The sequence below is a fragment of the Melospiza georgiana genome, chromosome 5 (genome assembly GCF_028018845.1).
Source record: "Melospiza georgiana isolate bMelGeo1 chromosome 5, bMelGeo1.pri, whole genome shotgun sequence".
Lineage (NCBI taxonomy): Eukaryota > Metazoa > Chordata > Aves > Passeriformes > Passerellidae > Melospiza > Melospiza georgiana.
The window spans coordinates 42,817,252-42,961,430 of record NC_080434.1 but is presented as its reverse complement, the minus strand read 5'-3'; the positions used below and the strand labels follow the sequence as shown (position 1 = coordinate 42,961,430).

General features: G+C 44.2%; 1 protein-coding gene across 1 annotated transcript; it reads left to right on the top strand.

Annotated features, from left to right (window-relative positions):
• Nucleotides 1-55,364: 55,364 nt before the first annotated feature.
• LOC131083368 (bifunctional heparan sulfate N-deacetylase/N-sulfotransferase 4) lies at nt 55,365-121,859 on the top strand. The gene is made up of 15 exons (XM_058024011.1): nt 55,365-56,198; nt 69,327-70,564; nt 89,633-89,720; nt 91,784-91,938; nt 97,762-97,947; nt 98,856-98,984; nt 110,072-110,254; nt 111,143-111,239; nt 111,340-111,463; nt 112,325-112,499; nt 113,413-113,583; nt 114,911-115,020; nt 117,762-117,864; nt 118,672-119,171; nt 121,370-121,859. The coding sequence occupies exons 2-14, from the start codon at nt 69,584-69,586 to the stop codon at nt 118,789-118,791; spliced, it is 2,622 nt and encodes an 873-aa protein (XP_057879994.1). The 5' UTR covers nt 55,365-56,198; nt 69,327-69,583; the 3' UTR covers nt 118,792-119,171; nt 121,370-121,859.
• Nucleotides 121,860-144,179: the final 22,320 nt, after the last annotated feature.

Here is a 144,179-nt window from a genome sequence, read left to right as displayed (position 1 = left end):
GTCTGTCACCACACTTGAACTCAGCTTCGATCTGTTAGATACATCCTTGCACAAGTGTAAGGTGAGACAGTTTTGAAAGCAGATATTTAATTGCAAATGGGATCCAAGCTACAGACCGCCCCCTAGCCATGACAGAAATATATACATGTGTATATCTATATATTACATATGCACAAATGCACATATATATTTGCACATATGCATATTTTTAATATTTTATTATTACACATATACACATGACTATGTCTGTTATGAAGTTCTAAGCAGAGAGATTTCACTGGATTAATAGTTATTATCAATTATTATCACAAGAACTGAGAAGAGAGAGTGGGACATGAGAAAACACCATTAACAGCCAGCCCCTGAATAATTCCCACAATTCAGGGGACATTCTTTGAAAGCAAACTCGAAGTGCCCTGCACTGAATTCACCTGAAATGAACACAAACCCCTTCAGACCACCCCAAGGGAAAGTCTGAGCAGAGAGGCCACAGCTGGTCAGGAACCCACCCCAGGCTCTGCTGCTGTTGCTTAAATGTCACCCTGTGACTGAGCCCAGACTCACCACAAGCCTGTTCTCTCCCTCTACAGAACAATAAATATGATCCCATTAGCAGCATCAATTAAGGCAGATCAAGTAATAGCCCAATTGAATGCTCCAGGAGGCCAATGGCTCTGCTCTCACTGATAATGGATTGCACTCCCTGCTCTGTACTATAGAGCCAGACATGGGATCAATACTTCCTTCTGCTTAGGAAGCCTGCTTGCCTGGAGCATAATAGATATCTAATTTAAGAGTCTTTGCTCAGGCTTTCTTCTCTTAATCAAGGAATAATATATCATTTCTTAAAAAGTACTTTTTTTAGGGGTGTAATTTCCCCATCATTGCATTTTAAGGGAGTTTTAAGTAACATCTCCAGCTTTAATTCCATGGAAGCAAAAGGTCCATTTATCTTAGGACACATTCCAATGCTCCCTTGGTAAAAGAGATGCTGCTGACCAGCTCAGCTGCAGGAATGTGTCCCTGTCTGCAGCCTCACTCTCCCAGAAGGGCTCTTGGGGGACTGCAGAATGCAGAGTTTGCATTTTTACAGTTAAATTGTGGGGGAAATCAGTTTGGATAATTCCATTGTTTTTCTTGTTCAAGGAAGCATATGGGGTTTTTCTTCCTCAAGGAAGGCTAAAGTGAAAAATTTTGTAGCATCCAACCCTGAATCAATGCAAAGGAGAACTCTCAGCACCAAAATGCATCAGGAGACTGAATGCATCCCAGAAAAATGCAGCTACATCAATATAATTGAGAGCTCACATTTTCAAGGACAATAAATATATACTTGCTATTGATTGCTGGAGAAGTTTGTCATGAGCAACATGGAAAAACCTCTCAGGTTATGGTAGGATAGTGACCTTTGCTGCCTTTAACTGAAAAGATGCTTCTACTAACAGAGAGTAACCAAACAGACTAAATGGCTGTAAATGAGGTTTCAAAATACTAAACAAATAATGGCATAATAGGATTTGAATTTAATACTGAAATCAGTGAGTAGCTTTAGCAAAGAACAGCTTTTTTAGGCTGCTGATTCTGCATTTACCACAAAAATCAGAGCAATCATGCTCACAGGAGCCAAGGTGTGAAATTTGTTAAGGATAAGACAAATCCAAGGGGCTTTAGGACTCTGTCGATTCCTCAGGGTGACAATACTGTGGGTCTCTGGTGCCAGTGGCTGGTGGTGCCCAGCAGGGGATGATCACACTCAGTGAGAGCTGGAAGCAGAAGGAGGAACAGGCAAGAGCTGCTGCTGGTGCCAGGTGCAGGCTCCAAGATGTGCTAAGGAGGGCTCTCAGAGAAGCCCTGGATAAAACAGGAATCCCAGAGCACACCCCTCTGAGCAGAGACAAGCAACACCTCCAAGGAGCCACTGCCAAGGAGGGAGGCTGAGCTATTTGGGGACTGAGAGCAGTCACTGACTTCAGGCAGTGGTTACAGATACCCTAAATGGGTCACACAATGTCATTTACCCACTGCCACCATGGCAAAGGGGGACTGGAAACTGCCTCTGAGACTGACATGACCTGATCCAGAGACAGCTGGAAGCAGCACTGAATGAAGCAGATCAGGTACCTGGTCCCAGAGGGATTCCTAAAGACTCTTCAACCATGTGCCTTTTACAGGTGTGCCATGCAATAAACATTTCCAATCTCCATTATTTAAAGCAGCCCCTCCAAATGACTCCCTTTGCTACTCTGAACTGACCAGTCTGCATTATCTCCTGAGGAACTCCCAAGCCCCTTCCACCACTGACTTGGGTCTGAACAAGCTCCACCTCAGTGCTATCTGTATTAAATCAAGAGATTTAGCTCACAACTTCAATTACAGGAAATGCATATAAATAACTTCTAACACAGTAAGAAGTCAATTAATCCAGAAACTTCACTGTGAAGGCTTCCCCATATATAAAATTCTGCTTTTATTGCAGTACCTAGACAATTTTCTGAACAATGGTTAAGAAAAAGGTTTTAAGTGTCAATACAGAGGAGGTGGGCAACACTTTCTGAAATATAAAGAAGTATATATATATCTTTCTAATACAAACACAGTAATCCCAGGAAAAGCACACTGCTTCTACTACTGCTTTTTACTCATGGACAACCCAAGAACTCTTTAAAAGCCCTCTTAAACTGGAAAACAAGGTGCCTGTTCTTGGAAGGAAACTGCAGACAAAGCAGTCAGATATAGAACCTGGCCTCATGAGCTCAGACATCCCATTTCTGGTCTGCACATGCTGAGAATGGACACTTGCAGAGCTATATTCCATTCCTAAGGATGCTACAAATGCTCTCATGTCAGTACAGAGACCTCTGAGAATTAGAATGAGAGACAAGAGGTGTGAACAGAACTATTTTATTGCCATTTAGCTCTTCCCAGATGTGCCCAAGGCTTCGAGGCTTGTCTCCCCACAGCCAGTCTCTTGAAGTTCTTCAGCACATCAGGGTTTTTCAGTGAGCTCCCAAGGTTTACTTTACAAAGGACCTCTCTGATTTCTGCAGTCCTGCTCTAAATCCAGGATTATTTTGCTTTCACAGTTCCTCTCTGCTCATCCATGGCCCCCAGACACTTTGTGTTAAGCCCTTATAAATCAGAAGGGAGGGAGGTTTTGTTTTTCCTCTGCCACCATTCCACCATTCCTATCTGCACCCAGTCCAACAGCCCACAGGAAAACCACCCATCCTATCCAAGTGTGCATTTGTACTGCTCCTCCCTGAGGGAATTTCAGCTCCCTGCTCACTCTCTGCACACACAGCATGAGAGGAGGCTGGGCTTGCTTCTGCACTCAGGCTGCCCTTCCAAACTGGAACCAGTTTCTAGGGACTGTCAGAGAGCAGCAAGGCACTCAGGACTGCCCAGGTGAGAAGGGAGGATGCTCAGTAGGAAGGAGGTAGAGCCAAATTCCTGACGTGCCCAAATGAGGTGTACAAGTGACAAATTGAGGTCAAATGAGAACAACATCACTATCAGAGCTTACCCCCTGAATATTTCTTCATAAAGACATATTGCAGAAAGCCTGGCTAAACACATCCTTTGCCTACTTTGAACTTAGCATTCTCAAGACACCAGCTGTATGTCATCCATGAAGCATCTTGTAATTCTAAAATTTAATTTGATAATCATTTCTGTCTCCTCTATTAACTCTAATGAAGCAGGCACATTAATTTTCCAACAGGTACTGCTTATTTCATCAAGATGATCTGTCAAAGCACAGCAGTGTGAGGAGGGCATTCCCTCCTTCTCCAGGCCTGCAGAAATTGCTCTGACAGGCAAAGTGCACACCCGGGGTTCAGTCTGGGGTCCCAGAACAGTCACACTTTGTAAAGCCTTGCACAGTTATTGCTGCTGGACTGGAGACAGCAGCACTTTGTGACACATGCAAGGACACCAAGGCAGTGCTGTTTTCCCTCCTACCCCTGACAGATGAGGAGCACTCAACAGAGAAAACCGAGTCCCTTCTGATGTCTTAGCACAAGGCACATTTAAATGCTTAGGAGAACACACCAGCTAGCTCTTTATCTCTGGGGAGTTAAAAACACACACATCAATTCTGTCACTTCATCTCAGGTAATAAAACTGCTGTGCACGAGTCACCCAAATCACAGCAATGGGGAGCAGCCAAAAAGCTGAAGGCCCCAAAATCTCAACTACTGGCAACACCTCTGACAGGGGAGGCTGAATTTCCAGGAGAGAGCAAACCATGGACTGTGGCTGCATGCTGAAACAAGACACATCTGTAAACCCCTGTAAATCAGAGCCTGCCAACAGCTTCAGAGGTTTTTATAGCAAGAAAAACCTCATGCTTTTTTAAAAAGTGGAGTTTTAAGCATCCAAAAAGGAGACTCAGAGAGCAGCATTCTGGAATTGGAAAGGCAAAAAAATCATCGTGTTTCGTATAACTAGTTCTGATTTCTCATTATACAAATGTGCCTTGAGGAGTCACATTACTGCAGGGTTATTACACCCAGTCACTGCTGACCCTAGGTCACAAATTAAAATCAACCAGATCTACAGCTCTATTTAAATTATAATACACCTCTCATTTCATGGAGGAAACTCATCATGAAGATCATAATTGCAAATTGCCCACCACACACAGTAGGCAGAAACTGGATTTATTTTAAATTAAAAAGTAGCATTTCTTGTACCCCACCAGCATACTATAAGGGTCATTAAAACATTTTGGAAAACTCCAGTTTTAGCTTGCCTTCAGCTTTTCTGCAGTACAAAAATAAGTTCCTTATTTGAATTTACATTCTTGATCCATGATGTTAACTCTTTTCTGGCTTATCTTGTCTTGGGTTATCAGAAACAGTTAAACTCATCCTTCTACCATAGAACATCAGAAGAGTTTAGGACCCAACTGTTAAACATGATTTAAAAAAAATATTTTGATCAGGTTAGGCTTTGTTCAAGTTTATGCTGCAAGGAAAGGAACATCTGCATCCAAACAGGCCATAAAAGATATTGATGGTACTGACCAAATGTAAACTGTTTGATAATCTGAAGTGTGTCAAGACAGGTAGAACTTTTCCACAAGACTTGGCAATAACACAAAATATTTCAGAGAAGAAAATATTTCAGTTGGAAGGGAACCATAACAATCCTCTGGTCCAACTGCAATGTGTATCACCTGTAACTTTTATCCCAAAGGAGCTTAAAATATTTGTCTGACTTTGTGCATAAGAATCACTTAATCCACTGAAATACAGCAGCTAAATTAATTAGGGCTGGGATTGAAGAATAGGGATAAAAATTTGAGAGAACATTGTCACTGTTTGGAGTCTATAACATTTGTTAAAGGACAAAAAATCCAACTATGGAAGAGCACTTTAAAAAAACAAGCAGGAAAATAAGCACTAAAAATTAGATATGAAACTGAAGCTATGTACTCTGGAATTCAGTTTCAAAGCATTAGAAGTGAATCAGTGCTTAACATCTTCTGTGGATTATATGTTTAAATTTAGCAACCCAATGAGACATTTTTCTAAGAATGCACACGAAATGAGCAGGGCAAAATCTTATTAACATTTAAATTTCCAGGAAATTTTTTTTCCATCTCTGTTTGGCCAAAACTGAAAAACATCTATGTGACACACAGTTTGACCCATCAGAGTGTGCAGGGTATGATCAATTTGTCTAAAAATTTTTCTTTTACATTATTGCTAAAAGTGTCAAGGAAACATCATATCCTTGTCTAAGCTCTCATGGTGTAAAATGAAATAAAGCACAAAAAATTGAACAGAAATCACAAATACCAAAACATCAGCCAAGTTTAACTCTACAGGCAAAATTCTGTTCTCCAAGCACCAATTAATTCCAAACAAAGGCTAACGGAAAATGAACCACCATGAGCTGTCAGCTCAATCCCTTTCTGGACAGGGATTGTTTGTGAATTGTCTCTGTGCTGCCCTGGACAAAGGTAGGGCACAGATTTCTCACTTTGAGCAGTCAGCCTTTAAAGGGAAAGGCTCCCAACAGGAACAGAAACCAAACCCCTCTGCACAGAGCAAACAGCGCTGCCCAGAATGTCCCTGCAGTAGCCCTTGGGCAGCCAAGGCCAGGTTCCAGACTCACTGCACAAGAGGCAGCAGGGAAAGGCAGAGCCAGGCAGAGCTGATGAACAGGGACAAGCTGCAGTGGCACTGGGAAATGGAGGGACACGGATCATCACGATGGACAGCTGACATGTACACGGGAGAGTCACTGTCAGGATCAGTAGCATTCAGAAAAGGTGTTGGAGATGATGAAGTACAGATGTTTCTAGAAACTTTGTCACATGCAATGTGGGGCCAATACACTGAAAAAGCACACAGAGGTGTATTTGAGGGAAATGGACCCAGGCAGAATCCAACCTCTGGGTAAACACCAGTGCAAAAAGGGGAAAGGGAAGCAAGATCCTCTGAAGGCTGAGGTAGAATGTTTGATGTGAAAGAAAATTGGGAGGCTGCAGAGGAATAAAAAGCAAAGTTAAAAATGATCAGAACCATCAGCAGTACACAATCTTTTGGCAGCACTCTCCAATCATACACGAATTTGTTACAAAAATTGGGACATTAAGCTTTTAAAGTCTGTTCAGGGAGCAATAGAGCAAAGTAACATCTTCAAGATGCTTCGGAGAAAGAATCTGTAATGGTTAGAGGCTGAAAAGACTGAACTAAAGCAACCCAAGAACCTGATAATGGAGCCACAGAGCGCCAGAAAGGAAATCAGTGCCAGTGTCCCTCAGAGCAAAGGGCAGAGGCACAGCAACCTGTCCTGCTCATCCTGAGCTGGATCTAATGGCAAAGGGACGGGCAGTGGGGTAGACAGATTGAGATGTGAGCTCAGAGAGAAAACAATTCTGAAAGGGAGCTGTATCCAAGGGGTGCTTACATGAAGGAAATTATGTGCACATGCTCACAGCAAGGCACGCCACTACACAGGCACAAACCACCCAAGTCACAGGAATAAAATTCCCTTTGAGACTTTCCTGGTGCCAAAGTTTAAAAACATCACAAAGCACACCACAATATTTAGCCTGTTTTGTCCCTAAGAACACCCATAAATCCTTTCTCACCAGATTTTGTTCCCATCTCAGCTGGAAGCATCCTTTTCCCTTTTTATTCTCCGCCAGTTTTATCACTGGATGACAACAGGATTACAGAAGGCTCTGATCTCTGCTCAAGTACCAGGCAGACAAACACTCAAAGTCTGCAGGTGAAATATAATTCTTACAGCGCTTGGGCTAGGGTTTATGTTTCTTTTTTACCCTTTTGGGGGGTTTCTGGGTTTTGGCATGAGTTTTAAAAAATTGTTTCATTTCCGCTTTTCTTTTTAAACCCAATTCTTCACATTCACGTGTTTGAGGCAGTGATTTTTAGGTAATTTCAGAGAGTTGTCTGAATTTTTCCAAAGTTAGTTAGCTAGGTAAGTCAGCACTCAAATGCAGGTTGCAGCAAGGGAAATGCTTTAGCTGAACACACAGACAAGATTTCCCAAGCATGTTTCCTGTGCAAACACCCAGCACAAGGAAGCTCACACAGACCGAGCTGGTTTCTCTGCCAGGCTTTATCCACACTCAGTGACTGAACTGTGGATAACTGAGTCGACCTTCAGGAGTACAAGATAATGCCCAGAATTATTCTTTTTTGCTGCATATTTGCTTTTCATCATTTCCATTGTGGAACCAGCTAGACTGCTAACCTAGAGACAGTCCTTGTTTGGCTGGATAGACCCAAATATTTGGGTTTCTGTTTTTATGCAGCAATGGTTTCCAGTTTACAACCAACACAGCAGGCAGGGGACTGGAGAGGCTCAATTAGTACAAATGTTCTGGCCAAAGATTATCCATAAAGCCAATGCTGCAGAGTGCTGCAGGTTTCTCTTGTTTGTGTCAATATTCTCTGTGCAACACAAAGTTCACAACAAGAACAAGTAAGAAAACTCGGCTACGAGGTATTCCACTGTTTATAACCTAGTCTAATGATTTAAATGAAACTTTAACTGTTTTCATGATGAAATGCCTTGTCAGTAACAACCAGGGCATCAAATTCAGTTTTATTTTCTCTAGAGGAGTGGCAGTGAGCTGTTTCAATTACAGTGAAATTGTTTTGTCAGCACACTGTTTAAAAGAGCAATAGGGCTGTGCTCTACAAAAATAGAGATGCTGCTTACTGTGACTTACTAAACAAGAGAAATGGCATAACCTACTCATCTCTTCAGAGGGCTCAGTACTAGAAATATGTAAAAACTCCTGAAATCTCCATATTCAAGTATTTGAGAAGGTAGAATGTGAGTAGAAGACATTCACTCAAAGACATTACCACAAAGAGCCTTTGGAGCTACTTTTTACAATGTCATTCAATGAAAAGCTAATAGAGATTTTTATCTTTCCTTGATTACTAGATAATTACATTTAATAAATGTAATGGTGTTTAACCCTGTTGCAAATGAAATGTACTCTTTCAATGGCCTGAGTCATCTTGTGCCTTCAGCCTCCTCTTCAAAGCACCGCTTGCTTTGGACTGACCATTAAGTTCTGATTTCATCTATAAATAATTGAGAGGGAAAAAGCTCTGTTGCCACTCAAAAAGTAACCAAGTTTTTACACTGAAAAATGCAAACCTGTCCTGTAATGCTCCCGTATCTAAAATAATTGGATCTCAAGTGCTTTCTAAAGGTCAGTGATATTATCTTTTCCCTCCTGAGAGGCAAACCAAGGATGCAGCAGAGCAATGTGGCTTCTCCAGACCCACCCAGTGGCAGACAAAAACAAAACCAGGTCTCCAGAGGTCCAATGGGCTGCTCCACTTTCAATCCTTGTCGTACACAGATGCACCTCAGGTATGTCTTTAGAGATCGAAGGAGTCAGCTCTGACTCATGTAACTTGCAGATTAAATGGAGCGTGTGAATTAAATGGAATACCTAAAACATTTTCAACATGTAATATGAAGCAGTGACTTTAACCTCCTAGAGGTGGAAAAATGGCAGGTGAATTTTTGTGCTCACAGTTAGGCACGGACTTAGCCGAAGAAATTAAGTCTGTAATTGAACAAGGCACAATGATGCATATTCTTAAACATCTCTTGAAAACATTTGATTTCATTTAAACCAACACTCTTTATTCCCCCAGTTTTTTGCCTGTTTTGATTATTCAGAAGCACACACCACCTTTCCAGTTCCTGGGCTTACCTTGATCCTCTCAAATCTGACTGGAAATGCCACTCCAGGCATCAGCAGGCCAGGTCCTCAGAGCATGCAGTTTCCACTCCCTGCTTGAATTTAACACCAGCCTTCTCATTTGCACATGTTAAATTAGATTAGCACTTTTTTTACCTTTGGACACAGAACTCTTAATGAATTAGCCTGGTTAGAGCCTCCTCTACCAATTTAACCATTGCATCAGGGTGGGTGGAACTGGATGATCTTCATGGTTCCAAGACTCATCAAGTCCATTTCCCATCACCTTGTACCTTCTCTCCTGCAATCGCCACCTCAAGCGACACAAGGGGTCAAAAACAGATCTACCTATGGCTCAGAGATCTTGGAACTCCTGAGAGAGTTTGAAAGAGAGCAAGCCCCAGAGCAAATAGGAATCAAAGGAAAAACAACAGGACAGAATTAAAAAAATTCCCAGCAGGTCATCTGCAGAAAATGTTGTATTGGTACCAGAATACCAGAATGTGCTGATTGAAATAAATTCTTTTTTTTTTAACCAGGAAAATTCAAAATGCAGAACTCAGACTGTTTTTATCTCATCTTAAGCTTTCCTTTTTCTCATTTCAAATTCCCTTGTTCCATTTATCTTTAATCCTCCTGTATGCATTGATATGAATTATTCAATTGCAGTGAAAAATAATGTTTTCCAAAGTTCATTTGATTATTTTAGCCTTTCCTTGAAATATTTTGAGACTTTGATTTTTTGCTATACTTCAGAGTGAAACCACTAAATTGCTTGAAAATTTCCCTGTTATTTTTCCAGCTCATGAAGTAATAAAGTTATCATGGGGGAAAAAGCAAGAATATCCCCTCAACATGCTAAAAATCAAAGAAACGGTCTCCAACTAAAACCAACGTGGTTTTCTAGCATGATGAAAACACCAGACTAGGAAGGTACAGCCCTCTGTGAGGTCATGGTACCTGAAGTTCAAATAAAAGCCAATAACATTTTGTGTTCATGTGTGATCTGCAGTACCCAATGGCCCCTCATGTTGTGTCAGGTTAGGAGGTTCACCCAAAAAGAATTGCTTGATAAAATACTGTGAGGAATTCTACTGTAGGGCAGAGCTGACCTCACACAGCCTAAGGGCAGGTGCCAGGGAAGCACTGTCACCACCTGAGGTGAAAATTCACCTCATTTCCTTAACAAACCAACCTGATTTACATCCTTTTTTTTTCCTGGAGCTGTGTAAGAATGTCAGGACCTGACCTACTCTGAACCTGCTCCCTGAGGGACAGAGTGCCATTTTTTCTTACTGCAACTTTCATCTCTGAGATGAGGAACAAACCAGTAGGGATGTCAGTTTTATGGTGTGTCCTGGAATGATTTGAGACAGGAAGCTCCTTTTCTGACATGAAAAGGCAGTTTTCTACTGAGTGTCTGAGGCCAGCAACAGGAAAAGGGTTATTAGCACAATAAAAACCATGAATGGTTCACAACCATATTCCAAAGCCAGAAACAGCATTTGGATTTATGAGTTATAAATGTTCTCAGAGTCAAAGGGAACCCAGCATCCTTTGGCTCTGTCCCTATCACTCCACCTTTTCTTCTGAGAAAATATGTAATAAAAATAAAATGCATAAATGGGTATGGAAAGGCTGGAGCTGCCCTTTCTTTTCCTGTACGGTATGCAGCTGGGTATCATGGACAAGCTTCCTCTTTAATTGTTGTTATAAGCCAGTACAAGTGCCACCATATTCTGGCAATTCCTCACACCCCAAAGTCCATCTGTTCACCCCGAGCAAAGCTCCTGACAGAAAGCCCCAGTCCATGCTAACAGAATTGGCATTGCAGGCTCCGTTCCCTGGAATTCAGCTCAGGCTGCTTTAGGGCCACCTGGGCATCCTCTCAGACCCCTCCTGATGAGAATTGCCAAATGAAGCTCTTCCTATCAATTGTCACGAGTGCCTGATTCCAGCTGCAGCCTTGATTGCCCCTTCAAGTGCACCAGGGAAGCACTTGCTGTGCACATCAAGCAGGAAGATGGGAGAGTACAAAACACAGATCTAGGGTGATTATCCAAAAACCACACTGCTGAGAGATGAAACATGATATCAGTTCAAGTGTCACTGAAACAGAGTGATGAGCATAGTCAGGTAAAACACTTGATAATTGCTTGTGATTTTCAGTTTTTGGAAAACAATTTCCTGGCCAGGTGTTTTCACATTGTATCAGACGTTTCCTTCCCTGCCAAGTGTTGTGCATTTCCCTCAGTTTATGACTCAAGGTGTTAATCACATCCACTCTTTCAAGATGATTACCTGGTAGCATTAACATACAAATGTACAGTGATTCTCTCTGCTTTTCAGAATTCTTTGCATTTCGCACAAGGAAAACAATAAAAGAAATAAATCAGTCTCCTTCAAGTTGCATGATGCCTATTACAAAATGAAATTACTATGAATTCACAGTCTATGAAAATTAGGTATTCATCAACTTCAAAGTACAGAAAACTTTCACCTGAGCTTGAAGCAGCAACACAAAGTTAGAGTCTTTCAACAGGCTGGAGCTGACAGGCATTACTGCCTCATAAAACAAGCACATTCCTTACCTCCAGGAATCATCCAGTGCTTTCACATCCTGTTGATCACACTTACCTAGGGCTGAGTATCTGCAGCCATTCCTGAGAAATATACACCAATTTACAGTATAAATCATATAAAATCAGGACACTATTTTAGAATGTAAAATACTGTTGAATCTCCAGGCTTCTGTCATGAAACAGTAAAAATTAATGTAGTTAAATTGGGTCATGTTCAACACAACCTGAATCTAAAAAAAATAGAGGTTATGTACAAAGGAATTTGATGAAGGCAATATGATGGGAATGCATCTCCAGTTTCCAGTGGTTTCACATGAAGTATCTAAATTTGTTCCTAGTGCATTAATACAGTCATTTTTCTGTGTCTGAATTCATTATGTGTTGCTGCTGAAAGCAAACAGGAAAATCACAGCAACAGCTCTGTGTAGAGTCATTACCAGACACATTTATGCAAGATTTGCATTTTGAACAACCCTTGTCTTGTTAGATTTCTGAATGAGTTCATAAAATAAACTTTCATGTCCATAGCACAGTGTCCTGTAACTGTGAGATCACAGAATCACAGAATTTCTAGGTTGGAAGAGACCTTTAAGATCATCCAGTCCAACCCATGTTCTACTACCTCAACTAGATCATGGCACCAAGTGCCACATCCAGTCTTTTTTTAAACACATTGAGGGATGGTGACTCCACCACCTCCCTGGGTAGATGATTCCAGTATTTGACCACTCTTTCTGTAAAAAACTTCCTCCTTAATTCTAGCCTGTATCTCCCTTGGCACAACTTGAGACTGTGTCCTCATGTTCTGTCCGTTGATGCCTGGAGAAAGAGACCAACCCCCAGCTCACCACAGCCACCCTTCAGGAAGCTGAAGAGGGTGATAAGGTCACCTCTGAGTCTCCTTTTCTCCAGGCTGAACAACCCCAGCTCCCTCAGTCGTTCTTCACACAGCTTGTGTTCCAAGCCCTCACCAGCCTCGTTGCTCTCTTTTGGACTCGCTCAAGCATCTCAACGTCCCTCCTAAACTGAGGGGCCCAGAACTGGATGCAATACTCCAGGTGAGGCCTCACCAGTGCTGAGTACAGGGGAAGAATGACCTCCCTGCTCCTGCTGGCCACACCATTCCTGATACTGGCCAGGATGCCATTGGCCTTCTTGGCCACCTGGGCACACTGCTGGCTCATATTCAGCCGACTGTCAACCAGCACCCCCAGGTCCCTTTCCACCTGAGCACTGTCCAGCCACACCGTCCCCAGCTTATTATGTTGCAGGGGGTTATTGTGGCCAAAGTGCAGGACTCGGCACTTGGACTTCTTGAACTTCATCCCATTCGATTCTGCCCATCCATCCAACAGTTCCAAGTCCCTCTGCAAAGCCCTCTGTCCCTCTAACAGATCAACACACGTTCCCAGCTTAGTGTCATCTGCAAATTTGCTAATGAAAGACTCTAAACCCTCATCCATGTCATCAATAAAAACATTAAACAGAACTGGCCCCAGCACAGAGCCCTGAGGGACACCACTGGTGACTGGCCGCCAGCTGGATGCAGCACCATTCACCATCACTCTCTGAGCCCGGCCATCCAGCCAGTTCTTAACCCAGCAAAGAGTGCTCCTGTCCAAGCCATGGCCTGCCAGCTTGTCTAGGAGTATCCTGTGGGAGACAGTGTCAAAGGCCTTGCTGAAATCCAAATAAACAACATCTACAGCCTTCCCTGCATCCACTAGGCGGGTTACCTGGTCATAAAAGGTGACCAGGTTGGTTAAACATGACCTACCCCTCCTAAATCCATGCTGGCTGGGTCTGATACCCTATCCATCCTGTAAATTCTGTGATGGCACTTAATATAAACTGTTCCATTATTATGCCAGGTACTGGGGTCAGGCTGACTGGTCTATAATTACCAGGATCCTCCTTTGCACCCTTTTTTGTGAATGGGTATCACATTGGCCAGCTTCCAGTCATCCGGAACCTCACCAGTGAGCCAGGATTGTTGGTAAATGATGGAGAGTGGCTTTGCAAGCTCATTTGCCAGCTCTCTCATTACCCTGGGGTGGATCCCGTCTGGTCCCATAGATTTATGAACATCCAGGCATTTCAGGAGTTCTATGACAGCCTCCTCTTGGATAATGTGGGGACCATTCTGCTCCCTGACACCACCAACCAGCCCAGGCAGGAAGATGTCTTGAGGGCAAGTCATCTTTCCACTAAAAACTGAGGCAAAGTAGGCATTAAGCACTTCTGCCTTCTCCTCATCTGCAGATACTAAGTTCCCTCCCTTGTCCAATAAAGAACAAAGGCTGGTCTTACCCTTCCTTCTAGCATTAATGTGTTTATAAAAACATTTTTTATTATCCTTTACAGAAGTTGCCATTCTAAGTTCAAACTGAGCTTTGACCTCCCTATTTTTTTTCTGCATGCTCTAGCAGCCTTCTTGAATATTTCCTTAGAGACCTGACCCTCCTGCCAGCGCTGATACATCCTCTTTTCATTCCTGAGTTCCTCCAAAACCTCCCTGCCCAGCCAGGCTGGACGTTTACCCCGTTGACTGATCTTTCGGCACACAGGGATAGTCTGTTCCTGTGCCCTCAAGATCTCTGTTTTGAGGCATGCCCACCCTTCCTGAACTCCTTTGTTTTTAAGGGCTGCTTCCCAAGGGATGCTCTGAATAAGTCTCCTAAACAGGCCAAAGTCTGCCCTCCGGAAGTCCAGTGCAAGAGTTTTACTGGCGCTCTTCCTGAGATATCCAATGGCTCATGACAGGTGTTCAGAGGGACAGAGCACAAGTCTCCTTCACTCCCAGCAGCAATCAGGGCTGAGTCCAAGGGACCACAGCCCAGGCAGGAGCACTAAACCCAGATTTACACACACCCACCACTAACATGGCCCAATGCCTTGGCTAACTCCTGCTGCTGTGCTCTGCCCACTGCTCTTGCTTCTGTTTTTCTGTTGGGCCTTTCATGCTACAGCATCAGGGCTGAGTGATTTAAAATGAAATAAATCCAATTAATCTTTCAGTCCCTTCAGTTCATTTTTATTCCTTTGCTCTCATGCTTGATACTCCCCCAGTCCTTTCGACCCCTCCACAGTTCACAGTTCTGGTACTGAAAGATATTATTTTCAAAGAATATGAGAGAAAAAGCCAGTGGGAAACATCAATGCATTCACATTTCCCTTTGTTTTTCCTCACTAAATTCATACATATTGGCACTGCAGATTAACAACCAGCTCCTCTTATCAGGCAGGAGCCAGGATCACCTATTCCAGAGTTTTTCACTATTATCTAAACACCTGGACTCAAAACCAGAACTGATAAATCATCAAAAGCAGCAAATTAAGGGAAATGCTTCCCTAGGTTCAGAGGAAAAAACATAAATGGGAAAGTTTGGATCAAATCAATCACAAATGAGTTGCAGCATTTTGCCAATAATTGATTAGTCCTGATTTCACTATGATGAGAGTGCACCTGCTCCTGCTCATGTCTAGTGCTGGTAGACATTTGCTCCTTCACACTGAGTGCTCTCTTTCTTTGCAAGCAAAGCCAACTCACTGCCAAGCCAGACTCTGAGCTCCAGTGGCACTGATGGCTCCAGGATTTTTGGGGTGAGGTGCCACCAATGTTATCCACAAGTCCCAGAAAACCAAACCTGTGCCTAAACCACTCTCCTGATCTCTGTTCCAGGCTGGTTCTCAGAAGTTAAGGTAAATTCCTGGTACTTTTGGCCATTTGCTAGTAACTTGCATGAAAACAGGATGTCACTTTAAATTTTGCACCTCAGAGCCTCATTAAACATAGAATCTGCTACTGAAAGAAATGCCATAAAGACAGTAAGAGCCAGAAGAATGAATCCTGGCTTTTATTCAAGCCACAGGCAAAAGGATTACAAACTTCATGATGTGAAATGATGTCTGCACAGCATAGGAATGACAATTAAGAGCTGGGCAAGGGATTTATTTCCAACAGGCACGGTGATGATGTGCTCTGTCTAATGTGCTCAAGCCCACATTCTCAATACATCTCTGCATTTAATATTAATTTAACTTTCCTCTGTATCAATTCCATCATTTATCTATACACATCTGATTTTATTTTTCTTCAATTTTTAAAGTCTAGCTAAAAAATAAAGCCTATGCAGAAATTGCACCAAGCTTTGCCCCCAGTAACTCACCAAAATCCCTGAAGAATTTAAGAAAACCTGCTCAAATCTTATCAGCCCACAGCATGTTCTCTTCTTGACATTGGGCTTTTAAACTTCTTCTGGTGCACACCAGTGTGGTCTGCTGAGTTATTACCTTAGAGACTGCATTTCCAAATAGAGACTGCATTTCCAAAGAAGGAGACTGACTTTTGCTTGGCTATAAGGCTTGCTGATTGACAAGGGGAAAAAAATCCCCACAGTGCTTTAAGGGCACAAGCCCCCATCACCACCTCTCCTAAACCTTGTTTACTCTTCCTGTGAGAAATCCTAGAGGTAAACCAGCATCCAAGGAAAAGATGGAAGGAGTTTTTTTTAAAAAGGTACTTCAAAAGAGGAACTATTGGCCCAGCAGATAAGTCTTCATTCTCCACCTCATGTTGTGAATTATGCATCTTTTATTCCATATGACTGCTTTAGCTCTAAGAGCAGTAACATGTAATAAAACTGGAGGCAAACAACATTTACCTAGCTCCATTTTAAAGGAATAATTATTGTAACACAGAATATGACTTAGAATTTCAAGCACATTAATCTATATTGACACATGTTGGTACTCAAGATATTTTTCTGTTAGAACTTTACTGATTATTTAGAAACAAGGAGGCAAAGTGAGTGTTATTCCTGGAAAATGAGTCATCTTCCAACACTAGCTAAGAGAAAGTCCCAACAAATCTAACTGTTTGAGGAGTAATTAATGCACTTGATGTCTATTTCTATTGCAGGACTACATGATTAATGAGCTGTCATGTTCCTAAGGCATTCCCTGGCATGTTTCTGTGAGCCTGTTCAGATAATGAGCCTTAAGAGATGAATGAAGCATGTCCTGCCATCCTGCTGGGATGATTTCCTTGTACCATAACCAGGGGACATGAACTATCTCAGCTATTCCTAAAACAAATCTGTCTGCTCATTAATCACATCCTGTCTCACACTGTGAGAGCCACGATGAAGAGCAGAAGCACATGACAATAATGCACACACAGCATCCAACAACCTGGACTCCTCACTCAGCTGTGTGGCCTTCCCCAGCTGGAGGAAAGGTGCACATGAGGTGTTGTCAGTGTGCAGTGACCATCACCACAGATGACCTCAGACACAGCCAACAAAACTTACCTCAACCTGATCAGCCATTTTCCAGCATCTTGGGAGCAGGACTTCAGTCAGGACACAGCACAGCCCTCCAGCCATTGTCCTTTCCTGTGGGCTTACCTCAGAGAGAGCAGGTGCACACAGGACACTGGGGCATCCCTGCTCCAGGAATGAGTTCTGCTCTGGAAAGCAGGATCAGGGTGGTCAGCTGGGTACTCCTGGCAGGTTCTTCTGCAGACACTAAGTCAAGAGGTCATTAGAAAGCATTTTTAAACAGAGGAATTCTACAGCAAACACAGGGTACTTTTAAAGCCTCTTTGTCTCATTTCTGGGTGGTGGTGCAGTGTTTTAGCTGCTTTTCTTGTTTGTCTTTCTTAAAAACATAATCTGAACTGTGACTTCCCTGACTCAGATATTGCACCTAAAGCCACGTGGACAGAAGACATTGCCCAATAATCTTTGCTCACTCAAGTTATTTGGCAAACTCCTGAAATGCACCTGCTGATACCAGGAAATTATTTGGATGGCTTTAAACAAGCGTGGAGCTAGACACAGTGAGAGCTAAAACTTGTGCCCTGATGGTCCCTCTGTACCTACCAAGTGAAGGAGAGAGTGCAGCAGAAAAGCCACCCCTGCATCTACAATAGCAGCTCTGCCTATTCATCACTAACACGAGCTACAAATGCAAAATGACCAATTAGAAGTGAAGCCCTATCACCTCCTGGGTTTCTTTTCCCTGCTGCCATGAGCAGAGCTTTAGACTGCCTGAACAAAAAGGAAAGCTTGTGAAACAAGCTGTAAAATTTCACATCACTGTCACATCCAATGAATTTAGAGAGAAGCATCTCGGCACTGCAGTGTGCTGTGAGAAAGTTGCCAGGAAACAAAGTATTCCTCCTGTTCTCTCTTATGTTTCTCTAACCTGCTTTTCCTTTCCCTGTTCCCATTCATCAGATGCAAGGATTGTCCACCTCATTTTGTACCATAATATTTTGACAGACTACAGGTTTTTGACAGTCAGATGGTAACTAGCTTTACTAGTTTTCAATTGCAAAAGAAAATAAATCCCAGAACAGCTGGCATTTCTTATAACTTGTGTCTTTTCTTTCTATTTCTTTTATTTGCCAAGCATAAAACAAGGACTGAAACTAGAGTAAGTAATTTTCACAGTTTGTTCCAGCAGAGCAACAGAACTTATGATGCTTTCTCTCACTTCCTAAAGACCTAGGAGACAGGATTTGGGTTTTATGATTTGTTGGTTTTGTTTAGGGCTTTTTTAAAAGAAGAATTAAAATCTGAAGGATTAGTTTGAACAAAGAGGTTTTCAAAACAGAAACACTTATTGTAAGGTTAGCTGCAGAGAATCCTGATAAAGATCAGGGAAACTGGATGCAATGATTACAGCTCATCTCTTGACTGAAGTCTAGGCCAGAAACAGAAAACTGCAATCTTCTAACTAGACTGCTACTTTTGCGACACAATCATCCCATGCTGGTGCTCATTAAACAGCAAAATCTGTCCACACCAACTGAATGAAATAAATTTCTAATGCCTGAGGAAACAAATAGAGGACAGGGAAAATCTCTTCCTATTCTTTTCTCAGCTAATTGGGGGGATCAGCTTTACTAGCAGCATTTTTGCAGTAACAGGTATGGCTTAGTAAATGATTGATTGCGATGCAAGGGAATGCACATCTAAGTTTACACCAAGAATTAAGTCCAACATTATTGGATAATTAGTGTGACATTGACAGAGCAGCTTGATGTATGCACACATTACTTAGCAAGTCTCAAATACATTTGTCCTTTTCTGATAAGCAGCTGTGCAATAAATCACAGAAGCTTTTCTGTCTAATTCTGCAAACTACAACTTAAGGACTGACAGCATTAAATCAGGTCACTTCCAGCTCCATGCAGGATCCAAGCAGTTTCCTGAACTGGGCATGGCCCCTATTGGAATTTAACCATGGCAGGCACCCCGGCCTAAACTCAGCAAAACATGGAACCACACAGGATATCACAAGGGAAATTAAATTCCCTGTGTCCAGCCCAACCCCACACACACAATGGCAATACCTGTCAAACTGGGGCTGTCTCAATTCTGAAACCTCAATAGCTGAGACCTCCCACAGCAAGAGAGACAGGCTCAAGGAAACCAACCTCTCCTGTACTCAAATGACAAACTCTGGGTGATTTTGTGTGTGTGTGTGGGAGAGAAACAATGCTCCGTAGTAGAAAAAGAAAACATGAAAGCAAATACATAGAAACATTGCTTTCTTTTTGGAATTTACAGGTGACTTTTCAGTAGGCTGCCTTTCAGCATCAAATGCTTCATTAGACTGAAAAAGTATTGAGGTGCTGGAGACTTAGGAAGCTTTTAAAAGAATAAAAACCAACAAAACAAACTAAAACATTTGCTAGTAAATAAAACAAGCTGCATCAGTTCTAGAGGGTAAAATAAGACACACCTGTCTGGGGTGGACACTGTGAGAACACTGTTTCTGTCAGTCCTCAGAGCAGGGTTACTCAGGACCTGTCACCAGAATCACTTCTCAATCAGTACTAATGTGCCACGTGCAACACAGACCATGTGGAGGAGAAGGAACAAATGCTGGAGAACATCAGAGAGCTGCTGTGTCGAGCTGCCTGGAAGGCTCAGATCTTGTTTTGCTCTGAGCAAGACCACACAAAGTCTGTTCCTAAGCAAGCACAGGTTTTGGTGTGCTTGTGGTTGCTGTGCTCTGACCTACACAAACACACAGAGCAGAAGGTAAAGCTGAGTTTATCACACCTTGTACCTCCCCGAACTCCCCCAAAAAACCACTGCCAGTGCAGGCTGTGTTCCTGGTGCCGTCTGCCCGGGCGCAGGGGGCGCAGGGAGCGCAGGGGGCGCAGGGAGCGCAGGGGGCGCAGGGCCGGGGCCCAGAGGAAGCAGGGCCCTGCCGCAGGCTCGGAGCCCCGCCGAGCCCCCGCCGAGCCGCGGGGGACTCAGGAGCCGGCAGGAATCGGGAACAGCCCCGCCGCTCCCGCTCTAAGTACCCGGCACTGCCCCCGATGAGCTGCAGCTGCTGACAGGTGACAGAATCATTTGTCTTTTATTCAGCTCCAGCGTTGAGTTACTGCGGGCTGGAGCTGTCTGGGGCCTAGAGGGAGGCATCGTGCTGGAGTTTCATTTGCTGCTATCGAAGGCAAGAGGTTTATAAAAGTTAATGAAATACAGCCAGCAAAGAGGCTGCAGAGGGTCTCTATCTCAGCAGCAGCAGCAGCACACAGATGCCTCTGGCTGTTACACAGGGCAGCAAAAAGGCACCAGCCTTTCCAGGCTCTGATGCCATAGAAAACATTTAACATTTTCACTGGAACTGCTGGTTTTCCATCATTTGACTAACTGCTAGAGCTGTTAATTTTCCTGATATTTTTTTATATTTTAAGTCAAGCACAGCAAGCTTATAGAACAGACACTGAAATGAAGACAAAATAGCCCAATGCTATTGAATATTTTCATGCCTTAAGAGAATCTCTCAAGCAGTCCATGGCTACAACTGGCACACTTCAAAATCTGCAGTTAAAGATGTGTCCTGCACCAGCCTGTTGTTAGGGAGATGCTCTTTACCTAAGGAACGAGTCTCATGTGGACTCTGACTACAAAAAGTGCAAATCATTTCCAAAAAACTTTCTGACAGTTCGAAATATAATCCTATATGAGGCACAGAAAGTCACATAATCCCAGTGTAAGATGAAAAGCAATTTGACAGAAAAAAAAATTAACATTGCTTTAGAGTCATCACCAAAGGACTTAACACCTGTTTACAAGGCTTGGTTGTGTGGGTTTAAAATAAATCTCACTAATACTTTGGGAGAAATCATGATGCTATTTGCTTTCTGGGATATAAAAAGAGATTAAAGTGTCAGGAAAAGCATCACGTTTTCTAAGATGCACTGTTTACTGATAATGGCTAAATAACCTTCTCTCATTACAAAGGAAAATGATTCTGTAGCAAAATATCCATGGATATCCAGTGTGAGGAACTCCATCTTTAAAGCAGCAATGCTCTTCCACTAGAATAACTTGGGCAGAAGAATTGCTCCCACTTTTCTCTTTCAAACGAAACAAGGGCAGAAAGGTTGACCTTGAGTGTCATTTTTACTACAGCAGCTCCTCCAGCTCTGTCACAAAGCCCCAAGGTCAGCAGGGCTCTGGAACCCAATTTCCCTGCACAGCAGCACCGGCGCTGCTCTGGCTGCTGAGCACGTCCTGAGCTGGGCAGGGGAACACCAGGAGGCTCCACAGGAGTTTCCCAGTGCCTCGCCTATCACAACTCCAAGCCTGTCTTCTGTGCCATCAGAGCTGCTGCCTGCACACCCGAGCAGTGTCCCAGGGAAGGTCCTGCCCCAAAGCGCACAACACTGAACTCCTTGTTCTTCACCCGAACTCTCTCTCCATAAATCTTCACACTCTGCCCCTTCCACAAGCACCACAGCAGAGCTCCTGCTGGAACACCACCCAACCCCTTCCCATCCCCTGCAGCTGATTTTCTGGGGAAGCTGAATGTTGCAGTAATTCCTGTTCTGTTTTTGACCGTCTCAGTCAGAGAGGCAAATTAACAAACAGAACAAAACAGTGAGAACACAGGGGCAGGTGTACAGGAGGCCAAAGGGGAGCACAGAAGACAAATTGCTCCAAAGAACCAAGAGAGGGGAGAGGAAGGGAGAGAGGGAAGGAAGTGGCTGAGCAGCACCTCAGGTGAGACTTTCCTGTTGCTTCTGATTTCTGCTATGAGCAAAGCTCCTCTCCAGTTAAAAATGAGCTTTTTCAAACTGCTGCAGAATAAAGCTGTACCCACACAACCCCCTGAACTTCTCATTTGTCCCTGGGTGAGCTCTTAATTCACTGCAGCCAAGCACTGCTGTACAGCACCCTCCAGCCAGAACCCCTTATTCATACACAGATACAAAAACACACCAACAGTCCCACACTTTCACATTTATTTACAGCTCCCTTCAGTTTTCCTTCAGCATTAACAGCAGCGAGATATCAAGCATTGTGGGTTTTACCTTGAAGGCTTCTGCATGTCTGAGCAGGCACACTCTTACCTGTAAAAACCTGGAGGCTGCTCCTCACCTGATAACATTCAGTGTTAGGCCAGGATGAAAACTTCCTTTGCAAAGAAGTCCTGAGGCAAACAAGCTTTATTTACTCACAGGAAGGTAACAGTGCATTCAGAGCTGAGAGAAGTGAAAGTTTTTCTACTGAAAACTGATGTAGGAACAAGTAAAACTTGAACAATGACTTCAAGGTTCTTTGATGCTCTATGAACTATTTTCTTTCACTATTATGCTGTGTTGCAGATTCATTTAGTACACACCAGCTACTCTTGGCTCTGTGGAAATGTAATCCTATTCCCTCCAAGTAAAACAGATTTTTTTTTCCCAAGAATAAGCAGGATTGCACCCTTGCAATTACATCCCCCAGAGTTACCAATGTACATTAAGCACTCTTGCCAGAAGTACTTTTATCAGTCTGTCATTTCATAAAAGACCAAATGCTGTATAAATCCCTGGAAATGATTGTGCTGAACATTTTAATACCCTCTTACTCCATTTTCACTGCACTGAAGAATGCTGCCTGCATATTGGCCCACAGGGTTCTGCCTGAAGATACTCACTAGTTCTGCACTGGTGGAGAAACACACTCAGGTTTCTGAAAAAAATGCTTCTCCTTAAAGTTTAAAGCATTTTCTTCTTCATTCTTGTTCATTCTTTGATATATCATTTCTATAAAATACCTGCTTTTATGCTGCTCTCTAATCTTGTTCAAGCACTTGAACAAGTTGATTTTGGAGGAAGTTGAGGGGTTTTGTTTGGTTTCTTTCCTTGATCAGTTTGTTTATTTTTTTAGAAAATTTGTTTCGTTGGTTTGGGGGTTTTTTGGTGTGTTTTTTTTTTTTAATTTGTTTTTCCTTCTATTATCCCAGATTCGGATTTTTTTATGCCAAACTATCTAGGTTCTCGTGTCTCACATTTTCCCCCTTTTTCCATCCATGGAACCAGACTGTCTTCAGGTTTTCCAAATGCCCCAGTAGAAGCTCTGAAATCACAGGAGACTCCTGTGGAAGCTTTTGTACATTTGTGCAGAATTGTGTTTGCCCTGAAGAATACATTGTTAAAAATTCTGAGGGTTAGAAAGTGCTCAAAGCTGATATGATGTTCAATTTTTTTTCTGCTAAGCCAAGCACAGAAACATTGAAATGCTTTTCAGATTATTGAGAAAACTGATAGTCTTCAACAAGCAGGACTCACCTTTCAGAACCTCACCATGAAAAAAGCTCCACAGGATTCCCACCTTTTTAGCTTGGCTTCAGAAGCAGGAAAGCCAAGTTTCTATAGCAGGAACACAGCTTCTCTTCTAAAAATGACACAGGAAAACACGATGTGCACACAAATCTGAATACATGTCATCAACCAGACACTCTACACTGAGGCAGCCATGCACAAGGAATAAGTTTAGTCCCATGTTCCTCATTTAATCTTATTCCAAAAACTTGGCTGATGTCTAACTGTGGACATCAATAGGAAAACCAGAAGAAACCTCACAGCATAGATGGCAGAACAGGTAATAAAACAAAATAATAAATCCAAGTTTTTATTTCATGACCCCAGGGTTTAGGGCTGCTGGCAGTGTGTCCACTCCCACCCTGCCTGTGCCTGAAGGAGCAGTTCCAGGCCCGTGGTGGCTGTGCTATCCCTGCACAGAGGATGGAGTGCAGGGTTTCAGCCAGAGCACTCCCTGCTCCCTTGGCTGGTGCTGATGGACACTCCTCAGTGCTCCCTGCTGCTGACAGGTCTGCAAACCCCACACTGCCTGCAGGGCCCCAGTCCATGCTCCACAAGTGCCTCGGGCCAGGACTGCAGCTGCAAGTTCCTGCTAGAGCAGCCTGTCATTTCCAAGAAACATTATCATGTTCTCTCTTCACCTTCTCTGTCCTTCTGCCCCCTGAAGACTTTGTTTCATCCATGCTGAAATAGGCTATTTTTAATCAGCTGTCATCAGATTTCCATACACCTGCTCAAGGCACTGGGGTTTGATGGTGATGCTAAAGGTCATCCAGCTGCACATGCAACTTGATTTTATGTCTGTGAGCATCCACCTAGACACAGAAATGCCAAGTGGGGTTTTTTTGTTTGATTAGAAGTTTGGAGTCTACTATCACGGATTTCCCAAAGCACTAAGCTTCTAAAAAAATTCACATGCACTGAACATACAACATCTTGAGGTTAACCAACATTATTTGCACTTGATTCTCCCTGGAAATGAGGGAGGGTCTTACAGAAAGAACTCCTGCATGACAACAGAACCAAGCAGAGCTGCACTTGCAGTGCACAGTGCCACATCAGCTCATAGCTCCAGCCTAGATGTGTGTCAGTGTTTCAGTCCCACCCCTGTTGGACTTGAGGAGCCCTGGAAAAACTCAGCTGTGGCTGCAGCCTGTGCAATGCTGCAGAGCAATGGCTGCTCACAGCTCTGTTCCTCTTCTCTCATTTCCTCCTTCTCTCTCCTTTCCCTGCCCTCACACCCCTGCTCATTTCCCCTCCCACACTGTACCCAAGCCCAGGAACAGACACACCTGATAATTCTGCACTGGGGACGTGCTGACTCCACACAGACTCCTCAGTGGCTCTCTGCCCCTTTTTGGGGCAATTTCAGGATCCCTGAAGGTGAAGAAGCTGAGAGCTAAGTCAGAAATCCAACAGCCAGCCTACTTTTCCTGTAGGATTGCTGTTCAGCCTGTGTGGGAGCTCCCTCACTGCACTGGGTTTGTGATTCTCCCACACCCACTGTCTGAAGCAGACTCCGGCCTTGAGAAATGAGGCTCTGCTGCAGCCCACACACGCATTAATTATGGGAAAGATTGCAGATTTTTATTATGTTTTCTCAGAGAAACTGAATGAAAAGTACCTGAGGAGTTCTATTAAAACCTTGCCACAAGCGAAAAAGCTTATATGCCAGCAGAAAATGTGCTGGATTTCTCCTTTGTGGCATGCAGAGAGAAATGACAGAATGGTTGGGTTGGAAGGGACCTTAAAGACCATCCAGTCTGGCCCTCTGCCAGGGGCAGGGACACCTCCCACCAGCCCTGCCTGCTCCCAGCTCCATCCAGCCTGGCCTCAAACACAGCCAGGGATGGGGCAGCCACAGCTCCTCGGAGCAACAAACTGGGGAGCACCAACAGCACTGCAGAGCCCTCCACACACATCTGCACAAAAGTCATGAGGAAAACTCTCCCCCCTTAAACCTTCCATCAAGTGCTACACCTGCTTTAACTGGAAGCCAGTCTCCCACACTATAATGGACATCGGATTCTCAGCTCCTGCAGCTTTCAGACTCCTTGTCACAGGAGGGAACTCTCCGGGCAGTCACTCTGTGTGGCCTTGTGTGCATTTATTGGTTACAGTCTGGCATTGACAAACACCAGCGTAAGAGTTTCTGAAGGGGAGGTCCCTGCACAAGACAAATTGTCATTTTGGCAATTCAGAAAAGTCTTGAGCTTCAGCCCTGTTTAGGATGGGAAGTACTCAGAATGACAGGCCATGCCTTTCTCTGTTATGGGAACTGCTCGGGGAATGTGGTCAAGGAGCTGTCAGCTCCCACCAGAGGAGCATTTCTGCTGCACTCTGGAGCGTCTCCTTTCAGCAGGAAAGAGAAAGGAAAGGGTCAGAAGCACCCACAGGTTTCCTCCAGCAGCTTTCCCAGGCTTTGGAGCATTTTGTCACCACCCATGACTGGTTGGGCTCGGTCAGTACTTTGTACTTGGGCTCTCCAAGCTGTACCCAAAGGGAGAAATGTGCTCTCTTTAGATAAAGATTCATTTGCTGTGTCACACCCGAGGCCCTGTCCTGCTGCGCACAGATCTGAGGCTCAGCACACAGGGGGGTTTGTAACCCGATCTGACCTCGGGCGAGGCCAGGCTGCCTCCACAGGGACCCTCGGATTTGGGAGGCTGCGAGCCCCAGCAGCCAAACTCTCAAAGGCTCCTTCCCAGCATCTTCTGAACTGCTTTACAGATCTGACTTGAAAAGTCCCCAGCACGCACTGACAAAGGCAGCAATGAGCCTTTATGGGATGTGAAATGGTGTCACAGCACCCAGGGCCCAGACACGCCAAGGCCCCAAGAGAGAGGCTGGCATAAAAGAAAATTTCTTGTCCAAAAAGCTTTAAAGGCTTTCAAAGCCTGCAGGAAATTTCTGCATTCGCTCCTTTTCCCCGTTACACACTGCAGTGACTGAGCCCCCTGCAGTTACCCTGCACTTTCAATACAACTCGTTTCAGAGAGAAACAGTTTCCCAGCCATCACAAAAACACTGTGTCTTCCTGCTACCGACACCAAAGCCTTGTCTGTGCTTACCCCTTCCATTTCCTTTTCTCCTCATTTGCTGTAGTTACAGCGTTGGACCTAATCCTTATCCCTTTGCTTGAGGCAACACTTAACATCGAGGTATTTCTAAGCAGATCTTTGCTAGTTTACAGAAAACACAGAACCTCCCGAAGAACTTACAAGTATTTGCTTCCATTAGAGATAGGACAAGGCAAAAATGTAACTCAGGTAAGATACATGCAATTAGGTAAGTTTGTGCTGAAAAAACAAACATGGATTTTATACAGAGTAACCTTGAAATCAGCTGGAAAAGTAACAGTCCAAAGCTGCTTCACAATTACCCAAAAGAATGGTAAGAGGTTAAAAGCAATAAAGCTGAAATGTCATTATTTATTTAACATGGTAAGCCTCTTTCAAGAACATTTTCGTTTTTACTTTAGGAACAAAAGGCTCTCTAAGAAAAGATGTCAATACCACCATGCAAGTTTATCTGATAAGAATCGAGACAATGGTAATCAAAAAGCCAGGGAAAAGGAATTCCTAATTAGCCCTGTGTCCTTACAGCTGGAATGGCAGCCTGAGTGAACACATGGGCCTGCTTTTCTCTTAGGTTCACCTGAAACACCTGCTGGGCACTTGAAAGCATTTCATCTCTCGCCTTCACAGCAGCCCAAGCATTTCAGCATTGAAGCTGAAGGAAGAGGCCAAACTTGGACATACACACCAGAATTTACATAGTACTGCCAACTTCAACTAACTCAAGACATAAACAATACTTTCTGTCGATGTTTTGAAATATACCTAACACATACAGTGACACATAACACATGTACTTCAGGGAGAACAGATATTTTGGAATAGGAGATGTCAGGCTGCCCCATGGCTGGAAGACACACCAGTGCCTGTGTTAGCTGGGAGCTGGAAGGAGAACCAACCAGGCTGTTCAAACACGTGAATCAATGGCATCCTCTCTATGCATTTTACATTGCATATTCCCACAGCCATATTTCTGACATAGCTATTCTGCCGCTAGGACGTATTAAAGTGGGAAAGAAGGAACCAAACTTTCAGTATGAAGCCAAAAATCTCACTTTAGCTGCCAGGGAAGGGGACAGAAACCATATCAGCCCAGACAACCACAAGAGACCTGTCCCCAGCAGCCTGGCAGCCCTGAGGGCCCCTGCCCTGCGGTACCACCAGGCTGTGCCCACCAGAGAGGCTCCCAAGCCCTCATGGCCTCCCCACAGCAACCTCCTTCCCTCAACACCGGCAGAACTCGCACACCAGGCTAATCAAACACACCTACCTACAGCATCGCACAAAGTCCCGTCCATCCTTGTCTCTCCTCTGATCAGCTCCCTTTCCCGGCCCAGAGAGCCCCGTGTCTCGATGGTGCCCGCCCCGAGGGCTCCGCCTCAGCGCCCGGTCCCGCCGCCTTCGCACCTCGCCCCGCCCTCAGCGCCCCTCACGCCGCCCGCCCTATGGAAGGCCAGAACTCGCCAAGACCTGGCGAAGCTCATTGGAGCGGTTTAATACGTGTCTGCCCCGAGCCGCCTCGTGTCCATCTCCTACCTCGGTGGCTCTTACAAATAAATAATTCGAATTTACACCGATCCTCCCGCTCGCCTCCCGCCCCGGCCCTCAGTCGCCCTCGCGCGCGAGCCGCCAATTGCCGCCCTCAGGCGCCGCGCGCGGGGGCTCCCCCTCAGGTGCTCCCGGCTCAGGCGCTCCCCTCAGGGGCACAGGCGGGCGGATCGGGCGGGCCCGGCTCTGCTCCCTCAGGGGCACAAGCGGGCGGGTCGGTGACAGGAGCTGGGCAAAGGAGAGCGATCAAAGACCAGAGGCAGCAGCGCTGACCCGAGATGGAGGTGAGGGAGCCCCGTCCCTGAGCCCCCGCTGTCGGCTGTAGCCGAACTGGTCCCGCTTAGGCCGTACCTGGTGAGGAGCTGCTGGCTCAGGTTGATTTCCAAGAGCGCTGTCCCTGGGATTTAGCGGGTGTGGTGGGCAGGCTGCCACTAGGTCTTTGAGATCCTAATTGTAGATCACAGCAAATACCACCAAACTGTTTTATTAAATCCCAGATAGATTTAAAATCACATTTCCTAGACTGTTATACCATGTGGTAATTAGTAATAACAGTAATCTGAATCTTAGTACCTGTAACCTCACCCATATGACCTGGAAGTGTGAGCAATCTCTAACTAAATTTGGTAAGTGGCAGCTGATTGCAAAAGAATTGATAACCCACAAAAATTAAAAAAGTCTACGTGCAGCAAAAGAGCTCATAGCTTTAGCAGAGAAAGTTTGGGGAACACAGAAGGGTTTTTGCACCAGTGCTAAACCCAGTATATTTTGTACTCTGTATTTCGCAAAGCACTGCAAAATACAGAGTACAAAACATTGGAGAGAAGCAAAATGTTTGCCAGTTTCCAAAAGCTCCATCTTGGAAATCAGTGGTGGAAAAGCTAAACAGGACTATGTAGGCCAAAATAAACCCAAGAGAAATGTGTTATGGAAAGATTAGAAAAATTAGGCCCAGTTTTGAAGGAAAGCTTTACCAAACCTTCCATTGATGCTTTTCATGGCCATTACCAGCACAGTTTTTGTGAACATCTTGAAGATTAACTTCCCTCAAAAGGCGCATCCCATTTCTTTGGCAATAAAGCTGATGGGATTAAGAAAAAACCCATTACTGTGAATAATGCATGATATGAGGAGTTACATTGGCTGAGTCTGAGTACCCTCTCTGTCAGAGGTAAATTCAGCACAGAAACGCTGCCCACCCACTCTGCAGAACCCAGCTCAGCCACACTGAGCTGAATGTGTTACAGCAGAAGACACCGGGCACGGCTTTTCCAGCGGAACACCGTGCAGGAGGCTGCAGCTCATGAATGTTTCACACAGGTCAGGTTAATTGCAGCAGTAATAATCAGCTTTTTGTTGGTACGAGGCACCACAGTCAGATTCAGCCTGCCCTGCCCTGGCTGTGGGGACGTGCAAGGAAACATTCCATCAGTCAGCTCCCAGCAGGCCTCTGCCTTATCCTCTGCCTGCTCCTAAGCACAGCTTTCTCCCAGCCTTCAGAGCAATCCAAACTTGCAAGCAAAGCAGGACTTTAGGGGTCAACAGTAATCGGAGGAAAAGGTCACCCATTGTAGTTGTTAAATGTGGGTTTGTTTCACTCTAATCACCCATTAATGGTGAAACATTCTTTGTGTGCCTCTATATAATTTATAATATATAGCTCTATACTTAATGTCTCTATTTAGACATGTATAAAGTATAGGCATTTATAATTCATACTATATAGTGATATAATCAAGTTTAACTTCTGAAATTAATAGTTCATTTACATTTTTACCAGGTACCTAATAGAAATTTGGGAATGCTTAGATTAGCCTGATCCACTCTGGCTCAGCTTGGTTATGGAATGAGTGGATGGCAGCAGGTATCCCCTGTGATGTGGAGTGCAAGGAAGGATCTAGCACACCTCAAAGTGATTTTGTTTAATTCATGCAAGTCCTCGGGTCTCAGGAATTGGTTTGAGGCTTTCCTGATCCAATTTTGTGTAGCTTCTTCCCCTTGTATGGTGTTAGTGTGCTCAAGGGGCCACAGCTCAGGGAAAAGTGGCTCTGTTCTGCTCCTGGCATTCCAGGCTTAAGGCCAAATAGAGCTGCACAGGTGTAAATAAAGAGCAGATTTCATTCCCAGTGTCCCTCGTGCAGGACTTGAAGCCTAACTCAAAAGAGAAAGGAACAAGTGGGCTGAGCTCCTGCCTTATTTAATTCCCCTAGTAACTACCCTGTTCTTTCATTACAGTTATGTAACTGCAGAACCCAGGAAAAGTCCCTGTGACTGGAGTTTTTGCTTTTGAATTTACATCACTGGCTAGTTAAATACATCCTGTAGTCGTACGGCCAGGAACTGAGTTAGTGTTGATCTGTTTGACATGATAATTACTGCTGTCACCGAGTTTACAGCTTCTCCTTGGAGCAGGGCACTCCAGAGCAATCCCTGCTCAGAGACCTTCCTGCCAGGCAGGGCTGTGGCTCAGCAGCTCTGCAGCACTGCTGATCCATGAACTGGCAATTAAGGGCTGGTAATTCAAGTACTGCAAGGCACGGGGTCCCTTCAGCAGCACAAGCACCCCAAGGTGTGAGTCTGTGCTGAACACACCTGATGGTCCTTGTTCATGGGTGGGCACAGGAGCAAATGTCCCTTTATTTTTCCCAAATGGAAAAAGGATCTCAGGAGAAACAGGCTCTTTTAGGGTTTGCCTCCCAACTATGTTTGACTTTTCAGTTTCGGAGAACTGATCCTGTTCTTACTGAGGAAAGGAAGTTTAAGAGCAATCATTCTACATCTCAGCGCAACTTATCCTTGTGCCAGGTTTTGGTTCCACTAAAGAGGGAAAATATCCTTCTATTTTAGATTTGCTCATTAACCAGAATTATGAGATAGCAGACTCTGAACCTGAGCTGTAGAGGAAGCAGAAATGGCTTTGACAACACCCACTGCAGCAATTTTGCTCTGTGGGTATTAATTAGACAACGTGAAAAAAATGCTGAAAAGTTCAGGGCCGAACTTTGCTTGCCCAAAGAAGGAATTTAACTGTGAGAGCAATTCCTCACATTTCCAAAACCAACTCCTGGTCTGCACAGTGGACGAACACCATCCATGTGTTCTCTGGCCAAAGGGATGTGCTCTGATTTTCTCAATGCAAACTCCTCCAGTCTCCATGCAGCAGGACCTGGACTGCCTGGCACGAGAGCATGTGGCCTGGCTGTAAGGCAAGACATCTTCATCCCCATGCACACTGCTAATGTTTAATTTAGGCGTGCCCAGTGAGCAAATACATCAGTGCATTCATTCCTTTGCAGTCTCCTGACGTGTACAGCAGCTCTGTGATTTGATTTGAATTGATTTTGCTGCTAACTCTGGTGACCTCCAACAAGAAATTGTTCCATTCGCCACAAAGTGATTTAGGATGGCAGAACTCTCTATTGTATAAATACTCTGCAATGCATTAGTCAGAAATTCACTATCTTACTTCATTAAACCAACAAATACAATCAATTCTTATCCAATTTACAGTTTTTATGCATGGAAAAATGATTTTACCTTTATGCCAAATGGAGTTGAAATGTAGCTCACACAATAAGAAATGTCTCTGCCTCAGCGTGTAAGTGCCACTAATCCCAGTCAGAGCCTGCAGCTCGGGACTGAGGCTCTGATCACTCTGGCTGGCACATGACAGCAGTGAAAAGCACATGCATGTTTTGGTAAACAGCGCTGAGCATTAGCACCGTGCCTGTTGGCAGCTAAACACCCACCTCGTTTTAATCACAATGGGAAATGAAAGGCATGGCTGGAATGCCAGCATGGGACAAATGGCATTAGGAGACCAAGTGTTTACCAGCAGAACATTATTAGTTACTGCCTCTCCTCTCAAACATCTCCCAGGTCTGTAACAGCTGTCCTGTGCATGCTGATATGTGAATCTTAAAAATATCATACACAGGAATCACTTCAGTCAGACTTGAAATGCAGAGCCAGGACTTGCTTGCTGTATGTATGCAAGCAGAATAACACATTTTCAGAAGTCATGCATCTTCTAACTTAGAAGGATGGATGTGCTGCTGAATCTATGGCTCCTTATTCCAACAGAGAGTCAGTGAAAAGAGCTCTCACCCAACTCCTCTGCAGTCCATCCCTAATTCTGCCAGAACCTCTAAACACTGCATTGCCCATGGAGTCCCTCTGTCCCAGTCATTTGCATCATGCTCCAGGTGCTGCTGATGCACAGCCCTCCCCTCTCTCCCATACTGATTGGGAAAGGGCCCTGCCCATGGCTGCTGCTGCTGGGAGGGCTCTGCTTTTCTGTGTCATCAGCTGCACCTCTGCAAAGGCACATGGCAGCTCCTGAAAGAACAATCCCACACAGATCCATTGCCTGATTCTTGCTCTTGGTGGGCACAGGTCAGACACCAGTGGGGCACTGTTAGCAGCACACTCAGCATCATGTCATTTGCTAGACAAATTATTTTTGAGCTTTTAGGACCCAACACTTCCAGTTCCACAGTAGGCTTTTTTCTGTAAGGAATGGCAGGACCCTGGACAGATGCCTGGAATGTCAGGGGACACTCACAGAGGAATCAATCTGTCTCTTTTTGAGCCCCTCAAGCTAGAGCAGTGACTCTGCTAGCTGTTAGAAAATCACAGCCCCCTCTCTCTCTCTGAAGCAAAACATCTGATCTTGATCATAAAGTCTGTGCCCTACATCATTAATAGGAAAAAAATAATAAAAAAACAGGAAACACTTGATAGCTGGGAAGGAACAGAACCACAAATCTTTGTGGTATCTAACAATGTTTTCTGTTCTCTCTTGATGCAAGAACAAGAGGGAAAGGATAAAAACCACTGGTATCAAAGGATTTTTCTTGTCAGAAAGGCTGCATTGTTGTCCTTATTAAAGGAATTCCAAGTGGCTTTGATTCATCTAGACAGTTCAGTGATATCTGTACCTGTCACACCTATGGACTTTTTCCAGCTCATACATTTTTTATCAGCAGGTAAAATGTTGCTATGTCTTCCAGGAGTTCCTAAACACTAAATTGCTGTTTCTGGAATCAGAGATTCTTTTGTACACGACCCAAGAGGTTGGATTTCCACAAGTTCTAAGAAACCTGCCCAATTACACTGCAATATACCATTAAACCATCTTCACAAAGATGGAATTAACAAAGATATCAGATGAATACATAGACAAAGCCTGACTTCCAGAACCAAAGTCCATTTAAGAAAATATTTCTCCCAGGAAAGGAGGTTTCTCAGCCTAATGCACTGTCAGAGCATTTTCCTGTAAGATTTTTTTGTTAACTTCATGCACAACTGAGGGCACAATTCATAGGTCAAAACTTTTTGTTTCCTATTTTCTCACATGCTCCTTTTCCCTTTGCCCCTGTCACACCGTGGCACTGCAGATTGTGCCTGTGCAATGTCACAGGGGGTGTGCTGGGCTGGGACAAAGAACAGTGACACCCTCCTGGTTACAGGGGACCCCTGAGGAGTGGCCAGGTGTGAGTGCAGCTTTTTAAGGGCTGATCTTTGGAGAAAGGTCAAAACAGAAAACTTCTGATTTGGCATCCCCAGTTTGGCAACTGAGTCCTCTTGCTGAAAGGTGAGAATGAACAGCAGGGACAGAAATGGCCCCCAAGGCTCTTTAGGCTGGGCTGACCCGTGCTGAAAACACAGCTGCTCACAGGCACAAGGGAATGAAGAAAAGGAGTTTTATAAGTGCCACAAAAAAGCCTTGCTGGTTGTTCCTCTGCCTCCACTTCTCACTGGTGGAAATCTGTGCCTGGGAATGGCAAGTAGTGCCTGAGCCAAGGACCTGACACCTGCCTGTGGAATGGCACTGGTGGAGGGGAACTGCTTCACTGATGAATTCATGGACAGAGTGCTTTTCTGGCTGAGCATGTGCTCCAAAATGGAACCAGGAATAAATAAATGTTTGGAAGATCCTCTTGGTTATGAAAAAAAATGAGAGTTTGCATGTGTTTCCAATGAGATGAAGGTTTATTTCCTGCCCATTTCCCACTGAGAGCCCAGTTGGAGGGATGTCTGCCCCTGCCTAATCTTTCCAGAGTGGGAAAGCCACTTAGCTTGTGTACTTAAAACACCATAGCAAAATACTGGGGGGGGAAAAAAAAAAAAAGGTATGAAATGAGTTTGATGTGAGCAGCAAAACCCCAAGTATTCATTCTGTGAGCAGCTGAGAAGCTCTCATTAGCAGGCGCAGTGCTCTTAGAGAGAAAAATGGCATTTGGAAATTACAGCCCACATGCTTTCTTCAAAGCAAACAGCCAAGGGCACAAAGACAACTCCTCAATGAATCATGAACTCCTGTTAGTGCAGCGTGCCTTGTGGTCAGAGGTTTGGCTGAAAGGGTGAAAAAATCACCTCCTTTGGTGGAGCTGTATTAGCACAGTGCCAGAAAAGTGAGACAGAAGCAACTTCTTGGTGGCCTCACAGCAGACAAGCCTTGCTTAAATGATATTCTGCCATGTGAAATGTGTGTTTTTAGCTATTACCTGTAGGTTTTCCTTTCAAAGGTGCTTTTCCTAGAAAGGATTTTGCCTTCAGAATGATGTGAGACAATTTATCCATGAGTTTTAGGCCTATCACATGAAATTAAGCACCAGAATGCTCAGTAATCAGAGACCTCACCCTGGAAAATGGATAATGACAGAGTCCTTGAAATCAATGAAGGTTAAAGCTGCCTGTTTATGACAACACCTCTATAAACCCAAAATAAGATGTTGATTAGGATATTGTATCAGCCACATAACAATTCTATTTAATGCTGTAGGGAGAGTTTATTTTGAGCATTGCATGACCTCACAGGTTTAGCCAGCAAACAACCTCCCTACTTTGCCAAGACACAAATATTGTGCCTTGTTCCAACTTGTCCCATGTGCATACACTTCTCCCAGATAATCACTTAGGGATATTAGTTAGGGGTTCATGAAAAGAAATGTCTGCAGCAAATCAACAAGTCCAACGTTGTTTTTCCCAAGAGGAATGTGTAAACGAGCCATAAGTCAGCCAAAGCTCAGGCAAAAGTTCCCTACAAAACAGCTACAAATTGTATTTAGGTCAGTTTGGAACCAGCTGATTGTTAAAGCAAATAGATGTGGTGCTCTCCTCTTGCCCTGCCTGCCTGAGAGGCTGCCTGGCAGGTGGCACATGTCCCACCCTGCAACCATTCCAGGCTGGGCAGAGTTCTGAGCACCCTGATGTGGCTGCAGATGTCCCTGCCCAGTGCAGGGAGCTGCTCCAGGTGCCCTTTAATGGTCCCTTCCACCCCAAACCATTCTGGGACTCTGTGACCTTCCCAAGGGACTGACGTGGCTAAACAGAAACCATCCCTTGGCCTTTTCCTCATGGATTCTCATTATTGAGTAATTACAGCTTTTGGAAATATGTTGGTTTAAGTTATGCTTTTAAAACAAGTTTATAAATATTTTACGATTTTGCTTTCATACAACAATTTTAATCTCACAGGCAATAAGGTTCTCCAAAATGATCTGTACAACCTCACATCTACCCCTGAGCAAGGATTCTCACACAGGCAGTGCCTAATGCAAGGTAAGCCCACACTCTTCATTTCTCTGTTTGCATTATTCCTGCAGTTCACTCTTGAATGTACCCCTAAAGTGTTAGGAAAGATCAGACTTCCTTAAAATTTGATGCATGCTCTTCATAAAGAGTTAAAGATTTCAGGGGAGGTGGAATTGTTTTAGTACTCCTCAGGCCTTACAAGCATTTGGGTGTTTGCAACAAGATGTGTTTTGCTTTCCTGGTCAAGAACTGAAAAATAGGATTACGAGGGAGGAGGAAAGAATAGCTGACCTTCTCTAAACACTGCAATTTTTGTCACCTGAAATCAGATCTACCTTCCATTACATCCACACAGCCCTGTCAGCATGTACATGACTGGAAAGATGAGCTCTAAATTCTTCTGAGAAGTTCAAGTCCACAGCTTTGCAATAGATCTTCCTTTGTGCTCTTTTGTCTCTAAGTTTGCTCTTACAAAGAATCCATGAACTACAGGATTTGATTTATTTCTCACTCCTGGCTGCATTCAGCTTTTAGAGTCCAGGCCCTGAACTAATTTTGGTGGTTGTGAACAGTTTCTTTAACTGAAAAGAAAATCACCAGAGAATTTCATTTCCCTATCTCCTAATGAACAAAGGCAGTGCTGCTCTAGAAAGTTCCAGATTTCAAAGGACAAGGTTTTGAGTTTTAGTAGTTCATATTGGCCAGTCAGAGATTTCCTTCTGGCAGTGTCAATAACCTTAAATGCTGCAGATCTCTGCACTGTGGAACCTGTCAGCTGAGAGCTTGCTCCACACTAACTGTGATTAAAGTGCTAGGTGATAAAACTTTCCAGCTCAGCCTAACTGTTACTAAGCCTTGTTTATGATTTCTAAGGCAAGGCTCATCTGGGATTCTGAAGTGAATGGAACTCAACACCTGCAGCTGGACAAGAGGCTGTCTACTGTGCCTTGTTTCTATGCCAGAGCCTAAGTAACCAAGGAATTCTTTCCCAAACATCCCTTTGTGAAAGGTTATGTTGTTTAAATAACAGCTTTAGGCCCAGACAGATAAAATAAAACACATCTGTTATTTCTTCCTCTTAGCCTTAGTATCTGGTAAAAATAAGATTCATTCTTTCAACTGACTCAAAGCAGCAAGTTTGTTTCTTGTGATTTTCCTGCTTTGCTGGAAGGTAAGTTAGCAGCATCAATTGTATTAGTGCTTCTGTCAACACCCACATTAAATATGTTTCTGTCTAGGAGACATCACATTCCAGCCTACTCTGGACATCTAAATTTATCAAACTTTCATCACATCCATATTGAAATCCAGCTACCACCTGGATTCCTGTAAGGTTTACTTCGTGAAATGTTCAGAATATTTCTGTTTCAAATATCACATGAAAAATTAACTGAAGTTTATATTTAGGCAGCACAGCCAGTAAACCACAGACACTTTCTCTTCCATCTTTCTGCTTTTTTGTAGTGTCAGAGAAAACTTCCATAATCCAAATCAGAATTTGGTACATGCTGTGATTTTTTGGTATTCCTTTAACCTGCACTTATTTTCCATCATTTTCCAAGTTTAGAATGCCTTAGTGGCACAGCCACTCAGCCCTTTGCACTCTTGACTCCAAAACCAGCTCCAAAAGGGAAATATTCCTGCCTACACTTTTGTTTGCTGATTCCTTCCAGTTTTTTGCAAGACAAGACACTCTTGATTCAGGCCAGGGAAAGCCATGACAGGCTGTAAACAAAGGAGGAAATTCTATAAGCCTATTAAAATCCCAGCTGAATGCAAAATTTAGCCCAGGCTTAGCTGTAAACATTTAAGTGGCCTTGTTTTGCTGAACTGGGGTCTAAAGCTCCTTACTTATAATGGACAATATAATTTAACTTTACACTCAGGATCACTGTGAATGAGCTAATGCAGAAATCAGTGGTAAAACCTAATGGAAAGTGAGAAGATTTGAAGTTTCACTTTTTCTTTTCTTTCCTTTAAAAAGAACTATGCCCTTCTTCCCTCAGTCCTCCCCACCTACCATGGCATACCCATAAATGCACATTTAAGAATGCTAATTAAGAACAAATTCAAAGCAAGAGCAGTAGAAAGGTGGACACAGAAAAAGGGTTCAAGCACCAAAGAGCAAATTAATACCCATAAAGAAGAAACAAAGACAGGAGAGAGAAAATGAGAAGGAGAGAAAATAAGAGAGTTTGCTCTGTGCCTGTAAATAAGCTGAAAATTACATTCCCAGATGGATACCAATAGCCTTTTCTGTCACCAGAGCACCAGGATTAGTGCCACATGATTGAACATTATATATATTTCTTGAAGTTTACAGGACTTTATGTGAGCATCTAGCAAAACAATTAAGGAGCCACTCCGAGCTTCCCCCATAAAAGCGCTGTGAGGTCTGGTTTTGCAGAATAATAGGGTATTAGAGCATCCATGGGAATGCCCATTTACCTGCTAAATGGATGTGTGCAGCCCTAAGTGTGGATACAAATTCTCCAGGAGCAGCTTTTCAGCTGCCATTTCGGGTGATGCTTGGTAACAGCACCCTGGGGCTGGGCAGAAGCACAACTGCCTGAACAGATGTGGGGCACTGACTACAATTTTCCTTTTGGTAAGGTCAAGGACCAAAATTTCTGGTGTAAAAAAAATTATTGCAGGTAGCCAAAACATCTCAATCATTGTAAACAACACAGCTACTGCTCAGAAATTCTGATGACAAAAAGTAGTCTTTCAATTATCTTTGAACACTTGCTCTGAAATTTTGTTCATGCACACAGGTATTTGTATTCAGGGATGTTGATTTCCTGCCATGGGATGAGACTGCTGGATCCTGTGGTTATCAGCATTTGGTTAATGGAAATATAAAAATGTGGTGGGAAGAAAGCACAGCCCCATTGGATCCTATTTGATATCAACTATTTTTTGAGCAAGCCTGTCCACAAGAGTCATGTGCTGTGTCTTAGCCACCCATGTAATCCAAGGGATTTTATCTCCGTCTGTTTCACAGGAGATTTGGAGGTGGGAAGTGGCATTTTGTTATGAGTGCCTGGCAAAACACCTACAAGCAAAGGATAATATGTAGTGTACAAAGAGTGACTCCTTGTTCTTGCTCACCAGAGTCAGTAAGGGGCACTTATAAAACACCATTGTGACCTGAAATGCCTTGGTAGTCTGCAAAAAAATTCACAGTGCCCATCAAAAATTTATTAGCTAGAACAACATGAAATGGAAAGTTAGAAGTGCTTGCATTACCTATAACAGATTATGAGTATGACCAAGGTAATTTTTATCCACTTTTAGGGACCTATTCAGACTAATTATGAGAGGCACTGCTACCAGAAAACACATGAGCAGAAGAACAGGATGTTGTAACAGGTTTCAAATGTGTCCAAGAAAACACTGATGGTTTGGATTAGCATTTCCCTAATTGCTGGAGCTGTGAGCTGTCAGGAACCCCTCCCACCTAGCTCTGTGCTTCAAGCTGTTTAAAATACTGCTTCATCCAAAATAACAGCATTGGCTGAGTTGAAGCTGTGGCCTCAGCTGGAATTTAAGCTGGAGCTCCTCCTACACCAGAGAAGATTTACTGTAGTCCCAGTTTCTCCGGGAAAAATGGATGAGTTGACTGCCTTTGGGGCAAGGACACCTACAGGCTGAGCAGACCTGAGTGCATCCTACTGCAGCTAGCTGAGCCAGGAACGAGCTTCCCAAGGAGTGCCAGGCCAAAGGAGAGAGAACCTGCCAATGAAAGCACAGCCCTCCTTAGAGACACAGCATTTCCCCACTGCTGTGACACGTTCTGGCTCATTTTACAGAACTGACACTGCCTGCAGCAAGGGGTGGCTTGGAGTCCCACAGGTATTGATGCTGGGGAAGCCTTTCCCAAGTGCTGAGCGTTCATTTCTTGAAAACCAGCACTTGGAAAGTGCTCCAAGTTGAGGAGCCAAAACCACACCTGTCTTAACACATCAGGTTTGTCATGGAGAATGTCAAACACAAAGCTTTTTCTTTTTTCAAGGATTTTTTCCCTGTTATATTGTATACCAAGCTTTGGAGAGCCTGTAGAACACAGAAACCAGCTAAAAACCAAGCCCTGATTTACTCCATGTGTAAGCTGTGCTAAATCATACACTGAGAAAACACAGCATCTCTATATTTCCAGGCTCATTTCAAGTTAGATATTTAATATTCTGTCTTATTTCTTGGGTAAAGCTTTTAATTTCTTGGCTTCAGATTATTCCTGAGCAACCAACATTTGACATGAAGAACATTTTGATGGAACATTTGGTGCTCTCAATATAGGTTGCTTCTTGATTGTCTGCAAGCCCTTAGAAAATCAGAGCCATGGTGCTTTCATTCACAATTCCAAATTTAATTGCTGTAACTCTTCTGCAATTGTTGCTTTAAAGGCTCTGGTTTGACCAATGCTCATAGTCCCACAAATGAACTAACAAGTTCAAACACAAAAAACCTTGGTGATGGAGGATGGGGCACAAAAGCTCTCTCCATCCATTGTCTGATGACAGATTTCTACAATCAAAGTCCAAGGGTCACAGGCACCAGGGCTAGCACAGGAAATCCCCTCCCACAGCTCCAAGGACAGGCTCATCTCCCCTGCAGTGCACTCCCTGCACTTTCCCTAGCTCTGTTTCCCACTTGTGTTCACCTTTTGCTCAGACAGGGAAGGCACCCAGCTGATGTCCTTCTGCACTGGGAGCTGCTCTGTCTCATGGCTGGGACAGCAGCAGCTTCTCTGCTTAACAGCTTTTCAATTCTGTTTCTATCATTTTTCCATCTACCTTTCCTGCATTGTGAGATTTCCAGTACAACAGGACTTCTGTTGGCTACCAGAAAAGTCAAATCTCATTAAATAATTTTACTGGCTGGCAATCAACCACACTTCTCTCACCTGTCTCTCTTCAATCATGCAAGTAAAGCAGAAGTATTTGGAACAGAGATCCCTTGTTTTTATTTTGTTTTCCTCCCTTTCTCTTCATTGTGCTTTATTGATAGGTGAAAGGCGAATTCAGTCTCAAGAGTGCTCTGCATCCACCCCATCTATTTCGCTGCAATAAATGATCTTGCTGTGAATACATTTTAATTAGTGATTTCATAGTTGGAATTGTGCAATTGGAATACAGTAGGCGTGAGGAGCTATTGAAATAGTATAAAAAGGCATAATTATTTTCAAAAGCTCTGTGGGAATAACACAGGTAAAAAAATCTCCTGCTGGCACCTGTTTTCTGTGTCCAATGTATCATTAGCACCTCACATTCTCTCTGTGTTCATCAAAGGCTAGATCACAGGTGCTGCAGGATGCTCCCACAGTGCTGGAGAGTTTTCCTTCTCTGTTTGCTGTTCCTTGCTGAGGTCATTATAATGAAGACCAGATTTTTACTTCATTTGACAATTTTGTTCAAATTGACTGAAAGATGTTACAAAGAAAAATGGGAACAAACCCCAGAGATTTTGAAGGATTTTCCTGACTCTCTGGACCTGGTCTGGGATTCTTTCATGCAATGTGGAGTAAGTTAAGCAGGGCCTAAGAATAAAAAAATCAAACCCTTGTCATACCTGTTACTGCTGAAGGTCGGCTGGCAAGGGCTCTGAGGAGTGAGCAAAAGAAAAATCTTTAAAGAAGCATCAGCTCATTTGAGATCTGAACTCGAACTTGCAAGCAAGATGCTGGGCTAGAGGAACTTGGTATAAAATGAAGGGTCATGACAATGCCTGGGATGGATTACATCAGGCACTGGTTACCTTTACTGGGATGCAGCTCAGTTAATTTGGCCATTGCTCTCAGGACACAGAAGAACAAGAGTGATAAAGGCCAGATGCATTTTTAAAACTGGCTGCATTTGATTTACATGTGCCCTTGAAGGCCCTTTTTGTATTTTACACAAAATTATCATGTTTAAGAAAACTGCCAGAACTTTGCTGGCGTGTCAGTGAAAACAAGAAAGTTGTTCTTAAAATGCAGCAATTTACACCTACTTAGAGTGACTACAGCTAAGGAACAGCACACATGAGCTGTCATGTCTGCTCCCTTCAACTCCCTCGCCTGTGCTGTGGCCATTCTGGCAAGATTCCTGCCCTGCACCGGCTGAGGGAGTGGCTGCCTTCAGCTCCAGTGTGCTGGCACCTGAGCCAGCTCTGCCAGCCTGGCCCGGGCAGCCTGGCAGCAGGGGCTCAGCAGCCCTCAGTCCCTCTGCAGAGCAGGGAGCCACGGGGTGTGCCCAGGCTGCTCCTCCTGTCTGGGATAGCCACCATGCTGGTAATTCCCACCCTACCTCTGTGCTCCCATCTCCCTTTGGTTCTGGACTGCAAATCCCAGAATTAAGAGAGGAAGTAGCTGCAAAGCTTGGATCCAGTCCCTGTCTGAGCTGAGCCCTGTCCCTGACACAGCCACCAGAGGCTCAATGGGCTCCTGGGCACGATGGCATTTCCAAGAGGAAGTTTGCTGCCCCTGCAGCCACATGTGCTTCTGCAGAGGGAGCGTGGCAGTCCTGAGCTCTGCTGTCTCCTGGGCCTGCAAGTGGCAGCTGCCACTGGCTGGGTGTGGCAGCACCGAGTTCAATGCAGCTGACTCCGATCCTGGCTCAGCCGTGCCGTGGCTGCTCTGTCAGAGATTCTGTGCTCACAGCCCTGCTCAGTACCTGACCATGGTTAATAGGGAGAGATAAGCTGACTGTCTCAAACCAAATTCCTTGGAAAGGCAGTGAAATGGGAGTGTTGATACTCCATTTGGAACTTGACTAATTCAGAAAAGAGACTTTTCAAATCCTGTAAAATGAACAGATTACAAAAGCAATTCACTGAACCTGCCATGCCTTTGAATGTGCATCTCACTGCAAAGGCTGACAGTGTCTCTGCTTCTCCTCTTGCAATGCAGACTTGGCCTCTGCCTTACTCATCCCTCTTTGGGGTTCAATTGTTCTACCATTTCTCCTGACTGGCTCTTAAATTTCTCCAATCCTCATCATCAGCTGAGAGGAGCAGGACTGACAGAGGAGGAGCTTGCTTGGGAGTGACCTTCTCAGCACAGCCCAGCAGCATCCCTCCCTGGCAGCAGACTGCTGGAATTAACTATCCGGGCATGGCTCTGAGCAGGAAGGTGCTGTCACCGAGAGCACCAAACAAACAGGAGTCCTGTTTGCAGAGAAACCTCAGGATAAATTATGTCCAGGTGTCATGGGATCACCTGCCTGAATCCATCAATACTAAGGGCTTTGGAAGAGGAAGAAGAGATTCAAAGATGGAGACTGGGAGTTCAGAAAGCAGCCAGGTCACCTGAAATGCAGCAGCCCTAAAACCTGGGGTCAAAAGCAGGGGAAAAGCCAAAAATCATAAAATAGTCCCCAGTATGAACACTTAGTCAGTGATGCAAGACATGAAGACTGAGCGTATTTGCCTGTGCTTTTCTATAGAATGTAGTAAAGCAACTCAGCAGCAGAGAGTTTAAAAACTAGAGGGGTGGATGAAGAGTTAAGATACAAAGGTCCCTGTGCAAGGACCTTGCCAACTCTGTATTGGGTGCTTTCTTGGCCATCAGTTCTAAAAGGGAAGAGAAGCATACTCAAGTTGCAAAGTGGAGTAGACTCCAGTCTGTTTTGTACAGACAAAGCTCCCAAAATATTGTATATCACTGAGGAAATCAAAACACAAAGCAAAGTTCTTCTGGGAAAAATTAAGACTGAAATCAAGTGATAAACAGAAAAAAAAAGTATCCCCACCTGCTGCCTTGCAGTTGGTGGAAATTGAACATCTTGGATGCATCTGTCTGCCCTGGACAAATAATTGCTGTTTACCATCCATGGGGAAAGCCAGGAAAGCAGGGGAGGGAGATCATAATCCTCAGAGCATTCCCCTCCTTTTCATGGAGTGTACTCAAAAAGCTGTGATCACTTAGAACCCCTGATGAGATGCCTCCCCTGGTGACCAAAGCTCAGCTTTTCCCAGACATGGCAATCTTAAAAAGAGGAGAGCAAGGAAATTGTCCACTCCATTTAATTGCTGAAGTCTGAGTGAGAACAGGTACCTCCAGCTGTTCAAGGAAAGGCAGAGGGATGGACCACGTGCTCTCCACCTCCCTCTCTGCTGCATTGGGCTCTCTGTGCACCTCAGTAAGAAAAGAGGCTGAGTTCTATTCCTTCCTGATGTTCCAGAGAGGAGCAAGCACCCAGGACTGCACAGCAGCCTTACAGATGTTGCACTCTGCTCCTACAGAACAAGAACCCCCTTCTCCCTGTACTTTCTGATGGAGGAATGAGATGTGGGTGCTGTGGAGTTGAACAGAGGGAAAACACTGCTGAGACACTCAATATTAGCACTACACTTTCTGGGTCTCCAAATTAGGATGCAAAAGAAGGATGCAGTCCCTGCCTTAGCCAATGTAAAGGGAACATTTTTGCATCTTTTTGATATGTGATCTTATCAGCAGACAGCTTTTTCTTTTCAGTAAAATAAATCCTTGTAATTCCACAATACAGAAATCTGACAGTACAGAAAGGAATCTTTATGATGGCTGAAAGTCTCTGCACAGCAAATATTGCAGCTTAGGATAATTACTGGTGCTACCATTCCTGAGCCTTTAATGCACTTGTGGCCAGTGGGCAGAAAATAAGCAATCCCTGGTGACAACAGCAGAAATGCACTTCTTCCCATGGCAAGTAACTTTTCCAAGTTCTTGTCAGGCTGCAATATTTTCCCCTCCATGCAAGAGTACTAAAATGAAAACCTTGGATATATAAATCAGAGTAGGGTGAGTTCACTCCTGTGCCAAGAGGGAGCCAAATGAATCCTGGGGATGTTAAAGCTGAGAGGGGCCTCCTAGATCATCTTGGTGTGCCTCCCTTCCCCTGGCCATGAACAGCTGCTGCTGCCACTGGAGCAGAACCCTAAACAGCCCAGGGATGGGGAAGGAATGCCAGGCTCTTCCCTCCAGCTGCTCATTAGTGCATTAACATTTTCTACAAGCTATTTACTACTACAAACTACTTTCTATTTACTTTTCTATGCCTCTCTGTTTTCTCCTGTACCTTATCAACTACTCACATCATCACCTCTACAGTCACAGTCAACTTTCTCTACCTAGGTTATTGTCAGGCTGACCTTCCCTCAAGAGGGCCTTTTTCTCCTAAGCATAGAAATTACTTTATTTGGTTTGGTTTCCATCCATTACATCTTTTAAATACTCAATAATTCCTCCGCATCTTTTGAGTCCCTACAGTGCAGGTATTTATAGACAAGCACATCCCTCCCTCTCTGCTCCAGTATGGAGGCACAGAAGTGACAGCCATGTGACAAACAGCCAAGCTGAGGAACCACGTGGGAGCCTTTCAGATCCATGAAGAGGAATTGCCAATCCCCAGTGCCAGCATGTGCACACACACAGGTGTGCCAAGGAAGAAGCAAAGAGAGCAGGGATTTGCTGCAGGACCAATATTCCTCCTCCAGGAATGGCTCTCTGAAGGTGCTTTCAGAGCAGTCAGATGGATCTCCTGGGATGCAATTTCATCTATTTCCACTTCACAGAAACAATCACTCTGGGGGTGAAATAGGTCACATGAGGGGATCCCATCCATCTCTTTGCCATTAGACTCTGCAGAATAAAGCCTCATGTTTCCTGAATTTAGCTGCCCAAGCCTTAAACAGGAGGCTCTCCTTGCTTGCCTGTATTAGCACCTGAGCTTTAGCCATGCCATGCTTCCTCACTGGCTGGACCAGGAGCAGAGACCTGCCAGTGCCCGGCAGGAGCTTCATCCCCTTTCCCTCTAGGTCTTCTCCAGCTGCAACACCCAAGTTATCCACCACCACTTCCCTTAGGTGGAATTCATCATCCAAACGTGGCCCTGCTTCCTCCTGGTGTAATGGTACCTGTGTTTTCCCTAAAAGGGCTTTGCAGATGTCATCTTGAAAGAAATCTACCACAACGTTTTACACTCACAGCTGACTGCATTTCCTGGTTTTCCAAAGGGAAAACTTTCTTTGCCATGTTCCTTCTCTCAGCAATCTGCTTGTTACAGCTTTTGAATATCTTCAGACCCTTTACCTGGTATTACCTTTCTGCCTCCTGAACACCAGAGTACCTGCCTAGCAGTTTTCTGATGGATCATCTGAATGCAGGCTACTTTTTCCCATTATGGAAATACATTTTTTACTGAGATTTTGATCCATTTCCACGTACATTAAAGAGGGTAACAGCTGGTGCTCTTAGCAGTAGCTGCAAATTACACACATCCTGAAACTAACACTGTTAATGCTGGTAGTATAAGCTTAGTAACAGATAAAACTTACCAAAACGTGTTGGAAAACCAAAAAAAGTTCAGTAGGTTTGGAAGAAAAGGCTAGCTGAATCCTCATAGTAACCAATTTAAATAGTGCTAAATATAAAGCTTTATCCACTGTAAAAACTTCACAGGATGGTCTCACGTCCGATTTCAGTTTAGTTCAGGTCTGTCATTTTCAGAGACTTCTTTTGCTGTAGTTCAAAGCTCCATGAAGTAGTTGCAGAGCTGGTAGCATAGCAACCACCACAAAGTGAGTTTAAACACGGAGAAAATGAGCTTTTAGCTTTCTAATAGCAGAGCTTTCATATTCATATCTTCTTGCTGGCTTTGAAACACCTGTGCCTATTTCAGCTGACTAGGTTCATTCTATCAGTACAGAAAGCTGCATGGCATTACTGAACTGCAATTAAATGAACCTGGTTTATGTGAATATTCTTTGGCCATGGACAAACAGAAAACCGAATTGTCAATGGTGAGGAACTAATTTCATTTTTAAATTAAATTGTCATTTCCTTGAAGCAGAAGAAGGGTGGTTTTTTGCATGAAGCAGAATTGGTTCCCAGAGGGGGCACAACAATAAATCTGCTTTTTCCTGCTGACTCAGGAAAATCAAATAAACCCAAACATTCACCACTGTGATTTTAAAAATCAGTTTTGAGGTTATAGATGTGTCCTGTCTGCACAATTATGTGAAGTCTGTCAGAACAGCTGAGGGACAAAGAGTTCAGAGTTTTGGCACCTCGGCAACTTCTTCTGTTCACCTGAACTGACTTTAAAACTGTGACTGGTCTTGGCTTTGCACCTTTGTTTGAAAAGATCTTGGTGCCTGGAGAAGTGGATGTGAAATGCTGATTTAAAGAGCATCTCCAGCTGGTAACATCTGCATGCCCGTGCAGGCATGCAGCCAGAAAAGCAGTGGATAATAATCAATGAACACTTTTAAACTCCAATTCTGCATCCTTGTTAGGCTTGAAGCCTTTTGTCTTCTCCATTATTTTTTTAATGAGGTAGATTTTTCCTGCTGATGTATTAACTGCAATGGACACAGAAGATCCCATGGGAGGTATCTCACACCAGGCACATCCTCCAGCTTGGATTTATCCTGGAATGAAATGATTTCTACCCCACTGCAATCTCCCTATCCCCACACTGCAGTTACTGACAGAGGATCTTGGGTCAGTGCATTTTCACCTGGCTCTCCCTCCTGGGCAGTCAGCCCCACAGACACACAGGAAGACTCTAAACCTCTAATAGCCAAAATTGGTTCCAAACACACCAGTGCAGATTGTGCAGCTGGGTGTGATCCTCTGGGAATGCCAGAGGTGGCACAGAGGTGTCCAGGGCACCTGGGTCCTGTCAGTCCCACTGACAGGTGCCTGGGAAAGGCAAGGGTTGGATGGCAGGGCCACCAGGCAGGATGGAGAGCTGCTGGAGTGCCCTCAAACGAGCTTCCACCTCCAGGCTTGTGCACAATGAAATAATTCCCTACTCTTACACCCTGCACGCAAATCTTCACTCCCACTCCTGCCTGTTCCGTACCCAGTGCTCCACAAAAAGTCAAAGTGAGAAGTTCTTGAAGAGAACCCCACCACTGAGAAGCAGCAAGCTGCTACCACTTAGACATAAAACCTCAAAACTTGTAACTCCAGTCAAACTTTTGCATGACTAAACTTTTAGGATGCACTTTACTATGGAGTTTTCCATTTCTAACCCAAACACTAAGCTTTCCTCTTCCAACAATAACTCTGCTGACAGCATTTCAGTAGTTCTGGAAATGGTGTTATAATTCTTCTCACCAATGTGTGCAAAGCCTCTCAAATTACAGAGCTTACAAAGAACATAAAATTCTTACATCCAGGTTACAGGGGATTATCCAAACCCCCGAGGTTATGCCAATTGGCTGTAGTTATGCAGAGCAGAGCTCTGGAGAACATACCCATGTCCTTACTCCACATCTCATTCCTGTTTGATGGGAGACAGATCCACTGCCATAATTAGTGCTCCTATTTATGACTGACATCAGCTTTTAATATATGCTGCTTACTCATCTTCATTTTCCATTAACATTCTGCATTGGAATGTCATTGCCAATGACTTATTAGCAGCAAAATAACAACAGCAACACAAAGAACAGCTGTGTTGGATAGTTATTGATTATTGAAAAATGTGTTATTAAAAATGTCAAGTGTCCATGTCATTCTAGAAAGCCTCAAATAGATTCATCAGAGCTCCCTTCTAACTGTTGTTTTGGGTCTAATCTAAGTATTCTTGTATTCACCAACATAGGGGTGGTGTTGGGAAGTGTTGCTTTTCCCTACTCTATGCTTGTACAGATTGATGGCTACAAATGCCATGAGGTGTCATCAACTCACTTTTAAATAACCCCTGAATGTGGGAATTAATGAGATGTAAACTGCACAGAAGTGCAGAGAAACCCACTCTGCCAAATCTCACATTAGTTAAGAGCTGGAAATTGTCCTTTACAGAGCACAGACCCCTGCATTAAATGTGAGTTGCCTGTAATTCTTCTCTTTCATTGCATCCACCTCTTTGGGACCCTGGCTAGTACAGCCAGCCACAACCTGCTCTTTCCCACTCTCTCCAGACTCCTGAAGTAGCAGAGAGCAGAAAATGAGACACATGGCCCCAGAGAGGAGGCCCTGGCTGCCAGCACAGACTGCCACATCAGCAACAGGAGAGCTCCTAGGGATGCATCTGGATGCCCAGGAGGGGACCTGGCTTCAGGTAAAAAACCTGGATGGAAAATTGAATTCAGAGTAAAAACCCAAACTCACTCATACACCCAACTGTTTATAGCCCATATTCATGTTCTGGACAAAAGCTTTTCTACTCCTTTTTGTATCTCTGGTTTCTGCTCCTGTTAGTTACTTTTCTTTCCTATTCTGTGAAGAATTCCAAGATGCCAGCAACAAGAAGGTGCTGTGAGGCTCCCTGGATCAGTTCTGCTGGGAAACAGTGAAACAAGGAGTGTCACGGATTTCAGCCTCACTGACTGAGCTCCAGGGCTGAGTACAACATTTACAGCGGGGCTTGTCCTTAGTGTCACTGCTGGAATAGAGATGTAATAAAAATAATTTAACCATCTCTGTACTTCCACAGCTTAGGCAGGATAACATAGCAGAGATTTCACGCAGTAAATAAGTATAGGAGAGAAATTTAGGGTATGAACTTGTTTTAAAGGGGCACGGACCTTTCAGTGTTCCAACTACCTAGGGGGTTGAGACAGATGGAAATCAGAGCCTTGTGCTGAACCACACATCAAAACCAGAGAAGCACAGAAGGAAAGCATAACTATAACTGTGCCCATGTGTCCCACAGGCAGGAAACAGGGGATACAATCAGAAATGCAGAGGATTCCATGCACCCCAGACACATCTCTACAAACCCTGTGTCCACAACAGACACCACCAACTTGGGTCCTTTTTCTTATGGGTTTGTCCAAGCACCTGTATTAAAGGAGGGCTCACACTTGCTGTGACCTGGTTACTGAACAGAACACTGTAAGCTAAAATGGGACTTTCCCCCTACAACCTACAATAGGTAATCTACAAAATTAATTTCCTTCACGTCTAACGAGGCTCTGTGATGTGGTTTGGCGTGCATTACTGTGTGTTAGTCACAGCCTGGCTGAAGGGAAATGCACCATCAAATTTACTGTAACAGCAATGTTCCTTAAGGTACATCAGCACAGATGAATTGGCAGACCCCTAATCCAGGCCTTAAAACCATCTGTGATACAACATTGCCCTCTATGGGAGCCCAAGGTGTAACAGATTTACAACAGAAACATGGCGCTGCTGCTCTCTGGTCCCGTTCATCTTTTTAGCATAGTATCTACTTTCCTAAAACACTTCTCTTGAACATAAAAGCTTTATGCCACTAGGAGAAATCAACCTACTATCCTCTTATCATGTAATTTATTTCTTTCAAGCCTACCATTGAAATTGTAACAGATATCTCCATTACTGGCATTTAGCTTTTATGTGATAATTTCAGTTCACAGAAGCCCTGCTCCATGTGTGTCAGCATTTCTGTCACACAAAGACAATGAATAAACAAAAATTAAACCCAAGTGCACACAAGGCAGTAGCCTCAGCACTGGTATGAACAGGCAAACAACATGTGGAATATTATTTCTAAAGTGCCCCAAACTCTTCGGGGAGCCAAGATGCAACTCCAGAATATCATTACAGATATTTTCAAATGTAACCTGCTGAACATTAGAGCCACAAATAAAGCAGGAACGAGCATGATAAAGAAGTACAATGGTTAAGTATCAAGTTCTTATTCACTCGGAGTGCTCTCTGGATTATTCCATCCATATTTTCCTTTGCTTATTTTAATTAAGTCACCCTTGTTTTCTTTCCATGAGAAAAATGTATTTTAAAAAGAAACCTCAGTCAAAAGATGGCTGGAGAGCAATGATCACTGGGCCTTGTTCACACTGAACTGTATTGCATACCCAAAACAAAAACCCAACCATTCCTTATGCTGCCATCCTGATATTTTAGGGTTGGTGCTGGAAGTCTGTAAGCAATTCCTACCTCCAGCAATGGGAAGCAATAGCAGTGAGACATTAAAAGTATTTCTTTAGCTTATTAACTCTGTTCTAGCAGATGTTGCAGAGACATTTCACATCTCTAGAGAAAACCAGTTCAAAGTAAGTATAACATCATGATCTTGATTTCCCTTGTCAGACTAGAGCATTTTCAAGTCTTTAGCCTCCCTTTTGCTGAGCCCAGGTCTGTGTGGGTTTTTTAAATTTTATTTTCAAGCACAGCCTAGTCACATCAGTCTAAAAAGAGACCTTAGGGCACACTTCCATTTCCCATTTCAGGATTTCCCACCCTACAGGAGCATGAGCACGAGGCCTCCTCCTATAGCACCAGATAAAGCAGAAAACAAATTATAATAGGATTAACTAAAAAATTAAAAATTGCTAGGAGGTGAAACAAAACCCTGCACAACGGGATCATTTATTACAGCAATTCCTGAATACCAGTTTGAGAGTGTGTCAGTAATGGATTTTTCACTTTAAGTGTTTTTTTAAGTTTTAAATTGTGGGATATAAAAAGCTCTGCTTGTGTGAGCTAACCTAGAAAAGATTCATCCTTAGAATGCAATGGAAGCTTGATATCTAGATGGCAAGGACAGAAGAGCAAAAAGAGAAAGATAAATGTTCTTTGTAGTTCCTTCTTTGAAACTACCATTCCTGGTTTCACCTTTAATTCAGAGGTGGATTAGAGTATTAAAAGAGTCTCTGTAGGCAAGTTAAAGGGGACTCCCACTGGAGCTCTGGTCTAATTAAGCTACTTTAGGAATCATTCCAGTTTGACTAACTCAATTTCTTTTAAAAAGTAATCACTTAATACATCAAACAGAGTTCAAGCCCCTTTGTTTTTAATAATCAAAGAAGAGATGCTTGGGTTTGAGATTTTTAAGCCATCACTTCATGTTATGGATGACACTCCCTAAGCAGAACCTGGGAAGGATTCTGTAAGGAAATTGTGGGGCGGAGCCCAGAAGGGTCCATGGATACACACAGACATCCATCTCTCTCACACATCAGGAGCCCTTGGCTCAGTGTCACAAGTGGTGACAAAGATCAGGCTGTGAATTAAGCACAAACCCAATTTTTTCTTTGATGGTATCTCAATAGGAGCACTTAAAACTGCAGTTTATATTTTCATAGCTGAGTAAGCACCTAAGACATAAAACAGTAATGTAATTAGAGATACGTGGAGCAGCTCTAATGCTGGATGTAAATGAATGTCTGTTGGTTTAACAGATATTTCCATATCAGTTTCTATCAGCACCCTCTCTGAAACTAATACATCCAAAGCCATACAGGAACAAAGCCACACTAGGATATCAAAGTAACCTTAGAGAGGAATAAAAGCATAAGATAAAGGTCATTACAGAACTGGTATGCACTGATTTGCCTTTATCATCTGTACAAGTGTGTCCAGACATAAAGAGGGGATCATAGAAGCTGGAAAAGAGATTGTGTCACTGGAAAAAGTCAGCAGTCAGGAAATCCAGCTATTTTTTACATTCTTTAATTTTACTTGAGGACTGAGCAGCATTTTTGCTGTTGATGTTGTTGCAAATCAGCACTTCATGCTTAAGAGCACCACCAGCAGCATGTTCTCCCCTGACATCTGGGAAACAAGAACAGCCCAGGACAAGGCAGGCACTGCCAGTAGAAGACATGAATGCCTTAACTGAGTTCTAATGCACAAAACTCAGCGCCAAGTGTATCCACATTTCATCCCTGTATTTCTGCTTCTGTAAAACCTCTGACATGTTTTGAGCCAGAGCCAAAATAGTCAGATGAAAAACCCCAACAATTTATTGAGACATCAAGACAACAAAATAGACTTTTCTTAATGAAATATATGAATACACAAAGGAACCCAAACCACATTCCACTATGCCTTTATGTTTCTCATACTTTTGATGTTAATCAAGTTCTGCATATCTCAAACTGCTGCTAGAGAACTATGACTAATCTATAACTCTTATGAAGTTGTCATAGTTCCTCTGAAATCAAGGGAGGTTTTGACAATTTGCACCATCTGAGGAACTGCTCTGTGTGTCTAACAAGACACACTGCTGTTTAATTACAGGCACGTTCAGAAGGAATCTCCACAGCTCCAGAAAAAGCTGGTTCTGCCAGGAAGAGTCATTTTTTTGTTCTCTTAAACTTATTCTGAACTTCAGTGTCAAAAGCCATCTTTCTTTCACAAAAGACCATAGATGTGTCTTGAGCTGAAAGAAAAGGTTCTGTGTCCTGCAGGCAGCTTTGAAGCATAGCCTTGGTGCTGTGAGGGGGTTTTTGAGAGGAGAAGAAGGGAGTGCCCATTCCAGTGTCCTCAGGGCACTGGAATAACAGGTGGGGAGACTGGGAGCAGCCAGACCCCAGAAACTCAACATAGGAGCAACAGAACCTCAATCCAGACATTCCTGTGACAGTTTCCAGACAGTCTGGAGAGTGAACCAAGGAGATACCACGTGTTCACACACTGACTTCTGAGAGGATTTGCTCGCTCTGCAGCACATTTAGGAACATCATTTAGTGCTAGGCTGGGCGGTGCTGGGTTAATAGCTGGATTCCATAACCTTAAAGGTGTATTTCAACATAAATGTTCTAGGATCCTGTGTTTCCAACCACAGAACTGCAGGAATTGTGTTTTCCACATCTGCTAGTGTGAAGATGAATACTTTAAAATGTGTACAGACATTGCAGTGAGAGGTGTGTAAACTGCAAGAAGATTTGGACAGAACACAGCAACGCTCACTTTCACCTGACCAACAAAGCACAACAACAAACAACCAACCACCTAAAAAAACCCCACCAAAACTCAAAAAACCCAACGACTGTCAAACCTACAGTTCAGAACCAGAAAGTCATGTTTTCCACAAATTTTTGGGCAAAGCAGTGGTAGGTTCCATCTCTAGGTTTTGTGCTACCAAAATAAGTAGAATAAGCTGTTGTGATTGCCTGCCTGTACAGGGAGGAAACAAACCACATGAGGATTAACAGCTACAGAATAATGTACAGCACCCAATGCAAAATCTGTGCTGCAGGGTAAGAGCCAGAAAAACTTATATCCTGGGGCAAGGATCTCAGCATAAGTGTGCTGCCTCATTAATAGACTGTTTTATTACTAGGATTTCTCTTATTTTCTTGTTTCTCTCCATCCACACTCAATTTCTGTTTCTTGCTGTCCTGTTTTCTTTCTTGTCTATTTTCCTCTCAAGCAGAGCTTGAGGATTATGTCATGACCAGAAGGACATTCCAAGTACCTCAAGTGCATCTGTGACTGAGCTGGAAGAGTTCAATTCTCTCTACTACCCAAAGGAGAGGGAAGTGAAAATTCAAACTGCACTCTCGTCTCCCAAGGGTTGGTGTGCTCTTTCTGCTACACAGAGTTGGAGCAATTCTGCCAGCAGATTCCCACATATTTCTCATGAGGGCAGACCCTGGCACAGTCATTGTCCTGATCCCACACTTGCAATGAATCACCAGCAGAGCAAACAGCTCCAGAGGCAGCCCTGTGAATCCACAGCCCTGCTCCTTCATGTTGAATTCACCCAGCACAGCAGGGCTTAAGCCAAGGATTTCAGTTCAAAGAGTGACTTTAGCATCTGAATTAAAACACTCTCAACAGTTTGTGCAAGCACTTGGCCACTGGCCCACCCAGGAACATCCACAGCGCAGCGGTGGCTTCCAGGGGGCAGAGCGCTGCTCCCCCCACACCTGGAGCAGCACAGCTGTCCCTCAGCCAAACCCTCCTGCTCACAGGCACCTCTGCAGTGCTCCAAGTGCAGCCAGGAGCCAAGGACAGCAGTACCAAGAGCAACAAACTGGACTTTTCACCCCATCAGATAAGCAATGGAACCTCTGGCACTTTTCAGACAAAATGCACCAGAAGATTTCCTTGTGTTGGGAGAGACTCTGTAACTCAGTTTGGCTGTTTTAGTTTGCAGCCTGACCAAAGCTCTGATCTTCACACAGAATGCAAGGAGGCACTTGCTTACCACCCAGCTGCAATGGGATCTCCATGGCCAGCATTCCCAACAGTCTCTGGAAAACAAATCCCAAATCTAGAGCCAGGCAATAGGTGTAAGGCATTTTTTAAAGATCTCTCAGCAAGTGCTTTGTAATTAGGAATTGCAGGAAATTACTCAGTGGTTTGAATCTTAATTTTCCCTCAGTTTCTAATTTAGCCAGAAGGAATCAATAAGTCCCCAGTTCAGAATCTCTACCTGAAACTAGTCTCTGAAACTTGGATATTCACAGAGAGCAAACAGCTCTTCATGTAGAAGGTCCCAGCTGAAGGATGTAAATGCTGAACTGCATGGAACACCATTTATTCACGCTGCTTTGGAAACACAAAAGGTTGAGCTGACCCTCCTATGATTCAAATCTGAGTTTACAGTGTCATTCATCATCTCAGACCGGGTCTGTTCCAGTCTCCTTGAACAAAACTATTTTCTCCTCACATTTGCTGCACAGAACTGGCTGAATTTCAATTCCAAGGTGCATTGTACAAAGAACAGTTTTGGAGTGAAAGATGTCAAGCTGGCAAAAACTGAAAATTGGATTGGAATGAAATTTAATTCTTTTAATATACAAAGTGTTTAGTTTTGCCTCTGTAATATAATTTGAAATCACATAGCAATCATGTTTCTTGGCTGTGGAGGCTGGTTTTGTATCCAGCTGGATGAAATGAAGGATTTTAATAAGAAATTATGCAACAAATAGGTGGAACTTGTGTCACGTACAGCAAGAAAATACTTTTTACCTCCGAGCACCAAATATTTGCTGGTGCCAGGGAATGTTTGCTGGGTGACTCCTCCTTGATTTTGGTCATGCACTAAAACCCACCTTTTATTGTATCAGATGATCTTATCAGTGACCTAACAAGAGAAGGAACCAAAAACCTTCCAGCCCTGGGATTTTGTTAAGCCTCCTTTTTTAGCACCTGGAGACAGTGAGAAGTGATGGGGGGCACTGGGGGCACAAGCATCCTCCTGCCAGAGAAATGATTCTGCCAACTTTGCCTTGCTCCAAGGCTTTCCGCTGCAGGCTCCAGGTGTAACACCGGGAGCTGGAAAAGGGACTTCCCTCCCGCATTTGGGGCGGGCAGGAGGGGAGGTGGTCCAGCCGCGCGGTGACAGATGATGCAAATCCTCGCGGAGCGCGGAATCCATCGGGGCGGCGGGAGAGGAACGCGGCTCATCTCCGAACCAGCCCCCGCCGCGGCGTCCTCGCCGAGCATCCCCCCTCGGCCGGAATGACATCAGGGCAGCTCCGAGTCCCTGCAAGCCTGCGGGCTGAGTAGCGGCGGGATCGGCCGCTGCTGCCAAGCGCAGCCCCGTGAAGCCGCCGCGCTGCTGCCGGAGGTCCGCGGGAGCCGGAGCCTGACTCCGGCACTCGGAGCGCGGCGCCGGCGCCAGGACCGCGAGCAGCGGCTCCTGGGCTGATCCCAGAGTTCTCGCAGCCTTTCTGCCGGAGCCCGGCGTCATCCCCGTGCCCAGGAAGGAAGCTGCATTTGGAACGCTGTGCTGAGCAGAGGTTTGAATCGTTCCAGCTGGCTGCTCGCTCTGAAAGGACAGGCTGGGTACAAATGAGATGTGACTGCGCCGGTGGAGTTCAGTGACTGGAGCCGGAGCAAGAGGAGCCTCCCTGGGATGCTGCTGAGAGCTGCTGGCAGCTGAGAACTCTGCCTGGTTCACCTGGAGCCCTGTGAAGAGCTTTAAATAGCAGGAGTCTCTTTGCTGCACACCAGGAAAGAAATTCTTCTCTAGGTAAGCTGTTCAGCTTCTCAACCTCTGCTTGTGGGCACACATTCATACATTCATACCAGCACACAGTGCCTACACTCAGTGCAGGTACAAATACCCAGAACGTGCCCAATGATCTGCCTGGAACCTCTGCACAGTAAGTGCTTCCAAAAGCTGCCCGGGGCCTGCCATCCCAAGGATTGTTTGAAAGTTTGAGATGAGATAGTCTTTGCCACATGCCCCTGATGCCAAGGGATGTTGCTCCCAAGGGAAGCAGCTGTCTGCCTACATGTATGAAAGATCACAGAAGGGAGAGCATGGGAAACTAGGTGAGGAGGAAAAGAGGATACAATTGCTTCTTTAGTCTTCTCCACATCCTTTGCCTTTTTTGCTACCATCCAGCAAAGTTCAGCAGTACTACTGCACTGAAATGACTTGGTAGAAGCTTTCCACGGAGATACATTAATTGTGCACCAAAGGAAGAGTAATTGTACTGTGAGGAAGCCAAAACCTACAGATCTGCTCTCTTCCAGCACTTTGATAGCAAACTACATCTGTCAGAAACTTTTTTTTTTAAACAGCATGATCATTTATAGAGTGAAAGCAAGGATTGTTAGAGGCAGTAAGACCTAAACTGAAGAAATCAGTGTGGGCTCTTCAGATGCTCCAGAGCCCAGTCCAGCAGCAGCCCAGGGGTTTTATCCCGCAGCTGGCACAGGGGCTCCAAGTCACTGCTGCTGGGAATGAACACTCACAGGAAAATGCTCAGAGGTGAAGAAGTCTCTTCCCACAAGCCCTGCACTGTCCTAACCACACATACCAACAAAACTCCAAGCTCAGGAAATTCGCTTTTCCCCAGGGAATTTACCAGGTCATTTTTTACTAACTCCTGTTAGTAAAACATTAGTTTTCCACATTCTCATTCATATTGCCTGAAGCCTCCCTCCTTCCCTCTGTGTGAATCAATGCTGCAGAGTCTGGCCTACCCCCTGTAGCAGGTTACTCCACCTCTCCTAGCTTTGAATGCCCTCAGAGAACAAGATAAAAAGAGAAGTAACTCATTTTCACCCCATTTCTTCAGTAGCTTGAATCATGATCCTCCTGCTCTAAATGTTCAGCCTGGAAGGACAGCAGGATCTTCTTGTTCACAAAGTTCCAATAGCTGGCCATGTTTCCAGGTGCTCCCTCTCTTGCCCCATCCTGTCTGTGCACTCTCCCCATGCACTTTTTCCCCTCCCTAAAGCTGTACTGCCTGCATTGCTTTTGGGAATGCTGCCCTAAAGGAGGGGCTGGGGTGGGCTCTGAACTACCAATCCATTTAACTAAAGAAATTCTTGGCTTTGAGTTCCCTCTAGAATCTTATCAACCAGACCCTATGATCTGCTCAGTTGGGTTGGATGTTCTCATGCCATTGCTCTGTGCACAAGTTTACAGCTGTCTGTCAGCTTTTGTGCCATTTCCCCAGAACATGGCCTTTTTTGGATTCATAATAGATGCCTAATGTCTGAAAGCTTCAGAATTGAAAGCAGAGTATCTTCATGTCTTGTTGACACCACTCTCTTCTGCAAGGCTGGGGAAATGCTCCTCTAACTTGCCTTTTATCAGAGTAAATCAAATTCAAAGGGTTACGTTTCAGCAGAGAGCAGGATGCTTCAGTGAATGACCACTTGCACACACACCCCCCACATACAAATCCTTTTCAGCCTGAACACCCTATTAACCCACACCATCAAGTTCTGCAAGTCCTATTAAAACTTTATGGGTGTTTAGAGGCTGTGATATCTGCTGTATCACTCCCTGTAATGCCCATGATCAGCCTTAGCACCGTGCAGGAATCATGAGCTGCACTAGAGTTCAACTGCCATACTCACTATGAGCAGGATAAAAATATGCTAAAAGTAAAGATGGGCTTTTTTAAGGTTGCAGTACAGGAATTATCCCAGCAGTACAATGAGATACTTTAGGGACAATGTGACCATATATTCCAAACCCACGGCAATACTGAGCACAGAAAATGCTGATAAGTTCCTATTAGTTTTGACTATGAGTTTTCAGTTAGATAAACAAAAAATTGCATCTAACTCTATGTCCCCAGAAAAAGATTCATCATTTCTCTACAAGCAGTAAAGGAAGCCATATAATGAACTTCTACCAAATAAAAAGTAGCATTTCTGTTCCAAATCAGTCTGATTTGTCCACAAACAATTTTGCTTTGACTGCCTCTATGACCATAGGGCTGGCTGAGCTTCAGCTGCATAAATATTCTGCTGTTTGCTTTCATCAAGCATTTGCCTTGCAAAGCTTCCATAATCCCAGAATCTAAGAATGGTTTGGCTTGGGAGGGACCTTAAAGAGCACCCAATCCCAACCCTCTTTCTGCAGGTCCATAGGTGCATCCAAGAAACTGCTTTCCATACCCACACAATTGGCTTTTCTGAACAAAGCAACCCCTAGGCTGAGAGCAGCAAGGCATTGCAAGCTGGGGCCTGGATGGCTGAAGGAAAGGTTACCTTGGAATTGTGCAGGAAGCTGCACTTGGCCCAGCCTGGGGAGTCATTTCAGGAGCAGGGCTTTGAGCTTAGGATGAGCCAAGGGCTCTCCACGCTTCCCAAAGGGAGGGGAGCCTGGGTTGAAACCATTTGCACATGTAAAGGAGCGCAGTGTAATGGGGCAGCCCATCACATCCCTTGTTCTCAGGCCTGGGATGCAGTTGAGAACCATCAGAGGAGGTAGAAGGGCTGGACTCTTAGGGAGAAGGAGGGTCTCTGCTGGAAATTGGGTAGAACATCAGAGTGCTGCCTCCCACGTTGAGATAGGCTGAAGAAGGCACAGCTCACAGCAACAAGTCTCTCTCTCTCCTATTGAGATGCTAAAGCAATGCCCCCCACCAAGGTAAGCCACCCAGAAGAGTGCTAGATAGAAATTCAGCATCAATTCTCCATCTATGTCAACATTCAAATTAGAAAAAATTGAGCCATTAAAAGTATCAGGTGCTGTAAGAAAATTAAAATCATGCACATCAATCCTAAACATTTATTACAACTACAGTCTCTAATAATTACAATGGAATTGGAATTCCTACTGAAATTACAGTTGCTACAGAAAAATGATAATATTTTACCTAAACAGCAATGCCACCAGAATTACATGGCAACAGCACACCAGTACAGAAACCATATCAGTATTTGATGAGGAAAACACATTGGCACCACAAGTCATGGATGATCATTTGAATTCAATTCAAAAGGAAGAGAGAAATATTAAAACCTATTCCCTTCCCTCTGGCTACAGAAGGGGTCACAGCTGCTCTCCCCAAGTGGAGGCAAAGGAAGCAAATTCATCCTCCCTCCTCTGCTGCAAGGATGGGTTTTACAGAGCCAGAGCAAACACAGAAGGAGAAGCCAGGGCAGGGTGGGAAGGGATTCCCTCTTCCTCCTTGGATGCTGGTGGCATAAGAACTCCCCTTACTAAACCTGGCCAAGGGAGATCAGGCTGATGCCCCACAGCTCCAGACTCTTACTAATGTCTGGGTTTTCATCTCCCACATGTAAATATCAGTACCAGGCACAAACAGCAGAGAGAATCATGTGGACAGGCTCTGCACGAAACCTCCCCTCCTGAAGGACTATCCACAGCTACTTATTCCAGCCCACTCTCTGCCAGGCTCCACTGAAAGGATTGCATTTAGCTTTTAGTGTACAAATAAGTGTTCTGATAAATAATTAATAGTAGCTGCTGGCCGTAGAAGAGGTGGCTGTTTGGAAAGTTAAAGCAGTCTGTCATGAAATATGCACCCACCTCCTCTGTGCTCTACTTCCAGGGGCTGTTCCAGCCAACATCTTGTCCTTTTCCATAGGACCATAAGGTGCAAGGAGGAGGCCAGGGTTCAAGTTTCAGACCCTCAGAGTATTCTTGAATTTAATCTCTCTCACTGGGGTATAGATTACCCCCTAAAGCACCAGAAGGGAGGGCAGGTGGTCAGTAATTCACAGAGAAATGTTTGGAAATGAGAGGAAAGGGCACTCTTCTAGGCTTCTAGGTAAGATACAGAAATTAGACTTATTGATCACATTTGATTTTAAAGCCCTCAGAGCTTCTCAGGGTTTTTAAATTTAAACAAAAAAAAAAAAAAATCAGGGCACGCTGCCTTGATATTTTGCCAGACTACCTGCACTCCACCCCCTCTAAATAGCTGGTGTAACTATAGGGCATTTTTAGTTATTACTACTCTATAGATCCTATTTGGGGTGCAATTTTAAATGGCTCCACTACTCTGCCCCTTTGAGTCCTGCTGTGCTGTTTAGAGTGGAACAGCATCAGCGTCCTGGTGAATTAATCACCTGCAGAAGGGCATGGTACCATTGTTTGTACCTCAAAAATCACAGTTAAAGACTAAGAGAATTTTGTGATATCCAGTGTGCACACAGCAAGCAAAGTGAGCCACGCATGCCTCCAAACACCTGACAGGCTCCCATCAGACTAACTCCCCATCAGCCTTGGTGCAAGATCCATGTGCCTGCATCAACCACAGGCAATCATTCTGCACACTTAGATTTTTAACTGAAGGACCTCCCATAAGGTCTTCTCCCCCACGAAAAAAAAAAAATATTTGGCAGAAAATAAAGTCTCTATGCATATAGAGTTACCTAAAACTAAGCTTTATGGATTACAAGATATTGTGTCAAATGACGAGACACAATTTTGTCAGCCCCTTCCATAACCCAGAAAGTCAGGCTGGATTTCCTTGTCCATGATACACCCTGGAGATTGTTTTTGAAAACCAAGTGGAGTTCTACATTCAGCCTCCAGGAGAGGAGGACAGGGATGTAAAGACAATTCCAGCCTGATTCAGGAGCACTATGTTCAGAAAGACTGACAACCATTTGGATTTTTTTTTTTTATTCCACACTCTCCCCCTTCAACAATCAGTTAATGCCTCAGTAGTTCAATAAACAGAGATTTTTCAAGCAAGCAAGAGATTAATCAAAGCCTCTCTATTCCATCACAGAGCTCTAATGGCATTAGTTCTAGTCCCAGTCTCTGAGCTGAGCATGACTCAACAAAAAAATCCCTTGAATTCCCAAGCAGGACCCTTATCCTACTAGTGGCATTTCCAAATTGAACTGTATCTAGACAAAACAAAGAATAGATCTTTCAAAAGGAAACATTTGTTTGTATTTTGAACCAAGAGCAAAACAGTATCTATAGGTCACAGATGACACACCAGAAATCTCTACAGAGATCTTTCATGTGGCTGACAAAGTGGCTCCTCTCAGAGAAACCCCATAAAGCAGTGGCAGGAATAAACACAAAGGAATTTAACCAGGGTACAACAAAAAAGAAGAAATAGGAAGCAAGCACAGCAAACACATTTGCCTGCACACAAAAGCATGAATTTTGCACTGGCTTTCCCAAAAGCACACTTCGCAATATCCCTGCTATACACATCCGAACCAAACAAATAATTTTAGAGCATTTTACAGCTAATGTCCATGTAAATGTAGAAAAGACCAGTATTCCCTCAACAAAGACAGGGAAAATGAAATACTGAAAAAAAAAAAATCATTGGCCTCCAGAGGGCAAAGCATGACAGTGGCAGAGACAGAAATTAAAGGTTCTACTCCCTGCCTTATCTTTTCACCATAAAGCATTTTTCCTCTTGATAGGCAAACAGTACCCCTCCAGTCATTTCAAGGTAAGAATTTCAATTTGTGTTAATCATCTTGCATAAAACTTCCTCTGACTGTCTTGTCTGCAACACTTAAGTACATTAAAGGGAAAGTCTCTTGGATACTGTAGTATTTTTGTTACATTACCACATTTCTCTGTCTAGATTAGGTTTACTGACGGCAGTCATGTGTGCAGCCCTAAGTGGTCCCCACAAAAAGCTGATCTTGCCTGTAAAGAACTGGTACTAAGACTCAACATTTTCTTGGAGGACTGCCTAGGACCTAGTGTAGAACTAAAACTAGAAAGAGACAGGAGAGATACTATAAACTTAACTTGCTTCTCCCCAACTGCCATGCAACAGAAGCAGTGCTAAATGCAAGTACTTATGAGCAAGGTGGAAGAGACTGAATTTTGCCCTTTGGAAGGTGTTTGGAAGTCCAAGAAGCATACACACACACACATACACACAAAAAAAAGGAGGCACACGTGGAGGGTCACCCCGGCTTCATCTACTCTCCTTGCTTCATTTTGCTTGGAAGCCACTACTTGCCAAGCCCTGCCAGGTTGACACCAGGACTGGTGGCTTGGGTAATGCCCCAGCCCTCACATCTGCTCTGATCAGAGAGTGGTGGGACCAAACTCTGAGTCTTCTCCCTCTTTTTCTACCAAATCCTCTCAACAATAACCAAATCCTTGAGCCAGTGAGGACAAAGGTAGAGATAGGGGATTCCGGCAGAAATTACTCAAAGAATAAAGAAAGAGAAGCTGTTATAATGAGAATCAATGTACACAGAGCTTGAAAACTGTGTCTGGCTGGCTGGAACTGGGCTTGAGCAAACTCAGCATAAAGCCCTGTTTAAATTTCATGTGGCAAACGTGCTGTATGAGAGATTAAAGTACAAAGTCTTTGTTATCTGGGTTTAAATAGACTTCCTCTGCAGTAGCAATAGATCACTACTATGTAACAGCAGTAGTCCCTCTGAAATAAGTTAGTGGCCTCCTTTTAATTCCTAGCACAAATGTGACCACATCTGACTTGCTCACAAACAGTCCCTGTGACAGGATACAGACACCACAAAACATGTTATTCAATGAAATATATTAGCATTGGTAAAAGATTGGACACATTTTAATTATCTCACACGGTGGCAAACATTTTTAGCTCCCAGAAAAGCAATAGGACAACAGAAAGTGTGGGAAACAATTAACTACAAAAAAAAAAAATCATAAAGACCAAATACTTCAGCTTCTAACAGGTTGTTCCAGAGTCTGGGAATATATCTCTCTTTTTTTGTAAAAGTAAAGTTTTAGTAATCACCCATAAACGTGTAATCCTTGGTAAATTGTCAAAATCAATATAGAAAATCTGCAGGTACTTGGTTCTAATAGAACCATAAGAAAGGCTTTTAGCAATTTTTTTTTAAGGCTTAGCTTTTCTACCCATTCAGGCAACATGTACAGAGTTTGGCTACTACATTGATTGACTTTTAGGAGTCCTAGTTAGGCAGCCATTCTACTGCACAAATGTTGTGTCTCAGCTGAGTTCACAGCACAAATCATTCTGTTGGAACTGGAGAGCTAATTGACAGCCTTAGGAAAGGGGAAAACACTACCAGAATAGATGGACTCTATTAAAACATCTGATAGAGCATCTCACAAAAGTTTTATTTGAAGAGTTAAATGAATTCAAATTGGCTTCCATTGGAGCATTAAACTATGAATTGAAAAGTGATGAAGAGCCATTAACCAAGCGAGAGCAGGAGATTTGCTGCATCAAGTCAGGGAAATGTTTTGTGGGCTGCCTCAGAGCACCGTGCAAAGTCTGTTTATATTCACCTCCATTCCCCTGGGCTGGGGCACTGAAAGCATGGTGATTCCACTTGCCCTCTCCAGTAATCCCACCAGGAAAGCAAAGCAAGGACTCAATCCTGCAGGGCACACACTTCTGTGACTGCAGCCCCAACTCCCTGCCCTGACATTTTGGTTCTGTCATCGTGGCTTTGGCACTAAGCTGCTGCCCTTCAGATCATCTCTCAACACCACCTTCTCAGCCTTTTGCTGTCCTACACACACCAAGAAACAGCTGCTGAAGGCCATTATGCAAGGGGCTGCTGTTTCCAGCTCAGCCACGGGGTGTCTGAGTGACCTTGGAAAAGCCAGGCTTGATCCCTTTAATGCTGTTTAGCTTTTTGAATTTTTGGTGAGTTACTGGTGAGAAGTGGTGGATCTTAACACCATCAGTCACGCTAGAGAGACACATTTATTAGAAACTGCATTGAGAAGGTATATTTAAAATAATCATTAAATTAAGTCTGCCCTGAGAGTTAAGCTGTTTTGCCTGTGACATCAAAATATCATGTGTATTGTGATAATTGTGGTATCACCACACAACATCTGGAGCTGCTCAGATGGTGAGTGTGGTCACTAACACTTATCTGTTGTGATGATCACTAGAGCCGCTCTGTCATGAAACAGGAAATACATGTATAGGTTCTCTCTTCATGCATGGCTCTCCTCAGACTATACCTTAATTACTGATTGCTGGGAGCTTCCACTCCTGACACTCCAGAGAGAGCACGAGTCAGAAATTCCTGAGAAAATGTTGCAACTACTCATTATGTTCAGAAGTACCAATGCATTAGAGACCCATAAATGGTGCCATTTGGAGGAAGCCTCACTGAAACATCCCAGATGGGATATTTATGGAATTTCTGGGTGGTCCAAATGACCGTGGGACTGCTGGAAGTTAATGGGTCACAAGAAGGAAGCGGTGAGGCTGAACATCAGGCAACATTCACCACAAGGGTGGTCTGGCTAAGTCTTAAAACACATTTCTACAAGGAGCTAAGCCACATGAAATGTCACATTTGGGCTGGGGAACCAAAGGATGTGCACAGGTGTGAGAAGATCCCTATGGGCAAAACTCATCTGCAAATCACCCTCCAACCACTGCTCCACCAGGGAGCCTTCTCACCACCTTCTGAAATCATCTGGAAAAGCTCAAAGTCAAAGAGAAATAGAAGTCAGAAGGGTCAAACAGCTCCCTTCCAAGTATTGTTTCATGCTAAAAATCACACCAGCTTTCATCAAGTGCACCAGTTGAGGTATTTCAAACTCTTTGCTTTATATTCATTGATTATTGACTTCACCCTCTGGCATCATTTAGCTTTCTGAAATCACACAAGATTATATGTACAATATAGACTTGATCAAACAGCTGAAAATACTGAAAAAATGGGTGTTCAACTTACACATGATTATGCATATAAAAGAAACAAAAGAGGTGAAAGTACTGAGCAGCCTCTCCACTCAAAAATAATAAAATAGAAGTCAGAAGCTCTCCAGCCCTTATCAGCTCAGAAGCTGGCCTTATGCTAGGTAAAAAGAGTTTTCTAATACTTTGTGATGAGCTATGAGAAGCTGGTATTGAGACCTCTCTCATCAAAGCCACATTTACAAACATAAAACACATTGCAGCTTAGTTAAGTTTGAAAAAAAAAATTACTTTCAAAGAGGATGTAAGTTTTGTGAGCTCAGCCAAAAAATCTCCTGGAAACTTTTCTGAGGGAAAGAAAAGAAAAATGCTCTTTTTCTCCTTCCTCAGTGAGCAGAAACTCTGAAATTTTGCAAATGGTCACCAGGAGTCATTTATCACTCAAATCAGGCTGCTTGTTTCTGTAATGAATGAGGAGTCTCATGCAAGGAGCATCAAGGCAGCTGTCATAATTCATTGGGCTGGCAGTAAATGACAGGAGTCATACAAGCTTAGAAAGAAAAGAAAAAGGAAAGGCTTTACATTAGGTTTTTAGCCTAAAGGGAAGTTTTATATATAGACAATAAAGACATTCTGACTTCTGATTTATGACAGAATAAGGAAGGGGAAGCTCCGGTCTGCCTCCAGGTGAATTGCTCCCAGCAGTGCACTGTGGTGCAGACAGGAGATTGGGAATGGCCACAGTGCTGTGGAACAACCAGGGTCCTGCTGCTCTGCTGGGCAGTGCCAGCACTGCCACGCTCTGAACCCACTGCAGATGTCAAGCCCATTAGCTCCATCCTCAGGGTGAGCCAGCACAGCTGATGGCTTCATATCCATATTTCTACTTCCCACAAGCTCAAGGAGCTCAGAGATCCTCTGCCTACCACGATCAGAGGCAAGAGGAGCTCCCCCAGCCCACACACCAAGTGTGCTGGCTCAGGCACCAAGCCCTTGGGGAAGCTGTCCCCGTGGGAGCTGGCCCATGAGAAGCCAGCCTGAATTCCTGCTGCACAGCTACCACATGGCATTACCAGGGGGCTGCTTCTCCTGGCTGTCGTGCCATCAGTTTTAAATAGTCAAGTCCTAATCTCCCAATCAATCATCTTCAGAAGTAGCACGCTTTAGTCATCCATCAAATGCCTTTCTGCGGGCAAGCAGGAAGTGTTATTTAGCAAGGAGGCAGCAATTTTTAAACCTCCATTTTTCTTCAGCTGCCTGAATTAAAGAAAAATTAGAGTCCCTGCAGATGTGTCTGACATCACAACAGAGCTGTACTGCAGCATTCTGCTCTTGCTGGCCCAAGGCCCCACATGGAGGAAATCAGCTCAATGGACAAGACCTACTGAAGGACCAACCCTGGATGAGTGCAGCCTTGATTCCTCAACCAAATGCGCTCAGCTTTGGCCTTTACCTCTCTGAAGAGTCAGTGAGTGCTCATCAGTGACCACAGGAGCACAGGACCTCAAATACCAGTTACCAAAATGAAGCTCCATAAGTAATACTAATTATGAAATATGGCCTATTTTCATGTTGCTCAAATACATCTAGCACAGGAACTCTACGAAGATAGTTGAATTCTGGAGTGAATGCAAAGCTGTTGAACTTTAAGGAGGAGAGTTTCAAAGGCACAAATGGCACTTAACTTCCAATTATGCCTTGGAGAAAGTTCCACTAATGGCTAATTTAGCTGATTTATTTTCATAACCTTTAATTACTTCACACCATTTTTTTTTTTATTGAACAGTATAATCAGTTCAACAGAGCAGTTGAAAAACAATGGGCAGACTAAAAAAGGTCCTCTCCAATGCCAGGTTTCCTTATGCAAGTTTAAATTCTTTATCAACTTTAGGTAATTATGCATCTCAATAAGTGGGAATACTCGCACTTAATTACAACGTCTACATACAACAGATAGTAGCTAATATGAAATCTGATTATTCATATTTTGTCTCAACGAGATTTTACCAGTGTTATTGGGAGGAAATAATTAGGGATGAAGACCATACTTTTGTTTTGACTAGTATAAAGTCAGGGGCTTCTCCTGTTTTAGTAACACAAGCTATAATATTGGCGAAGTTGATTGTTTTGACAACTTGCAATACCAGTACCCAGGAGATCCAGCAGGGCCAAATGCTGAAGAAAAACTGTGCCATTTTAGGTCTTCTCACAAGCTATTCCCTTGTGTCACAAGTGGAGGCTGAAACATTTGCAAACCATCCAGGGTGATCCAGCGGCACATTTTTTTCGAGGAGAACTCCTGCCTTTTATTTAATTTTAAGCATCGGAGTCTTAATTAAGGTGTTTTACGTGCCCTGGGGATTTGCGACGCCTTCTGGCGGGAGCGTGGCCGGAGGCAGGGCAGTGTGCTGCGGAGCGAGGGGAGAGCCGGCGCTGCCTCGCAAAAGCAAGAAGCGATTGCCCTCTAGTGCCCAAAGCAAGCCGAGGATGCACAGCCCGGAGAGCGGGAGTTCAAGATTCTTTCCCAGTCACCTGCCTGTCTGGTGCTGACCGAACAGGCTTTTTGCAGTCAGTTCTTTGCTGGGGGGACACATGACCCAGCCCTGGAGGCTGCCTCTCCCACGGAGAGCAGGAGTCCTGATCTGATAAAGTCCTGAGGGAGTCCTCAATGCCACCCAAACTCCAGCACCATCTTGCAGAGGATGCTTCACTTGATCCGGTGTTATCTTTTGAAGGAATCTTAATTGGAAGTTTAATAAGAAGTGAAATCCCAGCAGGCAGACAATTGTAGAACAAGGGAAGCACCAAAGCAGGGCAAATGCTCTTAAGATTATCAGGATGACTTCAAGTTCCTAATGGTAGCTGTGATTTCTCTTACATTTGTTCTCTCACACATAAGAAATGAGTAAATGCATAAAAAGTTTCCTATTTCTGTCCCTACCTCACTCCCCTCTTGGCCAGTTATGTGACAGAGCAGGGTCACTACTGGAACAGCCCAGAATCCAGGGGTCTCAATATCTCCTTCCAAATTTCCAACTGAGGAAGGTAAATCAGATAAGAGCTTCAACCCACCAGCGTCACAAATGGTCTCAGAAAACAAACTCCTTCTTTCTAAATGCTTCTTACAAGCATTTTCCAGTTTTAGGTGCAAACCTTAAGATGAATGAATAGTTTTCAGAACACAAGTCAAAAATGTAATCTGAGTTAATGGAAGAGGACACATCAACTGGGAAGGATCTGCCTGGAAAAAGCATTTCTTCCCAGCAGTTCCAAAATAGTTCATTGTTTACTGTCTCACATTGTTCCAATAAACAAACAATATCAATAATTCACAAAGATGTTAATTCTTGCTTAAATTCATAGAGTAGCAAAGGCTATTTATTTAGTTAGCTTTAACTGCCTCTGAATCATGGGGTTTATTGTTACCAGTGGCAATTTCTCATGAACTTAGGCAGAACTGCCAGGAATTGCACAAGGGCTTCAGAGCAATGAGGTTTAAGCACCCTGTCCTTGATGCGTACACGAACAGACCAGAGGCTGAGGGCTTCAGCCAGAGGTGCCATGGACCAGCACACACACCACCTACTTGCCCACCCAGCACTAAAAAAGCTTCCTTGAGGTACTTCTCCTTCTACACAGCACCTCCCACTGATCGCTGAGGGAGGCAGAGCCAAGCACAGCTGTACCCCACATTAGTAGCAGCCTGCTCATTCATTTGGAAAATCCCCACAGAATCTTTATAGTTCCTAAACTGGACCATGAATTCTGATTGCTCTAAGTGCAGAATGGAAACTGGAGAGAAAGCCCTACAAATCTCTCCTCAAACTCCTGTCATATCTTTCACTTTGGTAACATTAGTTTTTCAACCCAACACAGAATTTATACCTTATGCAGTTTGAATTTGATGCAGAATATGGTCCCAGATTTAACAAATATTCACTTGGTCCAAACGTTGCCCCTAAAAACTTCCATTGTTCCATCTGCAATAGTAACGACACATTTTAGATAAGACAAGCAGATAAGGAGATGCACATCCTCAACTAGTTTTCTTCAGAGTTCATTTCTGTATCCTAAGAACACGGGGGAGCTGTTTAATGCAGTTTATCTTAATGCACCAAGAAAGCAAGTGACACTGAGTGCTCCTTGAACTACTCAGAACTTCCCTCTTTACTCACATTACCAGTATCAATCACTGGCCTTTTTAATGTGTGGTTTTAATTGCTTTATGGATTTTGTTTTACTTACTCTTCTTTTACTTCTTGTTGCAGATAATGTTAAGAGTTCTCTTCATTGATTATTGGCAGCTGCTGCTCTGTGAGAAAACCTCTTCCAATTTGTCTTTCCCGATCCTTTGACTTCCCGCTCTGAAAGCCTTACAGCCTCCCCAAACGCCTCATAAATGCACTGCAATGGTCACATGAACACCTCGGAAAGGGAACTTCTGCAACTCCTCATTCCCATGGCACATTAGGAGGAGCACCTGGAAGAGTGCTAAGTCCAGCAGGAACTGGAAGCCCTGCCAAAGATGAATCTCATCGGGAAGCTCCACAGAAGCTTCCGAATGCTGGTCATTCTCCTGGCCACCTTCTGCTTGGCAAGTATTGTCGTCTCCGCCTATTTCCTCTACACTGGCTACAAGCAGGAAATGGCCCTCGTGGAAACCACTGGGCAAGCAGAGTGCAAGGACCTCAAACTTCTGCCCTACAGGTCTGCGGAGCTGAGAACACCTAAGCCAATTGATCCCTCTAGGACTGATCCCACTGTGCTCCTGTTCGTGGAAAGCCAGTACTCCCAGCTGGGGCAAGACATCATAGCCATCCTCGAGTCCAGCAAGTTTCAGTACCACATGGTCATTGCACCAGCCAAGGGGGACATTCCCCCTCTCACAGACAACGGGAGAGGGAAGTACACCATCGTTATATACGAGAATATTTTAAAGTATGTGTCCATGGACTCGTGGAATAGAGAGCTTCTGGAAAAATACTGTGTGGAATACAGTGCTAGCATAATTGGTTTTCATAAAGCCAACGAGAACAGCTCCCCCAGCAGCAGGCTGAAAGGGCTGCCCTTGCAGCTGTACAACAACGTGGCCCTGCGAGACTGCGTGGTGAACCCTCGCTCACCCCTGCTGCGCATCACCAAAGCGCCCAGGCTGGAGCAGGGCCCCCTGCCCGGCCAGGACTGGACGGTGTTCCAGTTCAACCACTCCACCTACCAGCCCGTGCTGCTGGGCGAGCTGCAGCCTGCCAGGCCCACCCCGGCCTCGCTGCCCCGCGCCGCTCTCCATGCAACCGTCATCCAGGACCTGGGCCTGCACGACGGCATCCAGAGAGTCCTCTTTGGGAACAACCTGACCTTCTGGCTCCACAAGCTCATCTTCATCGACGCCATCTCCTTCCTGTCGGGGAAGAAGCTGACGCTCTCCTTGGAGAGGTACATTCTGGTGGACATCGACGACATCTTTGTGGGGAAGGAGGGGACGAGGATGAACGTCAACGATGTGAAGGTAAGGCAAGAACTGGGGGATACCATCCCAGACACGGGTGCATGCTAATAGGAGTTTAAAAGGAGGCAAAGCTTGTACAAGCTGAGCATCCCTTTTTCCTGGTAAGGGCTGGAAGTGCACAAGTGCAGCCAGCAGATGCATAAACCACAGCCTGAGATGAAAAGGCATTTTTCCCACAAACATACAGAGATGCACTTATGGATGTGTCTACGTAGGGGCATACACATGTTGCACATACTTAATATCTTCTAGAGGCCTGTTCTGTATTATTTCTCTCACTATTGCTGTCAAGTAGCCAGAACACTACAAGACGCTTGCCTTTTTAAACCTCACCATCGCTGCATTTAAAAGAAACAAAGAGCAAAAGGAAAAAAAGAGCCTGAAGAAGTCACAGCCCCAGCATGACTCCTAAGAGTTATCAGGATAATTCTCATTACAGACTAGCAGGTAAGCATTTAAAGTTACCAGTGACAGGGTGGAAGCACATCATGCACTTGAGCAAGTGACATAACCAGCTGACAGAGTGACAGGCCCACAGACTACTCACTGGGGGCTCTTCCACACTTATTTTCCTGATTTGTTGTATCCAGGGACACCATTAAATTTGGTCAGAATAATTCTCAAAGATGTGTGCAGCTCGGAAAGAATAGACAGAGCTCAACAGCATGACAGTTATTTCTTGTCATTTTCCACATGTGGGAATCATAGAGATTAATTGAATCCCTAAGCATGCAATATCACAATCTCCAGCATTTATTCTGGAGGGTTTTTCCTGTAAATACCCAATGCTTTCAGGAACAATAAGCAAGCCTTTTGTTTTCAAAAGCACATTTCTATTTCATTTCTAAACCCTTACTTCCATTTCTACAATTTCTATGTTCCTCAGCCTCCTCTCCAGACCTTTGGGGTAGCCAAACACCCAGCAAGAGCAGTAGTCACATACAATTGAAACAATTTTGCACATCAGAACAGCCATTAGCCACATCAGGTGTATGAATGCTCATCAGGGCTGATTCTGAGCACCAAGCACTCGGAGTGCCTGGTGCCTTTGAGATCTGAGCACTGTGCATCAAGTGCTTTATCTCTGGAAATACATGGGGAAATGCTCTGAGCAAGGGCTTGTACACAAGAGGAAACTCACTCCAAAGGCACTTGTGAAACAAGTTTTTCAGCAATAGCTTCCTGCCTGCACCTTTTTGAGAGCACCTTTCTGATGTGGTTTGCTGCGCTAAGGAAGCCTTAATGTTACTGTCCCACAGCAGTTCAAGAGCCCCCACTGCCAGCAGAGCAGTGTCCACACAGGGACACTTGGAGATTCAGAGCTGAGCTCTCACTGGAATCACCTCATTATGCAGGAAAAAACCCAAGTCACCCCCATTACTGTCCAGCAGTCAACAACATTGCCAGGCAAACCTTTCCAGCTGTGCTTGGCACAGCAGCCACACTTCTGCACTCGTTATAGGAGACACAGCAGAAAACTCCACATCCAGGGGCTGCAGTAAGAGCTGGATGCTGTTAAAAGCATTCAGAATTATATTTATGTGCTGCTTGCCTTTATCCATCTGAAAACCAACCAGTCCACGCTGCTGAACAACTAAACAATAACAAGGAAAAACATCTGCCTGGGATTCAGACATTTTTAATTTTTTTTCCAAGCAATGCATGGTGAGCCTTCTTTCATTCATTATGTTTGAGTCAGGGTACAAAGGGAAGATTTCATTTTCCCCACATTTCTCAATGTCAAATTAGCAGCCCACCTTCCTCACAAAAACACCAGAAGTGCCACTCATAGGATAAATCCCCTCCTCACCTCACACAAGTAATCACACCACAAACACTAACCACAGGGAGAAATCTCCTGCAGGCACAGGCTCAGAATGAACCTTCCCCTCAAACTCTCTTTTGGGGACAATAAAAAGTTTTCCTCCCATTTTTAGGTGAATGTTTCACACATAAATCCACCCGAGCACCCACAGATACTCTGTCCTCAACATTATGGATTTCATTTCAAACCTGGCAGAGATTTGTTCCTCAGGGTAACTCACAAACACTTGCTACACAAATCAGTCTGCTCCTACAGACTGGACATTCCCAGCATCCATTAACCCACATAAGAGAATCCTGTTAATGAGCATAACACTGAAAGCAGAGTGCACTTTGGTTAGTTTACAGAAAAAGGTAATTACAGCCAGTTAGAGAACAATCTCCCAAGTCACTGGGGAAGGAGGCAATTAAGAACCAGCAGACCTGCCTTCACCCTGTAAGGCACAGCAGCTTTGCTTGAAAGGCAAAAATAACTACTTAGGAGGCTGATATTTCAGTGATGGCAAGGCCTTGCCCTGCCTTTGGGAGGAGGGGCTGTGGCTGCTCACAGAGAGCAGAGATTTAGGGACTCTCCGCTAGGCTCTCTAAAGGTGCCATCCCCACCCAAACCCCTCAGGAATGCTTTAATACCCAGCCAGTCCCTTGATAGCAATATTGGCATGTAACAGTAATCAAACAAGTCAACCTGTGCCTGTGTAATGACTTCCTGCAACCCAAATGTTCTTATTCCCTCACAAAGCCATTTGTCAATTAGGTGCCTCAGGGAGATAAACATATATATAGACACACACACACTTTTATTAAGGGTGGCATCAGCTACAGAAACAGAGATTAGAGAACAGGGTTATTATGGGCTCTGTTTACCACAGAAGATCTCCTAGTCCCTGGTGTTGAAGAAGTTGTGCAAGGTCATGTCTGGCTAAGTAATTAACAGGAACTCAGCAGAGCCACAGAAAGCTGTTTTTCCCAGCTTTGTGGAGTTCTATCTTGAGCCTAGAGAGCCTCTGCAACTGAATTTCTCCCTTTCCTGCCTGCCAATACATTATCTCAGTGCTTGATTTTCAAAGGCAAAAGATTTCTTCAGTTAATTTGCAGAAACAGTGAATTTGTGTTCTTGTAAATGACACTGGGTCCCAGCCACATGAGTCCAGTATCACTGGCATCAGTGATTTGGCAAAAAACCCTGGAAATGTCTTTTTATGCTGTCTCTGGGAGAGCCACACAGAAAAAACACAAAGCTTTCACCCTTAAAGTTTGCTTTTAACTGAGCACAAAGAGGGCTGCATTTCCCAAACAAGGAGTAAGAGCTTGCTGAAGTATTGCTATTTTTCCTGTTGCCATAGTATGAGCCAGTACAATATTTACTCACCCAGGAAGAGCTCCATGCAGCCACCAGGGTTTTCCAGCACCTTTCACAAATACATCCTCTATTGTTAACTCAAAAGCCCTGCAAGAGCTCAGTGCAAGCTAAGGCATTTACCCCTCAATAAATAAAACAAACAAAAACCTACTCCAAATGAAACAAAAAGCTTTAGCTTTTCACTTGGTACCCTCCTCTCAGCCCCAGGATTTAGACTGCAACAAACCTCCTTCTGGGTGGAGTCAGAACCATCTAGTCCCCTCTCTTATCCCACTCTCCCAGCTGGAGCTGATGAGATAATCGAGGAGAAATTGCCTGTCCCAGCACCACCATATTCCAGAGCTCCCTTCCCTAAAACCTCCATTTCCCTTTTCTGTAACCCCTCTAATTGTCACTATAGGGATGGGAGGATCCTGGGGCTTTCTCAGCTGCAGTAAATGATGGAGCCATGCTTGGGAATGTCATTTCTGTTAGTGCTGACTGCAGGCCTCCCTTCTCCCTGCAGCCTGTCTGCCTTCTCCTGCTGCCTTCCCCCTCTGAGCTCCACTTCCTTCAGTGGAAATAACATTTTGTCTCTGACACCCCCTCACTGCCACAGTCTGCACTTTGTCTTTGACCTTCATCATCATTAAAATGGCTGGAACACTTAAAGCCTGTGATTTCTGGCTCATTTTAGTGTTTTCAAGACAAAAATCATGTTGCAGTTGCATCTTTCCTGGCAATTCCAAATTAAAGAGTACTGGAACAGCAGGGAGTTGAGCTCAACCTCTCCATCTCTCCAGCATATGATTATCCCTGGTTTTTGTGCAAGGACAGCTGCTTTCAGGTGGAACTACTGGAAATGTCTGGGCCACATCACCAGGTATGGCAGAATGGTCAGTCATGAAATAAAACAGTCACCATGATATCCTTTTAATCATAATAAACCCCTTCCAGTAAAGGAACCATGGCCATGGCCAGCCCAGGGAGAAGCTGAGCCCAGAAACCCAGAGCAAGCCAAGCATTAGTCATTGAGCCTGGGTGGCACTTCTGTCACCTTCTGAAGCACTTGAGAGTGACACAATGAAGTGGAGTCTGCAGCTCCCACTTTTGGACAGTCTTAAAGTCCTTAAAAATGAATTCAAAAAGCAACTGAGAGGCATTACATGAAAATTTTAATAATCTTTTTTTTTTTTAATGGGAGTCCCTGCTCCGTTCTGCTTCATCAGAGATGACAGTTAATTCAATATTTTCCTTGTTCAGGTCTCTTGAATCACCCAATTCTTTCTGTAATAATTTGAGTGTTGAATACCGCTCAAGTGCCTTGTCAAGACACATCAGACAGAATGTTTCATTCTTCTTTTGTTTCAACAGGGCCTGTTCTTTCATTCACAACTTCAGTAGCAGTGTAGTTAAACACCACAATTCCCTTGGCACCAGCAGAACCCATATCCTTCTCCTTGGCAGCCTGATGGATTGACTGTCTATCCAAGGACCCTCCTGAATTCTAATAGATTTGGGGTTTTCTCATCTGCCACCTTCCCACTCAAAATTAGGTGGTCTTCAGAGTGTTTTATAGAGTCTTGTCAGAAAACAGATTCTGGTGGCTCAAATTTTCTACCTCTTGAATTTATTGAACAACTATGTCCCTAGCAAGATTTTCCTCAATGTTTGAAAACTCACTTGGTATTCTTGTATCCCAGGGAACACACTGGTGTTTGGTCTGTAGGGTTCAATTTGGTATTGTTTGTACAAGCAATTCACCTCAGAATAATCTCTGTTAAACACAGAATTAATCTCAGATGTTTGGGGTTTTTTCCCCCAAGGAAAAAAGTCTAACACTGCACAAAACAACAAATGAATTATTTAAAAAAGTGAGAGAAATAATCTTTCATTCTGGCTATAAGAACTCAAGAGAACTTCATTTTGAAAAGCATTTTAAAATTTGATGTTTTAAAAAATGTCACAATACATTTTATAATATAGAAATGGCAGGTCTTCCAGGTGAAATTCAGGTTTCTGGTGCTCAAATATCTGGTGCTCACAAGCTGACTTGTGTCGCATTGCTCTTCTACACTTGCACTGATTTCCCGGATTTGTACTTATTTCTTGAATCCTTTCTCCAAACTAATTCTGAAGTCATAGGTTATAGCAAAATGGAATATATTTTCAGGGTACACGTGGTACTCTATTTAATTTAGCCTCACTTAGGAATCCATAGGAGCCAAAAAACACATCTGCTTAATATCAACCCCTCCAGAGACCTGCATTAACCTGAGCTTTAAAACAACACATATTAGTTAAAAAGGAGCCCTAGCAGCTGCTTCCTGCACAGAAAACAACACTCTGGAATGATGGAATGGCCTTGTAGAAGGGCCAGGCAGTGCAGACTGCAAGAGCAGTCATAATTATTGCCTTAAAAGCACTTGAAGCAGCAATAAACACATTAGCAGGAGCCCATCCATAATGCAGCTCCTTCAGCGGCGTTACTTAAGTGACTTTAAATAAGCCTTTGTCATCCAAATTCGAGCATGAGGAACACTTGGAGCAAAAGCTCAATTTAGCACTCTTGGCATTATTCAAATTATGTGCAAGTGGCAGTGCCCAGGAAAAGGGTGGGGACAGGGAGGGATGGACAAACAGGTGAGAAACTGAGAAAATCTCCCTGAAAAAATGAGAAATTTGAGACTTACCTACTTAACAATAATTAACTAGGAGTTTTCTGCCAACCTCTGTGTCACAATGAAGTATAAAACCAAATATTTGACTATGTCTGGCTTCAAATCCTTAGCCATATCCATCCACCCCTATACTTTACATACATATGCTCACAGAAATTAAGTCTTAAAGTCTTTGTCTTTTCTGTGAATATGGCCAAAGATCCTTTCAGTTACTGCTGTTACTCCCAGTATTCTACACCTCCATCTGCCTTCTTTCCATCAAGGCAGAAAAAAACCCCAACAAAGTACTACAGAGTTTTTTTCACCTCATGGGAAATTCTAATATAACACTATTTAGGAATTTAACTTTGTCATTTTGTGTCAACAAAATTTCTAATGTTAAATACAGTAATTTATAACTTAAATAGTCACACGCATTTTATAGATAATGTCTTAAGATATTAAGTTAAGTTAGTTCACAATTTCTCTCCAGAAATATCAGGGAGAAAACAAAACCATTTTTATTCAATTCCATTAAGAATTTCATTTTCAGTGTTTACCAGAAAATTAAAGGACAAGCTAATAAGAATTTCCTGCAAAGCAGTGTATTAGTTAAAACACTTCATGGCTTTCTTTAGGAAACAAAGCCATGGATCAAGTATTTTTTCCCCTTCAGAAGCACAAATTTTACATGTCCTTTACCAAGCCATGACAATTTCTCTAAGTATTTGAAAGTCTTACCCTTGTCTATGTTTCTGTTCTTTCTGCAAATTACCAGCACTCTCTTAGTCTGCTGTTCCCATTTTCCATCCAGACAACACCCAAACACAAGTGGGATCTGTGGTGTGGGACACACTCAGCTTCTCAGGCACATCACATCCCTGTTATTTTTAACACTTCTGATCGGAAAAGGATGAATCTCTCATCTCAGAGTTTAATTTTTTAATTGATGCCATCATTTAATTGGAATTTTAACATTTATTTTAAAAAACCCCACAAACTAAATCTATTAAAGCTAATACCACCCTCCCAATACTTTCTGACAAAGGTATGGAAATATTCAAAGAGTGAGAGGTTAGGATTTTAATTTTCCTTCCATCCTACTTGTTTAGCCATTTATCCTTATAGATGGGTAGAAAATCCTGCTAAAATGGCAAAGTGACAAGGCAGAGGAAAATGCAGTTTATACTCCAGTTACTTGATCAACCTGGATTGCTCCACTGAAACAGCTTTCTGTGGCAAAATGTTGATTTATGAAATGCACAATGTTTCACTGGAATATGATTCAAACAAAATTGTGTTCTGCCAGCTCATCTGCTCTGGCAGACTAAAGGAAAAGGGGGTGGTTTGTAGAATATTAAAAAAATAAATTCCAAAGATCATAATTAAATGTAGCCTTGGAATTGCTGATCTTCCAGAAATTAAAAAATGCAAGTAATTCACAATTTGCTGAGACATTCCTTTAATACAAGAATTTCAAGGAAATGGATATTTCAGGTTTTTGCTGCCTCTTCATTTTACTTAAGAGACAGAATTATTCACGTAGCTTTTACATTACACATTAAACCTAAAATACCAACTCTGAGGCAATTCCTTAAAGTTGTCTCAATATTCCACTTGAACTGCTGGGATTGAATCAGAATCTATTAAATCCATTGGCTTCAGCACCTGTGTGTTTTTCACCCCAAAACATCAGCCCTTCAAGTAAAAAATGGTATTAAAAATGATGGAATTCACATTTTTGACAGCAGACTGTATTTGCCTGCCTGGCCCAAACCTGATGAAATATTGGCTCTTCAAGCTGTCAGTGATTCTTGACAGCACAAGTGCTTTTTTTGGTGGAGACCCAATTGTTTTTAGAGGGCAGCAAGTTGTACCTGGGGAAAAGCAGCCTGGTGAAGAGCAGGACAAGGGAGACAGGCTCAGGGGATGAGGATCAAAGTGCTTTGTCCATTTCCCAGTAATATTTAATCCCTGAGGGCCACAAGACTGGAGACCTCCTTTGTAATAATATTTACTGTAGGTTTTATAACAAATTAGCACAAATGTTTGGGAACTGAATATACATACATAAATAAGCATTAATCTCCATGAATCTCCATAATTAATAGAGATTAAATACTCTATAATCTTATTATTTTAGGAGTTACAGGGACAAGTGTGAACTGTTGAGGCTATGCTCTTCATGGTTAATAGCAACAATAACAACAATAATGCATTACATTTAAAAAATAGGTTCATCTGCAGAATGTGAATTCTTTAATGAAAAAGCTCTGCATGTCTCTTCCTAGTAACATATCCCAAGATTTATGTGCATTATAAACAAACATGTCTGTGGTATTATCAAGTGTAATTCCTCTGTATTTGTTATTAGGAAAGGGAATATGGTTTCCCATATGCTTTCCCTCTTATTTCTGCTGTAACTGGGCACAGGCTCCCAGTACATTATCAGGAAACAAAACCCACCATCCCTGCTGTAAATATTGCAAGGTGAGTGTTAAAGACCAGAGGGAATTTTGGGCAGGAAACCTGTGCCTGGAAAGAGCCCACTGCAGGATGGCTAAAGCCACCTTTCTCCTCTTCAACTGCTCAAAGCCATCTGAGATTGCAGGCACAGAAATATTCTGGATTATTCATTTCACTGGTGACCTAACACATAGGGTGTGCTGAACCCCAGTGGGGCAGAGAGAGGGCAAACAAGGGGGAACGCACAGCTCAAAGGAGAGCTTGAGGTGTAAGGAAGGATTTCCATAATGGAAAAAAACACCCAGCTTTTAGCACTTTCTCATCTTACAGCTGCAAATTATTTCCAGGATTTGGATGTACACCTGGCCAAACAATCCTGTTGGGCTAGCAGAGCAATACCCAAGCAAAGCCTGTCACAGCAATTCAGTATTTGTCATTTCTAAACAGCTATTCCCACATAAAATAAAATTATGGCATTACCCTTCAGCTGTGAGAGTAATAGAATCTCTCACTTCAGAAATGATTGGAATTTAGTGTAACAACTATAATTAAAAGCTCAATAGTTTGCTGAACATATTTTTCCCAGTTTAATGATCCTGTGTTACATGAAATCATACTTTACACTGCAAGTAGCTACAGAGTTTTCAGTGGGAATATTTAGAGGGAAAAAAAAATGCTGCCTTTAATGATTAAGATCAAAAGCAGGTAGATTTAAAAGTTAACTGCCTCAGTAATGCCACTTTCTGGCTGCCACCAAAATCCTTATGAATGGCTCTGAAATAGCAATCTGTTTTAAGCAAAAACCAAACCTTCCTCTCCAACTTTTCTGTCTCAATTTAGCACTCTTGGCATTATTCAAATTATGTGAATTGTCTTTTTTTTTAAGATGATGCCATGCAAGTATTCCATGGGCTGGTGAGATCAGCTCTCCTCCCTGTTCCCAAGTGCTGGAGACCAATCACCACAAGGGCTCACAACCAGGGTGCTCCTGGATGTGAGAACAGAGGAAAGCCACGAGATCCAACAGTTAGGAGACTTAGGAAAGGATGGCACACTGATTTTTCACTGGGCCATTATTGCCATCAGCCATTATTACTCTTGGAAGATATACTGCTCCTCTAGGGTGTGCTCAGGGAGCTTGGGAGCAGCTGGCTGGCTGTGGGCACTCACACACAATCATAGAATAATGAAGTTGGAAGAGACCTCTAAGGTCAGAGCCCAACCTATGCCCTAGGTATAGGTTCATTGAGGTTGAACACCTCAACTGCACTATAGCACCAAGTGACATGTCCAGTCTTTTTTTAAACACATCCAGGGATCGTGATTGTACCACCTCCCTGGGAAGAGCATTCCAGAACACAAGGAAAAAGGCTGGAAAAGCCATGTAGAACATGTTAGCACAAGTTTCCTTCCTAGGAAGTTACTGCAAGGACTGAAAGACTTCATCACTTTTCCACAATTACCTTGGACCACTTGAATTTCTCAAGGTGCAGGTTTGAGTTTTTTGCCAGGTTCTATTCCAGAGTGATCTGAGGAGCAGCACTACTTCAGTTTTGCTCTGAGTGTAATTTTCCCACATATGGGAAAGGTGTGGTGATACTTTTGAACCTGAAACATTTCCTTTGACTGTTAAAGAGCTTTGTTCTCAATTTTACCTGAAATCACCTAGTTTTATGAAGAAGCAGCCTACTGAAACTTCTGCAATTGTTCATTTCAAATGTGCCAGCCTCAGTTGGTGGTCTGGGTTGATTTTGTTGGACAACATACTGGCCTTTCATGTTTCTTTTCAAGAGAACTGAGTGGAAATGTAAGATGGGCATTGCCATTTAACTTTGGATCTTCAGCTGCCTCCTCTGGACAGCTCACTATGTTGTCTTCATGCTGGGAAGGATTTTCTGGCATGGGGGGATTTTAAACCTATCCTGGAAGACAACAAAGGCTTTAGCTCTCTCTGCACTGAACCTGATGGAACAGGGGGTGGCAGAAGCACTCTGATCTCTGGTGAAAGAAATGCAGTGCAAAGCAAGAACATTTACCTTGAAATTCCCTTTTTGTTCCACAGAAACATCCAATTCTAGTTATCAAAACACTGAAGCCAGCTCCCTGGATAATGGAAGGCAGCATCACAAAGAAGGGAGGAAGGTCAGAGAAGTTAAGCTCTGCCAGACAAGTATCAAGCATCTCAGAAATATTAAAAAGCAACACTTAATCCTAGTGGTTTTTAAAGCACACCCTTACTCATCAAGATTCTGCAAAATCAAAGTTTGACAATAACCAAGGAAAACAGTTCTCCAGACTTCCCTGGTTGCTGATTTTTATGGAGAGGGTGGGCAATGGGCAGACTCACACAGGGAAAAGCCCCAAACGTGGAGGCACTCAATGCCACAGGACAGATCCATCCTTGTGCCAACATGCCCATTCTGAGCCCTGAAGGACACACCTCAGCTCAGGATGTATCACCTGCTCCAATCTCTCCTCTATGATTGAATATGTGCAGAAAAAAACCCTTAATTCCCCACCACACAGCATATACAGCAGGTAGTTTTAAGCAGTAAATTTAAGGCAGGGATTTGACACTGCTGGTCGGTGCTCAGAATTTTGAGATGAATGTACATGATGAGAACTTGAAGGAAGTTTGATTTCTGTGACAAGTTATCCAAGTGAATGATTTCCAAGGGCAGTGAAGGAACAGAAAACCACTCTGATTAAACCTTAGTAGATGCAAGTCCATAAATTAAAGAAGATAAATAAGGTAGCCTCCATTAGTCTAGTCTTTAAATAATTCATAGCAACTGAGTACCCACCTGTAACAGACTGTAGAGTTTATTTGTAATTCTTTCTTTTTTTTGCTTAAGAAAACAAGTCTGAAGCACCAAAACACAAGAAAAAGAAAGAATATACAACTCAACCAACATGTAGTTGTTGCTGTTACTTGTCTTTTACCCTATATTTGTATTGTGCCAAGGAGAGAGAGAGACTTTGGGGCATGGCCTAGTCATGACCTGAGCTAACTAATGAGCAGTGTGGGTTTTATGTGGGTGACATGCAGCACAGTGACTGACACCAGCACAGTTTCCTGCCACAAGACCACAATGGCTCAACAACCATTTTTTATTAACATACTACTTTAGACCTTGATGCTGTCCCTGAAAAGCCTTGAGACAGTTTTGCCATTCAATTTCTATTTTAGGGATTAATTTTGTGATTGATCAGAGCTGACATGAGGACTCTGTCCCTGCCTTTTGGGCCTCTTCCTTGGGGGCTCTACAGTGGAATTAGAGAGACAAACCCCACCTGCCTTGTGCAGATTGGATATGGGGAAATAGAGCATCTCTTCTTTATTTCATGGAGCTGTTGTGCTGGCCACAGGGAGCAGAGCCACTGAAATCAAAACAAGCATTCCTGATCATGTTGTTTCAAAAACTGGACCAATAACCTTGATCTCCCACTGGCAGATTGCCTTTCCTGATTCTCCTGCCTGAAAAGCCTTTCTTCAAGAGATTTCTTTTGCTGGAAATGCTTAAGCTTCTCAAAAGTCAGAACTGATAAGAAATAATCTCTAAGCCCCTTTGCTGCTCTGCTCCAAGTGCCACCAGCTCCTATCCCTGCTGCATGGACCTGCAGGGAGGGATCCTGCTCAGCCCTGGGCTTGTGCCAGCAGCTCCCCACAACCCAGGAGATTCCTCCTGCTCTCAGCTTGGGCACAGGCTGGCTTTTCCCCTCCCAGCACTTGGCAGCACATTTGGTTAGTATTCCTAGAAAATCCTTCAGCATCAGCAGTGATTGATACTGGAGACCGTCAGCTCTGGCCCAAACAGGCTGTAAATCATCTCTCTTCTGACACACAGCAGCAATCACTGCTGGCAGGGAGCCACTGCAGCCACTCCCTGCTCCTGCAGCTTCAGCAGCAGCTCCTGTGGATGCTCCCAGCCAGGCCTAATGCCTTTGATCCTCCCCAGAATGGGAGCAATTGCCTTAACTCACATGTGTGGCCCTGTTAAAATAAACCCCGCTTCTTATTCATGCTCCCTATTTTCCATTCATACTTTCTGCCCTGTTACACTCTCCCCTTGCTCTTCATTTGAGCTTTTTGCTACTAGGGGCTCTAACAGGGCCAGGAATTCCTTTTTCCAACAAGAGACTGAATGATTGCCATGGATATTTTTATGTATCTGTGCACCCACACTTGAGCAGTTGGTCAAGGTGCTCTCACTGCCAGGCTGTGTCACACTCATCATCATCTCTCTTCTAATACTGAATCAAGAGCCACCTCCTGAGTTCTCAGGGATGTTATTCACCACTTAGTCATCAGCGAGTTGTCAATTTGCTGCAGGATCCCCCCATTCATCTCCTTCAGCTGGAACTGGCTGAAGCTCTACTGGGACAGATGCACTCCTCTAGGTCCAATTAAATGCAGGTAGACTCCTGACAGTTTTCTGACTTTAGGACAGAGTTACAACACAGCCACAGAAATGGATCTGATAAAGTGGGTATTCCATTCAAGAAATAAAAAGATTTTTTTTCCTGTTTCCAATAAACATACTACACAAATATTTGCAGATCATCACCTCTTTCTTGCTTCTAAGAAACCCACCTATCCTGTCAGACCTTACACAAAGGCAGCCAACTCCAGGGAAATGCTGAACAGGCTCAAGTAATAGCTCTACAATGAAAAATAGATCTGCAGCCAGAGCTGGCTGTGTTCAGCCCCAGCTGAGAGCTCCCTGTTAATTATTTATATGGCACTACGGATTAGCAGGCTGCTTCACAGCAATAAAAGCACCAGGAAATGCAGTCCCAGCCCTAGGGAAGGCAGGGCCAAAGCCCTGGCTGTGCCCAGTGCTCTGCAGCCAGCACTGGGAGTGGCACCATTTGCAGGAAGGACTGGATGAGATGTGCCTCCAGGTCTGTGAGGTTTGGCAGTTTCCCTCTGATCCAGGCCCTGCTATTCCAGCCAGGACTGGCATAGGGTATAGAGCAAGTGATTTCAAAATCCCATTAAAGATTTTACTGACACCAACCCCTAAACTGCTTTCAAACTCTAGCCACTAAGTCAATAATGTGGATTCTTGCTAATTCCTACACTCTGGTATTATCTGCTATAAGCATGGGAAGTTGGCTAAAATCCTCACCACACAGAAATCATCATCTCAGTTTCCCTGGGCTTAAAAATTCCTCAGCAAGTTGAGTTTTAACAAGTGCAGACACAGCTGAGTTGATTGTCCCCCTTATGACAGAAATTTATGATCCAATCTGAAAGCTGAAAATAAGGAACTTAAAATCCCAGTCTTGCAGTGACCCCATCAGTAATGTCAGGCTAGACATCACTTTTTTACTGACGGCTTTCCTGTCAGAAAATAGCAGTGGCTAGTTATTTCACACCTTCCTTACAGTCATTACTATGATTTTAAGTGCTTTGTGGTATTCCTATCAATTCCAATTCCACCAGCTTTGAAAATTGCCAAGACCACAGCAGGCTTAGTCAGATTTTTTATCCTAGCATAGATTTCAGGGAGGGAGCAAGAGCAGGAAGAGGCAATCAAAAAATCACATCCTGACAGCAGCTGCCTGCAGTGCAGAGAAACATTGCTGGAAGTACTCTTTGCTTTCTCTTTTTTCCTTCCAAAAATTTTCAGCTGGAAATTTAGAGTAAAAACTATTACTTTGTAGCCCTCCAACTTTGCACAGACCAGCAGCAAAGTGCTGCACAGAACAGCTTGGGAATGAACCTCAGGGCTACGTAGCTGCACAAGCACTGAGGACAGATGTTAGGGACAAAAATGAATAAATGCATTAAAAATTGTTATTAATACCATGTTCTTGGTATTAATAACAACTATGTACCATAGAAGCCTGAGAAAACTGTCTGGAAGTGAAAAACAATTTTGGTTGGAAGTATTTTCTGGAGGTAAGCTAATCTAAGCCCCAGCTCAAAGCAGAGGTAATGTTAAAGTTACATATGTGCAAATATTTGCACGTATTTTCTGCCCACAGTATAGATAAATAAAAAGTATTGTGTATATGGTGAGCATATCCATATTTTATACACACAGACCAGAGCAGAAACCTGCAGCAGTGCAATCACTGTCCAGCACTAGGATCTGTCCCCAAATGAATCATGACTTTGAGTAATGGCAAGTGAGCCCATTTTTGACAAGACTCTCAGTCATACCCTCAGAAGGTGATACGACAGTGCAACCTTGGCCAGCACCCCTGGGAAGCCAGGCACTGGCACATCCTCCTGTACCAGAAGCACTTCCTCAAACCAGTCTGTGCAAGTCAACTCAGGATGACAGCAAATTACAGATCCACTGCAAAGCAGGGATATCCAACTTCCCTTCCTTGCCTAGATCTTCTTCCAGACTGAGTGAAGAACTTCCTCACCTGCCCCACCCACTGAGCATCATCACCAGCAGGCTCTGCAGTAAATTGGGATGTGGTTTCCTTGGGCAGCTCTCCCTTATGGAATGCCCCAGAGCACCCCAACCACACAGACCCTGCCATGGACCTCCAAGACCTGGAGATTTTGCTGCTTGCCAAAATTCACATTCACAGCATTGCCTCTGGAACGGCACATGTATGAGCAGGAGCCCTAATGAAATGCCAGGCTGGCTGCTCCACACTGGGGAAATGTTCAGTCCTGCAAACCTTGTGTCCCTCCTGTGCTTTTCCTGATGCTCTCAGTTTCTGGCAATGTCCCTGAGACACCTCTGAGTGTCAGGAGATGGGTTCTGCTTTGCAGAAATAATGTTTAGAAGTGTCATAGATATTCTGACAACTGCAGTTTTCAAGCTAAACAATGTCTACATCTCAGAGACTTTCAGAATTTTTCCTCCAAAACTAGACTAAGTTTTCGCCAGCTGATCTCACAGGCACTGATCCTTTCTTTCCCAAGAGCCTTTCTTGTCTCTAATGCTGTTACCTGCTGTGGGAACAGAATGAAGGGCACAACAAACAACACTGGCTAATAGAATACTAGCAAAAGGACGAGGATCTGTGCATCAATTCCCATAATGAATCCATTTTTGGTTTAACTGAAGTTTCAGGGATCACCAGTCCCTGTCTGTGCACTTGCACACACACCAACCCACAGCTGCACATACATCTGTCTCCCTACAGACAGCCCCAACATGGAGCCCCAATATTTGCCTCACTTTCCCCAATAAAAAGATGGGATTCCATTGTGCTGGCTCAATCCATGTGGCATCTGCCCCCCTCCCCCCAAACACCACTGCCCATGCAAGGGAGGGCTCGTGCTTTACCAGCTCTATTGATCCACTCAGACCTTTGGGTGGGAGGAAAGCCTCTTTAATTACTTTGGCTGATTTTCAAGTTCTGTTTTGCCTTAACAATGTCTTCAGAAATCCAGTACTGCATTTTAGCATTGTTATCGCCTAACTCAGATTTTGGAGTTTTGCTCCCCAGAGAGGCACCTTCTACCTCAGCCTGGCCAGCCCATGCTTGGCATCAGAATCACACCAAGTCATTCATTTACCTTCTCTAAGGATTTGATAACCTCTACACTTCCCTCAGCCACAGGTGTTTTGACCTTTATTAAAAGGAAAAATTTGTTGTCTTCCACTCAGAAGGCAGCAAATAATGAACTCATTAAAATGAGGTTACTGTTCAGGCCTTAGAGCGATAAGAGCCAAAGTCTCATTAGCAGCTAACAATCCAGAACATAGCACATAAATAAACCTAATATGGCAGAGCAAAATGCCTTGGTGCATTAAATTTGAGCAGAATCAAATGTTTACAGTCAATGATGTCTGGGGCATGAAGTCTTAATGTACTTAATGAAGGAAAGCAAATTACTTCTTATTAGCCATGAAATGTTCCTGCAGCAATTGCCCCAAAAAGTTTATTATGTAAATGAGGGAGTTAGAATTAACAAGGACATAGCAGGGAAATATCAACTTCTTCTTAATAGATGCACCAATTATGAAGAATAAAGACACAGCAACTTCAAATTTAGAAAAGGTAATTATATGGATTAATGTAAAAAGCTACTGAATGCAATATAATGAAGAAACTGTATCTTGTGAGTGTCAGAGAGAAGCTTCGCTGACAAAGCAAAGAATCAATTAATAAAGTTAAATCCATGAGTTTTGAGAGATTCCAGGCAATTAAGGGCTTACCTTAAAAAAAGCCCTGTCTTTGCTTAGCCAGGCATAGAGATGTGCCTGTTTGTCCCTGCACAGTGTGCTCCATGGCTCTTTCCTTGGAAAGTGATAATCACTAAGCATGATCTGTTCAGCTGTCCAAAAATAACCACCTGTGGTTCAACAGGGAATGCTGGTTTTACTTCCACAGGCATGCAGTGGGGACAGGGGTGGGATGGAGATCACAGAGCCCCCGGGGAAGGGGGGATGCCTGTGAAGCCAGGGACAGCAGGCAGAGTGGGAATAGCTGTGTGGCACCTGGCCTTGGAAAGGGATCAGCTTTCCAGCTGTTAAAATTCAACAGAGCTTCTCCACCTTGCAGAGCCTTCAGAATCAAATGAAATAAATACCTTCTGCCTTCCATGGAGCCTGTGCAAATCCTAGGAAGGTTTCTGGCCCTGGGTGCCAGGGATATGCAGCTTCTCCACTCTTTCATTAAAAATAGGGAAAGCAGACCCTAATCACCTAAAAAGTTGTTCCATATTAAGGGTGTGGAAGACATGAGTGGCCTTCCTCCAAACAGACAAGCAGTGACAAAATGAGTTTGGACTGCCTTAGCTGACAATATCTTCTTAGCATTAAATAGAGGGGAGGCCATGACAACAAAATTGAGCTGCCTATTATATGAATTAATATGCATATATGGAAATTGAAATGGCAAGAAAAAAGCCTTTAGGACCAAGCCAAAGCTAGTTCGAGTGACAGATTTGCCCTTTAGACAGAGAAAATGCTTGACACGCTGCAGGTTCCAGGATTCACATCTTAATCCTCGCTCTGTGTTTTTAATGAGGCCAGGCTGGGCTGGGCGGCTCCTGCCTATCCTGCAGCTCTGTCATCTTGCTGAGATGTGAGCAGAGCAGGAGAGGAGCCCCGGTGATGAAATGATGTTTGTTCCCTGCCCCTTCTCCTACTGCACCTTAAGTGATGATAATTTCTCAAGAAGTTCTTCCCTCAAAAGAAAATTCAATTGATTTTGCTCAGCCCATCAGTCTTTCTCAACATATCTAAAATGCTCTAGATAGCTTGGAAAATTATCTTCTAAAATATAACGACTCTGATTCTACGCTTCTGACTTTAATGGTGTCAATTTAGTGGGGATTTTTACCAGCTGGGGATTTTCCTCAATGTCTCAGCTAACAGTAGTGTTCATCTCTGAGGTTTTGCATTTTAGTGAATGTTTACTTGTTATATATTATGTAAATATAGTCCCACATGTGAGATTGTCACAGGATTGAAATAATCAACTTAAAAATGTCTGGCAAGATAGGCTGGAAACCATACAACCACCTTAATATTTACTGTTAAATCACAAGATTTACTGACATAAGATTGCTTTATTTCCTTCGGCAAGGAGAGGAATTTGCTTGGTGACTGTTGCAGCTGATAAACACTATCTCAATTTTACATCTTCCTTGCAACCCTAAGTATGTTTCTATTTTAAAAACTCAAGGCAGATGCACCTGCCTGGAAGTCTGTTGTATTACACTCACCCACCTCAGCTGCTTAAACCCTGCTTTTGTGGTTTATCCTGCACTGGAGATACTTCTGGTTTCTGGTCCTTGTTTAAATTAGATAAAAAAACTATTTTCCTATGAAGTTAAAGGAAATTATGACGATACAGAATGTAATTTTTTCAAATGAAGGACATTAGCTGGGCTGGGGTAGGGTGTAAACCACTGCAATCATTTTATCTTTGAACTCTGCAAGAACATGAAGGTCCAATCAATAGGAGTGTTATTAATAGATAATAGGAAAAGTTCTCAAGGGCCACATAATGGAGGCACAGAAAATGGATGAAAACAGAGTTTATAACCTATTCAGCATTGGCAAGGCCAACAGGGAGAGAAATGCACTCCCCATCTCACATGCAGCACCCCCAGATTCTAGGGGCTGGGGACCCAAAGCAGATCTGTGCGCAAGGAGCAGCCCCAGGAGCAGTGCAGAGCTAACAACCAGTAGTAAACATCAAGTAAAGCTCACACGGGTTTAATCATGTTCTCCCTTTCCCTAGGTGCTGGAAATACGTCCAGAACAAAAACTGGACCAGTGGCCAAGACTATTTCTTCCATAAGCAGCACCCTTTGTTTCCTTTCATTTCCAGTGGACTTACCTTAGCTTGGAGGAGAGAATATAAATAAACATTAATTAAATTAAAAATGCATTTATGACATGGACACAGCTTCTACCACAGGCCAGACCTGAAGCTTTGCTCATTCACACTTAAGCCTGAATTTGCTATTCAGACACAGCCCAAAATGGTCCTGCAGGCAAGCAAATCCCAACACCTTCATGCCTAGATGATGAGCAGTATTCCTAATTTTATTTTGGGGTTTAAGCACATTTTATCAAGCTTCACTAATGAAGTGAGCCAGTATATTGCTGCCTCTGAGTGGCAGGGTTTGAGTCCTGCTATGGATCAGTGCCCCAGGGGAAAATGTCCTGGGCCAAGGCACAGAACCATCACCTCCTTGGACACTCAGGCACTCCCACTAGCTTTTCTAGCCCATCAAACTCTCATGGAACAAATTAAGCTCTCTGTAATAGTCCTTTAAAAAAAAGATGAGCCCAAAATAATATTAATTTTTCTAAATCCGTGTTAATTTCTTATTTATTTCAGGCTTTACTAGAGACTCAAAATTTACTGCGCACTCAGGTTGCAAATTTTACCTTCAACCTTGGATTTTCAGGAAAATTTTACCACACAGGTAAGAAGGAACTTCATGCAGTTAAATAGGTGACAGAATTTTAAATCTACCTTTAAACATTCCCTTTCTAAATAATCAGAGGCTCTGAGACATCATTTTCCCAATCTTTTATATTTCATCATACCTGTCACACCTGAAAAACCTTACTCTGTCTCCTGAGGAAATAGAGAGATCCCTGCAACCACTTTGCCTCCTTTATAACACTGAGATTTACCACCACACATTTTTCAGGAAAACATCAAGGGCATCCTTGTGTACCTGAGCAGCTCATCCATAGTGTGTCTTTACCCCTTTGGACACTGAAATGGTGGAACATCTATTTATTCTTCTTTAAAACAGAAAGGATTATGCTTCATCTTGGTTGGGTTTTGTTATAGTAAAAGTGCAAAGTTTTATTAGGTGCATATCTAAATGTACGAAAAAAATAATGGGGAAAATAGGTTTTTTTCAAGAACTACACTCTACTTCACAAGTTAATAAGGCACTAAATTGACCTAAATCTACAATCTCTTCTAGTTCTTTTTGTATTTCAAATACCCACTTGTTTCTTCTCCATCCCTAACTTGGGCTTATCAAAGAGACCCACAGCTGCCTCACAAACTCCATTTTCTCCCTGCTCTGTCCCATTTTGAAGGCCTGGGTTAAGTTTCTTCACTTGCCCATGCCTGAGTGACTGCAAGTGAATCACAAACCCCAAAACCAGCCAGCAGTCACTCCCAAAATGCAGGGCACAGAGGGAGCAGCCATCAGGCCTTTCTCTTCAGTATGGAATTCTCCAGTAAACAAGGTTGTTTTCTTTTTCCTGCAGCACTCCCATCATAGGAGAGCAGCTTCCTTAGAACTCGCAGAGTGCTGCAAAGAGGGAAGCAAAGGGATTCAGTGACTCTGGGAGAAAGGTTCAAAGTACTGCTCTCCTTGTGTAGTGGCATTCTTCAAAAACCACGGCAGAAATGGAAAATAAAAGCCAAGAGCTGAAGTGCAGGCACTGAACAGGGATCTCTGGATGTTCCTGCCAAGTAAACAGTGACATCCGTGGAGCTTTTGCTTCCAATGAGTTTTGCAAAACATTAAAGGGCCTGTAAGAAGACAGGATTTCTGTGTTTGCATCAGGAGACTGAATTTGGCAATTATTTCTTAGACTGAAACAAAATGAAAGCATTCAAATTGCAACGAACACAAAGGAAATGTGCTAAAAACCAAATATTGTTGGGTGGCTTGAAGGTGAGGTTACTGGAATGTCACTGTGCCTTTCCAGGCTGGAAAAGCAGGGCAGATGTTTCTGCAAATGGTGGCAGCAGCATTGTGTCCTCTCTTAAATTGAAGGTTTTCTTTGTTACAGCCACAAATCCTCGCTTCTGCCTGAAGCAGATCGCTTCACTAACACAGGAGGTTTTATTGGGTTTCCTTCAAGATTAAATCTGGTCAAAATTGAATATTGAACCCTAAGAAATATTTGGAAGCCTTTGCCATTACAGCTTCATGCTTTCCACCTAGTTGTATTTTAAAACTTGTTTCACACTTTACCAGAAATGATCGGATTTCAATTAACCAAGGCTAATAAAGGGGTAGTTACAAGGAGGATAGAGGGGAAGCTTTGATAAGATTTCATTTTTATCCATATGTTGCCTTTATGGAGAGTACTTGGTATTTAACAATGACATTATTATCGGGACGAAATGGAAAATAACTGATACCTTTTCTTTAATACCAAACATCATCATTTGTCCAGCTTTCAAAAGACCTGGAAAACAGCATTAATATTCCTGGCACTGTTTTGTCATATTAAATCCATCTGCCAGGTTATGGGGATAAAAAGATAGTGTGGCATTAAAATAAAGTAAATAGAGAAAATGGGGAGGGGGTGGTTTTGAAGATCATTATATATTAAAAAGAAAGTCCTACTGTTTATATTTAATATTCCCATAGTTAGTAAACATAATAGGAACACAGTGAGACAAGCCAAGGAACACCAGGGTTTCTGGCAGACTCTTCTGTGTTTAAAAAGCAATTGTGGGCCTTTTTTGCTTTCTAGTAACTTTTTTGTTCCTTTCTTCCCTCTGCAGGGACTGAGGAGGAAGATGAGGGTGATGACCTGCTGCTGAGATCTGTGGATGAATTCTGGTGGTTTCCCCACATGTGGAGTCACATGCAGCCACACCTCTTCCACAATGAGTCCTCCCTGGTGGAGCAGATGATCCTCAACAAAGAGTTTGCAATGGTGAGGAAGACTTCCCAAGAGATTTACTGGGATGCCTTCACTACCGTGGCCATGCCTTCCCCACTGGTTTCATGCTTGTCTATACAATACCTATAATTTACTCAGGCATGCAAACAGAGGCATGAGTGAGGTTAGAAACTCATCCCAAACCCAGCCTGTTTGTGACTAAAACTGAATTTTGTATTGGCCTTTCCCACTGACACAGGCTCTCTGCAGAGGCAGCAGCCCTGCCCCAGTATCCTGGCAGGACCATGGGGATCAGAATCAGTGCAAACACAGCAGACAGCAGCTGGCCTAAACAGCTTTAGGCAGCACTTTGTACACAGGTTATCAGCTTGGCAAACTCTGCTGCAAAATACTCAGTAAGGAAGGGAGGAAGCTGCAGTGAACTCTAAACCTGGTGTGTGGTTTGGGACAAATCTTGATGCTGACAAGTGAAGCTTCTGAGTTTCACTGTGTCTTTTTAAATGACCTGCTTGGAAAATGCAGGTCATTGAATACAGCTAACCTCTTGCTGATATTGACAGATAATTGTGCTTCCCTTTTCCTCATTTGTGCTCTGAACTTCCATGAGCCACTCTCCCCCTTGCCCAGACCTCACAGTACTTGTACTATTTACAGCCTTTTCAGGATAATTCTGCTGGCTTATTGCACATGGCAAAGAGAACCTGAAATCCATAAATGCTGGCTTTGGAAAGACACTGTGTGGTCTTTGGTGAGGCACAGAAATGCCAAGCAAGCAGAGCTGCTCACAGGAGCTGAGGGACACAGTGGGGCTTTCTCAGCTGCTTTGGGAACAGCAGTTCCCCAACCCTTCCCAGCTTCCAAAGGCCAAGGCCCTGCCTCCCAACCCTCACATGAGCCAAGGCACATCAGGAAAAAGGCAGAGGCAAATGCCTGAACAAGCAGTTGGAAGCAATTTATTCCCTTGTTTATGGAAATACTTTCCAACCAACCTTTAAAGAAAATTAATTTAAAATGGCTTAACTGTTTACTTGTTATGCCAGACTTGCCTCCCTTCCCATCTCCTGCTTGGCAGGATGGTTTCCTTTGCTTTCTACACTCCTGCTTCCCTGTCAGCCTTCCTGGCACAGCCTGTTCATGCCTTTGGTGTAGCCTGGCCCAGAGACACAAACAGAGCTGAGACTTGAAATGCAAGAGTAATTTTTTAAATAATCCATATCTCAAAAATATGCAACCCCTTCATCTTTAAACCTCTGGGGAAATTCTAGTATTTTCAGGAAGCATGGAGTCACCCAGGTCGAGCCACCTTTGGGAGTAAAATCTATAGCATGGCCTGAAAACAGAGCTGGTAATGGAATCTGTTTGTAACTTCCACTCCAGAAAGATAAAGCCTGTGTCCTGAAGAGTAGAGACTCCTTAGGGTGCCTATAAATAAGGAGCTGATGTCAGTGAAAAGCTGCTGTTATTACACTTTTATTTCCTGCTAACATTTCAACAGGGGTTGTATCAACCCCTTGACCTTGAATCTATATGAGCTGTACCATTTACTTATGAGAACATTTCTTTTCAAAAGGCTTCCTCTGAAATTCTCCCTTGTGGGAGAAATTCATCTTCCCTCTATGACAGCCTCCCTGATAGCTATCAGAGAGGTCCCAGCCATGACTTCAGAGTGGTTTCATTCCTCCCTGGCTGTCTCATCCTCAGCATCATGTCTTACTTGAGAAACAAATTCCCTGTTCTGCAGCTGCACTTGTCTAAGCCCTTCAAGTTAAAGCAAACCTCTTCCCATTATTCTCTGATGTCCAAGGTGGATCCAAATTTAAATTAGACATCTGGAACAATACATGGAAAATTTGCTTGATGTTACATGTGTTTTGTCTGTTGTCCACTATATTATACTCAGGAGAACACAGCTTGATGCTGGTGCCATTTTCTCCTGCATTTCTCATTTATTGACCATATCTCCCTACCTCCTGTTTTGGCTGCACATACAGGTGACACTTTGAGTCAGCTTCTGCAAGATAAGCTGCAGTAATTATTTGGAAGTGTGATCACATTAATTCTTCACCTAAGGTGCTATTTCTTTGTTCACTTTTTTTAAACATGGCTAAGGAGGTAACAAGGTTTTCTGGAAGGGAGAGCACACCATTATATCCAAGAACAATACTCAAGGTTGCTGAAGATGCCAAATAACACCCAAAAGTTCTGTTTATTATGACCTTTTGTCTCCTCTGGCTGGTAGATAAAAGCCTTGGCTCTGTTTCACATGGCTTTATCCACACCTCCTAACAAAGCTCTGTAAAATGGAGCTTACAATTGCAGCCTGCCTAAAATAGCCCTGTCAGCACACAGATAGAAATCAGGTACCTAAACAGCTTTTTACACACAGAACTAATTGCTAATTAGGTATCTAATTGCCTTGATCTCAGTGCAGATATGGACACCTCTGTGCATCTGCCTTCAAGGATTCCCTTCCACACACATTGCATGTGAACCAGGAGGCTGCCTTCACCCAGAGCCCTCCAAATTGTTCCATGCATCCCTGAGATATTTATCATTTCCACTGCCTCCGTGGTGAGAGGAAGAAACTTGCTCACATCCTGCAATAAATGTCATTATCCCATTGCTCTGGATCTGGTAGGCAGCAGGGGAAATTTGCCTGGCAAAATCCTTATCCAAGTGTACCTGAGTGATGGCCCCACAGCGGCACCATGCATAGCCCCATTCCCAAAGTCCTCACAGCCAAATCTCTCACCAAGCATGAGATCCTCATCCCCAGAGGAGCAAGAGGCAGAGGTTTTAACTGTGCTAAAGTTACAGGCTACCCAAAGCTTTGCTATCTCAATGTCATCCTATTTATGCAAATATGGATGGTGTGTTCCAGAGCCTACCTAAGGAAGTGGGAAATTAAAATTATTTTGATTATCAGTTGGGTTTGAGTTGATCACATTTTGTGGTTTGGGGTTTTTCTCTATCAGAGGATCCCAAAATCCATTAAAAACATTAATGAACAAAATCTCAGATTAAATTTTACAAACTGATAATTCCTCAAGTACTATTCTCCTTGTTTATAGGCAATGCAATGGATACACAGAGAGGCAAAAAAATTACTCAAGGGGAAATCTCTGATAGCATATATTCCAAAAATAAAACAAGCAAAGCTTTCCCTGCCATCAATAACAAGATATTCCTCCTCCCCCTTTGTACATCCTTATCTGACAAAAACAAGTAGAATGTATCTAATCCAAAGCCTGTAGCTCTTTATTCCATCCCTGGTTTGTTTGCTCAGTGATTATCTTCTGTGCTCATTTGTGAGTACAAAGCCCAAAGCACAGCAGAGACAGGGCAAAAACTGTCACTGGCTCCACAAGGCAGCTGGGAGCTGACAGGAAGGAGAAACAAAGATGTAGAACTAAACAAATCAATTGCGGACCTGTCTAGCAGCACTCCTTGGCTCCCACCTCCTGCTTACAGCCAACTGCAGATGCACATTAGCACTTCCTCTGCCTGCACCTCTTGAGCTGCTCAAACCACAAGTACAGCGGGAGCTTTTAATACACCAATTAAATCCCAACAATGGGAGGGCTCAGTGACCACACAGTCAAGGCTAAAGCATCTACATGTGATGAAAAGAGCCTCATTTGGCCCATTATTAATATCTGTACTTCACGTGGGGAAGGAGAGCTGCCCACTGCCTCTAAAAATGGGCTGTGAATAGAGGATAAAATCATCCTGTGCAGCAGGATCAGATTTATTCTGCCTCACCTTATTTTGTTCTGAAATACTCATTTGCTGCATCACCTGCTATCAGACAAAGCCAAAAGGTTGTGCAAACTTAGCTGAGGTTGAATTTAGCTTTTGCATCTAATAAAAGCCTTCACACCTGCACCTTGACTGTGTGCAAAGACCTACAGTAAACATAAAATTTATTAAATTAAAAGTTAGCATTCTTATTTTCTCTAACAATGGCAAATCATACCTACATTCCAAACTAAACCAACAAGCACAAATTTTGAAAACAAAAAACCCAATGTACATTTTCAAGGCAAAAATCAGGCAATTGCTCCTTATAATACACAAGAAATATACTCAGTATTTCTCATATCTTGACACACCAGTATACGCCTCCTTTAACACATGTGTTTTCACTCCCAAAATAAGTTTAATAACAAAAAATCAGAAAATCATTAAAAGGGGACACACAGTATTTAATCTTCCCAGGTAAACTGCAGATAGAACTGCCCAAAGAAAACAGAATTATTTGATAGTTGTTTCTTCTTAACTCCATATTGGCTATCGGATGTATTTGTGTGATGAGCTATGCAGTGAGCAGGTTTTATTCAGAGACTAACATGTGTTTTATGTTGAGAACTCCTGAAAAACTGCCTGATTTGATTTGTGAATGGCAGATCACCATTTCAGCATTCTGTTGCCATGGCAATTCCAGCATCAAACAGCCAGGATATAAACAGGATCTTACACATATTCATCCAGATCCCTACTTTGGGAAAAGTCATCCGGAGCAGTGTTCATTGTCAACCCCAGGACACATTTGCCTTACATCTCTGTTTCTGTGTACTCCCTACCCCACATTTTGTGAAGGTTTGTCCATGAAAGCTGAGACAGGATATTCAGGTTAACAGTTTCACAGTCTGAGCATCACAGACCTCCCAGGCATGGCAATAAATGGCCAGATTCAAAGAAATCTTTTGATACAGCTTTTTCCTTTTTACATGTCCACGGCAAAAAAACCAAAAAAATTAAATAGAGAACAGGGTGATTTACCATCTGTCATTATAGAGCTATCTCTCATTCCACCCTTTAACTGACTCATGCCTCTCAAGTAGGTAACAGCATTAACAAACTGAAATTATTTTATGTCCTCAGTAAATGACAAAATAGAGAGTTTGGGTTTCTCTTTTACAGGATTGGTCTGTAACCGGAGGTCTTTACTATAAGGAGTGGATCATTTAAAGTGGTTGCATTATGTAATGTAGGAATTAGCGTTCCCTACAGATTTAACCTCATTTTTGCCAATGAATCAAAACCCTTTCTTTGTTAAGTACTTAAGGATGCCCAGCAGAACCTGCTGTTCCTGGAATTAAAGTAATCAATGGATAATGTGGGCAAAAGGAAGGACAAAAACCCCCCCATAAAATAATCATCTCATATTTTAGCCATTTCTCTCTGCAGATCAGTTTTAAAGGAGTAGAAAAGGGCTGACGTGTCTGGTAGTACTGGGAGCAAGATGAATTTGCGTCTTTGGAGGAAATTTGCAAGATAACCTATAGATTATATGATGAACACGCATATATTTCCATAGAGGAATTGAGCTAAATATAGATATTGATAAAATGTAAAAGTAGTCCAAGCTATTTTTTGCTATATCCTAACACCATGGAAAAAATCAGGAGATTCAGAAGATATGAGGAATATTTACTTATAAAACTAGGAAGGAATCTTTCTCCTCTGCCAGAACTAGGAAACAAAACTCCATATATGTCACTGCAACATTTTTTTTCATCTGTTTACTAGCTTAGTAAATAAGCAGCAGTGGTTCACTAGATTACCTTTAAAAAGAACCAGGCAAAATATGTGCAATATGTAATGGAACAGGAGGCAAATCTATTCCATACAACAGCAATGGAACATAATCCAGAAGGATTACTCCTTCCTCATTGCAGTCACCCAACTGTAATTCCAGTTCCTTCCAGCTCATGCTACAGTAGGTACAACTCTGTCTAGGGACAGCAGCTTCTCCAGTGCCACAGCGTGCAGGAACACAGCTTTGAATGATGACGTGGGAGGGTGTTCTGTGTGTCCCTAATGTGTCCATCCCTGTGGTGCCCTACCCTGCAGGAGCACGGCATCCCCACGGGCATGGGCTACGCGGTGGCCCCGCACCACTCGGGGGTGTACCCGGTGCACGTGCAGCTCTACGAGGCCTGGAAGAAGGTGTGGCACATCCGTGTGACCAGCACAGAGGAGTACCCACACCTGAAACCTGCACGGTACAGACGGGGCTTCATCCACAATGGCATCATGGTACACTGCATTTCCATGTTCATAGCAATACTACTGCAGGGACTCCAGAGGGGGCTGCTCTTACTGGAGGCCTCGCCTCTGCCAGCATCCTTAACACTCCTTAAAATTCCCCAAGATCCAGCAGCTGTAAGGATGCCCAAAGAGTGCATTTGTTAGGCAGTTTAAAAGAGGGGGACAAAAGTCACACAGACTCAGGCAACTGTAGAAGTATTTCTCAGAAACTAAATGTGCTCGTGGCCCCGTCACTACCAGCCGAGTTGTGGCTGCACTCTGTGAAATCATTAAATGGCCTAAGACCTCTGTTCCCAGCTCTGCTTCATCTTTATGCATGAAAGGATTAGAAACCCATCACCTGGGAAGGTGAACAGGTGTAAGTAATCTCCTCCAGCACTTCTGCAAAGCTGAAGTTTCAGCTCTGCTCCTGAAATTCCCAGAGGCAGGACTGGGACACCTGCCTGACTCTTACACCCCTCACCCAGGGGAGAGAAGTCTCCTCCCATGCACTTAAAAGCGCACAGAGGACAGGAAAACTTAGCAAGCCCTTTGGCCTGTCCTACCAAACTGGGTGTTCTAAAGTGAACTGACAAATATTCCAAGGGATGGTTTCAAGTCCCAAAAGCTGCTCTGAATATTGCCTGTGCATACCAAGTGCAATTTGTGATCCCCTAAACAAGGCAGAGGGAGTGGCTCAAAAGCAAATTCCTGCAGAGTCCAATTACTGCTGGAACAGACTCAAGATCAGCAGTATTTTTACACATGTACCCAAATGCTCTACAAATGCAGGTTTTGGTTGTTGTTTTAACTGAGTAAAACTATATAAAATATTGAATTAAGGGAAATCAAAGTCCTTCCCCAGGTTGATTATGGCACTGCAATACCTGAATAAGCTGCTGTTCCTCTGTTCCCAGGTGCTCCCTCGACAGACCTGTGGCCTTTTCACTCACACTATTTTTTACAAGGAATATCCTGGTGGTCCTCAGGAGCTGGACAAAAGTATCCGAGGAGGCGAACTGTTCCTCACCGTTCTCCTGAACCCCGTAGGTACCTTCTTGTGCTGTTTTTGGATGTGCTGGTTGGCAGGAAGGAGGGAGGGGGAAAGGGAAGGAGATCAGGTTGGGAAATCAAAGCCAGGACCACTTGCTCAGATGTAACAAGCAGTTTAAGAACAAAGGAGAAAAGTGTCTTCTGCCGATTTCCAGCTACAACTGTACCTGCAACAATTTCCTGGGAAATGCATTAATTCCAGCTCCTTATTGTTTCCCAGCCTGAAGCCAGGTCCCCCTGAGAGACATGTGTGAAGCTGAAACTAACCTGTGAGGGTAGAAAAAACTGATCTTGTTCATTTTTTTTCTTTTTTTCATGAGCTTAGCTCCTCAGGCGCTCCTCGTATAGCTCGATGGAAACCCCAGGGCTCAGGCCTGATACCATTCCTCCATCACCAGCTCCTAAAAACAGGTTTTGAGCTGCTAAAAAAATGCCTGGTACCATTTAAGACAGGGGCCTAGAGGTGCAAGGAGCAAGCAAAAGAGCCAACCCCCCCTATGTATTGATTATTTTTTCTTGACATTGTCCTCCCTCTTTCCCATTGCACCCAAACAAGCTGCACCAGGCACAAGATGAATGTCCCTGTCTTTCCAGGTGGCCTCATTTTCAGTGAGTTTAAACTGCAGTACTCATTGACTCCTCTGCAGAGCTAAAGCAACTTCAGGAAGAGCTGACTCAAATCCAGGTCACTTTTATTTAGACACCTAAAAATAGATTTTTGGTGCTATACAGTTAGATGCTGGTGAGTGAACATTTGGCTGGGTAAGTAAGTTGGTGTCCAAGTGGGATTCAGTGGTCTTAGAGAAACAGAACTTTTCTATCAGGAATTTTTCTATACCATACACATGACACCTCACTTGAGAATAAAACAGATCCTTCTTCTTTATCCTGCCTCCCCACTACCTGCAGTTCTCTCAGGCTGGCTTTTCTTCCCATGCTTTCCTGAACTGTAGCTTGGAATTCACACTGAGCTTTATCATACTTGGATGAATACCTGTGCATTTCTCACTGAGGTGAAGATTTCCTCAGATTTGGACAGTGCAGCAGCCTGCAGCAGAGCATGTACAACTCCTAACCCCACAAGCAATGCTTAGAACAGCCCAAATTCCTCAGCCAATCTGTGTCCCAATAACTTGAGAGCGCCCTAGATATTGGTGGTGGTATTTGAAAAAACTGCCATGATCAACTTTTGATTAAACAGTTTTTCAAAAGATATATACGAACTCCAACCCTTCCTCAGATCATGGTTAGCAATTTCAGCAAATATATTACAAATACCTATTAAGCTCAAATACCAAAAATGTTTGTGCTTCCATGAAGCAATATCACAGAGATGATTAAATTAGAAAGTGCCCAAGGGACACTGCATTGAAATAAAGTTTGCAGAGAGATTGTCAAGGGGATCTTCTGATGGAATTTTTTTAAAATGGCTTCTGCTAAATACTCTGTGGCTCAGAGAGATATTTTCACTGTCTAATTTATGAATCCTTAAGATGAGTCATGTCTGGCAGAGATGATTTAGTAGTAGGCAGAGGAGGGATAAATTCCACCAAGACAGACAGAAATCAAACCAACTTCCTTGGAGTTTTAATGAGGGTTACAAGAATCCCAGGCAGACCTTTCCAGAATCCAGCTAAGGCAGCAGGCTGCTCAAGTCTGCAGTCTGGGGTACTTACTCTTTGCATAAACACTTCAAAGCAAAGCTCATTGATGTTAGTGGGGAAGGCTCAGCAAACAGACTGGCCTTGAAATAAACTCAAACAGCCAAACTCTTTCAAAGGTATCAATCCAGCTCCCCTCTGAAGGGTTTCCTTCATGTGGAGGCTAAGAGCAATAACAAGGAGCTTCAGATGTATGTACAAATAAGAAATACAAATACAGTTTGGGGCAGAAAATTAAATATTATCTTCTTGGACTGTTGCTTTACTATTTGATACAAGTAAGAAAAATTTCAGTTTAAAGTTTCTTATCTCCCTTGCCAGACCAAAGCTGACTGTTCAACCAGAGTTAAGTTATAATCATCTTTGATGTTATTTACTATGTGGTTTGACAAACATCAAAACCCAGTTAGTCACTAAATCTTAATTAGGACAGACCTCCCAAAAGCTGTAGCATCAGCACTTGCACAGTAGCAGTGAAAAGAGAGCAGCAAAACCGCCACACTCACTAGAAATAAGGGAAGAGGGAAAAATTACATCTAAAGCTAAAACCAACCAAAATGTAAAAAAGCTTTATAAAAATCTTATTTTGATAGCAAAATAAAACACTATGATTCTTGTAACAGCATAAGTATTTCTATTAAGTATAGGTAGATCTTAAGCCAAGAAAACACATTAATACTCCAAAAAGTGCATTGCTGCTCATGATGTATCTTCAAAGACAGGAGTGCAATATCAAAGAGCATCTTAAAAGAAAATCACCATGTCCTTAATGGGAAAGTAACACTACCCAGCTATGTAAATATGCTAGAAAATTCTCTGGTTCTGATCAGCATTATGAAAAAAATATTGGGGTTTTCTGCAGGTGTGCAGCATCCCACAGTTCCAGCAGCAGAGGCAAAGTCAGCTTGAAACTTGCAAAAATTTATTTTCTGTTTAAAACCACATTGAACAGCATCATGTGATTTTTTTCTCTTCCTGATCTTCTCAATTCTTTACAACTTTTTGCAGTGCTTTGAGATATCTTTTTAACATTTGCTTCATTGGGTTATACAAGATGAAAAAAGAAAGCTTATGACATTTCAAAGGAGTTCAACATTTCAGTTATTTTCAGCCTTTTAAAAATTCCACCGCTGGTTATTTGCTTAGCTTAATTGTGCTTTACAATAACTTTTTCTTCTCACAGAATATGTTCTTACAATCTCCCTCCCTCACTGTTTATTTCACCAGTGCTGTGCCACATTGGTTTTCTTTTAAACCTCTTCCCATCAACTCTCCAGGCACTTCTGGTTTTGCCACACTCCATAGAGAAACGAGCAGTAGAACCAGCCTGCTTTAAGGTGCCTGCTTTTTTTTTTTTTTTGGAAAGGGAATTTGGTGTGGAAGCTGTGCTATTTTCCCAGGCTCCCATCATCTGCTATCATGACCAAACACAGAACAGGAGGTGGAGAGAGCAAATGGGATGAACAGGGCAAATCCCTCAATCCCTCTCTGCTTCCAAATGTAACCTGTGAAAACTCAGAATTAAAGGCAACCCATTGTTACAAAGTCCCCAAAACGTTAAAGCTTTCAACAGAAGCAAAAAAAAACCAAAAAAAAAAAAAAACCAAAAAAAACACCAAACAAAAAAAAAAAAAAAAAAAAAACAAACCACAAAAAAACCAAAAAAACAGGTTTCTCATAGGCAAAGTTAGAGAGCTCCATTGGTGCTGAAGTTTTCAGGGAGATTTTCCACATCCAAATGTCAGACTCAAAAGCCAGAGGGTTCTCTGACCCTGCCCTTCATTCAGTCTCCCGGGAAGAGCCTGACATGTTTAATGCTTTTACAAACTATTCTATTTATCACCTCTTGAGTATCCACAAGGTCTCCCACTATCTGTTTGATGGCTCCTTTCCTCCTCTGCTCCACAGGCCATAAACAACAGCCATAAACATTTAACAGCCAAGATAAGCTAATAAATACAGCCTTAAATATTATGGCCTCCACGAACAACAGCGAGAGAGTCATTTCTCCTAAAAAACACCTCCTTAAACCGGAGAGCTTTTTATTAAGCCAGCAAGTGACAGCACAAAAGGCACCTCAGTTGAGCACTACAGCAAAAATGAGTGTATGGGGCTTTGAGGAGAAGCAGCAACACCCACGGGCTTGGTTGAGCAGTCAGTGAATTTGATTTATTTGCCAATGGGATACACGTTTTCCCATTACCCATTCATCTTGAAAAGCTTTTGGATAACCCAGGGTCCTGGCACCCCTTTCCTGCAGCGCCCTTTTTCCTCTCCCTGTTACAAAGGAATTAATCAGGACTGACTCTTCCTTTCCCCTTCCTCTCACAGGGTGTTTTCACTCCATCTCCCACTGACTCCTTTCCATAGTTCCACCATCAAAAGGGGCACAAGTAATTTTTCTCCCTATTTTTATATGCATAACCCTCCCTATTCTAGGTTTACACCTGCCTCACCACATAGGATGTAGAGTCAGGCACACCCTGGCCAGCATTTGGCCCATAAAGCCACCAAAGTATCACATATTTGCAACTGACAGATCAGGTTAAAAATGGAAAAGCAGCAGAAAAAGGGTGAAGTTAAACACTTCAGGCTTCTCTTCCCACTTCAATCAAACACCCCTAAGAAGCTTTAAGCAGAGGTGAAACGCGGCAGATGAGTTTCAGAAAGATTATCTTTTCTTCACAGGAATTTGGTTGTCAAGAGCAAAATCAGACCTGTGATTGAAAGGTAACTTTGAACTCCCCTCAGCAGAAGCTACAGGCAGCCCATAATAATGCTCATTATTGAAATAAACAGGGCCAGGAGACTTCTTCTCCTTTTTAATGCCTTTATTAAAAGTGATCAGCTCAGGATTGGGTAGCTCGGCAGGTCTGCACCTTCCCGTCGTCTCTCCCAAGGCGACTCAGAGGAGGAGGATATGCACAGCTTTGTCCACAAGGGGCAGAGCTGGGGACCAAATCCTCGTGGGAGCCTTCAGCGCCTGCTGATCCCTTTCCAGTTTTTCGGTCTCACTCTTGCTCCCCTCCCAGACCTGGCCCGGGGGATCTCAAGACAGGGTGAGGAACGATGAAGGTTTCCAGCATCTCTTTCAGGCCCAGCACTCCGCTCCTCACATGTAGACATCACTCCAGTCTCTCAACTCTTAGGTGGCTCGTTGTTTTTGGAGTTTCTCCGTGAGTTTGGAGTCGGGGGTCCCATAAAGCATTCTGGTCTTGGCAGTCACTTTGCATAACACCTCCCCTCCAGGTCTCTTCTCCTCACTGTTCGGGAAGGTCCCCACCCGTTACTGTCTCAGAAGGGCCATTAAGTCGCCCCAGCCAGGGCTTTTACTAATACAAAAACAACCATTAACAACAACGACCCGTAATTACCATAACACAGGCAGCAGCCCAGCAGTAGTGGTAACTTTTTCTCACAAAAAAAATATTAACCGAATTTTTGTTCATAACAATTATTATTCCAACTCCCTGGGAAGTGGCATGGGACGCTTTTAATTCTGAGGGCCACTTAAAGGCATTTCCATTTTTAAACTCTCCCCATGACTAAAGGGCTTTTGCTCATTCCCAGCCTGTTGGATCTACATTCTCTACATCCTGCATGTGCCACACTTGGAAGACTTTATTCTTGTTCCCCGCTCCCTCTCATCGCAGAGACAGGAGAATCACACGTTATTGCTTTGGCATATTAAAAGCAAATACAGAGAGGGGTTAATTTATACCTTCCACAAGAGATTTGGGAATGTTATTATGGAACATCTTGAGCGCTGGTAATGTTTTTCTTTTTATTTGCTTTGTTTCTCTGAGCATAGTTATAGAAAGAATAAAAAATAACCTTGGGCATTGTAGGAAATGTGCTGCAATCCAAAAGTAATTCACAGTGCGGTTCTGCTGAGGGCTCTGTGAGCTGAGCATCTCAGCACATTTTGGGGACAGAAAAAATCAGGCAGGCAACCTCCCAATAAAAAATGTCAATATTTGTGGAGCTGCAGTTATCGGGGTGCAGCCCACAGGGACACACGTGTTCCTCTCCAACCTGACAAGAGGGAAAGGCTCATTCCACCAAATTAAAAGGGAGTTTTGTTAACAAGTTACATCAGAATTTATCTTAATGTTCATAAACACACAAATCAACCCTGACCTTCCTCATGGTCCTGAATATTTCCCCCCCCCCCCGTGGTAAATCATTATTTTTCCCCCTTCATCCTACATGGCTGCACAGAGCTACTACAGGGAAATATTATCCCATGGAAACTCAAGCCTTCAGCAGCACATTTAGAAACTAATTAGCTTGAAACCCAGAGGATCAGGAAAACATTTCAAGGATAGCACATCTCTTTTCCTTCTTTCATGACATTTTCCTGCTTCATGAAAGCTGCTGCTCCACTCCACACATTTTGATATTTCACCAGAATTCCTTCCCAGCAAGTTGGGTGATGGCAGAAATAGCAGCCAACGACTGCACGTCAACAAAGGGGTACTGGGGAGAGAGGGAAAGAATCTGATACCTTCATGCACACACCATGCAATTATTTATTCAAGTGAGAGGAGCAAGTCTTCCAGGTGAAAACAAGCTGACTCAGAACTCTCTGATTATTGAAAATGAATCCTTAATAGAAGTAAATGGCCAAGAACTAAATTTCCTCACTGTGCTTGCCATTCAAATTAATTGGAAAGTGGCTGATTTGAGAATATTATATCCTCTAGTGAACTGAAAATGCTGCCTTTTTTTTTTCTCTGAAACCAAGAGTGGAGAATTAAATTAACTCTGAGGTTTGTTTGCTCAGAGTAGGCCACCATACTGGATTAATTAATCATCATTTATGAACACTCTATTACCCAGAGCAGTCAGAAAACTGCTAAGATAGCAACATGACAGTAGAAATGCTATAAAAACAAATGATAAATTTCCTGCATCTCCAGCTTATAGTAACTTGCCAGGCATTTCTTTGCAGTTCAAAAGAAAATATCCTGGTGAAAACTCTTTCTTAGTTTTTATAGGAGTGCTCAGAATAAACAGAATGATTTACACTTGTTCTGTAACTTGGGGTCCATAGGGAATGCCAGGGAATGTTTCCTTCCTCCGCCTGGAGATTACAGAGGGTCATGTCAGGGATAAGAGACATCATTCCTCCCATCATTCCAAGCCCAGTTAGAAGCAGATTTTCATTTACCACATGTCTAAAGAGAAACGGCAGACAAACTGTCATTTATAGGCACTTATCCAAAGTCATCATCCTTCGGGCTTCTTTTTGCCTGCATGTCCCTTGTCCTCCACAGCTCTGCCTCATGTTCAGCTTGACCTAAACCAACAGTATCCAAAACCCCTGCAATCTGCTTTATTTCCTTAATTTGAACTTGGGTTTGTCCTTAAGTCTGAACTGAGTAGATTTATTTCCTTTTTTAAGAGAGAGTTTATAGTCTGAGGAAGTCTTTTCAATGAGAAAACACAGATGGCAAGAAAACAAATTCCTGTATCATGAATTTCACTAGAAAATGGAAATAACAAGAGAATTGAATTGCTGTAGACTTCTGCAAAGGCTTCCTGGGGCCCACAGATGTGAGTGGCAGCAGCTTTGGCCACAATTAGCTGTGCTGCTGATCACTTGCACAAGTGTGACAAATGAACAGCCATAAAACTTCCATTCAGATCTTCCACCCCCACCCAGCTACACACCAATTGCACAAATTCATCAGAAGCAGTAGTTACTTTTTTCACAGCCTCTCAAAGCATGTGCTGAGAGGGGAAAAAAACTAAAACCCCTCTTTTTTCTACTTCCAGGCTTTGAAAAAAACCAATATATATAACTAATGGATTAGAACCTCCCAACCAGTTTTCTTCATCTGGGACCCCACACATCATGAGGTGTCACAAATGTATATGATCGGGGGAGCGGTGGCTGTGTTGGAATGTGCTTATGATTTAGCCTTTACTTTAGAAGCAAAACTTGGAGAGATAACAGGAAAAAAAAAAAATCAAACCTAGCAACTGTATTCTCAGAAGGAAAGGAACAAGGCACAAGATTGTTCTGTCAATACTGAGGAATTCATTTAATCCTGCCAACTAAACAATGGAAAAGCAGAAAGCGTTCCTGGGTAAATGAGAACCAATTTTGCTCTTCCAATAGGGAATTTTAAAAGAGCATAGAGGCTCTGCAGCATTTGTACAGCTGTCCCAAGGCCACTTCCCACCACTGCTGGACAGCAGCTTCCAACTCCCATCCTGGGAGCACTCAAGGTGGAGAGCAGACACAGTAATGAATATGGGCACAGGAAATAAAATGCCATTCCATGCTTTTGTTTCCCCTTCAATCAAAGACAAAAATATTTCTGTCCAAACACTGACTTTGTTGCTTTCTTTAGAGATATTATATTTGGAAAATATTTGATTATCCTGTCAAGAGTATTAAATTATAAACAGATGTGCAGAGTGGAAAGAGAGCAAAACTAAAAAAAAAAAAAAAAAAAAAAAGTGCTATTTTCAGGCATATAAATGATTTTGCTTCAGCAGCAGAAGGGTCATGAATATGAATAGTGCTGAATTCTAGAGCAGCCATTTGTCATTATTAAAATTAGTGCTTTGTCAACACAAAATTCTCCCTCCCAGCCTCCCCCTAGCTGCAGAAGAATCCACACATTAACTCCTCCCTTCTGGCAAACCTTATTTAAAAAAGCTAAAGACACTAAACATCCATTTCCTCTCAGAACAGTGGAATTCCCACATGACACCCAACTCTGGCTCCTGGGCTTTCCAGCAATGGGCCAAGCAGCAGGAGGAAATGACCTAAAGGGGAACATTGATCCTATTTAATTGTGGAGTGGCTGAGAAGATGAGGTGGAACACATTTATACCTAAGTTTCCTAATGGATTTTTTCATTGCAAGTTCTTGATCGATGGGTAGGGAGAGTTTCAGATAGCAACAGAAAGGAATCAGCCAATCTTTTATTCCCAACACAGAATTGCCATCCTTGAGATTGTGATGCACTCCAGCTGTGCCCTCCAGAGGCAGGTGGCTAATCTTTGTCCAAAACCAAGTGCTTTTAGGTAAAGCTGTGCTAAGTCTGGCAGTTACAGAAGGAAAAAAACGCTTTATTCTGAATTAATAGGGCAGTGCATCCAGAGCAAGCACACAAACTCTGAGTAGAGAATACAGTTTCAAGCCACTGGTTTCTATTCAAAATACTTTTTTTTTAAAGCCCTTTGTTTCTCTCTACTAACTACTGTAGGTTTCATTTTCTATAACACAAGCCTGCATATACAAACATTCCATATAGAGAAAACAAGATACCATATAGAGAAAACACTGTATATCTAAATTCTAGATGTAAGTGATGTGAAATAGCCCTAGAGACAAAAAGCAAACAGTGAGAGGGTGCGATGGTCCTGCCATTAGTTTGCAAACAATCTGCGATCATCCATGCTCTAAAGTGAGCAGTTAAAACCCATCACCTTTCATCCCCAGTGATTTGGAGGTAGACAGCAAAGAATTAAATCCCATTTTACTCCATGAATAATGCATCATATCTGGGGCTTTTTCACTTCCAAAAAGACCACTGGAGCAAAAGAAGTCAAAAGAGTGTCCAAGATCTTTTGACTCCATGAAGAGCAATTAACTGGATCTTTTAAATTGGTTTGCAGCAAAATGAAACTCCTAGAATAAGCTAATACTCTTCTCCTACAAGTACATTTTAACATTGAAAACAATCTCATCCATTTTCAAGTGTAAACAAAGCACAAGGAGCACACGGATTTACTTGCATATTTCATTTGGTGCAATAACATTAAATGTCATTTAGCACTCATCAAACAAATGCTCCAGCAACAAGGTGATATTCTCCAGCAACATTCCCTACAAATGTTTTCCTTTTCAGCACTTTAAAACAGTTTACAGGAAGAACTTTGCACATTTGCGGGAGTTGAACTAGCAAGGATCTGTTTACATTGGCTGGGGTTTATTTTGTGAGAAGAGGATGATTTATTACTTTCCTTATGGTTTCTGGGGTAGTACTTAGGGACATGCACCAAGTTCAGGGCAATTTTAAGAGTCACTCTGTTTATTTCAAACACTTGGGGTCATAAAACGCACAAGAACTGGAATCCACCAAATCAATCCACAGAAAAAAACAACATGTACAGCTTCCAATCTCTGCTTAGCCCGGGCCCAGAGCAGAATAAAAGGGAAGAATAAATTACCTTTTGTGGCATAAAGTGTGCAGAATGCCATCCCACTGCAGAGGAGCCATGAGGGACACTTTCTCCTAAGCTCCATCTGTCTCCCCCTTGGAGGAGCACTAAAAGCTCCTTGTTAATAATTTAACGAACTGATGGACACATTTCCAAGCACGGGGGACTGGTGCTTAAAGAAGCACCACCTTGGCACAGCAAGAGGGTGAGAGTGGGAAGCTGGTGGCTTCTCATCCCCTGATGGACTAGGGACAAGCCTGGGACAGCAGATCAGGAACCTGCAGGAGGGAAAGCTTTTCTGCAGGTGGATCACTGCTAAAAACCCTCCTGAGACACACACAGAGGTACTTCAGAGCCTGTCTCAAGCATATCTGACCCACAGCCCAGGCTCCAAAGGAGTGCTGCATAAACACTGTCCCTCAGGCCTGGGTTGGGCAAGGCATTGCTCAAAACACACCCAGAAACCCTCAATTCCATTCATTTTGAATTTACAAACTCAAAATGCACTGACCTAAACACAACTCCTGTAGCAGCTTCCAAAAGAAGAAAGCACAGCCACTGTCCTGCATGTGACTTTATAAACTTCTCCCATTCCTAATCATCTCAGATGAGGCTCACCTGGATACAATTATCTCTGTGCAGAGCAAACCATTTACTGGGAACCAGGTGTCCCCACTGTTGCCAGGTGTCCCCACTGCTGACAGCTCATTTCTTCAGAATGAGGTTGCTTCAGTCCCCCAAATCTGCCTGCAGCTGTGATCCCATTTCACTGTCAGTCCATCCCAGCTCAGGCCACTGCACTCACTAAAACAGCCAAGTGACAACATTCAGTTTGGTGCCATCTTCATAAAAGTAAAAAATTACAATCTACAGGTAAAACAGCCACAAAACTGAGTTTAATCACCTCGTGGAAAGAAAACGCTGGGAAATACATTTGTCACGTTATTCTTATAAACTCTCTTTATTCCTCTGAAATAAATCATGAGATCTACAAGGCAGTGGCCACGTAAAGGCTGATAACAAGAAGTTATATCAGCTTTAAGGAGAAAATTAAGACAGAGATACTTAGCTGAGATACCATCCTTCACAAAGCCTGGGAGTGTTTGTGTCAGAATTTATTCCCTTACTTACAGCCAGGCTATTCTAGGCACACCAGCCAGCACCGGGGGGGGGGGGGGGGGACAGCAAATTGGATTTGTAGTGTGCCACGCCTGAAAGGCTCCTCTTGCCCCCAGATCAGCATTTTCATGACCCACCTGTCCAACTATGGTAACGACCGCCTGGGCCTCTACACCTTTGCCAACCTCGCCAGCTTTGTCAGGAGCTCCACGAACCTGAGGCTGCAGACGCTGCCCCCCGTGCAGCTGGCCCAGAAGTACTTCCAGCTCTTCCCCGAGCAGACTGACCCCCTGTGGCAGGTAAAGGCACCTCCTTTCCCTCCTCCTGCTGCAATCCCCTCGTTGGAACGAGCATCTTTTCTTCTAAAAAGCCTTTTTCGAGCGTGGGAATGTGAGTTCAACACTGTCATCTAATGGTTACCTGTACCTGCCTCTTCTACCTGGAATACTGTGAGCCACACTGAGCTTGTGGTTACACAGGGTTAAATCCAGGAGGGCACCAAGGAAAGCTGTGCAGTTATTTAGGGCTTACACTTGCAAAAAGGTGCAGAAAATGTCCCCTATAATTTTTGGCCCAGCTACAAAGGAAGTATAAATCTACAATATTTTCACTGGGCTGCAGCAATTCTGTTCAGCTGATAATTTTCTCCATCATATTTAGTTAATTTTATTCACCAGCAAAGTGTATCCTCTGTTACCTCTGCAAAAGCAGCATCTGTATGGTAACTGCTTTGAAGAGCAGCCAGTCCCAACCTCTTCTGCAGGGCCTTTTGTTCACAGGTTTTTATTTTGCATTCATAGGTAGGAGAAAGATAAGGAGATTAATAATATCCCACATTTCTATTTTGTCCTTCCCTTTTGCATTCTCACGTAAATTAAAATTGGCACTAAGCCCCATGCATCCAGAACCACTCTGACAGCTCAAAAAGTAATGCCTCAAAGCCATCCAGAGGCTTCCATCTGAACCTCAAATGGAAATTTGATTAAATCAATGTTCCAATTTTTTTCCCCCTTCTTTTTCTTTTCTGCTAATGACTGAACCTTGTCCTCAGTCATTCAAAACCACTGTACACACACTGTGGGGTGTTGCTGCTCAGTGTAGGGCTCTGGCATTAGTGCAGAACACTCAGACCCTGCAGAGGTTTCAGATTCCCAGTGTGATGGGCACCACCACCTTTTGTCCTTCAGAACCCGTGTGACGATAAGAGACACAGGGATATTTGGTCCAGAGACAAAACTTGTGACCACCTGCCCAAATTCCTGGTGATAGGACCCCAGAAAACAGGTAAGGAGCACAAGGAGAGCTTTTAAAAGTTTCTACAGAGTCAAAGGTCCTTTTTTAATTTTTTAATATTTCCTAATGGCACCTCTTTTCATTGTCATAGGTACAACAGCCCTGTATTTATTCCTTCTGATGCACCCTTCCATTATCAGCAATCTCCCCAGCCCAAAAACTTTTGAGGAAGTTCAATTCTTCAATGGCAACAACTACCACAAGGGAATTGACTGGTAAGGAGAATGACAAAATCGAGGTGTTAATTCTTAATGCATGGGAAATCACAGTGGAACAATTCCAGGAGTGGGTGTGACATCCCCTTAATTACTGGATGAATTTGTTATGCTGGGAATTATTATTAGATGGAAAGAGAATCTAATTGGTAATGATGGGGCATTTAATCAAGCCCCTAATTTTGTTTAGATATTACAGTAAGGATTTTCTGAGTTTTCACACAAACGAATGCAAGAGGCAGTTCTGTCATGAGTAACATCTCTGTCTTGTCATAGCTGTAGCTGCACTGACTTACACTCTGTTCCTTCCAAAGTGGCTTTTCATGAAGTGAGGTTCCATTTATCTCTTCACAAGGATCCATCCAATCAATTTTAAATGGAAAAGACCATTCAAAGCCAAAATTCAAATCATGTAGTTCTGAAAGTGTCCAAAAGCAAAAATGTGTCAGTCCCAAAATGAAGTACTTCAACAATGTTAAAATTAAACAGTTTGACATTTAAATGTTGACATTAAATGTTGACATTTTGAAGCTTTTCCCAATTTTTTTCTGCAGCTAAAACTGAACTCACTCCAAACTGGTGAAAGATATCCCTTTGACACTGAAGTTATTAGCAAAAATCCCATCCATCACAGGAAAAACCTAATTACCAGACTTCATGAGGGCTTTAGCTATTACCAGCACCACCTAAGAGCCAAGATGCATTCCCATTACTCCAGTCTGGGCTGAGCTGAAAAATTCAATTTTGCTTCTTGAGAATTATGTCTGAAAATTCACCTTGTCACCCACCATGAAATGGGAAGCATGGGGCCATGACCCTGTTGTGCTGCTGCTCATTTTGACAAGTCTCTTCCCCTCCAAGGTACATGGAATTCTTCCCCACTCCTTCCAACACTACCACCGACCTCCTGTTTGAGAAAAGTGCCAACTATTTCCACTCTGAGGAAGCTCCCAGGAGAGCTGCTTCCCTCATCCCCAAGGCCAAGATCATCACCATCCTCATTGACCCGTCGGACCGCGCCTACTCCTGGTACCAGGTATGGAATTCTGTGCCCCAGGGGCACAGTGGGGCCACTGCCAGGGGATGGTGGTGGCATCAGTGGGAACCTGTGTCCTTGGGCAATAATGGGAGTTGTGGCACAGCCTTGGCACCCCGTGGAAGCAGGAGGGTGCTGGATGCCACCTTGCGCAGCTGGCACCTGTGACACTGGTGTTGGGAATGATGGAAGTTCCCAGCACAAAGCTGCCACCAGCTGGGATCAAACAGTTCAGTCTCAATTACAGCTGACAGGGCACAGTGGGAGAGCAGGGCTCCATGCCCAGGGAGATGCACAGGGAAGAGGAGCATGGCCCAGCCAGGGAATCAGAGCTCCTGATGCTGAGCTCTGGCCCCACTCCCCTTCCCCCAGTGTGTGCTCAGCAGCCTGCAACTGTGCTCAGATGCACCCAGTGTCTCCTGAAGTTTCCAAGGAGGTAAAAAGGGCTGTGACTGGAGACACTGGCTTTTTTCTCTGCTTGGAAACAAAAGCAAGACTGTTGTTTTCCCCAGGAAACTCCAGGATGCTCTTCTTTGCCTTTTACTGAGCCAACACCCTTCCATAACAAAATCTGCACTACTTAAAAATTCTATTTTTAGGGAAATATATAGTCATGCTTGTGAAAATGGCATAGGCAAACACATAAAGGAAACACTAAATGCAGTGTTAAAATAGCCTGGGATTAACAACCCTGGGACAGCATGAAATACATAATTTCTGATCCCGCCAGCAAGTTCTGCAAGGAGCAAAGCGCGGCCAGGGGCTGCAGCTTGTACCGGGTCACGTCTCACTGGCAGCTTTCCAGCTGCCGAGGCAAAGCAGTAAAACAGTGATTTTTAAGATTTTTAAGAATTCAGGCTTCATCTGCAGCGTCCATACCGTTGCACGTATTTCCTTCCCTGCGTTCCCGCAGCACCAGCGCTCCCACGAGGACCCCGCCGCCCTGAGGTTCGATTTCTACGAGGTGATCGCGGGCGGGCCCCGGGCGCCGCCGGAGCTGCGGGCGCTGCAGCGGCGCTGCCTGGAGCCCGGCTGGTACGCGCTGCACATCCACAGGTGGCTCTCGCACTTCCCGCCCGCCCAGGTAAGGGAGCCCGCCCGGCTTGGCCGCCCTTGGCACGGCCCGAAGCTGTCCCGAGGCTCCTGCGCCCCGGGAAAGCCGCGGCGTCACACCTTGTGCCAGGGCTTTTAAGAAATATAAATTTCATCCTGCTCCCTAGTCAGTCCCCATCATAGAAAGCTTCACGTCTTTGATCCTCAGATGGAATTGGCCTTTCTTAGAGCTGGAGCACAGATTCCTTCTTTTGCCCCCTCTTCCTTCAGATATTTTATTGCATTGTCTTTTATAACTTCGCCGTGAAAAATTTACCTAAAGGCATAGATCTAAAGAATACCTCCATTGTTGAAGTAATAATAACCTAATAATAATAAAATAATAAAATAACCTAAAGCAAACATTTTAGTACTGCAAAGCACATGCATGGGCACTCCTTATCCAAGGACATGGCCACATGGCAGCTCATGCCTGTGCCTCCTGTCAGGCAAAGCTGGAAAAGGCTCTGTCATCAGCAAGGATCCCCAGAGTGTGCCCTGGGTGGGACAGAATGTGCTGAAAGGAGGCAGAGCTGAGCATTGCCTACTTTGTCAGGGACCTGGGGGAAAAAAAACCAAACCAAACAACAAAAAGAATTAGAAGCTCTGTCTTCTCGCAATCCTGATTTTTCTTTTTATCCAGCCTCAGCTGTACTAAAGAGAGGAGAAGCAGGTCAATCCCGTTTCCACGAGAAGGGAGGAAATATCAGCCATTTACTTCTTTCTTTTCTCTGCCCTTTGTACTCTTTGATAAATGGGGAGGAGTCCTGCCCAGAGCTGCTGAGCTGGCAGCAAGGGCAGCATTGCCCTGGGAGCAAACAGGCCACGTCTCCTCCTTGCCCACCTCATCCCAGCTTATTCCTCCAGAGGAGAGGGGGATGTCCTGGCAAACTGAGCATGCAGAGGGTGCTGAGCATCCCATGCCCTGTTCCCTGGGCTCCTCCTCTGCCCTCACCTGGAGCTGCTGCCTTCTCTCCTCAGGACTTCCAACAGACACATCGTAAACCTCAACAATATTTTACATCCTTTCCTTATCTCTTTTCTCAGAGTTGTCTGAGTGTCAGGTTTGGCTTGGGAGGTTTAACTCCTGCATTTGAACAAGGTGCACACTCAGAGTTACAAGGTGCCCACCTATGCAAATCCAACTCAACAAAGTAAAAATCAAACCTAAAAAGGGGTTCATCCACATGAATGCTTTTAGCACTGTACAAAGTCATTTAAAGCTAATTTAAATCCAGGTTGTCACAGAAGTGAAATAATGCCATTTTTTGGTTACCCATAGTCCTGTTTCCAAATCAGTGCCATATTTTCCCCTGCAGTTGCTCATTATTGATGGACAGCAGCTGAGAAGTGACCCTGCTACTGTGATGGATGAAGTGCAGAAGTTTCTGGGAGTCTCTCCTCACTACAATTACTCTGAAGCCCTAACGTGAGTGTATTCCCTTTCTTATCTGCCCTGTGGGGTCCCAGGGCACATCCCTTCCCACCAGGATCCCTGCATTACTAATTACAAACACATCAGGACAACAATAACTTGGAGAAGCCTGGGGTTCTTTCCCATCAGTGTCCAGGAGCTGAAGCCTGCAGTGTCAGGTGTGGAAAGTTTGCCTTCACCATTCCAAAGGAGCCTGATGGCAGAGGCTGGGTGAGAAGCACTCATTCCCCAATCCCATCTTCCTGTCTGCATTTCCATGTACAGCTGAGACTCCTGCAGGGGAGGGAGTGGGCTGAATTCCCCTCTCCCCTCGTAGTCCAGCAGAAAATTGTAAGAAGCTTTTGCCCTGAGCCTCCCTGTGTGAGGAGCATCATCTCTTACAGCCCCAGCCCTGGATATCTGTGGCCTGAGAAGCCTGGCACTGCTTTTCCAAGCCCCTGAGCCAGCACATGGAGTGGGAAGCAGCACAGCCTCTGCTTCACCTTCCCTGCAGGCTGATCCTGAGGGAAACACAGACTTTGCAGCCGCCCCACACTGCTCCTCTCTGCTTGCAATTTCCATTTAATGTTTCCTCTCCTGGCAGGGTTCAGCTTATTTATATCACAGGTTCAAAGTAAGACTTCAGTGCTTAAGGAAGTTGCTCTGCCAAAACCTTTTTCTAGAGAAAGAATTTTGGATTTCAGAATGCAATTTTTAAAGTCATTAGTTTCCAAAGAGGGTGGAGGGGAGGAGGAGTCTGATCACAGAGCTGAGCTATTGATGCTTGAACAATTCACAACTGCACATCTGCAGTGCCTTCTGCTGGGTTTTTAAAATCCACACCCACAGACATACATCTTCCTTGCTGGAACTAAATTAAAGTCATGGAGTCGCACAGCAGGAAGAAATTTGGCCTCTCATACTGGTTTGGACAGGAAAAATGGATTGTAAACAGATCCATAAAATTATGCACTCCCTGTTTAGAGGCATCAAGAATGCAAATGTGCTGTGGAAGCCCTCACTTCTGCATGGATTTGGGATGGAAGGGGAAAATGCATTAAAGTGTGTAGCTGCTTTCTGGCAGGGCTTGTCAAAGGGGAAAAGATTGCCTAGGATTGTTCCTAGTCCTTACTGCCTAACCACTGCACAGCACACATTCCTAAAGGCGTCAGGAAGCAGCCTAAGGAGCCAGGCCTGTGAACAGCACTGGGCAACAAGTCCATCACCCTGAGTAATTGTGTGAAAGTCCTTCAGGAGAGGGAAATCAAGCCAGGCAGAAGGGAGCCATAGGAGGGGAGCGGAGGGGCACAGAGGCAGGGCTGGAGGAAAAGACAGGATGAGAGGAGTGTGCTTAGGAAAGTGTTCTCCCTTGGAGGGCTGCTACATTCTGTCAGAGTGAGAGAGAGATCCTCATGGTGGCATTGCTTGGCTCTGCCCTCCCAGGCATTCCCTACCTCTGGCATCAGGTACTGCCTTCCCAGAACCCTGCCTCTCCCCCAGGCTTCCTCTGCAGGGAAGGGAAGATAACCAGGCCTCCAAGGCTTGCTGCTGACAGCTCTAAAACGCTCCCCTGTAGCTTCAGCCTTAGGGCTATCACTATTTTTAAATAAATACCTCCACTGTGCCCAATTACATTCACAGAAGCCCTGAGAGTTCTGTGATTTCTGAACACAGAGAGTTGAATTCAGCCTGAACTGTCTCACCCTCTTTTCTCCTTCCCCTTCCCAAATTTGCACATCATAATGTTCAATAAGCTGCTTCTGAGGCAGAAGGATTGTTTAGGGCATAGTTTTGCAGTTTCCCTTTTACCCAGCACATGATGTTGCTGCTCCTCTTGGGAAATCAATGCAAGGCAGCTAAAGCACTTCACCATGCAGGGAGCAGATGGGAAAGGCCAAAGCAGAAATGAATCTATCATCAATATACCCATTTAATCAATGATTTATTTGTTTTTAATTGATACAGCTGCAGAGACAATTTAGGAAACAAAGGTCAGGCTGCATTAATAGGCTGGGCAAGAAAAAACCCATGGAGAAGGTTCACCCTTCTCCTGAAATTCACTCACTTCTGCATCCATATCGTAGGGACAGGGCAGGGGCAGAAAGGTGGTGTGTAACTAATTAACTCTGTGCTCCAGCCAATTATCTTTCATCCCTCTCAAACATCTGCTGAGCAGCAGGAATGAGCAGTGTTTGCATGTTTTATAGCTGCTTCCAGTCCCGGAGCAGTAAATTCCAAACCCGACGCCACGTGGTGCCGTTCGTTCCTCAGCGAGCCCGTTTCCAAGCCCTCATCCAAACCCCTTCTATCTCTGCATTTCAGACTCCACAATCAAATGGCATGGCTCAGATAAGGCTGCTAAGACAGTGTTTATGCTACAATGCCACCCTAGGAAGGAAAATGGTATTGAGATGCAGTGATAGGGAGCAGCCAGCTTCTTCCTCAGGAAGGTTAAATCATCAGCACCCAAGCAGCGCTTCCTCAGGAGACCTGCACATCACCCTGTGGGCTGGACAAGGACAACAAAAATTATCCAGTGCAGGTAGTGGGAAAAACTTCCTGCCTTTAGACACTTCCAAGGCAGATTTGTGGGAAAAAATGAATCCCCAGAGTTTGTACAGGTTGCCCCCTCTGTCCTCAGAATTCCAGTCATACAGGGAGATGCGTGCAGCATTAATTTTGGGCTAACACTGATGTCCCAGTAGCCAGGAAATGTTTCTGTAGCAAGGTCTTTTAAAAGATATGATCCTCCACAGGTTTGACCCTCAGAAAGGCTTCTGGTGCCAGTTATTGGAAGGAGGGAAAACAAAGTGCCTGGGGAAAAGCAAAGGTCGGAAATACCCACCAATGGACCAAGAGGTAAGGGCTGTTCAGAAATTTATGGGAGCAGTTTTAATACTGACCTTAAATAAACACACTGATTACTTTCCCCCCTTTGTTGTATTTTCAATGGATTGATGTTTTTAAAAATCAGAAACTCGAGCTTTGGAAGAGAGGGCATTGAGTTCCCCCTGTGAGAGCCAATTTGTGGGGGGTGTTATAGGTTAGTTGCGGTGGGGAATGAATCACCGACTAATAAGTCCAAATAACATGGAATTTATTAATTGATAGAGCAAGCAATAATAGGCAAAGTCAGCGCCCCGGGCGCGCTGGGCGACAGGGGAGTCTCCGCTCTGACACTGCCGCACTCTTCTGGTTTTCTGTGGAGTTCTTATACAGTCCTTCTTCCGGGCTGATGTGAAGTACTCTGCATATTCTTCTTTTGTGTTTAGGTGGTCATAGTCCACCTCTCGGGGTCTGAAGATGAAGGTTGGTAATTTTCCTTTGTCTGATTCCTGGAATTTTTAGGTTCAATCTGCTGAGTTCTTGGAATCTTAGGCTTACTGAGCAGATAAGCTGATACTGTGTTATCCATCATAGTAGCAAACCCCCCACTCATATTAACAGTTTACTAAACAGATAAACAAATGTTTGTGAAACCTATTGTCTTTTGGCTTCATCTTCCTTATCTTTTAAAGTCTGGAAATTTACTTAAACAAACTAGAGATGTTGCAACAGTCTTACTGGAATTACTTTGTCAGCTTGGATGAACAAACTTAAAGTTTTAACCCATTACAGGGGGGGTCTCCTTTAACCTGATCTTGGTTTGTTTCTCCCCCCTCTCAGTCCCGAGCGTTTCTGTCGAGCTACTACCGCGAGCACAACGTGGAGCTGTCCAAGCTGCTGCACAGGCTGGGCCAGCCGCTGCCCTCGTGGCTGCGGCAGGAGCTGCAGAAGGTCAGGTAGCACCGGGGGCGCCCGGCCCGGCGCATCCCTGCCCGCCCGCACCCTCCCGCTCCTCCGGCTCACTCGGCATCGTCAGGACAGGACCTCACGGACCGCGCCCTTCCCAGCGAATCCAGACAAACCACAGGAGAATACATAAAAAGCCCCAAACCCAAGCCCGACAAGTGTTGGAATGGCCGCGCTGCCGGCGGAGCGGCACCGAGCCCCTCGGGCGCCTCCCGGCCGCTCCTCCTGCATCCCGGCCGGGGCCGCGCCGAGCCTCGCTCCTCCCTTCAGGGGGCACCAGGAACTCTGCGTGGGACGGACGGACACCGCACGGACAAACTGCAGTCTGTCCGGACACGGGCAAAGGATGGGAACGTCTCTCGCTGGACTGGGAGGTTGGTCATGCGCTGGGCTTTTCCCGCTTTGTTTGCAAATCCTTTCATGTTCCCAGCAGGCCGTGCAGCGGGCACTGCCTGCAGCCTGCTATTGACAGCTGAGCTTCTGTCTGCTGAGCAGCGCTGTGCTTTTGAAACCTCAGACACTGCGTGAGTCATTTAGGGTCTCAGTCTGCAAACTGGTGCAGAAAAGTACCTTTAATTACCTTTTTCAGTGTTCTGGACACAAACAGTGTGCTGGAGCACAAACCCTTCCTGTAGACTTTTATGGAGTCGAAAGGACAAACACAGCCCCTGTATATCACACAAACATGTATGACATACATATCTTCACTCCTGAATATCTGCCTTGTGTATCTCTAGATCAGACACGCACTCACTTTTAAATATCTGCTTTTTGTGCCCACAGGGAAATGAAAGGGTGGTTTACCAGAAATGTGACATGAACTGTGCTTGGTTCTCAGAGCTATGGGGGCAAGGTCAGCAAGGCAGGGCAGAAACTCCTTACTTGTCCTGGATGGAGGTCATTCCTCAGACCTGGAAGTGGTAAACACATGTATTTGTATGTAACATAGAAACCCACAATCCCTTATCTTAGAGCACTGGCAACACCACAGATGACTGGAATAATGAGAGCTCTGGATAAGTAAGGCTTGGTCAGAGAAGAGTATCTACATGGAGCATTTGATAGAATTATAGCTGTTAAAATGCATTAAAACTGGCTCAGCTTTAATTAGAAGAGGACTGCCTCACTCTTGATTAAAAGCTGAATAAACATGACACTGGTTTCAGGAGCTTTTCAAGGAAATGGGACAAACACTAGAGAATCCAGAAAATTATTTCTTGTTCTTAACTTTTTGTTTAGAAAGAAGTCCATCTCTCCAGCTCTCAGCTCTGTAATGGCACCATGTCCTAAAAATCCACCAGATATTTTTATACCTCACTCTTATTTTTTAGGTTTGAATGGGCCTCACATTTCCGAGAGATCTCATGTTCCATTGAGAACTGACATTTGAATTGACTTCTTTATGTGTCACAAAGATGAAATAACATTATTTCCAGGTTCACTCCCTCCACTTGTAACAGGACCCACCAGCACAGAATTTCTCTGCACCACCGTGTGACAGAGGAGCCTTTGTGAACTGCCTGGAAATAATCTCCTTTGCTTTTTTATGCCTTTTTATGTCACTGACCACATCGTTGTTGGGATTCTTACAGACCAGCAAAACAAAGGCAGCAAAAATGCAACAATTATTGAAGGCAAGAGGGCTGTGGCTGGGAAAGACTGTGCTGGTCCTTCTTTCTGTCTGTAAGCCACGGGATTCCTGTGCTGCAGGCTTTAATTCAGAGTTTCACAGTGCTGCAGGGGGGCTGCAGCTGCAGTTTGCTCCCATTGCCCTGGAAATGAGAATTCCAGGATGTGACCCTGTGGGGCAGGGAGGGGAGTCGGGGCTCGTGGCAGCAGAGCTGATGATGAAAGCAGAGCTTTGGGAAAGCTGAGCTCCTATAACTGAGGTTGTCTTTGAGCAAGAAGCAATCAGAACGGAATCCAAACCCCTCTAAATTATGCATTGACCTCTCAAGGTCTAAAATAAAGTTGCAGGATTAACTGCTCTGAGATGTTGTCTAATAAACCAAATTTCCTCTCTGACAGGGGAGCAGGCTGCCGAGAGTCCCCCAAACAAATTAAAATGGCAGAATTAGAAATTCCTGGGGGAGGAAGAGGTTGTGTAATGAAAGCGCTGATGGGTCCAGGCTCTCTGATGTGATAATGAGGCAGTGGGGATGTGCCCTGAATACAGAACCAGGAGCTGAGTGTTTGCTCCTCTTCCATCTCCCCCTCCCCACATGAGGCAGGGAGATGGAGGATCTTTCATCCCCTGAACAGCCAGGGGGTGGGGTGCTCCTTTCCCCTCTGCTGGGCCACCCAAAAGGGAGACATCAACCACTCATTTAGCTCTCATCAGTAACAAATTATGTTCATAATAGGCTTAAAATTGATGTTTCTAACAGGAATGTGAGTGTGCAACATCTGTGTCAAGCAGGGACATAAATCAGCAGTGACCAATGGTGATTTGATTGTACTGAACTAAGGCTAAGTTTGGGGTTTTTCTGCATAACTCTGTGTTCATGGGACAGGAATTTCCCTGTCAGACAACATTTCTTACACTGTCTTTATTTCTCTTTTTGTGTTCCAGTTCATCCTTTTAGTGTGACTGCAAAGGTGTGGACCTGCCCACGGACTCGATTCCTCCATCACTCTCCTACCTAGAAAAGCTGCCAAAAAGAAATCAGGACTTGCAAGCAACACAGATTCTGAAGTGTTCAGTGCTCCAGTGACTGAATAACTTTTATAAGACTTCTATGATTTCTGCAGTATTTCAGAGCAAAGGACATCCTGTTGATAGACCTGAGGAAAAATTTCACTGTCTTGCCCTTTTTACTCAAATTTTTCTTTCCCCTCCTACATGATGACAGCAAATCCAGTTGAACAAATACTTGGTGTTGAAGCAGAAGGAATGAAAATAAATTTTGATCACTCAAAGTATTTTTGTTGGGGGGGGTGGGGATGGTGAGGGAGGTCAAGGGCTGTACTTGCTGGAATTGTTTTAAATAATTGATGTGCTCACAGCTGATTATGGGTTCTTCTCACTGCCACAGAATAAACACTTCTGATGGTGTATTACAGACAGAGCTTTGCTTCTTCCCTTAAACCCTCCTTCCCATTTCCTGAGCCAAAATCTGGGCCTGCCCTCCCTAAGTTTGGCCTCCCTGCACCCTACAGGAGAGGGACACGCAGCCCCAAGCAAGCTCTTGCCCTAATTAAAAATAATTTTCTTCTGCTCCGTTTGAGGAATCTTGAAAGGCCCTGATTCCAGCTACTGCAAATTCCTCAAACTGTGCACTCAGAAGTATGAGACAGCTTTTTTTCTCTCCCTAAAATCTCGTAATGCTTCTATTTTTTATTATAAAATATTCATTTGTTTTACTGATCTGTGTCAGAATGAGGTTAAATCATAGCAGAGTCGAGGATTTGTTCTACAAACCTTCCAGAATAGCTAATTCCACCTCCCTAGAGCTTCTATCATTGAGCAAATTAGAAATGACATTACAGATATCTCACCACAAGTTTTGCCCTTTTTTCCAGGTCTGCCTGGTGCTTGTAGACAAATTTTCAAAGGTAGCTAAATTTCCAAAGTATTTTAGGAGTCTAAATCTGTTTAAAAAAACCCAGGAAAACAAAAAACCCCAAACTTGTGGGCCCCTATACTTGTACGCCCTAAAAATCAGCTGGCTTTCCATCGGGCTTTCCAGGTCCAGGCAAATTTCCTGCCTCAGTCTTATTTAATAAAACAACAGCAGAATTCTTGAAAAATTTTACTACTCCCAGAAAATTAATGAATCAGACTATTCCCTCCTAGAACCTGGAAATCTGAACTAACTTGTGAGGTGATCTGTTTGTGTAAAGAGCTTTTCCTATGTCCAGGGGGAGAGGAGAGGAGAGGAGAGGAGAGGAGAGGAGAGGAGAGGAGAGGAGAGGAGAGGAGAGGAGAGGAGAGGAGAGGAGAGGAGAGGAGAGGAGAGGAGAGGAGAGGAGAGGAGAGGAGAGGAGAGGAGAGGAGAGGAGAGGAGAGGAGAGGAGAGGAGAGGAGAGGAGAGGAGAGGAGAGGAGAGGAGAGGAGAGGAGAGGAGAGGAGAGGAGAGGAGAGGAGAGGAGAGGAGAGGAGAGGAGAGGAGAGGAGAGGAGAGCTCTTTGTCAGGCCTGTAAATATCCAAATCCCAGTCAGCAACTGATTTATAGAATGGCAGAAATGAATCCTGCATATAATTTATACTCCGATTTCTGCTCATGAGGAATTAAAGACTTCCCAGGAAACCAGATTGATATTTGCATTTCAGTCAGCTGCAGCTGCTGGGTGTGGAGAAAAACATTTAAAACATCTCAATAAAGCCAGATCTGCCACTTTGGGTTTGCAAAGCTGTTTGTCCTGCTGCAGCTCCCTCTAACCAGACCTGGGCCAGTTTTATAGTGCTCCTATTTCTTTGGGACTGGGAATGTGACACGTTAATACACAAATCTGTCTCCATCACAAAAGGTCAGGGGGGTTTATGGGCTGGCAGTTGGAGTCATCCTGGGGTTTTCTCAGAGGTTATTTTCAGCCAGGAGAAGGTCAGCAGCGGGTGGAGTGGGATTTCTCAATCTGAATTGCAATTCCATAAAATGCTGTGGGGGTGGAAAAGTGTGGTTTATAATTTGGGAGATAACTGCATGCCATTCAATTGACTTTGTACTTGCCACTTCTCAGAGTCTGGTGGATGTTCTGCTGCCTTGCAGAATTTATCTGTAACACTCATCCCCTGTTGGTAATTTAGCTTCCCTTCAGAGGAGGAGCTGAGCTACAAGGAAGAGCTGGATGTTGGAGGAGATGAGTTTTTTCAGAACTTGCTCTGAGGCAGATATTTATTTACAGTTTTTCTTTAACTCTCTGTGCCTGTTTCATTGTGTTTGCCTTAGCTGGGGAATCATCTCCACATTAAATCTGCACGCCCTCCAAAGGCTCTCAATTCCCATCAGCATCAGTGGCAATTAAATATTCTGGTGAAGGAGAGAATAGACCCACCAACAGAAAATGTTATTTAATGACATTGTAGCTGCAGCACATCTTCCTGCAGAGCTTTGTGTAATCACACCAAGTAAGCAAAGAGAAATTGTTCTGCAACGTGAAGCATTTAATATTTCATAAGCAATCTGATCTAAAAAAAAAAAAAGGCACAAAATCACCTTTTGGGTACTTTTTTCTTTTAGGAGAAAGTTTTATGTCTTAGATTTTGGGGTTTCTGCCTTCCTACAAGGAAGTGCTGTAGCCTGCTTCCCCTTTGTGCTTTCCTACTCACCCACACTCCTTGGGGCTACTTCTCATCATCAGCATTTATTCATTCACCTGCAAATTTCAGTCCCAACTGAATTTCTTCCTTGGCTAACTTCTGCTCCCTGCTTCCATAGAGGAAACTGCAGATCTCCCAGGGAAGCATCACCTTTCATTGCCTAGACCATACAGGCTTCAATTACTTTTAGGTTATCCCTATTTTAGGTTATGACTTTTAGTTAATTAAGACAATGTGTTCTAGGAGAGTGCTGAGGATCTCTCTGACGTGGTTTTCCTGCATCATCCCCACAGTTTTCACTGTGTTCCAATGCAGGGAAGTTCCTTGGTCATAAAGCACAGCAGAGCTGGATGGCACTGTGAGTAAATCTGCCATCATTAGGCTGGGAGCTGCAGCTAAACTATAAATTGTCATCCTAACTAGGAAGAACATTTTTATGGATCCTGGCTCACCCTCTGCAGACTTCAGCTATTTCCAGTAACTGCCACACAGAACACACTACGACTTGTCAGCTGCTTGGAAAAGGAGACTTGAGCCTGGGGACTTAATTCCCTTCAATCTTCTTAAAAGATATGATCCCAAACCTGGGGATGAAAGCTTAGCAAGGTACAGGGAGGCAATCCAAAGCTGCCAGGACAATCAGAAGGGACAAGCACCTCAGCACAACACTAAAACTCATTTCTCCAAAGGTCAGATGCACAGCCAGGAAGCCTCTTTTATTTCCCTCCATGTTAGAGAAGTGGCAGAATAAGAAGCATTTGGAGGCTTGCCTGGATTGCTGTGGGAAGGTGTCGTGTCAGGGCTTTAACACAGACCACGTTGTCACATTCTTTCTAAAGCCCAGCTCATGACAAGCCATTTTTCCCCCCTCCCACGTGGGACAAGCCAAGACATAAAATTTTGACAGACATGTTTTATATTGGTGACATCCTGTGACAGTGTTCTGGCTCTGGTGTGCAAAACATCTGTAGAACAGAGGATTTTTATTGCCACAGGAGCCTGCTCGGCAGCTGAAGGTTTTAGTGTGGATCCTAAATCACCATTCCTGTAGTGCTGCAGATCCTTTTTTCCAAAATAGCTCCATATTTTTATAAAGCCCAAGTGCTTTTACTTAGGGCTTGGCACGCTCACAGAGCCAAGCACTAATCAGGGAATGAGGTGAATTGTGCAGGGTGAGCCCATGAGTGGGCCTAGAACAGAGGCAGGAATCAGGGAAATGCTGTAAATTCGGACGCTTGTTTATAGGGAAATCCCTAAGGAAGAGAACTGTGAGTCCTCTGGGAAAGCTCAGCAGTGTTTAGAAAATCTCCACCAAGACTTCAGTGCTTCTCCAGCTCTGAGAGTCTGACAGCTCCAGTTCTGTCAGGAAAGCACAGGCTGGGCAATTCATCCCCCTATCCCCAATGTCAGGTGCTGACTCACCTGCACACGGACCTGTCCAGGCTGTTTCCATCCACAGTCCTTTGGAAATGGGAAACTCTTTTTTGCCCCCTTTCACAAAGACCACCCTGAGGAACTGAGCTCTGAGGGAAGGGAAGCATTCACCAGCAGCCCACTTAGTGTGGGATTTTTTCATAAAATGTTCTTTGACAAAATACTGAATGCTAAAGGAGAAATATTCCTCGGAGACTTGACTTTGCCACGGGCCTATTTAATACTGGCATATTAAACACACTTTTATTTTACACATTAAAGAATATTAATTCTGGACACTTAACAGTGACACAATGGAGACATTATAAAATTTGGTAATGTGCAATAAAACTCCCTTCATAAGTGCCCAACCATAAGTACACCCACTTTCTGTTTTCCTTCCAGTGTTAAGTTTTGCACTCTTGCACCTTCAATTACAGACTTTAGTGCCCATTTAAAATGAGTCTATTTTGCCCACAGACAATTCCCTTCCATTTTGGCTGCCTTTTCCATTTTACACCTGTTGATTAATGGCCTCAATAATTTATTCCTTCACAGCTTTGTTGTTTTTCCAATGGAAGAGCTGAATTGTGGGGCAGACACTCACCCTCCTGTGTAATAAAGGAACAGAGGAAAACTGTGCAGCTCCTTGTGCTGGGATTACAGAGGGCTTTCCCATGAATCACAGGCTGGGCACTGCAGGCAAGTGTGTGCTGGGAAAGCTTGGAGATGCAGCTTGCTGCACTGCTGAGAGCCATCCCTGCACTCAGAGATGTGTGGATGGAGGGGAGACTGTAAAGCCAAGGAGAAATCACTGAAAGCAGTGAATAGGAAATGAGTAACACATCCCTGAAGGAGAAAGCACTTCTTTGGAGGCAGAACTTTGCCTATGGAAAAGAAAATTTGGGCTCCTGGCAAACCACCTCAGGAAAAACAAGCCCGCGAGATGCTCTGCAGGGTCCCTTCCAAACCAAACCCATCCATGTTCCTATGAATTGCTATATAAAATCCAGCTGACTGACCTGGCACCTGTGGCAGTTCCCAAATTAAAAGCATATTCCAGTCTCTTCCCCAGAAACAGCACACAGGTTTCATGAACTCTGTCACAGGGTTAAGCTTGTATCTAATTTAAGAGGTGACTGAGATGTATTATTTTAGCAAGTGAGAGTAGGAGAAAATTGGCAGCGGCGCAAAGAGTGGGTCCTCATCCAAGGGATGTCAGTGGCACAGGGATTGGACAGCCTGCCTCCAGAGGTGCCTCTGCAGGGCCTGGAGCACAGGAGCAATTACCAGGTTTGAATACTCGGTGTTACTAAGTGTTGGAGGAGTGCTGGAGGTGCTTTCAGACATGAGCCAGCTGCTGGAAGCCAAACCAGCCTGGCACAGCTTCACCAGGAACTCCCAGTGCTGAGGGAGCTCCTGGGGTCCACCACAGCATCACCCAGGGACAGGGACAGCCCTGGAGGTGCTGACCCCTCGACAGCTCACAGAGGCGTTTTTTTTTGGCTGCAGACTGCCTGGGAAAGCCAAAGCTCCCCCCTTCCGGGCGCCACAATTAGCGCAGCGAATCGCAGCCTCGCTCCCCAGCTTCCCAAAATAATCAGAAGCCGTGGGAATCCAAACCTGATCTCAACATGCTGCTCTGGAGCTGGAATCATGGAGGGTTTAAAAGCATAATCCTGTTATGGTGGCAGAGTTGAAACACTTTCCTTATCCACTGGAACAGAGATGACAGCCAGCACCATGACCAGGCTGGGAACGCTCAGGAGAAGCCTCTGGAAAACCAAGCCCCATGACTGTAGGTACAGCCAGGGCAGAGGAGGCTCATGGCCAGATCTGCACTTGTAGCACCACAGGAAGGAAGGAGAAAATAGGGATTGAAGGAGAAAACAGGGATCAAAGGGAAAAGCCATGTTAATCTTAAAAATCCCAAATCGCTGCTTCAGGAATAAGAAGCATAATGCCCTAAAATCCTTTGGCTGATCCCAAACACCAGGACGACTCAAGAGGACCATGCAGGAAAAGCTGCTCTGCTGAGTGGAGCTGCACAGAACAGAGCTGAAATAAGGCTATTAGGGCTGGAAATAAGAGCAGGTGGTCAGAAAATTCCAACAAATTTTCTCAACTCCTGGAGCTGAAAGAAAAGTTAGAGATGAAGAACACAGACCTCAAAATCAGGCATTGTGCCTCAAAGCAGCTGCCAACTCAAAATTTAATAATCACGTATAGAGTGCCAAAAGCGAGTTTGCTTTATTTGTCTCCTGTCAGCATTTCCTGTCAGCGGGTAAAAATCCCAAATTCATTGCTACCATAAAATCACGGAATCAGAGAATCCTTAAGGTTGGAAGAGACCTTTAAGACTGTCAAGTCCAAACACAGCTATTAAAAGAAAAAGGGGAGGTGGGGAAAGCTCTGCCAAGAAATTAGCTAAGGTTTAGTCAAATTTAGCTAGAAATTAGCACAGTATTCAACTTCTCCTTTCCTCACACCTCTGAATATCTTGCAAATGTTTAACAGCAAATTCACAAAGTAACCTTTTGTTTTCCTGGACTTGAGATGAGTATTGCTTTAGGCAAGGGGAGAATGAGAAGTGGGATAAATATATGTCTATAGGTACAGAGTATGGCAGGTTAAAAATAAGATCCCTCCAGTGCAAAGTTCCCCCTGTGTCAGCCTCCATTTCCCTACCAGCCCAGCAGTGAAGGAGGCACTTTTAATTAAGTGCAAAATAAGTATGGAAAACTGAGTTGGAGAAACAAGGGGGAATAGGATTATTCTAATCCAATGTGACATAATTAAATGCAGGAATCAAAGGCTCTTAGTGGCACAAAACTTGTTAGAGCCTTGAAGTGGGTATTTGCACTTCATTCTGACATGCTGCAGCCTCTTCACAAAAACAAAGCTTTTTCAAAAGGGATGAAAGGGTGACAAAGATGTTCACAAATCACTTGGAAAAAAGAAACTAAGAAAAAAAAATCCTTAAAACAAAAGGCTGTTCCTCAAAACACCAAGCAAAACAAAAGCAAAAATAATCCTGGCAGCACTGATGATGACATTATTTTGAGATCTTTTTTCTCAGTTGTATCTTAATAATAATAATCTTCCAAGCTACTAGAAGGAAATTTGCCCTCTGCAAAGGTGATTCCTGGGAATGCCTGGGGAGCAGAGAGTTTAAGGCAGAAATAAACTCATGAACTAGCAGGTGTGTTTTGTGTCTGAGCTCCAGTTTTTGTTTGGTTAGTTTTGGTGGGTGTGGAGGAGGGGGGATGGAATGATCTCACATCACCCTGCAGTGATTGGTACGGCTGGCTGCAGCTCAGGGATCTGCCCTGGAGCTCACTAACTTCTCACAGGAATTTTTATTTTCCAGCACCACACCTCCCCACACTGGCTACAATAACTACATTTAATCCCAGGTATCAAGCTGGAGAATTCCACTTGTTTCACTCTCGACCTTCGCTTCTCACCGAGCTTCTCCAGACCCTGAGAGGTGCCTGCTGCTGATGGAGACAATTCCAGCTTCTGCAGGAACTCAGGAGATAAACAGGGATGGGTGTCCTCGAGAGGTGGCCTTCCTGCCCAGAAGGAACTCTTCTAATTCCAGAATATGCTGAGCACACCTGGAGTTTTGAGTGGGAAAAGTTGTGCCAAGGCAAGGTCTGGAGTGCTTGCAGTATAAGGTCAAATCCCCCCCCTTGGAACACAGCTTCCGTTTCCCATACCAATGAAAAGTAATCAGATTCCTTTTTTCAGTAATTCAATACTAAACCAAATTCTCATTAGATTAATAGAAGCATGTCAGGAGCTGTCTTTTCAGGGTTGGGGTTTTTTTCCTGTTTTGGCATTCTGTCTTTTTTAGCTGTCATCCTTGTTTTCTCTGCTCCCAAGATGCAAAAAGAGGACAGAAGGTCAAAAGAGAAATATATTAGATTTCCCCACTGTCTAAAAAAATAAAAGAAGACCCATCATCCCCAACCTCTTGCCATGTTGTTTTGGGGGTTTTTTCAGCTTCTCAGAAGAGAGAAATAGAGAAGAAAACCAGGCCATTTCTTTCCTTTTAACGGGCTCAGAGACATAGTGGGAACACACAAAAATTTATCCTCATCCCTTTCTGGGTAATCAATACACCTAAAGAAGTGTTTGCTATCGATCCCCCAGCTCCTGTACCCTTGTCTGGTGTCAACACCACATCCAAGGATCCTGGGTAGTGCAGAAACAGCAAATAAAAGACAACATGTCTGTTGTGATATATTGATTACCTGGCTGTAAAACCATTGGGAAGAGTTATCTGTGGATGCCTGTCTTTTATTGCTGTCAGAGCCACGGTGCTTCGGTTGGAAGCCCCTTTGATACTCACACAGATCTGATATTTAGGGCAGACAGAGCGCTGGGAATAAATACTATGGCTCATTTTAGCTGCCTGAGTATCAAACAGATGTTTTTCTGGCAGGCGTTGTTTGGAGTGTGAGGAATTGTCTGTCTCCTGCTGTGGAAAATCTCCTCTCCCCACACAGGAGCAGTGACGGGACTGCTGAGGCACTTGGCTGATCAGTGGTGGGCTCATCACTGGGTGATGTGCACAGGGTGACAATCCAGCCTGACAATCCCTGGAGAGGAAGCCCCTCTCCCACTGCATTGCCACTAAAATAAATGTGGAGGTGACTCCAAGGCTGCCTGGACACGTGGATATGGGAAAAGGAGGGACCATGCCTGAACTCAGGTATTTAAAACTGCCCTCCCCTCCTCTGAGAAACCAGCAGGAGTGCAGCCATGGCTATTAGAAGAAAAGAGGGCAAGAATGTTCTCAAAAGAGGACTTTTCCTCCACTCCCCTCTCCTGGGCTCCTCTCCTGGTAAAGCCAGTCCAGCTCTCCAGGAAGGCTGATGCAAAAGGGCCACAGCTCTTGTCTCCCACCCTGCAGAGCTTAAATACTCTCAGTAGCAAGGAGCTGCGTCTTCTCCCATAACTGAATTTATTCTTTTTTTTTTCTTCTTTTTTTCTTTGAGGAACTGAACGTTTCAGCTCCATCTCATGTAAATGAGAGAGGCAGCAGCCAGCAAGGCAGAGGAGCAGCTCAGAGCCCCGTGCCGCTCTCCCATCCCGGGTGAGCAGCCCCACAGTGCCACCTGGCTCCCTGATGGGGCAGCAGCTCCAGGCAGGGCAGGGCTGCATCAGCTCCCTCCTGACTCACACACACACCGCTCCCCACAGCGTATAAATGCATCAAAAACCCCAAAACAAGAAAACAAACCCACCCCATTCCCCCTAAAAGGCATTTTCCCACTGTCCAGCCCTGGTGCAGACAAACTTCCCCATCCCAGCCCAGGGAATCGGCTTCCTGGGCAGCGTTTCCAGGATTATAAAGCTCTCTGGTGCTGCCATCCAGCAGCTTTCCCCTTGTTGGCCTGTGAGGGGAGAGAGCTAAAAGCACCCAGGGGGCTCTCAGAGAGCTCCTGGGAGTAGCATTTCTGCACTCCTAAAATGAATCCATGTTCCAGGCAGCAGGGCAGGGCTGCCACAGGCAGTTTATGCCCTAAGACCTTCCCAGGAGCAGGCTCCATGCCTTCTCCAGGTGGGAAATGTGCCTGTTTATGGACTTCAGCTCCCTCCAGCCTCCATAACCTCCTGCCACCCTGCCCACAGAGCCACCAGCAGGTGCCACCCTGGGGACAAAGCTCACAGGAATGACTCAAAGGCTGCTCACACAGACGTGGGCAGCCAGGCCCAACCTGAGGTTACCTGAAACAATCTGTTCCTGCTCCAGGGTTGTGTGGATGCACTCAGCAAAACCAACCTGAGGGGCACAAAAGATGTGCCCCAATGTTGCCTGCTGAAAGATTGCTCCTGGTGGGAATGTCAGTTCTCCAGGGCAGTGCTAGAGAAGAGAGAGAATTTTTTAATGCTCTTTTAAAAAAATTTTCACGAGCAGAAAAGCCACAAAATCCTGAAACTTGCTTAACAAAAAGCTGTTCCTGGATGATACAGCATTAAATTGGTGAACTTTAGGATGGTTAAAGAATACTAATATACAACCTGAGGACCACAAATATATCTATGCACTCCTTATCTGCCCACAAATAAAGCAGCAAAGCTTGGAAAAAAAAAAAAATCTGGAAGAAATCCAGAGAAATATTGTAGCTATGAGCTGCAATCCGAAGAAGATTCTGGGATAATGAATTAATTAGAATTAAATTAGTGAATTTAGGTTTTTAATTTTTTTCTTTAATTCCTTAAGCTCAAAGCTGTCACAAAGCCTATGACACTGCAAAGCCTGGAATACTTATAAGCTGCCAAGGAGAGAACCTGCCTTTATTTTTTATGGATTAATTACGTGGTGCTGGGTAGGAGGCTTTGCTCTTGTAGGGCCACCTGCTAATCTCATTATAAAATGTCTTGTACGGAGTCAGGAGCTGTGATAAACCACCCAGTGATGCTGCACAGGCACAGGGAGTGTTTGCAGAGCTGCTGTCAGGCCTGGTGACACCCAGAACCTGCTGTTCCATCTCCCCTTTGGTCCTCCAGCAGCTAGTCAGGACCAAAACCAGCATTTAGCACACTCCTCCTCTCCTTGCACCGGCCCAGCGAGAACTTCCTTGGGTTTTGTTCTTTTGTTTGCTCTCTGATCCAGCAGAAATTGAACAGGGGCTCTGAAAACAAAGCCACCTTTGTGGCAGCTGTCAGCAGAGTTTTATTATTGTTTCCATCCTGATGGCTGTCGAGATAAAAGGAGGAGCTCTTTCAGATGCCACAATGGATGTAATTTAATAAGTGATCAGCACAGTGGTGCTGAGCAAAGAACTCCTCCTGTTCTTTCTCCTCCCTTCCCTCTGCAGTCAGGCCATTTGTCTCTCATCCCTCACAACTCCGTGTTAATTCTTGCCTGGCCAGGGAGCAAACAGGAGGTGCTGGGCAGAGCCATGTCCCCCACTGCAGGTGGTTTAATGCCTACCTGAATCAGGAGCTCTTCTGGAAAACAAAGATGATTTTCTGAAAAAAATAATTGAGGTCTGTACACTTATTATCCTTCTAATTAGTTATTATATTCCCTCCTTTATATATCTGTGCAATAAAGAACTGCAGTATCTGGCCTCCTCCTGTGAGGAGGATGTCATGACCTGGATTTTTAGCATCATCCAAGACCCTTCACCCTCAGAAAGGAACCAATAAACCCCATTTCAGCGTCCTTGCAGAAAGAAGCCAAGTGCTGACAGCTCAGCTGTGCCTGTGAATTAGAGGAGCAATGGGATGGAGACAAGCAGCAGATTTACAGCTGGAGCAGCAGCCTCCAGGGCTCCTGTTCTCCACCCCAATCCAAACCCCATCTGCCTTTGCCAGAGCCTGGGAGAGCAGGGTGGGAGCAGATGGGTTCCTCTGTGTCCTGCCACTCCTCCGATCACCCCAGAGAAAGAGCTCCCTGAATTTCCCACTGAGTCTCCTCATTTTGGGGGTTTCACAACCCAGACTTACCTCATCCAAAGATGCTTTTGTCCCCAAGGCCACCATTAACAGATCCAGCAGCAGGGAAGCGCTGCCCACATTCCACAGAACACTTGAGCACTGGGGAAGTTACAAAGGTCCAAACGCAACTGAACTATTCCCCAGCAAACCAGGGACTGCTCCAAAATCCTGAACTCCTGAGGAGCTGCAAAGGTACCCAGGACAGAGAGCAGCTGAACACCACCATGCCAAGGCAACAGGGAAGAGGCTCCCATCCCTGCAGGACAGCTGCTGGATGTGCCAGTATTGTGAGAGATGGGTAACTTGTTCCCTGAGTAAAACCAGCTCCTTGGCTCCTGCTGAGCCTGGGGAGGTCCCTTGTACCCACAGACAGCGGCTGGGACCAGCTGGGCTTCAGGTGGAAGCTGCTGCCAAACCACAGAGCCCTGGAATGGTTTGGGCTGGAAGGGACCTTAAACATGGCCCAGGGCCAAGGCCCTGCCACGGGCAGGGACCTCCCCACTGCTCCAGGCTGCTCCAACCTGGGGCACTTCCAGGGATCCAGGGGCAGCCCCAGCTTCTCCCCTGTGCCAGGGCCTCCCCACCCGGACAGGGAGGAATGAAACAGCTCAGGATAGAGCTGGATCTCTGACTTTCCTTCCCTTCCCTGCTGCAGGGCCAGGCACACCCAGGCTCCCCTCACGCTGTCCCGCGGCTCTGCAGGCTCCTAAGGGATCCCCTCGGGCCACAGATGATTCCCATTCATGGCAATTTGCAGCAGGGCCGATTTTGAATCGTTCTGGGCACTGTAATACTTCGTTCTGTAAATGTTTACCCGGCACACATGAGCCTGTCCACTCCCAGCACCCCGGGAGAGCAATCTGCATGGCAATGAAAGGGAAATGGAGACAGGCTCTGCTCTACAGATGCTCACAGAATTGCTCACAGAGCTTTGGATGCACACTGGGAAGACATCACATCGTTCCCCTGATTTATGTCCTGTTGTTCCAGCCAGAGAAAATAAAACCTTAAATAATTCCATCACTTTTGATGTCCGGCCTTTTATGAATTCCAAGGGACGTTTGTGGGAACGCTTCCCACTCAGCTTCTAATTTGATGGAGGTTATTTGAAACATGCCGAATTTTTTTTCCTCCCTTTACAGATAAAATAGCCCCTCCAGGAGGACGAGGAAATAAACAGCAAGCAAGGGAGACGAACGGGAGCCCTTCACTCACAAGGTAAAGATAGCGTGCAAAAAGATGGACAGAGCACATTCATGGAAGCTCACAGAGAGAATCCAAACACTGCATAAATCTGTGGGATTCATAATTAAGCTGCTTCAGACCATGCACCAACAAGGTCACTCATCCTTTGCACCAAAGTTCAACAATTTGGTCAAAATGTTGGTTTCAGGCACATTTTCTGCAGCACAGCCCTCAGCACACTCAGTAGGACACCTCCTGGGGATTGAATTCAAATGTAAAGATTGATTCCGGTTTAATCTTCAGGGCACACAGGAAAAGGGGAAAACCAGTAACCTGTGTTAAGCCTTCATTAACCCTAGACTTGACTAAGTTATTAACATATTTAGAAAGCAACAAAGGAACATTTTAACAGAATTTTTTCCATCTGCTCTGCTGGGAAGCAACAGCAATTAATTTTGAAAATATTTATAATTTTTTCTTTGCAATTACTCTGTGTTTTGAATTGCTATTCATTTCTGTAAATATTTATTCTTAGAGATAGTGATTTGGCTATCCATTAGAACAAAGTAATTTCCCTCATTTGTGCAGCCACTATTAAAATCTCTTCAGAGAGAGAATCCCAAAATGGTTTGTGTTGGAAGGGACCTTCCAGACCATCCAGTTTCCAGCCCCTGCCATGGGCAGGGACACCTTCCACTATCCCAGATTGCTCCAAGCTCCATTCAACTTGGCCTTGGACACTTCAAGGGATGGGGCACAGAGGAAATACCAGAGGGGATAACCCTGTTTTTGCCCCAGGTCTCATCCCTGCGGCTGGTCAGGCTCTGTCCTCTCTGCTCAGCTCAGAACTCCCAGCTCACAAGCTCACCACACTGCTCCCAGTGCCCTCGGAGACAGGGCAGGAGGGAAAAGGCTAACTCAGAACTGTTTGCCCTGCTCTGGAACCTTCAGTAAAGACATCCAGAATTCAGGCAGTGATCTGATGGAGAGTACCCTTGCTGAGTTCAGCTGGAAGAGCCCTGATTAAGCAGGATAACACCCTGGGAAGCAGAGGGATTTCTGTTTACCCTAAGCCAACAGCACAGCTTCACCCCAGGACATGCAGCCCTGTGGGTGCTGAGTGTTCCCTAAGCTACTCTGGGCACCGCTGGAAGTATCCAGCAGGCTTTTACCATGGGCACTGATGTTTGCCATCAGGGCAGTCCTGCTGCTATCCCGTTTATTCCAGAGGGATGCTCTGCTAGGCTTTCCCTGCCCCCCTGACAAGCAAACAGGCTCTGGAGGGAGAGCAGGGGGAAGCATCCCGCAGCCCAGGCCCTGGCTCTCTCTGCAATTCCTGTTTCCAGGCACGCTGAGCCCCTGGAAATAAGGCAGCCTGTCATCTTTGTCATCTTCCTGTCACTGCTGTCTCTGTCAGCTGCCCCTGGGGAATGGGAATCAGACAGAAAGCACAGCTCTCAGCAGCCAGCACCACCCCCCTCCTGCCTGACAGCAAATCCCCAGCTCTGCTGGATTGTCCCCATCAGAGGCGTTGCTGTCATGCAGGCAGCGATCCAGGGAGCAGGGGGAGGTGGTGGCAGGCTGGGCAATGAGCTGTGGGTCAGTGCACAGGGCATGTTTGTCCTCATTTGTATACAAGCTTTGACTTTGGGTTTTGGCCACTTCATTTCGCTGCAAATAAAGGCACTGACTGAGGGCACTCTGCAGGTGTCAATCCTGACTGTCCAACAGCTACTCCACAGTACAATCCCAGCAGTGACCACTGCCATGGGCTTCAAGGGCAGGCTGGATGAGGCTTGGAGCAACGTGGCCTAGAGTGGAAGGTGTCCCTGACCATGGCAAGGGTTGGAACAAGATGAGCTTTAAAATCCCTTCCAACCCATACTATTCCAAGATTTTAGGATCTTACCTAAAGAAAAAGCTTTAGACCCTATTCCAGGAAGAACTGAAATGAGTTCAGGCATGTAAGTATTCCCCACAAAGGGCACACACCTCCTGATGTTTTCACCCATCCTCCCCAAAAACCATTGGGTACTTTGCCCCAAACAAACAGTGAGGTCACCAGAGCCCCCTGGAGCCCATGGAGTGGCTGTGGAATGTGCTAAAGCAGCAGGAAAACAGCTGCAATATCTGAAACTCCAGTCACCTTGGGAGACCTGGCAGAGTGCTCCGGCTCAGAGCTCCCGCCGCATCCATCGGGAAGGCCTTGTCTACAAGGCAGCACCTGTGGCAGAGAAAAATCCCTGTCGGTGTTTTCCTTTCCAGAGTGCTATCCATCCTGAGCAAATGGATCTTGTTCCTACAATCCATCTGCTCTGGCTCCAGGCTGTGGCAGAACATTTTGTAAATGGGGACGTGACCAAAACCATCTCCCCACAGTCAAACTCCCCCATTCCCTCAGCCACCAACACCCCCAGACTCCCCTTCCTGGAGCAGTACAAGATCTGTGTTTGGATTTGTTTATTTATGTGCCAACTGCCCTTCCTGGTACACCTTGTGTGGGAGGAGGAGCGATTGGAATGGCTGCTGTAATTGAGGAGCACAGTCCATTCTACTTCTTTGCTATAATCGGGAATTCTGACAAATTGTTCCTCCCCAAGCTTCTGGCTGGTAAAATGATTTAAGACATCAGGATTTCAGTCAAGCAGGGTAAGAAAGGCTTTTTTCTCCAGCCCAGAGCAATGGCCAGCACAGCCCCTCTGCATTGCTGTTTATTATACCTCATTTACTCTGATCTAAAGCTATTACTGAACCCAAGTTCAAAATCTGTGAAAGCCACATTTCCCTACAGGCAAGGCAAATTTGGCTTGTCAGAAGCACATCCTTCATCCCTATCCACATCGTTCCATTTGGGCTATCCTTGCCTCGCTTCCCTTAAAACTTTGGGTCTTGTACTATCTCTCCTCTAGCCTACAGACCAAAAGACCTGGAGCAGGCTATTTCATGTATTTATCCTTCCTGAAGATGAAAAAGTGGCACCATTCCCTGTGCCACTTGGGTAACATCCGGATTTCTCCAAGGCTTTTCTCCAGCTACACCAGCTCCCACACTCTTTAACCTCCTCCCCGTAACTTTTCCAGGATTTGTGTCTGTGCCACAGGGGATTTCTTACCTCTTTGTGCATGTCCATAAACTGGCTGTGTCTGCAGCAGTGGAACTCCAGCAAACACAGCGTGACAAAGCGGATGGCCACGTGCTGAATTTCACACTCCAGCTCCCCGACACAGAACACAGCCCCGTCTCCCTCATGCATCCTCCAGCCCCGCAGCCCTACGGCACTCAGCAATTTATATTCATCAACCACCTGACACACGTTTTTATGCATTACACTTCCAGCCTGGAGCCTATGAAAACATCAACAGACAATACAGAAGTTATTTAAAGCTCTAAACCCCCCCCTTTGTCACGGCAGGTAAACAACATCCTGTAACAGTGCTTTAATACACACACCATACCTGCCCCCAAAACACTTGGGATTCACTTCAGAAGGGTGAGGATTTGAAGAATTTCTGGAAGCAGCTGCAGCAGGAGAGTTCCCTGTGTTTCTATCCTCTCCCAGATGCCACCACAGACCTGCAGCTTCACAGGTCCTGCCTTGGCAGGGCAGTTTTTCTAACAAGCTGAATGCTGCTGTGAGAGGAAGCCAGCCCCTGGAGCTTCAGGCTATCCCCAAGGATATATTTCCATCTCCTTTGCAATAATTTTTCCTACATACATATAAGCAGTCAAATAACACAGATAAATACAGGTAAATATCCCACTGTATTAAGGAGGCCTGAAGCAAAAAGCATTCCTGGAACAAAGCCACATATTTACCAACAGAATTGGGAGGAAATGGGTCCTGTGGGGAATCACAGGAATCATCCCACCATATAGTGCACTGATATGGCACCATGGATTGTACAAGGCTTACATGGAAACAGAAGTTGGAATTCAGCTCCTTCACTTCTCTGAGGGGCTGATTCATCTCTGCTGATGAAGAAAGACCTGAGGTGCTCAAGCTATAAAACTTGGAGTGTCTTTCCCCTGATTTGTGGATTGAAATGCATCTGAAATCTCAGAAGAATCATTCCCATGACCAGCAAGGTCAAGCCAAGCAGAATTCCTTTTCAACCTTTCAAGCACTAACTTGCTTTTTAATTTCTTTTTTAAGCTATTGCAGAATCCATTTGGGTTGAAGATGGATGTCAGAGCAAAGCCATTAAACAATGCCAAGGATGCTCTGAACAACCTCCAAAGTCGTCTTGAAGAGGTCAGGGTGTTAATTCATCAGGAACAACATTATTTGTGATATCTGCTGATTTCCACTCTGTGACTCATTCCCACCTTCCCTGAGTTAGGGATGCACTGAGGAATGGAATACAGTTAAATCTTAAACTAGCAACTATTCTTCTGTACTTAGGAAATGATTACGTAATTTACTCCATACAATCTTCGTGAATCTGGAAAGGTAAAATGTGTGGAGAAAACGTGTTCATTTCCCACCCAGGAAGGTGAGAAACTCCTCTGTTAAAAAACAGGGGTTTAAAAACATCACCAATTCTCAAATTCATCTTTGAGAGAAAGGATGCAGCAGAATGAAGGAGTAAGACATGACCTTGTAGACCTTAAAATTATTCCTGCCTAAGGTCACCCGTGTTTGGCAAGGCTGAGATGAGACGAACTGCTGCCTTGGGGTTATGAGTGCATGCATGGATGTTATTCCCACATCGAAAATAAATCCCTACCTGCCCATTCTTATAATTATATAATTTTATCTCACATTTACCAGCCATCACTGACTCCTTTCATAGCTGCACTTACATCCAGATTTTCTTTCCCTCAGCTTTAAAGCTGTGGAGCAGCAGCAGATTAGGGAAACAAGGCCCATCCTTGGCACAGTGCAGGGGCTGCAATTTCATCCTGGGATGGGGCTGCTCCACCTGAATCCTGCCTTTGTGCTGGGGGCTCCAATGGGAGCCTCTTCCAATCCCTGAATCACCCCCTTGTGTTCAGGCACAGACTGCACTTGGTGCTATCCAGCTTCTCACAAATCCAAAGGCACTGGGAAGGACAGCAAGGGCAGGGCTGGAGCAGGATCCACCCAGAGTTGAGTCTCCCAAATTCCACTTGGGCAGTGGTGGCATCCTTCAAGCCTGCAATTAGTATTTGCCAGGGAGATTCCCTGTAAAATAGTAATTTCCCATTGTCCTAAGGAAAAATAAACATTACCTTTCTGTTTCCCCAGCCTTCAATCCCTAAGCCTGGCATATTCATGGCTGTGACTTTTGCTCCTGAAACCTGGCTCTGCCCTCAGAGCCTTGCACAACCCAGGAGGTGTAAACATGGGAAATTAGTGGGAAAGCACATCTCCTGAACCACAGGGATCCTCTGGGACAAGAGCAACATGTGAAAGACTCTACTTGACTTATTATAGAGATCAAGGAATGGGGATAAGAAAAAGGATACTGCAGAAGGGCTCAAATCCCAACAGCATTATCTAATCAAAACTTCTAATAAAGAGCACATAACATCCAAAAAAACCCCTTCCTAGGGAGGAAGCTGCAGCTCTATGGGATGTGGGAAAAATGTCTCTGTGCTTCCCTTCTTTTGTTGTTGGTTTTGGGGTGTTTTTTTTGGTTTTTTTTTTTTTTTTTTGTTTTTTTTTGTTTTTTTTTTGGGGGGGGGGGGGGGAGGACCGGGGGGAATATTTGTTTGTTGCTGAGGGTTTTCTGAAGGTCTCACAGCCCCAAGGGGCAGCAGAAAAACATTTTTCCCGAGAAGCAGGAGGCTCTTTCCCGGCTTGCGGGAACATGACGCCAGGTGGCAGCACAGCCCCACCTATGGAGAACAGCGGGGCACTGGAAAATGGGAGGGCAAGAAATGAAAACGGAAAAAAGCGGCAGATGCCTAACAGCGTGTCTGCAGGGAAAGCCGCTCTACTGTGGGAATACCTTCAGTGGGATGCTTCAGCTTCCAATCCCGGGAAAAAGCAGCCCAAGGTGCTAAAGGGCTGGCACAGCGGGCAGGGATACATGGACACAGTTGTAGGATGTTGACACGTGTACATGGGTGCACACATTTGTTATTCTTCCTCAACCCCTCAAAAAACAACAAAAAATCCCAACTTATTTTTAACCAGAAACACAAATTACTGTAAATTTCAAATAATGCCATGAACTGGGATTTCAAATCTCAAGTTCAAATATCAGCCAGGATGAGAAGCAGATTTTGGATTGGTTTAGGCCTGTTAAACTCCCTTTTAAATGCAAAAGAGCACACCTCCTGAGGAAAGCCATCCTTTGAATCAGAGAGTGAGAAGCCAAGGTGATGCTGGGAAACACCGAGTTATTTCCCAGCCCAGAAATGCCCAGAAGTGAAATGGAAAGGGTTTTCCAGTCTGCATGTGTGCCAGAAGGGGCTGGCTGCAAGTTCATCAAGCTCCAGGGTGAAACTAAGCTGCATTTTCTTCCTGTGGTACAATCAGAAAGCCACCAGCCTAAATCACAGAACGAATCATGGAACTACTGAACAGTTTGGGTGGAAAGAGACCATACAGCCCATCTGATTCCAACCCCTTCCACTACACCAAGTTGCTACAAGCCCCATCCAACCTGGCCTTGGACACTTCCATATTCTCCTGCCCAACTTTCCCTTTACCTTTCTGGTCTTGCCTCACAGAAGAGTTATTTGGTTAAACTCCCTTCCCAGGCCCTTTTCCACACTCCTTGCTGTGTAACCTCAGCTCCTCCCAGCCTTTGTCTGTCCTCTGTGGGACAGAACAAGCTGGGAATTGGCTTTTCCTTCCTTGAAATCTGGTGCAAACAAACCCAGGGGTTCAGGGATGCTGAGAGCAAAGAGCAGCTCCAACAACTGTGTGCTGGAGCAGCCTGCCCAGAGAGGGGCTGGGGAGACTCCTTCCCTGAGAATATTCAAACCCTTCTGGACATGGTGCCCTGGGGAGTGCAACTCCTGTCGAGCAGGGATTTTTCTGGGAGGTGGTTGTGTCTTCATATTTCTCACAGAGTGAGGCAAAGCATCAGGAGAAAAATGCAAATAAAGGCAGTGAGGAGAGTGAGGGGGCAGCAATGCTTCAGTAGTTATGGGAATATTGATGTTCAGCTCAACTGAACCTCCCCAAAAATGTCAGTAAGCGCAGTTGTGGCTTGCATGACTGGTCCCTTGCCATGGATAATGATCTCTCCCACCACACCTGACATACCTTTCCATGGCTCCAGCCCTGAGAAGCAATTGTTCTCTGCCATGAACTTCCTGAACCGTGCACACTCAGGAGGCTGAAGGAACTCTCCCTTGGCAGCCAGACTGTCCCTGGACACTGAAGGGGAGCTACAACCCGGCCTTCATTTTACACAGATCATGGTGGTTCAGGCAATTCAGCCTCAAATATAGCCCAAATTGAGTTTGTAGGCTAAACACTTGAGAAATCAGCCTTTAAAGAGTGACCAGAATTATACATGGCTTAAATCCCTCCAGCCTGAACACTGATATTTGAACTTGGCCTGGACATCTACCCTCTGGCTGCCACCCACACAGCTCCTTTATTCCCCACTCCCAAAACTGGGATGTAGACCATGTTCCCAGTTGTGGTGTGAGAAAAGGGACCTCTCATCCCTTGAGGGCTCCTGCATAGCCCAGGGCACCTGCCATCTCCTGCATCCCAGCCAGGAGCACAGAGGGCAGGAGATGAGGGGCCCCTACACAGATCACCCAAGATCAACCAGCAAGTGCTGGGAATAATCCTTCCTGTCCTGGAACAGAATGGGCAAAACTCAGAGCACTGAAGACAACCACTAAATAGCCCAGCCAGAGGAAGGCCACAGGGGTCACTTTTTGGGCAGGGCAATGACCTGAAAAAGGTGCAAGGACACAGCAGAGCATGAGGCTGAAGTGACACAGCATAGGGGGACAGTTCTGACATGAGCTCCCGAGAGATTCCACAAACAAATTCCTCATGCCATAGGATGGATAAATCAAGGAGAAGGTCACACTCTTGCCATTCCTCTCCTACCTCTCAAGGATTCTCTCTGTGTTTTCTCTCTGCCAGCTCAACAGGAAAGCCACCCAGGTGGACATGTGGTGACTCCTATACACAAGGAGTGTCCAGCTTTCCCAACCTTTCCTCCCACACCCAGGAACAGCAGGACTGTCCAGAACCCATCCATAACAATACATCTGGTGAAATGGTTTAGGTCTCTGGGACATTTCCTGAAGATGAAGAAATTATCTAAGAAAGTAGTAGCAAGAAAATTGGTCACTGGTCTGGGAATGGTAACCTGCCCTAAAGTTGCTCTTACATTATTTTTTCAGTGATGACAATTTGTTACTTCTGAAAAGTTGTTTTACCTATAGTGTTACTTTAACCCTCTTAACTAAAAGCTTTTTTTTATACACCCCCCTCCCCCTTAATTTGATACAGCAATCCCATCAGGCTCCCATTGATAGACTGGAATGTTTCCTATTGTTACCTTGAGATACTCTTCTCTTTACATCCATTAAAAAAAAAAAAATTAAAGAAGCTGATGAATCTTTGAGGAATCCCAAGATTCATGCACAGGTGTGGATTCATTTGCCTTTTTTTGGAAAAGGATGGAGGCACAGAGTCCTGCCCCTCATTACATGTCATTCCTCACCCCCTGGTTTCTTCAGTGCTCCATTTGTGGTGTGAGGCTGCTCTGAAAGAGACAAACAAACAGGTAATGACCTGGGGTTTATTCCCTTGGCTTATTTTTAACCTGGACCTTCTCACCGTGTTCGTTTGTGGTGCAGCTCCACACAAAGGAGATCTGTCTGCAAAAACGAGGAGCCACTTGCAGTCCACAGCAGGAGAGGTGGCCAGTAGGAATGAGTCCTTAAAAAGAATGGATTAAATTCTTGTACCTGAGTAATTCAAGCAATGGGATCCAGGGAATAAACTATTCCCCTTGCTGTGCCCAGCCATCAATCACACTCCAAGTTCCTATCATTTAATCTAAAAAAGCAAATTCCAGCATTTTCTTCCAGTAAAAGCAATGCCGATTTTAATCACGTGTCTCCTTGTCACGCTTTTCGCAGCACCACCAAAAGACCAAGCACTGCACCTTTTCCCAGACCAGAGGCTGCAGAGCCAAAAACAACAAAAAGAAAAAGCTAAATAAACATTTCTTTCATCAAGAAGCTCATGGGTGAGGCCTGAAGCATTGAAAGGTCTTATCTGCAGTGATATCCAATGTCCAAACTTAAATCTCAGCTTGGAAACGCTCCCTGGGGTGAGGCCGCCCTGACCCAAGAGCCAACAGAGCCCAGGGAGGACATCCAGGATCCACGGGATCTTTCCAGACCAGCAGAGCTGGGATGGAGCTACTGGAACAGCTTCTGGCAGAGTTAAGGTGTCTCCAGGTGAGTTACCCTGGAAGGCAGAACCAGGAAGGCAGGGAAATACCAAGGGGGCTTTGGGAAAATGGCAAATCAAAACTTGGCAAGCTCAGAAACTAACACACAGTAAAAATGCTGCTGAACCAAAAAGGGAAAATACAGAAACATTCAAAAAAGATGCATAAATGCACTAAAAAGCAGGGCACAACACAGTAGAACCTCTTACAAAAACAGGCACATGTGTTAATTCCTCACAGAACTCTATTTTCTCTACATATACATTTACTGTCTCAGTAAGTTTTCCTCAGTGGTCATCTCCTGGAGCTGAAAACTCCTATCCTTGCCACAAATCTCACAGGAGCAGAAATTAGGAATGTATTCAAAGTCTCTGAGATGATCACATATCTGCTGCTTCAATTCAAGAAGCAAAGAGCTGTTCGTGTTTAGAATGAGAACAATTCCTTCCCATCAGGCTGTCACAGGAATTCAGTGCATCTTTTTGCAGAGAGCTTGGAAAATGACCAGGTGAGCTTTGAGGAGCACAAATAACACAGAGACATCAAAGAGAATGCTGAACATCCCTATGCCCACTGCAGCTCATCATTCTGTCCCCTACTCTAATAGTAAATTGCAGAACAGGAATTTCCAAGCTTTCCCTAAATACTATTCAGCCTTCCATCCTCTCAATCTATGAGGAACACAGTTTTTTCTAAT

Bases quoted from the DNA above. Each gene is read 5' to 3' on its own strand.
- LOC131083368 (XM_058024011.1), top strand. From the start codon at position 69,584: ATGAATCTCATCGGGAAGCTCCACAGAAGCTTCCGAATGCTGGTCATT. The intron at 70,565-89,632 runs GTAAGGCAAGAA...TATTTATTTCAG, and splicing joins TGAACGTCAACGATGTGAAG to GCTTTACTAGAGACTCAAAA. The intron at 98,985-110,071 runs GTAGGTACCTTC...TCTTGCCCCCAG, and splicing joins TCACCGTTCTCCTGAACCCC to ATCAGCATTTTCATGACCCA.